Source organism: Lolium rigidum, chromosome 2, assembly GCF_022539505.1.
Source record: "Lolium rigidum isolate FL_2022 chromosome 2, APGP_CSIRO_Lrig_0.1, whole genome shotgun sequence".
In the NCBI taxonomy this organism is placed as follows: Eukaryota; Viridiplantae; Streptophyta; class Magnoliopsida; order Poales; family Poaceae; genus Lolium; species Lolium rigidum.
The window spans coordinates 255798951-255943129 of NC_061509.1; the positions used below are offsets into that span (position 1 = coordinate 255798951).

Consider the following 144179-nt stretch of genomic DNA (forward strand, 5'->3'; position numbering starts at 1 on the left):
ACGGAATTCACACATGTTCAGCAAACGACAGATACAACGCTGAACGTCCCTCGAAGGATTGGGACTTCCGATCACCCGTCCTCCCAACGTCCGATCTACTAATCACACCCGTTCAATTATTTTAGAAGTGCTCGTATCCCCCTAAGCTAAACATAGACAGAGAAAACAAATCTCGTTCCCGTCGTTCTCATCTTCCATCCGCCCCTCAACCAACGCTTATCCGAGGACCACCGACAACCAGCCAACGAGCGCTTCGCCGTCCACCGCCGAAAGCGGTATGGTGATCCACTGCAGAACCGCCGACCTCGGCTAGTAGTAGCTCCACCTTCGCTTGCACTGTCGCCTCTGGGTGTTTGTAGTACCACCGCCCAATTGCCGGTACCAATGGCCAATTGCTAGTACCAACGCCCAATTGTCGGTACCAACGCCGCCGAGGCAGGAAGCAACACCAACCTCGGCTAGTAGCAACTCCACCTACCGCTCGCAGCATCTTGCAGCACCACCGCGACCCCAATCGCCGACCTTGGCTAGTAGCAACTCCACACCAGGCATTTGCAGCACCGCCATCAATTCGGCGACATCATGGCCATGGTTGGTAGCAATTCCTACCGCCACCAGCAACATCGCGCCTCATCAAATGGTAGCATCAACTAACTCCGCCGCCCTTCCCTTGAAGCACCACAACTCTTCGTCGGCAGCATCACCGCCGTGTTGTGGCAGCACAATGGTTCATCCTTGGCAGCACCTCCTTCACATCCCTTACTTGGCAGCCACCGACCACCGCACACGGAACGGCCAAGACCACTGACGAGCTTTGGTCCTCGCATCACTACATGCCCCTGTGTTGTCTGCGCCACGGGGCCTCGCGTGGCCTATTGTGGATAACTAGATGTGAGCTGGGGAGCAGCGGGATGACGAGGTGGCAGAGGCACTCCGATGAGAGAGGAACAGTGATGGCGCGTCGGGTGAGAGAGAAAGGGGCGGAGTGCCGGTGGGAGATGCTGTGGAGGAGAAAACATGGCGTTTGTTTGGAATAAAGAATAAAAGAAAGGATACACAAGGTTAGCCAGCTAGGACATGCGGTGCATCAATGAAGAGGAGGACGGCGAGACCACGACCCCTGGGTGAAGGGAAGTGTTTTCCACTGGATATCATATAGAGTTACAATCTGCATCGATAAATGTCGTTTCTAAGATTTGACCGCATGGCTCTCACAAAAACTTTTAGGGAAACAATTGTTGTCAATATGCATCAACTAGCCTCCTGCAGCGATGTCCTTCCATAGTTCCATGTGTGGACTCTTCTCCCCTCAAGTGCATTCTTATCACCCCAATGATATCCCTCCTGTTTGCTCACAATCGTCTTTATATATAGATGATGGTCGAGAGGGTTTGTGTGTGTGGTCTAGAGGGCACGGATGGGCGATCACATGCTAGAGCTTGAATTCATGCCACTGAACTCCGGAGATGTGATGATTGCATCAAATGGGCATGTGGTTGCCTAAATCTAGCCTCGTCAAGGCACCAAGCCTGTTGGGTTCATCGTTTGTGAGTCTGAAACGGCAAGAGCCTCGATCAAACATTATTGGCAGAGAGGTCAATGAAACAAAGATTTTTATACATGTTGTATATGGTGTTTCTACATATTGCAAGTGTTATGGTGTTTGTTGTGCACACATGAACATCATGTTGCAAGATTCAAGAATACATATGAGGGATTGGATCTTATGTTGTAATTGTGTTTTTTTTTGGGTATTATGTTGTAAACAAACGAAACATCTTTCCATAGACGTGTCATTTTGAATGGTTGCAAGGAAGGTGGTGGGAAAATGGTACTACAAAAATGCTACAAAATGCCAAAAAAATGTTAAACGGGAATGGCGGTAAACCAAGATCCAGATTTAGCATTTCAGATAAATCTGCTGGTGGGGGTAACCACCGAGCGAGGTGAAATTATGGCTCGACCTCCTTGTTTACGCCTAAAAATTGAGCGAAGAACAACGATTCATGTAGGAAGTTTCATCGAAGTGTAAAAGGGTGTAGTTGTCGCTAGGTGGTTGAAGGAACTGTTTGTAGTTTATACTTTCGAAATTTCTGGTACCACTCTTGAGATTTATGAACAGAGCCAAAAACATCGATAAACCTTCCACCGTTAGATCTAGATCAGACGATCTAGATGACGGTTCCCACCGTCTTCTTCCTTCTCGACAGCGTGCGCGATCACCCGCGACATGTGTACCTCCTCGCTTCCACCTCACTCAAACACACGCCGTTTCCCTCCTACTATAAACCAAACTCGGCACCAACCAACTCCCCATGGCGGAACCTCCCTCACCCCCCTCCCTTCCCCGCTCACCATCCCCCTCCACCTCCGCGGAATCCGAGCTCGCCGCGTCCCGCCCCACCGATTAAGCCCCGCCGCGCCGCGCGCCGTGCCCTAGATCGGGAGATCTCGCCTAGCCGCGCGCCTGATGGTGGAAACGTCGGGCGGGAGGTGGAGGCTCCACCTCCACGGCCAGCGGCGGAGCGCGGCCGCCTTCCTCGCGGCCAACAAGACCCTGCTCGCCGCCGTCTGGGTCGCCGGGTTCACGCTCGTCTTCCTCTGGCAGACCGCCTCCATGTTCGCCGGGGGCGGCATCCTCGCGCCGCCGCCGCGCCCGGCGCCCCGGCTGCGCCCGAACGCCTACAACCTCACGGACTTCGGCGCCGTCGGGGACGGGCGGGCGGTGAACACCCGGGCCTTCGAGCGCGCCGTCGAGGCCATCGCGGACCGCGGAGGAGGGCAGCTCAATGTGCCGCCCGGACGGTGGCTCACCGGCCCGTTCAACCTCACCAGCCACATGACCCTCTTCCTCGCCGAGGGCGCGGAGATCCTTGCCATCACGGTGAGATTGCTCGCGAGTAGCCTCGGTGTAGCTGTAGAACTGGAGCAATGTGGTTCATTTCTTACCATTTCGAAAACATTAAACTTCAAAATAATTGCCGCCGTGTGATGTCTTGCTAGGACAGATGACTGAAGCGATCATAAATTCACAATAATGATTCAATGTTTACTGAGAGTTTACCATTTTGAAAGGGGTGGGTAAATGCACAATGTAGTTATTACCACTATGCCTGTTCAATTCAGACTATGCTAGTTTGTAGATTGGTAAAACATAGCTAAAAGCAAGAGCCTAGTTTTGGTGGTGTTCGGTGCTTAGATTTGAATGCGTCTGTTCAGAGTTGAGTGGAATATGTTTAGCAGAACAAGGCTTCCAACACTTTGTATCTATAGCCTACCATGGTACCATGCACCGATTTCAGATCACCAAGTGTCTGTTCTGATTTTTTTTCTTGACAGGATGAGAAGAATTGGCCGCTGATGCCCGCACTGCCATCTTATGGGTATGGGAGGGAGCGGAAAGGACCCCGTTTCGGGAGTCTAATTCATGGACAAAATTTGAAAGATGTAGTCATTACAGGTCTGTTTTTTTTAATCTGAGTAAGCTGTCAACACCAGCTTATAAAGCTGTGCTGTCTAATCTACTACAGCACCTTATCGTAGATTTGTTGGTTAACTATGAAGCAACATCAGTGAGGGAATTGCATGATCTGCATATTAAGCAATCTAGTGATAGTAACTCTGTACCAGCATGCCTGACCGAGTGAAATAACATATATCAACTACTTGACCTGTTCTGGGCCTCTAGTCTGAATGTACTTGATTTCAGTATGCATGCATTGGATTTCCCAACCATTCTTAATAAATAGAGCATTACATCCATACCTTGAACTGCATATTATGTAGTGATCTTGATTCTTGAAGTGCAATAATCGAGTTCACTGAAACAGCAGTACCTGCACTTTGTTGGTTTCACTATGCATTTATTTCTGATTTGTGTTACTGTATTATTACTAAAACCGAACAATGATGATATTGCTATGCTACTGCTTCATTGGATGATAGCTATCTAACTGTCGCTTCCTTTCTTCTTTCCACTCTGCTAAATAGGATACAATGGTAGCATAAATGGCCAGGGTGAAGTTTGGTGGTTGAGGCATCGTAGAAGAATGCTGAAGAACACAAGGCCTCCACTTGTGCAACTGATGTGGTCCAAGGACATTATTGTCGCAAATATAACATTGTTGAATTCACCTTTCTGGCACTTCCACCCATATGATTGCACAAATGTTACTGTTTCTAATGTTACAATCTTAGCTCCTATTTCTGGTGCTCCAAACACGGACGGCATAGATCCAGGTATTCATCCTGCACCTATTTTTTTACTGACTTCCATTACATCATATGTTTCTTTGGAAACATCTGGGCGTTATTTCACCATGTAGGAAGATTCTTATCTTAATGACAGAATTTGCTGATCAATAAACCATTGTAGGTATCTTCAGCTGACATATATTTATGTACACTTTGCAGACTCTTGTCAGGATGTCCTTATTGAGAATTGCTACATATCTGTTGGTGATGATGCAATAGCTATAAAGAGCGGGTGGGATCAGTATGGGATTGCATATGGGCAGTCATCTTCTAACATTTTAATACGCAATGTGACAGTCCGTTCTTTGGTCAGGTATAAATTGCTTTGTCAACAATATGTATGTGCATTAGTCTTCTATTGCAAATCCGCTGCTCAAGACAGAGCAGTAGAGTAGAAGGTTTTACACCAGGATGAGCTTTCACATTCTTTTGTATAGAATGTGGAGTATTAGCTGGGGTATACTTCCCAAAAGTTGAGGCTTACACTATTCCTTTTGCCTTTGTGCAGTGCTGGAATTTCAATTGGCAGCGAGATGTCTGGTGGAGTTGCAAATGTTACAGTGGAGAATGTACGCATCTGGGATTCAAGGCGAGGTGTGAGAATAAAGACTGCCATAGGAAGAGGAGGCTACATCCGCAATATCTCCTACCGCAACATAACCTTTGACAATGTTCGTGCTGGGATTGTGATAAAGGTTGACTACAATGAGCATGCTGATGATGGGTATGACAGGAATGCCTTCCCAGACATCACAGGCATATCATTCAAAGACATACATGGGCAGGGTGTCCGGGTTCCTGTCCGTGCTCATGGCAGCAACACCATCCCTATCAAGGATATCACCTTTCAGCGTATGTCAGTAGGCATCAGCTACAAGAAGAAGCATATTTTCCAATGCTCCTACATAGAGGGGCGTGTTATTGGGTCAGTGTTTCCAAAACCATGCGAGAATTTGGACGTCTATAATGAGCATGGACAGCTTGTGAAGCGTGCGGCAATGCTGAACAGCACAGAAGTTGACTATGATATATGATACACAAACAATATGTTGTAGCAGTTATAGTTTTTGGATAGTGTATCTTTTACATTTTTTTATAGAACTGTAAATGCAGAGAGGATTCTCCTTTTCGTAGGTTTGTTTAAAGTGTCTTATATGTGTCTCTACAATGATATGAACTTCTGTTGTTAGAAAAGGTGGAAAGGAGCATTTTTTTTTTTCGAAACGGATAAAGGAGCATTGTGATATTATAAGGTTTTGGCCTTAACTTTCTAGTCTATTGTGCTACACTGTCTGATAAATTCTACCCCTATGTAACTACTGCCTGAAGGGTTTTACTTTCTTTAACCTTAAAGTTTCTTTAATGTACTGCTGTACTCCCTCTGTCCACTAATATAAGATGTTTTAGGTTTTAGTAGATTCATCTATTTTGGTATGTATCTAGTCTACTTTTAGTGTGTAGATTCACTCACTATGGTGTGTATCTAGTTCACTGTGAAGTGTCTAAAACATCTTATATTTGTTAAACGGAGGGAGTATGTATATTGATAGCTGTGAATGCCAAGGTGGTGCCAAATTTTCTTATAGAGAATATTTTGTAACTTTTGTTTCACTTTCAACTCCCTCACACCTGGAGTAGTAAGTCGGAGAAGGTAAAGTTGTTTCTAAATGCTAATTGTTAGTAGCATGTTTATTTCATGAACTCATCTGCCCCCCTTTTTTGACAGTGGAAACTACAAGGATGCATATAGGAAATTAGAAATGCAAGAAAAAGCGAAAGCTGTGATCAAGAGGAGGTTGACCTTAAACCAGAACTGGACAGAGGTCGATCCATGGGACTACTCTCGTGCTTTCTCAGCCAGGTGATTCATCCGTTCCATCACATGCTTCTAACCATTCCATTGTTCCCAATTTGTTCTGATCTCTACGAGTACACGTTTCTATCGATTTCACTAAAGAGAAGAGCACCCAGAGCGAGACATCACTGGTTTCTGCGGCTCTGAGAGATTTTAGGCATTTTATAGCCGGTAGCTATCAGACCGAAGTTCAGATAGCTGGGGATTTGCTGATCTTAGCCCTAGAATAGATAAGATCCTTCATGCCTATCGCTGTTGTTGGATGCCACACATCAACAACCACATCACGTTTACAAACATGTGCTCTTATTTATTATTGCATTGTCACTGCTGTCATCATGACCATTTCAATGTTATTGTTTATCTGTTCAGACTACTGACTTGGTCTCTGGATCAATTACTATCTAGCTTGACAATTGGAAGTAAATGTCTATGTTGATGTTTATTTGGGACAAACACAATAGGTATACCATTAGTTTCTTAGTTTAAGTGCTGTTGCTTAGATATTTTTTTGTAAAGAAATACACCTATTTTCCTGCAAGATAATCAACCCTGTAAATTGACCTTTCTGTAAGAAGGTTTTGATTTCATACTATATTCCACCGATTTTACCTTGGAGTGTACTGTCTCTATTCAGTTAGACAGTTACTTTCTTTATATGAATATATATTTTAGTCTAAGGGAAAAATGTTGTACTAAGAAGAATCCATCACTTAACCAAATCTAAATAATTGCATAGTACGTATATATACTAGAGGCAGTCAAAGTTAAGAGCAATTTCACTTTCATGGTTCACTTTCTAGAACATAGTGTATTTCTGAATGGAGGTAATAGTTGACTTCTAAATGTACCCGCTTTGATTCTGAATCAACCCAAGATTTGCAGCGTCTTCATCTTGATTGCATCATGATAAGCAGTGAGATCACATTGTAGGCAATTAAAACAAGCATTCTGTGCGGAGGGTAGAAGAGAAGTCTATTGCATGCATGTGTGTGTGTGCTTGTGGTCCAGACTCCAGAGCAGGATTTGATATCCGGACACGTGTCTTTGCCCTTTGGGATCTTAAATCTTGTTTGCTCCTGCGTGCTAGCTAAGCGTCACAGTCAAAAGAAGAAGAATGTCCTAGCTTGATTGTCGCAAAAATAAAACTAGAATAAGTGTAGGTGGAACCCCAGAAGAATGTGCCTAGTTCCCACATGTTAAGCACTGTTTCTCAGCTTGCCCCATTCCAGTTGGTTCCATGCTTGCTGACCAATCATTTTTGCCATGGATCAGGCTAGGAGCGTTCTCTATCAGTGACCCTCCCTTACTATCATTGAACTTCTGAGAAGTTTAGGATGAGTCTGCCTGGCGGTGGGCCCTAGCAAGACACGAGAGAGGCATATCTTGAAGCTGAACTTAGGTATATATATCTAGCCGATCCGAATGATGTGGCTTTTTTTTTTTGCTCCTGCGTGTTGGCTACCACTCCCTGGTTGACCTACTAGAAGTACAATAAAGGCAGGAACCCCGTAAGAGCAACTCTAACAGAGCCCGTAAATCCCGCCGGAACCGAACTTTTCCGGCGGATTTACGGGTTCGGGCTGAAATGCGCGCAGATCAGAGCCCGAAAAGATGGGCCGGCCCGAACCGGAAGTTCGGGGCCCGAGAAACTCACCGCGCGGCCCCTATTAAAGGGTTCGCGGAGGGGAGTTCGGTTCGGAAACCCTACTCCCCTCCGCCGCTCCCTCCCGCCGCCGTAGCCCGCCGCCCCCTCCGACGAGCAATCCCGGGCGCTCGGCCTACGCTCCGCCGCTACGGCCACCACCCCGCCGTCCGAAATGACAAGGGCAAGACCCGTGGGTAGGGGCGGCGGCCGATCCGGCGCCGGAAGGGCAATTCGCCGTCCGCCGGGCGTACGGGCGGACACGGAGCGCGGTAGGCGGGCGCGCTCCGACGGCGCATGGAAGCGGGCCGGTCGCAAGTGGCCGGACGCAATGGCGGGCGCGCTCCGACGGCGCGCGGAGGCGGCTGCGGCGGCGGCTGCGGCCGCGGAGGCGGCTGGGGAAGTGGAGGAGCCCCTCGCTGACGGCGGGTGCAGCCCGCCGCTGCCGCCATTGCCCCCGAGCGGGGACGACGACGACGCAGACGGACCGCCGCTGCTCTGCGGGAGCGCCTCCGGCGCGGCAGCCATGGAGCTGGCGGCCCTCGTCGTCGCCTAGCAACCGGCGGCGTCGAAAAACCCTCCGCCGCCGCCCGGTGACAGTAAAGTCGCCGGGAATCTTAATTTTTAGTCTAAATAGGTCCGTAGTACGTAATTTAGGTGCAATGCGGTTGTATTTTGCCACTATTTAGTGTGAATTATGATCGAATCCAGCGTGATCGGCTGAAATCGACTTCAATCACGAAACTTGTTTTCCCGCGTCGTTTGATTTTCTCGAGTTCGGTTTGGGTTTACAGTTTCTGTTCTGCGCCGTGCCCAAATGCGCTCTCAAATCGTTTTTCGGAAGACTGAACTCCGTTTTTTCGGTTCGGACTAATACGGGCTCTGTTAGAGATGCTCTAAGAATGTGCATAGCTAGTTCACACATATTAAGCACTGTTTGGTGAACTGTTGGTTCTAGTTTGTTCCATGCTACCAATCATTTAGCCATGGATCAGGGAAGAACATTCTTGACACTGACGTCCTTACTGTTATTATTCGATTTTTTCGGAAGATGCTGCTCCCCTAAGTTGAGCTTAGGATATTGGAGAGCGGCGTATCTTGAGATTTAGCTTGAGTGGAATATTATAGAAGTTCTTCATATTATTCTCTTACCATTTGATAAGCTCTGGTGACCACACTATACATGTTTAACTGGAGCAGTTAATGTTGCACTATTTTTAATCAGTGTAAGTAACCAATAGTTAGAGAAGCAGAGCCCCCACCCAGAGGCCATACACGCACGCTACTCACGTGTGGGTGATCTGGCCAGTGTTGTGCAAACAAAAGTGTATCTGGGACAGGTTGACTGACCTTTTGCCAAAGGACTAAAGTACAGCACGGAAGAAGATTCAACTCGTTTTCTATATAGATCAACATGAAGTATTCTCCTACAGATACACTTGGTCCTGCTTCTAGTACTTTACATGTACCCATTGTTACAAAATTAATTCGGCAGAATTGACATGGATGAACTTTTTTTTGTAACTCATCTGCTGCTTCAGGATATTATAAGAAGAAGGTGATTTATTATTGGTTTGGTGCTACTAGACTTTCTACTATAGTTCAGTTACTAGTAGTGATGACGGATGAAGAAACATTGGTGTTGTCTCCATCACGAGCTCACACGCTGTTCTATTTCCATTAATTTGGTGAACAGTGTATGAAGAGGGGTTCATGGACAGATATGATGATGATATATTCTTTGTACTCAGAGCCAAGTTGTTGCTTGCGTGGTTACTAGAGGTGGTTGTAATCACTGTACACTAGAAATCAAACTCAGCACGCTGTGTATGCTTTACCAAGACAAATCAAATCATTCTTGAGTGCATCGATATGGACCCCGAGCTGTAGGGAGCCCTTTTGTTGAAAAAACTCGAAAATGCTATTTAAAGGTTTCTGTTTTTTTTTGCAGATACATACAAATGTTATCCAGAGCCTCTATTTTTTTTTTTGGACAGTTTTGCTGTCCAACATTTTTTTTACAGGATCTACTTATTTTCAGGTTCATTATTGGTATTCTTTTAGGTTCAGTTTATTTTCAAGTATGTTTCCATTTCTGTTGTACTATGTGATTATGTTATAATCATATATACTATTATTCATCGAGACAATTTTGGTCTTTGCATCATTTTTTTAGAGTTCACCCTATCTCAAATTCTTCCCGTCCTCCACCATTGGTCAAATTTGAAAACCTAATTCCGATGAAACTTCAAACGTACATCGTCCCTCCGTCTTATGAAAGTTTGTCTTAGAGTGATGGAGTACTAGACATCAATGCATAATTGCATATTTTTCAAAAAAATTGAAGTGCAGAAATTGAAGCTATTGATTTTCTAAAAAAAGGGCTCCATATAGCCACAACTCCCTTTGAAGTTTTTGCTTTTTTGTGATTTTGTAATCCCTCTGTTCCAATGAATAGTGCTTGTATTTTTTCTTGAAAAGTAAAGCTAAGTAAAGTTTGATCCAACTTTTAGCAAACCTATCAACAAAAATAATATTGTATATAGATCATATGACAATATATTTCATGATGTATCTAGCAGTATTGATTTTGTATTGTATATGTTTACGATTTTTTCCAAAAACTTTATCAAACTTTACATAACTTAACTTTAAAGAAATTATATGCCATATTCATTAGAAAGGATGTAGTAGTATTTTGTTAAGGAGGGTCATTTGGTAAAAATATCGACAAAAACACACCACCTTGAATCAAACCACATGTTTGACGCCTCTGTGTTTTCATAAAGGCAGAATATTATTTCATCAAAAGGAGATGTTTCCATCAATAGTTCAGCTGTTTGTAGAAACTGTGTCAATCTCAATACATGACCCGTCGGCTCAGTGTTTCGAGGTACTTGTATGGATAAGATGTTCGTACCTTCATAGGTTGAGTATATACGTGTGTATGTGAGCATGTGTGTATTATGTTTTTTTTTTCTTGCGAAACAAGTACAAACATAGACACTCACACGTACATAGATGGTGCTGGCGGAGAAGGTCATGAAAACTGAGATCGGTAGAAGAGCAATGGTGGTCGGATCTTGGTGGTGAGGTGAAATTGGCTTGGAGCTTCGTGACTTCGAACAATGATTTGTATATGGAGGCGACTGCACATGAGAAGTTCAGAGTTCTATCTTTCATAGTGAAAATCCAAGGTCTGGTCTTAATTGGTTGTGCCTGGCAATATTCTTGTTGAAGGAATTGTTTTGAGAGAGAGGAAAAACCTAAGATCTATGATTGGGCGACGACAGCGTTTGTGCACTGTTTCATTCTTGGAGGCATCCCTTATGGAGAAGCTGATCTTCTGGTGTTGTCTTGGTGGTGTCAGTGTTGCTGTTTCGAGTTTTCGATCTCTGTAGCGAGACTTTTTTTTTTGTAATTCTTTTTTTTTTTTGGCCGTGTGCATCCTTTATGTTATTAGGGCATGATGTTATTGCAGAGAATGAGTGTAACTGGTATCTCCGCGATATTAATATATGCTCTTTATCGAAAAACATACATGCACTCACCATATGAACATATTGTTTCTCAAAAAAAAAAAAACTGTTTCTCAAAAAGAAGCGTTTTGAATACTCTAGATGAAATAATCTTTCAGTGTTGACGTGATCGAGATAGCATAGGACAATACACAGGCAACAGCTAGTGCGCGTGTCCTTCTCAGCGTTTCAGTTGAACTGTTGCGAGACAAAGGAATCCGACCCGGAGTAGACAATTGGTGTCACGCCACACACAGTGGATTGTATACTCGTTCGGATCTTGCTTGCTATATTGGCACATGCTTGAAATCGACGTCCAGTGTGTTGTCTATAGCCTATGCCCCTGCAAGTTGCCGGTGAATATGCACCTAGGTTCTAGGGCTGGTATTGGCCCACGACTCCACGTAGGCCTTATTTCTTATTCCACTGATTTTGCACATGAAATTCAGTGTGCATGTAGCTAACATATATCCCTTGTATATTCATCAACCATCATCGTTTTGTTTTCGGGGAACCATCATATAGGCTATCTCAAGAAAGTCAGAGGCATACATATCATGTGGAAGTTGACTTCTTTTATAAAATAATCGAACGCACCATTTTAAAGCAAATCCAACGGTTATAGTTATTTTTCTTACTTGCATCCCACTTGCAACTTAAAAACTCGGTTGCAATCCAACTTGCAATTTATATGTGCACGAGCCACGATACAGTTGATTGTTGGGAGAACTAATTTAGTTCTCAGCTGAGAACTAGCAAATCCCTTAAAATAATTCTAAAGAAATTTGTATTTCTGAGGACACATACATACAAGTTTTTAGCTTCACGCTTTACTGATCCGTTTGAGAGAGATACAAATGAGACAAGAATAAAGCGGCTGCAAACTAAATACTGTAACTAATAGTGTCAAAACTTAGCAAATGCACTTATTTTTCCGAACCTAAAAACTTAGCAATGCACTTATAAAACTCGTAGCAATGCACCTGAAGCAATTTGCACGGATGGAATAGCAGCGACAGCATGTCGACTAGTATCTGAGGTAGGAGTCTCTGGGGTCAAAGCTCCACAGAGAGGCACTGGCGCCATGGTCACTCTCCTCCATCAGCATGTCATCTTCTACTGGAGGCGGCGCCTGCAAGAAGTCGTAGGCATTGCCGCCCCAGCCGGCCATCGGCGAGAAGATCGGCGGCTGGTGCGCCATGACCGTGCGCCAGTCCATACTGCCGTCCTGTGCCACCATCTCGCCGCCGCCGAAAATGTCCATGCCGTGCCCGTGCTGCGTGAAGAAGGGCTGGTCCATGGACAGCGCGGCCTGCGCCGGCGAGCAGTGGTCGTCGTCCAAGAGCGCGGCGGCCGCCTCCCGTGCCGTGACGGAGACGCGGTTGGCGTGGGACAGCGCGGCCGCCTGCACCTCCTCCGGGTCGATGCTGTGGCGGCAGGGCGGCGGCGGCGAGGCCGGGAAGTTAAGGTCCGCGCCGGCGGCGTGGGGGCCGCGGAGGCAGACGAAGGCGGCGTCGAACGCTCGGGCGGCCTTCTCGGGCGCGTCGTAGGAGCCCAGCCAGATGCGCTCCCGGCTGTTGGGCAGCCGGATCTCCGACACCCACTTGCCCCACTTGCGCCGCCGCACGCCCTTGTACTTCCTGCCACCGCCCTCCGTTTCCGGCGACGCGGTGCTGCTCACCGGCGGCGAAGACAGCAACGACATGGCACTGCTCGATCGTATATGGTGGCCGGAAACTAGCTAGCTAGTTGAAGCTCGCGTCGTGTTGCTGTACGTCGATGTCGAACGCTGGCTCACCGGTGATGCTGTTGGCGGCAGGGATGGCGCAGCTACTTATAAGGTCATGCCGTCGCTCGCCGGGGCCGGTCGCGCGCGGCGCGTTGACTCGAGGATGGCGCGTAGGGACGGGGACGTGCATGGTCTTAGCTAGCCTCCTGGCAATGGCATGTCCGGATTGCTTTGGGAACGCGTGGAGATTCCTGGGCTGCTCGGTGGGGCCTCAATCGGCTGTCGTTTTGGAGTAGGTTCTCTCTTGTCTTACTTGTGATTGTTTCTTCAAGGACATGTGAAAGAAGGGTTTTGCTCATCTTTGGCTAAGAATTAAGTTAAAATTCTTCTTACTGTTAGATTTGTATCGTGATCCATGCCAAAAATAGCTCACAATAACATATTCTGAATTTTCAACCTTCCAAGTTGATATTCTGAATTTCTCATCACCCTCACTTGTCGTGCTGCTGCTCCAAGTCGCAGAGAATGGCATGTAAGCCGAGATCTGAGGACTAGTAATGGTGGTTCGGATTACTCCCTAGCATATAGATTATTTAAAAGGGATAAAAAAAGTGGCAAACCATTTAGTAAATAAAGAATCTGGATGAAAATATGATAAATAAGGTAATTACAATAGAAATCTCAAACTACGGAGTAAAAGTGAATTTCACTCGTCGTAGATAGAGGACATGTAATTAGCTAATTCCATCATATCACAACTAGTTAACTTTTGGGACATGGTTTTAGTCAAACTTTTAAATCTATAGCTAGATATCATTTTAATTATTTAGATTGTGAAGATGAAAACCATAGGTGCTATCTTTACTTCAAAAATGACCATGGGTACTGTCGATAATTAGTTTGTAGTTAGAAAAGCTGTGAAAAATTTAAGCACGACTGGGCTTGTTTATGAATAGACACTTAGAAGCCATCAACCGAGCATCCACACGTGGATTACACCCTAGCATATTGATTCTATTGATCTAAAAATATATCATATTGATTCTATTTGCTTATAGTGCACGGAGTTCGACCCGCTAAGTAATCATTGCAATCACAGATTTCTAGTATTTGATATATAGCATAACATGCTCAAAATGTTGATACCGTATTTACATAGTGCAAATCATTTTTGTTTTTGAAAGAACTTTGGTTTTTATTGACTACTGAAAATCATTACATAGTACTTCCCGGTGCACTCCGGAATCACATCAAAAGACAAACTACAAACCGGATTATCACAACTATCAGCTAGAATATGAGTCGCAACATTGGTCTTGCTTCCATAATGTTTGAATGGAACATGTTCATGAAACCCAGCCGCCAACGATTAGATGTTGGTCACCAGTGCACCAACACCGTTCGCTCCTCAATCGGGGAACAAATGCACTGAATCATCGAAAGACAGTCCGAGCCATGGATTATATCCTTAAACCCACTATTGAAGGCAGCAGTGAGCGAGCTCCTAATGGCGACCTCCTCGGCCATTTCAGGGGTTGGAGACAGATAACTTGAGATTACCATGGTTATCCCTGAAGACACCTCCCCCCAATCCATTCGATTGTCAGTAGTAAACAAGGAAGCATTGACATTGACACAAATCAAGCCAAACGGTGGTGGAGTCCAACGTGGAGCAGGAGAGGAATCACACCTGGTAACTGACCTGGACTTGTAGCAGCATATCATGATGTTATCAATATATGCCTTGATCTTACCAGCAACACGAGCCACATGTAAAATCCCTTTGTCATTTGTAGTGTAGGTGGTTGAAAATGCTCATGAGTCGGTCACTTTGCGTTCAACATTAAGGTGCTATTTACAAAGAAATGCAACTACCTAAAGAAGCGCAATTGCAGGGAAAAAAGAGGAGATGTGCAATTGACACAAAAAGACATAGCTAAGAAGATAAAACAAGAAAAACATAGCTAAGAAGACAAAAAAGATAATAGATAACATATAACATTAAGGGTTTGTTTGTTTGATAGGATTATAAAACAAAAGAACGGGAAAAACACATGACTATATATGACAGAATGCATGTGCAAAACAAAGGATTAGAAAACATGGGAATTTTTTTTAAAACTTGGGTGTTCGATATGCAGGAATAGGCAAAACACGAGAATACTAATGAAAGTGACATACAAAGTCAAACCACATTAAAGAGTATAATTTGAATGTTTTTATTTCACTAAAGACCTCAGTCTTTTTTTGGTGTGTAGGAATCTAAAAAAGAGGTCCAAGTGAACTTCAAATTTTGCGTTTTTTTCCATTAAAGCTAGGATCAAAGGAAAAATTTCATGTTCTTTCCTTTGAACCTGACGGATGAATAGTGCCAAAAATTTTATATTCTTATGTTATTTGCGAAAAACTCAAAACTGATCCCGGGAACATATGCACCAAGTATGTATAAAACATATTTCAAAAGGTTATAAAATTTAGGAAAAAAATTCGTATGTAGAGGACATGTTTTACGTGGACATGTAAAGTTTCACATGAAACCGACAATTTTTTTGCCCTGTGTAAAAAGACAAAAAAAAAATCTGGAGAAATAGACAATTTAGCACGAAAATTTATCTTTTTTACACATAGCACAAAACATGTCGATTTTTGCTGAAACAATTTTGTGAGCATGTAACATTTCAAGATATACACGAGATATTTTTTATATTTGTTTAACATTTTTAAATATCTTTAAAATGCATTTTAAATAAAGGATGCATATGCACCCGGGTGTAGAAACACCTGTTATGTTATTTGTCCACTTTTTTGTTTCAATCAAATCAGGCTTTAAGGACAAGCTAGGTGGACTATGTTTTTTTTAGTGTGAAGCAAGGGTCGTTCAAGTCAAGAACGTATGTGGTATCTTCTTTACCCTCAAAACTGTGTAACTCCAAAATTCAGTACTGCCTCCGTTTCAATTTAGTTGAGATAATTTTGCATATATATCTAGACATGCTTTTGATGTGTAGGTTTTCACTCTTTTTAAAAAAGTGCTGCATCAACTAATTCGAAGCGAAAGTGGCAGTTGTTTTGTGAAGTGTGTGTCTACGTTGTTTTTTTTTTCTTTTTTTTGAAGGGAGTTCGTGTACAACATCAGCAACAAGAACGCACACGCACGAACAGAGGAAGGAAACACACACCACACGGCGAGATCGGAGCCACCACGCCGCACACCTCCTTCGAGCTCCAGCAGCAAGCCACCGGAGAGGAAGAAGGCGAGCTTACCTCGCACCGAAGACGACGGCCCGACCAACCTTGTTGAAAAGCTGCATGATCCAACCGACGCAGGCGCCAGCATCTGAACGGTGAACGACCATCAGCTCGAAGCCGCCGCCAGCACCACCCTTCTTCCACAACGCCATCCGAGCCCGCCGTCGAGGAGGAACTTCCCGCCTGCAACTCCCACAGATCTTGAGCAAAAGCACCGCCTAGCACCGAGGTGAAGGCCGAAGAACCCCACGAGCAAGAGCCAGCTCCGCCGTCATGAACGCCGGCTCGGGGGGAGGCACGCCGCGGCTCCAAGAAGCGGCGGACGCGCCGAGGACGACGGATCTGCATCGAGCCTCCACCGGAGCACCTCGAGCAGAGGAGAGAACCGCCGACACCAAAAGCCTCTCCGGCAACGCCACCACCTCCACAGCGCCGCCGGCAAGCACCCCACGCACACCTAACTATGTACACGCCGGGATCCATCGATTCCCCACTCTCCCGCCGCCGGAGCGGCCGTGGAGGGCGAGGAATCAGCCGGATCGCCGGCGGCGAGCTGGGTAGCACGGAGAACACCCAAAAATCGCCCTTTATCACTGTAGACGGGGATAAGGGAGGAGGTTTTTTTTTTTCTGATCAAACAATTCCGCCGACTTAATTAGTAATACCCGACTACCTGAGCCAAAAGCCCATTCAGAATTCCATACGGAACGATCGATCGTTCAGTATTTGCAGCTGAGTGTGTAGCCAAGAGAAACGATAGCAAACGCCGGTTGCTGTCAAAAGCGAAATAGATCGAGAAGGCCATCGATATCGATCGATTGCCCAGTATTTCCATTTTTCTTTGATACCGTGTTACAGCGACCTCCGGCCGGTAACACTGCACTCACAGTTGGCTGGGCGGGCGTCTAGCTAGGTGGTTAGATAGGCTGTCCACTCGATCCAGTGCCGTTATGAACCTGAAGCTGGCGCTCAGGCCGGCGAGATTGATCGAGTCAAACGTGCGCCCACAGCAGTGATTTTATTTAACTCGTGCGAGCTGGAGGGAAATGTTGATCAAGTCACATGAACTTTTTCCGCCGGAATGTGATTCCAATACAGTAAAGATCAAGCCGAGCAGAAAGTAGGCGGTTAAAGATGCAAAAAAAAAGGTAGGCGGTTAAAAACTTTGTGCCCATGGAGTAACAACGGTCGATGGGCGCGACACATGTAAGCTAGCCACGCAGTTGGAGTAAGCAATCAGCTAACTATTACTCATAAGAAGTTTAAGAGTAGTACCAGCGCCAGCTGCTGGCTATAAACCAAGTGACATGTCATCTATAGCCAACTTAGAGCTAACACATACAATAGTGAACTATAAAAATGTAGTACTTTATCAATGTATGGTTCATCTTTCACTCTTACAAAGTGCCTAGGAGCACGTGCTAGAGCTGGCTCTTGCATAAGGCTGGTCATAGTGCATAGTATCATATTGTAGTATCATGCATATGATACTTGTCTATGATACTATCACTATAGTGGGTAGTATTATAGAGTAGTATCATAATTTTCTAAATTTATTGTTTTGTAGAATCCCAATACAAAATGTGTATACAAGATCTATTTAGTATTAGCTTTTCTCGTAATGTGCGCTATGATACAGTATCCACCTATGTTACTCTAATCTTGTCTCTCCTCATTAATTAGATGACACATCAGCATTTTTGTGGGCCTAAGATGCATGATACTACCTAAGATACTAGCACTATGGCCAGCCTAAGACTACTCATAGTGGGAGTAACTTCACTACTAGTAACTAAGTGTCCAACTCAGCAAATTTGCTTATGTGGCAGTGAGTTAATGAGGAGAGAGGGGGATGGAGTAACATAGCTAGTTACTGTAACATCACACTTCTCAAGATATAATGAGTCTATAAGCTAATTAATGAAGACATATATGATACTACTTTGATGTTACTAACCACTATGAAGGTAGTAACATAGAGTAGTAACATGCACATGTTACTACTCTATGTTACTTCCCACTATGACTAGTCTAAAACTGCTCGTATTGAAGTAACATAGCTAGTAACATCACACATCTCAACGCATTTTGGTGACATGGAATGCTAATAAATGAAGAAAGAGAGTGAAGTGATAACTAGCTATGTTACTATAATATCACATACCTCAAGGCAAAATGAGTCTACAATATAATAAATAATACAGTGCATGACACCACATATAAGTTACTACCTACTATGAAGGTAAACCTAGATTAGTAACATAGCATATGTTACTAGTCTAAGTAACTCCCCACTATGACCAGTCTAAGAGTCCACTCTCCTTCTCTCCTCCTCTCTCTCCTCCAACTAAGCAATAATATATTATTTTAATTCTTATAGTCAGCTGATTAGTACTTATTGTACTTGCTCTAAATCGGTGTGTTACAACATCTTATATTTATGCATAGAGGAAGTACATTCATGATCTTTTACCTAGCGGGACCTCATTAAGATCACGTACGTACTCTACCTAGTTCAATCAGAATATGATCCCAGTTCAATCAGAATATGATTCGACGAAAATGAATATGGAAATTGTATTTTAACAATGTGAAGCAAAACGCTAGCACGTATGATGGATCGTATGGGGCTAAACTCTCCTTATGACATTATTTCGTGTTAAATGTTGTCACCATGTCAAAATTTTCATTTTAGCCGCCCCAAGGTGGGATAGAGCCAAACGCACACAGACAAGTGATTTTATTTAACTTCTGCGTGTTTTCATGCGGTGCCACCACTAGCAGGTGATTCTATTTTTCTCCGTATAAGAAAAATCATGCTTCCAATTTCATTTCCATCTATTATATACTAAAAGCATAATACGAAGGTGTAAAATAGAGACACCACGTTAAACCACATGTACTTAATTATTTTGATCCGTCCATCATAATTATAACGGCTGAGATTTAAAGTCAGAAAAAGTTACGTAAAATATAAGTATGTACAAGCTATCACGTTTGTGTAAAAAAGTGACAATAAAAGATGGTTTATTAACACGTTGGTGCAAAAAGGAGATAATACCTAGCACTATGGGCCACCACATATGAAAGGCATGGTAGCTGGACTCTTTGGTTTACACGTGTATATTTTCTTTACGTGGACTCTTGGTTACACGTACAGTTTTAAGAGGAAAAAATCCTCTTTCTTTACGTCTTCTTCTGGGTCCAAACACAAACACTTGGTACATAAACAATTCCAACGTCACCTGTATCCCCAAGTTTGTACAGAAAATACGGAGTAAACGTTCTCTTCTTACCATGCGTCGCACCAGGAGTCATGAGGTTTTGTCAAACAGGGGAGGGTTCATCAAACAGGCGCCGCCGGTGCATGTCGGACGTCACAAACCAGTCGATTCCTCTACTCTGAGGTTTCGCCGGACAAGAGCTCCCGGTGGATGTCGGACGCCGCGAACCAGGGTATATTCCTCTACTCTGAGTCTTAGGCGGGGCCGATGCACAGCGGACGTCACGAACCAGGCGATTCCTCTATTCTGATAGACGCCACCCAATGCAGGCCGAACGCTGACGTAATTACCAGCTGCCTGCATCGATCATAAGTCTACCAAATACAAGAAGTGACACTAATTATGTAGGAGAAGATCAAATTTATAGATGTAAATTATGTGCACCAAAGGCAAGCAGAGGCTGGGCTGCATTGCTGCGTAGAATTCAGTACATACACATGTGCCTGGTACTATTTACTATGTTATGCATGCATAGCCTACATATATGAATAAGTAAAAAAATTTTTGACACAGTAGAGAGTTTTTTCCCTACTATAAATGTGTCAAAAAAAAAATGCATGAGTATGTCGATAAACAAATCTCTACTATTCTGCAATACTTATTGGTGTTATCCACGAAAGAGAGAGAACGCATTGATCTGAACTGGAAAGTAGATTGGGCCGCCCCTTTGATGCTATGCAGTATAACATATAGCATGTGAGGAAACTTTCCACGCCGCCTTAATTACATGCTTGCGGACCAAAAAAATTTATTACACTGAACAATACGTATAAACTAGGAAGTAAAATTCACCCTTAAATTAAATGGAACAACTCGACTAGATGGTGCAATCTGTAAGCAAATCACTAGGTTATATATAGAATGTTGTAAAAGAATATCTTTTTGTTTAGTGGAACTTTAACAATAAACCGATTCGAATTAATAATACAATACAATCAAAGATATATTTTATTTATCGTAAAAACTATTGTGCCGAAGAAACTTATTTTGGTTGCCTTAAAAATAATATCAAGAACCTAGAAACAACTGGTTGACATTGTGTACACAACTAACACACCACCTATCGCGAACTCACAGTCAAAATTTGAGTTCGATGTAGTGATGCATTGCAGTAGACAAACGACACAAATCATCAATAGAGCATGTAATGGTCATAAACTCTCTAATAAAGTACAATTAAAATATATTTGACAGGAATGTCATAGGGAAGTATTCTACATCCACATGATTCAATGTTCCACTCACATGCGGTGTTCATTAGCAACGTATTTTACGATGATTACAGATTGGTGTTTTTAGATTGCATAATGTGAAATATTACATTTCACTCACTTTCGAGCCAATTAAGACAACGCCCTCGCATTTGCGAGGGCCACCATACTAGTTCATTGAATAACTGTTGAGGACAAAAGGATGTACAATTTCATATTACTGAAAAAGGGAAGTCTAGACAAGAGGAGATAGAGCAATTAACACTTTTCTCTTAAAGTCCACTCGACATGGTGCTTCATCAAACTACTATAATTGCATCTATTGATATTCCAATGACAATCTCCTTTTCAGTGTATGTTATCAGGCGATTTCTTAGAAATTTATCTTCCATTTTATTCTGAAGCCTTGTTTAACTAATAGCGAAGTTTGGTACAACAATATATTTCTCTTCAAAATTTTAACACAATAGGCAAAAAGCCCCCATCGTAGATCATCAACACAAGTTTTGCCAGAGACACTGTGGAGGATTGAAAGCCAGAATTCTTTTTGTCATGATATTCATTGTTGTGACCCTAACTAGGACATTGTTTCCCGATGATGCAAGACTATGATTTGGTCATCATGTCTCGGCCCTTTGCAGTGTGTGATATCGATGAGATTATCACTGTCATTGACGTGTATACCCAACATGAAACACAACATAAATCTTGGAAGGTAGGAATGTTAGTAGAAGAAGGATGAGCCATGCAAACGAGTTTGATTTTCCCAAAACAAGTTAGTATAAATTCTTCCCCTGTATTTGTACTGAACTTTTGGACTTTGTGATAAGCCATCTTTCCACTAAGTGTATGACCGTTTCACGGTTACATTCTTTGATATGTTATCTTAAGTACGCCATATTCATGAATACCTAACATAATTTTCACTGAAATTAATCATGCCATTAAGTATTAAGGTACACATGATTGTGATATTGTTCTAGTTGTTTATTATTACAAGACACTTACTTATGCTAAACTGGAACTATATTTTGTCGCAAAAAGTATTTTATTTTATTTAAAATTTGGGAAAGGAAGACTTTGACAATGAATTACATCCTAAATCAAAGCAAGACAAAATTACCGCTCGATCCACAAATCAATTTATGCTTCTTAATGTATCATAGTGTGTCGTTTATTGTGGCCTCCACCCTACAGTATCGATCCTTAAATATCTAGTATATCTATAGAACTTGGCATAATGTTTGTGAGTTTATAAGTGTAGCAAACTCAAACATTCTAGAGTACAAGACTATAAAATTTAGATGTACTAAAATGTATCGCATCTCTTTTGCTCTAGCTTGCTGCGTACCGGTACGTGCTCGTTGTTGTGATGGCCACATGCGTTTTCAACTTCCAGTGGATTATATACTAGGAATCCGACCCAGAATGGACATATTGGTGTCACTCAACACACAGTGGATTATATACTAGGATCCTGCTTGCTAGGGCCTATAGTGCACATGCTCGAAAACGACGTTCTGTTGCACGTTGCATATGAATATGCACGTAGGTCCGGTGCTTCTGTAGGTTTTTTTTTCAGCGTTCACTTGCTAAATTCATTCTGCAGGCAGCTAAAGCAATGCAACCTGACGCAATTTGCACGGCTCGATTAATTGATCGGAGCAGTGACATCATGTCAAACTAGTATTTGAAGCATGTCTCTAAGGTCGAAGCTCCAAATTAAGCGAAGCGCTGGCGCCATGGCCGCGCTCCTCCATCTGCATCTGCATGTCACTGTAGAAGAGCGGCGGCTGGTGTGCCATGACCGTCGATGCCTTCGTCCTGCGCCAACACCCACCTGGACGCCGCCGCCAAAAATGTCCATGCCGTGTCCGTAGTGGTGCTGCGTGGCAAACCATGCATGGCTCAATCGATGGCGCGGTGGCCGTTGCCTGCGACTGTGAGCAGTCCATGACGACGGGGATATATATGGTTGGCATGCGAGAGCGCGGCCGCCTGCACCTTCTGCGGGTCGACGCTGTGGCGGTATGGTGGGCGCGGTGAGTCCAGGAAGTTGAGGCCTTCAGCGGCTGCGCTGGCCTGGTGGCCTCTGAGGCTGACGAAGGTGGTGTGGAAGGCGCGCGCGGATTTCTCTGGCGCATCGTAAGACCCCAGCACTACAGGAATGGGAGTATACGCCGAGGGCCAGACTATACGCTGACGGCCAAATGTTGAGGCCATCGGGGTACGGCCTCGTCGGAGCAGCTCCGAAACTCAACCGTCGGCGTAGGCGAGCCGTCGGCGTAGCACCAGCATGACCTCCCCTCCCACCCGTGCCGTGACGGCGTATTTACGGCGTCAGCCAAGACGCCGAGGGCCACCCTCGGCATAGGCCATCCCCCTGCTATGCCGACGGCCACCCTCGGCATATGATTATTTATTTATTTTTTTCTCTCTCATATTACTCTTATTATGTTTGTATTATTTATTTACTAGTCTGAATTATGTAAATATGGTTCTGTTTTTTAAGAATTTGTAGATGGCATATGTAGGTCCCACGAGTGAGCTTTTCGCAGACGGGTCAACCGGAGCCAATAGGTCCAACATCTACTATCGATGTACATATGTCCTAAAACAAAGGAAAAAGTCCATTGCTAACTCTAACTCTAACCCTAACCCTAGAGGTAGATCTGCGGGGTCCCCGCCCTAGGGTTTCCCAAGATACAGATCACCGGAGCATCGGAATCGCTGGAAAACTTGTATTTGTCCCTAACATATGTGTACAAGTGTGATGTAGGTTTGGTTAACCTTGCATGTAACCGGCGTTGATGATTTTCGCATACATGGGCTAGCAGTTGGTAAAATCCAGGATCTGTATGTGCAAACTCCTGCCACGGCTCAAACGGAGCCTATTTTATGGTAAACAATGCCCAACCTATGGTTTCCATGTGCATATGTCCTAAACAAACCAAAGCAAATAAAAAAGACCATTGGTAAATCCTCGCACGGAGAAAGCTATAGGGGTAGATCTGTAGGGTCCCCGCCATAGGGTTTCCCACGATACATACCACCGGAGCGTCGGAATCGCTGGAAAACTTGCATATGTCCCTAACATATGTGTACAAGTGTGATGTAAGGTTTGGCTAACCTTGCATGTACCCGGCGTTGATAATTTTCGATACATGGGCTAGCACTTGGTAAAATCCAGGATCTGTATGTGGAAACTCCTGCTACGGATCAAACGGAGCCTATTTTATGGTAAAGTATGCCCAACCTATGGTTTCCATGTACATATGTCCTAAACAAACCAAAGAAAATAAAAAACTTCATTGGTAAACCCTCGCACGGAGAAAGCTATAGGAGTAGATATGCAGGGTCCTCGCCCTAGGGTCATGGCCGGCGGCCAATTCAGGACGGTGCCGACGATCCTAAGCTCGCGTGGACGAGTGAGTAGTTCAGTTCGAACCAGCACACAGAGGCGAAACGGATGGTGACGGCGCCGCTTGAAAACGGTTACTGGAACCCTACTGATGACCATGAAACGCGGCGCTCTCCGGCGAGCGATGGCGATAGCGAGCTATAGCGCGAGCTGGGATGCAAAAGGAAGCTCTAGAGAAGCAGATACTCACCTGGATGCTCCCTGGACTGTCGCCGTGGTGGATTGAGGATGGCGGCGATGATACGGTCGCCGTTTTCCTCTCAGAACCATGGAAGGGAATCTTCGATTTCTCCTTTCTCCGGGCTCCCCTTGATGAGTGACTTCTCCAGGAAGATCAGCACGATGAAGCGCTTCTCCGGAGCTACTCCGTTGGCTCCGGGGTGGTCGGAAATGGGGGAACGAAGCAGAGGCCGGCGAGCTAGGGTTTCCAAATTATCAGGAATCAAGAGGGGAAATGGCGTTCTAGGGTTCCTCTATAGCGGCGTCAAGGTTTCATAGACGATCAACGGCGGCGGCGGGCATCTTGGCGTAGAGGACGATGGTCGTGGCGACACACGCATGTGCTTGCTCGATCGGGAGGTGGAAGACGATCCTCCCGTCGTTTTTTTTTGTTGTGAAACGGTATGCTGGGTTGGGCCGTGATGTGGGCTAAGGTACTGGGTTGCTGTTGGGCTACTCCTGGGCTGGGGTGGCCTGCTTCGGCTGCCAAGGTGAGTCTTCTCTCTTCTCTCTTTCTATTTTCTTTTCCTGTTTTATTTTTCCATTTTGAATTTATGTTTTTTCAATTCACTTTTGTGTGCAGGTTCCTGACTATTTGAATTCCACCAAGATTTACGAAAAGGATCCCCACACCTCTTTATTATTTAGAATAAATATTTAACATTAGATTATATTGGGCTTCTTATGAGCCTTAACCAAATCTTAAAATAGGTTTAATAATATTAATTGGTTTCTAATTAACAAATTTTAGTCTTAAAATTATTTGGTTCATGTTTGAACAATAACCTAGTGATAGCTAAGATTTTATTTGGTAGCTCATTGCAATAATTTACCAGGCAAAGGTTTATTGCTGGAATTTAAGAATGACATAATTTCATGTGCCTAATTATTTCTAAGGGTTGAAATATACTTTAGGTTTTATTCCAAAGTTATTACTATGGATTCCTTAACACATTGATTTGAAGTTCCTAGATACCTCATGTGATTCTTATAAGTCATGCATTTACTAAAATGGATACTTTATTTATATGGTACATAGCAAATTTGACCACTAAGATGGAAAAGGTAGGGTTTCCTATTAGTTTTACACTAATCACTTAACTGGCATTTAATCTTGAGGTATATATGGCTTGGGTTTATATTTGTGATCCATGATACACAAGTTAGGGAATAATATTTTATGTAGGGTGGATCTCATGTTAAATGGTCTAGTGTTTTGCATAAGTTTCACTAATTGACACACAAGTGGGCATGAGGTGTGGTAGGGTTCTACTTAGTATCACAAGTGATGCATAGATTGGAACTCAAATGTGGTCTAGGGTTTTAGTTGTGATCACCCAAGTGATGCACAAACTAGGATTGGGATATGGGCATAAACTATGGTTATGTTTTATTGGCTAGGATTACTCTTCATCACCTTGATAGGATTCGTGTATTAAGTCAATGTTAGGGTTGTTCCAAGTATTTGGATAAGCAGGGTTTAGGTGAATGCCATTACTTCTCCACTCAATATATGAGGATTGGTCTAGGGTTTATTACTAATGATATACCTATCATTTCATGTGATGGATGGTATCTGATTATCACATAAGTTTATCTTATCATCTAAATCTACAAGGTCTGATTATGCATTGAACATGAACAACTTATTCCTCACTAATCTCTCTTTATCATTCTTCTTATCACACTCATCTTGATTCTTAGGGTATATGATCATTACCCAATTTGTAATGACCAAAGTATTGGCCTCCTAATGGTTCATTAGTGAATCAGGGTTCTCCTCTCCATAATCAAGTAGTGTTCAATATACTTGAATATACACTTCTAGCTTGAGCTCTCTTAGATATGTAGGATTTCTCTAGGGTTTATGATCATTACCAAGGTGTGAAGATCATAACAATGGTCTCCTAACTAATCACTAGTGAAGTAGATTCTCATTTACCATCAAGTGTTGGCTAGGTTAAATAGTATTAAGTTCTTAGCTTGTATTCTTATAGCCATAATTGGTATCAATGACTTACCTCACTTGGATAGGGTTTAAATGATAACCTAATGTTCTACTCAATGGATGGTGTAAACACATATATATATATAGATGATCCTCTCCTTTCTCTGAGGCTTAGTAGAAATGAGTTTGGAGAAACATGGTTGGAGTAATCAAGGTTTGATAAAGAACTAATGTGAATGTACTTGACATGAATTCAAGTACTGTTCACACCGTAGGGGTTTCCCCTACGGTAGAGGTGTCAAAAAAAAATTCAAGTATTGTAGTTGAAAATATATACCATGGAAATCATGGTAGGAATATTTATTTAGTAGAAGACATGGAAAAGATAAGTAAAGAATAGTTTCTTGATCAATTCTGTTCTTTGATTTATAGTTGAATAAATATTCATGTGTTGTCGTAAGGAATGTCATGTTGGGAATCTTTTATAAGATCTTGTAATTGACCCTTACTTAAGGTGTTGTTATTGTAAAACTAATCCCATTTGATCTAACCCATAGATCAAATCATGTCTACCCAAAACAAGGTTTTAACAAAGATCATAGTGAAATTTATAGCGCTTGACTTGATGATCTACTTCAATTCCAGCAAGTCAAGTGAAACTCCAGTTACTGTGTCAAGTTTTACTTGAAACCGCGAAAATTCCCGGATTTTCTATGCATGAATGAAATGCACACTTTGATATTCTCTCATTTTGTAGCCTCTAAACCTGGATATTACAGCATCTCTGCCACATTCCAAAGTGTGAGTATTATATTGCCAACATCATGCCCGCACTTATAGTCAAGAGTATTAAGGTAACAACCAATAAAAAGTAAGCTGCTTTTCAAAGCAATCGCGTTGACCAAGATCGACTTTAAAATGAATGGCATGCTTCTGCTCACCAATTGATAATACTCCTACCATATTTATTAAGATTGTGGAAAATCGTGAAGTAAACTCTGGTAGTCCAAGATTCAGACTCCCTCTGTTTATTTGACCAGTGGCAAGTAATGTCCAGCTGCACTTCATCATATTAAGGGATTACAATAAACATACTTAAAAGCCAAATAATTGTGTTCGGGAAGTGTGTCTTGCTTTTACCTGGAGCATTCACATGACAACCTCCATTAGCGCCGAAGACCTCAAGTGTATGTGACATGGCCGGTTGAAAATAACACACACTGTGGAGTGAAGGCTTCTTTCGAATTCTTCCACCCTGTTTAGATCATGTCATCCTCGTGACAATAGAGAAATGATTTTCTGAGTTGCTCAGCAACAATGGAATCCTTCCTGGTGGGTTGGTACTCCTTAAAGAGAAATAGTTCATGTATGTACATATGGAAAAAAGAGTTCAAGTAGGTAAAGTACCAAATAGCTGCCCATCACTAACACTACCAACGCCATGTGAACAAAGTCAATGTAAGTTCACTTGGAATAATATTTAGGACATAGAGCCATTCATATGTTCCTTACAAAAAGGACATTGCAAAATGGTTCATGATAAATATAAATTGTAAGCACCAATATTGTTTTCTACGGAAAGTCATGGAAAAGCTAACCTTGATGATATACCAAATTTGTGTTTGCGTCAAATCCAGTCCCATTTCCAACATCAACAACCATATCACCTTAAGGCTAACTGGCTTAATAATTTCTCGAGCCTCATTTCCTTTGATTTCCGTCAAAAGATCATATATATACCTGGTGATATTGGTAATGCAAAGCGAAATACCCAGAGTATATTGCCCAATCTTATTCTTGTTCTCAGGTTTAAGGCTGATCATGGGCTAAGATATAGAGATATGTATAGCATCATAGGAGCGACACAAGAATTGACAGAAGTAGATTTTTTTGTTGTTGTGGTAACATAAACAATTTTGACAAGCACTCATGGATTTTCCCCTGCCCAACCTTCATTACAACCTACATCGCTTTAACTCATTTTGTTAGGATTTTAGTTCTGATGATAGCACAAGTTGTTCTCTGGGATTCCTCAAGTGTTACATCATGTAGTACTACATTGTATGGTATACACATATATGATCTTAAATTCCTAATCTCAAATTACTACTTGTAGCATGCACAATACCAGCAACGTACGGCATAATCCGCCCCCAAATCAGAGTAGTCTACCGAGCGAGCGTGCTCAAATAGAGAGAACCAATCGAATTAGAGGAGGAGGGAGGATGAGCTCGAACATACCCTGCCGCCCTGGCACGAGGACCTGGTCGAAGAAGGCGGAGGTGCCGGAGCGTGAGGAGCCGTAGTCATCTTCACGGATCCTGAACTGGATGGTGCAAAGGAATTTCATTCTTTTCTCAGTATTCCTTGCTGTAACTGAATCACCAATAGTCACGGAAGCCTCCCACACGGTTACCTCCTCCAGCGCCTTTATGGCGGTGGCATCGCCCCAATGTTTCATCTTCCTCACCACCCGATCTAGTTTCATGCGAGTGTTGTTACTGGGTTGTGGGCCTATGGTAGCAGCCACGAAAGCCTCCCACACGACCATCTCCTCATGCGCCTCCATGGAGGAAGAGTCGTCCAGCCGCTTCCAACTGTAAATAGGCATGACACAAAACTAAAAAAATGGGAGAGGCAAGTTCCATTCTAGCATAACAGCTTTGCTGAGTCAGGTAGCCCGTGGAAGGCATACTCATTTACTGATGTGCAAATACTTTCGGAAATCCATCATAGTAGAAAGAAGAATGATAAGGAGCCGCCACAATTATCATATGATGCACCGTCCTGCGATTTCATTCGTAGTAACTGATGGCTGAGATGACACTGCAAATAATTACACTACATTATGAAGTGAAGAATGCAGTCATAAGATGATTGATATGCATGAAAAAGGTTTCTAGTGATCTATAAAAGAATAATGTTTACCTTGACCAATGTTCTCGCAAAGTTCAGTACACATGCAACAAGTTTGGAAGCAGCTCTCATCCTAGCGATACCTTCGGCAGTGTGTGTGTTTGGCGTACAAGAGGTAGTTCTTGCGGTATGTTTGCACCCACGTAGAAAGGTCTTGGAATATGTTCTGGTACATCAAGTTGCGGCTAGACCTTTCCACACCTCAAAGGTGGTCTCTTCTTTACCTTCACTGAACTTTGCTCTTAGGAGTGTGGGCAAAATCACTAAATAATAAACATAAAGCGTTGTACTGACTTAGAACTCTGACTCAACACTTCAAATAAAATCTTAAGATGTCACACATTAATACAGTTCCTTACATCAGCATACAACATTGACAAGTTATCAATGACAAAGCCAACCATCAATAACAACAAAATGAACATTCTTCTTCCTTTCGTCCTCGGTAAGGCTAGGAATTGATTGTTTTTTAAAACAGTTATTTGCGCAATTCTGCTTAATGCCATTCTTGATTTTGTGGCTTACATTCATTTCACTTTGATTTAGTACTTTGGCCCACTTAAGACTAGTTCAGCAAGAAACGCCATGCAGTATTATTGAGTTTTGAGCATCATTGCATCAACCAATGTCGTGCAGAACTCAGCTATAAACTCTTGAAGCAACGCGCTCTCTGGCCGTGCAGCGTCTACGGGACGCATTCGCGATGCAAATTTGGGCCACGTTGCATTCTCACGGACATACCGATAGGTTTGCGTTGGACCGTTGGGCAGGAGGTCAGACCCATTTTTCATCCGTGCTTACATCCATGGCCACCTACTGTTACTCTACGCTGATAGTCGCCGTCGTGTACGATCGTGAGCAAGGATGGAAAAGATGTCACATGGGTTGTATCAATCTGATCCTTGATCCCCGCGCCCACAGCTATACTGATCTATAGTAGTTAGCTTATAATTTTTGACACCGATGTAGTAGCAAGTTTGTTACACGTCAGAATCAAGGTGAGCTAAAAAGTCGGAGACGATCTATATTGGTTAGCTTATATTTCTTGACACCGATGTAGTAGCTAGTTTGTTACACGCCAGAATCAAGATGAGATAAAAAAATAGGAGGCATCACGATGGCGTTGTGCACCACGGTTAATCGGATGAGATTGTTGTGCGGTGGCATTTGAGATGTAAATATTGCGAAGTGTGACATCACGGAAAGTGTGACATTGCATGTTTCACCTTAATAGTAAAGATTGTGCCTAGTGATATATGCTAGATCGCACACAGTAAGCAATGCAATCAAAAGACCGATCTTATGAAGACTGGACAATACATTTATACTTCGATAATATGTAAAAATATTGTTATGTTTGAAATCATTTTGAGACTACACTTTTGATTTATGATATTTTGGCTATATCCGTGTTTTGCTAGGTTTGTGCTACTAGGTACTAGGCGTGGCCAGTGGTGGCTGAAGGTGACAACCAGTAAGCATGTTGTAGGGCCGGAGAAAAGTTGGTAGGCTAGACAAAAACAAATTAATCTCAGTTAGAGTAGACATAGATAGACGGTTATATTATTGGTTCCTTTTTGCTCCCTGATCGCCATGTTCTTTATCTCAAAAGCCAAAGAGAGCCAGCATATTGATATTTCCCCCTGGTACCGTGTTAGCAGCGACGTCCACTGCAGCGAGAGTCAGTGCAAGCCCGCCGATCTGGCCAATGTACCCCAGCGATGTGCTCCTCACAGCGGTGAGATCGAGTCAAACCCGGAAGAGGTGATTTTAACTCGTGCTTGCAACTTGGCCACGTGTCCGTAATTCTATTATATCTCTTCCCTTGCAAAATATAATACGTACTTTCTCCTATTCATAATAAGTGACTGAATTTTAGCTTATTTTTAGTTTAAATTTGAATTAAGATCCTGACACTTCTACCGGAGGGAGTATAATTTAGATTGCTCCTTCTGTTTAATATGTAAATACTTACAAAAACTCAATAGAATGTTTGTTAGACCAATTAAATAAGATACCATTATTTTAATTAATTTGACCTATAGGAAAACAGTTTTCACACCGTCGAGGTCACATGTTGGTTTTGTGCACATGACCTTTTTTTTTAATCTGGTGGGAGTGGGACTTCACTAAGATCACGTCAAGCGGTAAAGTGGCTTTAACGAGAAGATGAATATAGTAGTAACTCGATCGACTAGCTACAAGACGAGTAAAGTAGCTAGAGTAAAAAAACAAAATAATTAAAGTAGAGTAAGCCATAAAGATCGACATCTCAAAAACATTTCCATCTATCTATAAACTCTAGTAAAATTGTACATATCAACCAGGTAAAGTCAGAATGTGCAATACGGCTTTGAGCTGATGACTCTAGTAATTCAATGGACGACAATATATGTATTCTAATCATATATAGATGTTTGTCACAACACATAAATTTTGTCTACTAGATGATACTCCAGTAAAATAAAGTCAAATGTTAGAACGATTCACCTATAATCGTACTGTCTAGCGAATTTGTGATACATAACTTGGACCACAACAATAGAATGAGCAACCCAAAGTACCATATCCGTCTCTAGCGGGACTTCACCAAGACTGTTAAGCAAGGTAAAGTGCTTTAATTGTGACGATAATTCGAGTAACTCGATTGACCATGACAAATAAAGTATCTAGAGTGAACAACCCAAAGATCGTGTCTTTTTTGAAGTGCACGCACATGCATTTTATCTACTATTGGACTTTATTGAAATCGTAACAAGCACGTAAAGTTGAGACATACATACATGATTGCAGGCTGGTGGACTATGGCAACTCAATCAACATATTCAAATTCACTTGAACAAAACAAACTTTTATAGACGTTTCTTGAGACATGTGGATTGTATAACTCGATTGGACTCCAACAAAAACGGTTAAAGTGATTCTAACATGCAAGCGTATAGTGCACTATCAGTGTGAGGTTGTTGTATGGTAACTCGGTCCGTGTTACCAGAGATGAGTTAGTTAGAGAGTTGAGTCAAACACGTAGAGTTGAAATGTGCGGATGCGGTTGTGAGGTTATTACTATCGTAACTTGGTGGATGACAAGAAATGCATTGTAATCGGTTGCTCGACGCAAACTTATATAGATGTTTGTCACGACACACAAATTTTGTCTACTCAATGAGACTCGGTAAAATAGAGTCAAAATGTTAGAATGATTCCACATGCATGTACTCGTGCTATCCTGTAAATTAGTGATACATAACTAGGTCCACGGCGACAGAATGAACAATTCCATATCGTCTCAAGCTAGTGGGACTTTACTAAGACTATTAGCAAGATAAGTGTTTTAATTGATATGATAATTCTAGTAATTCGATCGACCATGATAAGTAAAGTATCTAAAGTGAACAACCCAAAGATCATGATCTTTTCTGAAGTGCATGCACATGCATTTTATCTATTTGTGAACTTTATTAAAATCATAACAAACACGTAAAGTTGAGACATACATACACGATTCTGAGCTGGTGATTAGCGTAACTTGATCAAAATACTCTAATTGATTGAACAACGCAAAATTTTATAGCTGCTTCCTGAGATATGTGGATTTTATCTAGTCGATTGGTATCTAATAAGATAGAGTCAAACGGTTGAAGTGATTCTAACTTGTAAGTGTATAGTGTACTATCACCACGAGGTTGTGATAAGGTAACTTAGTCCATCTTAACACACACGAGTTAGTTAGACAGCTATAGTAAAATATACGTATTTGTATCATTTGTTTTTCACGATTTCTTCTTTATTGCCAAAAATCTATGTAGTAAATTGACTACATAGCTTTGAATGTGGCCAGTCCTTGCTTTACATGTAAGCCATGCGTAAAAACGTTTTTTCTAGAAAATTCTGCTACCACCGATCGATAAAATGCATTAAGAAAGCAAACTCATAATTATATACCCCCTCCGTTTCATAATTCATATATTTGGTTTAGTTAAAAAATTAAATTAAAACTATAACAAAAATCATGGAACGGAAGGACCATCTGATTGGATAGACTTTATTCAGTATCGAGGAAATAGCAGATCACACAACTTGTTGGTGCTTTTTTTGCAAAGAACCACAACAATGGTTTGTTGTTGCAAGGAACACCACATTTTGTTTTAATTTTTTGCACAGAACACATAAAAGTAATTAAGCAGCTTGATGGTCAATCCGTTAGTTAGGCTTACTGTTACGCGGGCAATTCCTCTCGGTCTACCGCATCGTCAGTTTGGACCGGCCCAAATGCCATTTTTTTTGTTTCGTTTTAGATTTTCATTTTTATGTTTATTTTTTAATTTTCAAAATCAGAATATTTTTAAAAATTAAATATTCTTAAAATCCAACCATTTTTGTGATTCCGCGGGACCATGAGGGTCATGTCGCCGGAACCCACGCGTCTCTGCTGCTGCCGGCGCCGGTTCACGGATTGTGATTCCCCCGCTGCTGTCGCGTCTTTGATTTGGGGGCGGTGTCGTGTACTCCTTCACCTTGCGCTTCGGCGCAGTTTAAACTTCTGTGTCAATGCAATTGGACTTACTAAGTGGCGGAATCATAATCTGCGAACCGGCGCGGCAGCAGCAGAGACGCGCACGCGAGTTCCGGCGGTACGACCCTCCTCGCTCCGAAGCCGGAGGTGAAGGAGGAGGAGGATGAGGAGGAGGACGAGGAGGCCGTGAAGGTAGCGGAGTACCTTGGACAACAACGCCTCATCGACAGTAGCAATGACCCGATGACTGCTCGAGGTACTTTGTCACCATCTAATGAGAAAGGGTGGCATAAGCCTTGGGATGGAGGTAGTATGTGTTGATAATATGCATGTGTAGTTCATAGTGTTTTATAAAATAGTTGACTATTACAAAAAAAAATTTAAAAAAATTGGTTGGCTTCTAAAAGTATGCAATTTTTAAAAATATTCTAATTTTGAAAATTAGAATAAATAAACATAAAAATAAAAATTGGAAACGGAACAAAAAATGGTAGTTGGGTCGGTCCAAACTGACGATGCGGCAGACCGAGACGAATTGCCCGCGTAACAGTAAGCCTGACTAATGAATTGGCCATCAAGCTGCTTAATTACTTTTATGTGTTCTGTGCAAATAATTAAAGCAAAATATGGTGTTCCTTGCAACAACAAACTATTGTTGTGGTTGTTTGCAAAAAAAACACCAACAAGTGGTGTGATCTGCTATTTCCTCTTCAGTATCAGCATATATTACTACGGTAGTGAGCGGCTGATTACACGAGAGGAAAAGATACACGATTTGCTGCGATGTGATGACGACCCTGCCTGCATGCACTTACGTACGTGTGTGGTGACGACCCCTCCTTGCCTTGTGTTGCCCCGACTGACCCGGGTCTCTTCATTTTCTGCGGAGAACACACAAGTGTATACACTCTTCTGAGGGAATGTATGCAGAAAAATTGAGAGAAAACACCAGGTAAAAACCATTACAAACTTTTATTTTTCTACCGACTTCTCAGTCAGTTTTATGATTCTTGTAGGTTACTATCAGATGACCTCAAATGCACTGATCACGCTCTGGGTATTTTGTGACAAATTAGACGAATTGTGGTTTTGCTAAAATAAAACACTAAACTATTGTGATTGTGTGCAGTTCAATTTGAATTATAATCTCGGTGCACAGTAGGACCAAAAACCGGATCATCAACTAACAGTATCATGCCAACAACACAACCTTGACAGGGCCAAGAGATAGAACGCAAGAGTACTTGAAGCCAGACACCAAAGGGTACCTCCTCATTTCTCTTCATGCGATGCATTCAGTTTTCCCTGGAACAATTTATGATCAAAATGCTGCGGCTTGCACCCGCACATGCCTGGCGAAATCTAGCTCAGGAGAGGACAGCCATCAGATCGGATACCCTCAACACGATATAGTTTGTGCCGTCAGCACCCTTGAACTCGGCGCCGGCGTACTTCGAGTACAGAACGGAGCTGCCTTCAGAGACCGGCAGCGGGATCCTCTTGCCTTCCTCGTCCAGATGGCCTGGGCCGACGGCGACAACCTGCACCAACCAATTTGTTATATCATTAGCAAGTAACTTTGAATAGTAATATATGCAAAGGTATAGTTCTGACATGATGGTCCAACCGTGCATCTCAGAAGTCAGAAACATAGGCATCATATAGATAACAAGACTGTCGAAGAGAACTAGTAACGGAGTGGATGACTGACCGTTCCAATAGATGGCTTCTCCTTAACACTATCGGTAAGCAGCAGACCACCAGCAGTTTTATCTTCAGCTACAGCTACCTGTTATACGAGAAAGAGGCAGAAATTATTGTAACATGATTGAATGGTGAACTATGCAGCAACCTGAAATAGGATCTTTCATGCCCACTTAATAGACAACAGTAGACTATCCAAGCCACACAAACCAAATGTACATAAATAAATATATATATGAGATCACTACCTTGATAAGAACACGGTCACTAAGAGGCTTCATGTCTTTCGCATCATCTGTCTCCAGAATACCAATGATATCGTCCTCTCTTAGAATCAGATGGTTGGCATCATTCAACTCCACCTCTGTTCCAGCATACCTTGAATATACAACCTGAGCACCAACCTACATAAGTAGCAGATAATACATGTTACAGGTGCCATTTTCTTGCCAACCATTAGTAAGAAATTGTCGGTATTAACAAACATCGCAAGAAAACATATAAACAATTGAACAGTATACAAAACTGGGATAACGTGCGTAAAATCCCAGAATCCAAAGAGATAAAATTCTAGCTTGTTTTTTACTGAGTTTGTTATAGACAAAATACTAGTCATATAAGAAAGGAACAAGCAGGCTGCAAGTCACAATTTTCTACCAAGAACTATACCTTGATGCCGACTTCCACTTTGTTATCCCCAAAGATTCTTCCCTCTCCAATAGCAACTACCTCACCGCTCTGAGGTTTAGACTGAGCAGCTGAAGGGAGCAATATTCCACCAGTTGTCTTGTGCTCAGCGGTCTTAGTCTTGAGAAGTACTCTGTCGGCCAAGGGCTTGACCGTCGTGTACTGCAATGGAATAACAGAAGATAATTTCAGATCCGCAAGAATACTGACATGGAATTAGAACTAGACGCTCAACCAAAATGCTAAGCAGAAAACCAACATAGCTGCTTGCTGGACTCTTTTCTTTTAAACATATGGTCCGTTTCATGTCATAATCAATTGTTCATAGCAGCTTCCCGCCCCTTAATTCCAGTAGAATTTGAATCGTATAAACATTATGTGCAAGCTTAGAGAAACCATTATTGACACACCGCAGCCTAAGACCTTCAATTTTTCTAATCACTACTACGGAGTATAAGCTAACCTCTAGTCTAGAAAAAAACAGGGTGCCACCTATATCAGCAATCTCATTATTCGACTTGACCCCTCTTCTACATATTCCAGAACGATATTCATGCAACGGAACGGGCGAGAACCACTCCTCGTGGAAAATAATCAGCAAAACCATGGTGCATTGCACGGGGGAACGCACCTTGGGGGCGACGACGGTGGCGGCCCTGACGACGAGCCCGCCGACCGCCCTCCGCGCCGGGCGGACCCCGACAGCAGCCGACGTGGGTGCGCGGAGGCCCTGGACTGGGGCAGCCGCACCGACCGCGGAGCCGCAGAGCTGCACCGACGCCATTGCTCGAGGATGGAAGAAATCCGAGCTGCAGGAGAAGAGGATAAACCCTAGAAGCAGAGCAGTGGGAAGCGGCGACGACGACGCAGAGCATGAGCCACCAACCGCTTTATCTTCTCGAATTGTCAAAAAAAACTTAATGGGCTGAGCTAGGCCCATTTCACTTTAGGCCCAGAGTTCCAGGTGTTATCAAGCCCATGAGACTTTGGCCCAGTTTGTACGTCCGTCTTCCTCTTTGGCTCCGGGCAGCAGAGGAGCAGCGGCGATCGCCACCGCGCCATGGGCGCCGCCTCCCCTTCCGGCGCCGCACTGGCGGGATGGACCGTGGCGGCGGTGCTTCTGCAGGTCGCCGGCCTCTCGCTCTTCCTCTACGGCTTCTTCCCCGTCAAGCCCACGCTCCCCGGCTTCAGGTTCGCGCCTCCGCCTCTGCTCTGCTTTTCTCTGAGGCAACAGGTCGTATTAGCTTCGGCTGACGCGTGTCTGGTGTGGGGTGGTACGCAGTGGCGCGGAGAGCTACCGGGCGCCGTCGTGTGCTCCTGTTGGTGGCAGGGAGGAACCGGCGCTTCCTCCGGATCAGCTCAGATCCTTGTACAGGGTAGGGCATTGCTCCCATTCCAATTGCTCGCTGTAGACTTCAGATTCGCCTCGTGCTGTCCCAGAATGTTTTAATGTTCCTACATCCAAATCCTAAATTACCACTGTATTTCTGTTCTAGAATATTATAGTGGGGTTAAGGTTTTAAAGGACTGTAAAAAATTGATTAAGCTTCTTACATTTTGTGCTGATGTGGAGCTTTCCCTGTTACGGAAGCTTCTTATGTAGTGCTCAGCTTTAGTTCACGTTGTATATTTACGATTGTAATGCTTGTGCTTTTGTGTATGATTCATACCAGGAACTTTCTGAGGTCCCCCGTGTGTACGATCGCTTGGTGTTGATGGTACGTACATCCTAAATTGATCTGGACATTGCTGGCAGCATAATCCCTCTATGACTATTTTTCTTACCTTTTAATGTTTGGCATTTTGAGTTTATCAATGTCAATTTAGGTAATAGACGGGCTACCTGCTGAATTTGTACTGGGAAGAGCTGGGAAACCTCCGAGCAAAGAAATGATGGAGGCAATGCCATACACACAATCTCTGTTAGCTGGTTGCAGAGCAGTTGGTTATCATGCAAAGGCTGCACCTCCAACCGTTACAATGCCCCGACTAAAAGTAGGCCTTACTTTACCAAAAGATATCTATTTGTGGAAATTTCCAGTGTTGAGCAATCCTAAGTGTACTTTCTTTCAGTCTATGGTATCAGGGGCAATTGGAGGTTTTCTAGATGTGGCACTTAACTTCAATACCCAAGCCTTTTTGGATGACAATCTTCTTGGTCAGAACCTCTTGCTACCTCCCTATCCCTCTATCTTGCTATTCCTACTTTGTATGCCAAATTAGCAACACAGAACAGCTTATAAGTCATAATTTTACATTTATCACAGACCAGCTTCATAGCATTGGTTATAAGTTAGTGATGTTGGGAGATGAGACATGGATGAAATTGTTCCCAACACTATTCTACAGACAAGATGGAGTGAGCAGTTTCTATGTAAGTCTTGTCTCATGCATCACATGCTTTTCTTGCAATGAGCTATGATTGAACATTAATTGTCGGAAGACAAGAACACAATTTACAGGTTTAAACACTGATTAATTTGGATTTTCGTTTCACTATCATCTGATGCACTAATCTTAACAGTTAGTTTATAACAAAGCATATGTCCATCCCTCTCTTTTTTCCAGGAATTTTTGCAAATAAATAATGAAATCACTTAGATGTTTGAAGTTTCTAGATACTTGGCATCTCCTAGCCATCTTTCGAGCTACTTTTCCCTGGTGACCATATGACACTCATTAAGGAGAGTATTAGTTAATTGGCTGCGCTTACAGATATTTGCATATTAGGCACATGAGCTTATGGATTGTTGCTTACTTTGTGCTAATAACAGTGCTTTCTTTGTTCTTCTCAGCCTGGTCTATCATGAGTAAAAAATTGTTTACAGATTTGTAACTATATTGCAGGTGAAAGATACGGTCGAGGTTGATTTCAATGTTTCTCGTCATCTGGATTCTGAGCTTGCTGCGAAAGATTGGGATGCACTGGTACAATTCTACTCATTCCTGGATGCATTTTCACTTGTTTTTTCAGTAGTGCCAGAAAATGCACCTTATCTCTCGATCCAAACTGTGTGTTTTTTGATAAGGTAACCTATGATCTCAGGTGAACACTGACAAATTCCTTTCATTGACAATTTCAGGTTCTGCACTATTTAGGTTTAGATCATGTTGGCCATATAGGAGGCCGTCGGAGGTAATACCATATCATCTTCACCTTTTCTGGGTGATTTTAGCAATGTCTAATTTTAGTTGAAGTTTCAAAATGACAGTGTTTTGATGACTCCAAAGCTGAAGGAGATGGATGATGTGATTAGAAGGGTCCATGCTGCAGTTACGAGCCTTCACGACAATTCGGACAGAACACTTTTGGTATGTTATCTTTTTTATTTCTTCAAATTTTGTTTTTCTTCTAGTAGTGTAGATTTAATGTTACAAAGAAGTCCAACATCTGCAGTTTGCCTCGAGAGATCATTAGCAATAGTTTAATTTGTATTGATAATTCAGATGCATGTTTAACAAATTCTACTCCGATCCATTTCTAGCTTATGTGGTTTAAAGATTTCCACAACTGCAGGTGTTTCATCAAAATTTCATTCACTATCTTCCAAGTTGCATTAAAGATGCTTTGGATGTACATGATTTTTTTTTTACAATTGCAGTTCTTCCAGTGATTTTGCTTTGACCCTACATTTCAGGTTGTGGTCAGTGATCATGGAATGACTGAAATTGGCAATCATGGAGGATCTTCTTATGAAGAAACTGACTCCCTTGCCCTTTTCATAGGACACAGTGTTGAGAACTCGTATTGTTCGCCTTATGACCAGAAAGAAACACTTCAAGTATGAATCTAGACTTCTCTCAGCCTTATCTCTGAATATTTTGAAGCTTGATTCCATTTTATAGTGTACTTTTGAGTTTGATAGAAATTGTTGCAGTATATGATTATTTTCACATTAAGCAGTCAGTTTTCTTTGTCGCTCACGCTGAAATCAGTGCAAATATTCAATGGATAGTATTTCAAGATACTAACACACAGCTATGATCTGTGAACTTTTTTGTCAGGTTGACCTTACTCCAACTCTAGCTCTTCTCTTTGGCATACCAATTCCGAAAAATAATATAGGTGTCTTGCTTCCGGAGCTTTTTAATTCTTTGTCAGGTGAATATAAATACCTTCAATGTCAAGTGTGTTGCACTTCCGTGCAAAACAAGTACTGTAGATAGTTTTATGCATGTGGACTTCATATTGATTTTATTAGGCTTAAGTTCTTGTTGGTTGTATAATTGCATGCCTTTTGCCGATTTTTATATCTCAATTAGATCAGAATATTGGATTGTTTAGAAATTCCTGATTAACATTATCACCTATCTGTTCTGAGATGGTGAATATATCTTATTTCAGATGAGCAAAAACTGCGGACCTTAGAACTGAACTCGTGGCAAATCTTAAGATTGCTACAGAAACAGAAACCTGCGTTCTGCTCTGAAAACTGTGTAAATTTAAAGGATGACTTTAGAGTTGATATGCTTCCTGAATCTATTGAGGAGAAGTTGTGCCATTTGCTTTCTAATGCTTTTGCTTCTCATCGGTCCTCACTTCTACAGCAAGATTCTGATTTCAGGTGAGCTTATATGGTCCTAATGTACATAAAAAGTTGTGGATATCATCAGCCATCAATGCTTATTAAAGAACTCGCTGTTTCAGGTCTGTTGAAGCATCTGGGCACTCTAGGACTGCTTTGAACGCCTACTCTGACTTCTTAAGATATGCGAGTGAGTGGTTGTCTCACAGAGCAACCGATGTAATTTTACTACCTTTCCAGTGCTAAGCTATTATACTGTACTGTTACGTGGTTTTCTTCTGAATGACTTATCTCCTTTTACTATTCGTATTTGCAGAAACCACTCTATGTACTTGTGTCTGCAATCTCCTTGATGATTATTTCATGTTTTTCTCTTGCCGGCATTATCTTTTGCGTATTTGAAAGAAAGTCGCAGAGTCAAGTTGAACGCAATTCTGAGTGTGATTTGGATAAACATTGGCATCTTGATGAGGTTTTCATTCTAATGGGGATTTTTCTGTATGTCGCCAGTCTTGGTTCAAGTTCTTTTGTTGAAGAAGAGCAGTATATATGGCATTTTCTTACGTCTACTCTCTATTTAATATTTCTCATCAAGACGGTTCAGTCAATGCTAAAAGAATCAAATTCAACATTAGTCCATAGAGCAGAAGCAGAGATCCTTAGCAGAAATAACTCTTCCTATCTTACCAGCTATAAACTAACCACGGGCCAGGTTGTTGGTTCCAAGTTATACGCTATCCTTATTGTTCTTGTTGCTGGGAGAATTCTAAGAGCATGGCATCAAGGTGGGATTAATTGGGTTCACTTTCCTGACATTTCGAAGATATTGACCCAATGTGACTCTTCTGTCGTAAAGTCTCTTCAAATTATCTCAGTTCTTGCGGTCGTAGTGTTGTATGCAGTTTCACTCAATTTATGGGGAACAAGGAGAATGCTTGTTATAGGGTTATGGTTGAGCCACCTTTCATGTGGACTTTTAGTTATGCTGCATATTTGGAAAAGTCAGGTCAACACTTCAGTACTGATGAACCATAGTACAACATCAATAGCTCAGATATTCTATGTCATCGCAAGCATTTCAATAACTTGCACTGTTCTTTTGTCGCCTTGGATATTTCCAATACATTCCAGAGAAGCAGAACCAACATCCTCCTCTGGCTTCAATCCCCAGAAAGCTATTCATTTGCATGGCATGAATCATTCGGTGTTCCTGACTGGAATAACATACACAATGTTCTGGTGCCTTCTTCAATTGCTTCTGCAGCAGCCCATAAATGCTATTCCTGTTTTGCTCATTCTGTTGCAACTTATCTCGAGTGTTATTCATTTTTCTCTGAACAAATCATTGCATAGGCAATGGGTGCAGGTTAGTTTGTTGGAGTATTTTCTTGTACTTTTGTTTTGCAGATCCATGTCATCATTGATGATGACTATTTTTATTGGCTAACTGTGTAGGTTGTTGCAATGCAATTCTTGGGGATGACCGGTCATTTTGGTCTCGGGAATACTAATAGTCTCGCCAGCATAGATGTTGCTGGAGCTTTCATTGTAAGTTGTACATATACTCTCTTTAGCGTCTCTACTTCCCCTTTCCTTCAGATTTGACTATTGAATTTTAACAGGGCATTTCAAGCTACTCGACCGTTCTTTCTGGGATTCTGATGTTTATCATTACATATGGATCACCTCTGTTGTTATACCTTGGGATGGTGGTTTATATGTCGGCGAAAGATAGCGATGATATCCGCACTCCATGGCAATTAAAATGGAGCAGCATTCTGGGAAAAATGATCGCGTTGCCCTGTTTACTTCCTTTGCTGATCAATTCTATTGCCTTGACTTCATACACTATTGTTTTGTTGCTCATGAGGAACCATTTGTTCGTCTGGAGCGTGTTTTCACCAAAGTAAGTGATCGATTAAAACTTTACAAGTCAGTGTCCAGTCACTTCTCCATTTTGGTGCATCACTATCACATGGGCCCCTTTAGAAATTATTTACTCGTATTTGATGCTTACCTTGTGTATGTGGGCTTCCGTGGGTTTCTAAGTCTAGAAACCAGAACAAGCGGCTGCAGCTATACTAGAAGTAGAACCCCAATGCTGTCCATAGAAGCTGGTACTAGAAGCACATCCCTGAAACTGCTGAACGAAACAAATGAGAACACCGAGGAAATGATGCTTTTAAGGATTGAATTCAAGTCTTCATTATGGAAACTGCTGAACAAGTAGACTGTTAGTTCTGACCAGAATGTTTCCACTGCTTACAATGGTTATTATGGATAGCTTTTTACTTAATCCAGTAAATACTGGAGTAGTTATTTTTTTCCCATGCTACATTTGTTCTTTGCCATTATTTGACCAGCTCCATTTTTTATGGTCACAGGTACCTTTATGTCTGCGCAGCAACAGTATGCACATACGCCGGAGTCTCCATCATAGCCACGACCGCAGCTTACACCTGTGCTGTATTTTCATTCAGGACGAGAAAGTACAGATCCATGTGATTATGTTAACAGATTGGTGTTCTGACTGAGTACCCATTTGCTAGAAAAGATTACTAGCACTGTCTTAGTCAAAGAACCCTCTCTGACGGCGTAGCCCATTTTAGGCCATACAACACCTGGGAAGGATGTAAACACATGTTCCGTGCCCCATCTCTCACTTTGTTGCACTAGAATTGTACTGTATGTATGTGAATCACCCCGTCTAATTTTGGAGCTACTCCCTCCGGCCGGATTAAATTGACGGAGGCTCAGGCATCAAGTACACACACGCTGGTACTGTTTCGCGTCGATTAATTTCGGCTGGAGGTAGTATATGCTATAAGTTCCAAGTTTCAACATCGTGTGTATCTGGGCTTGCTGGTTTGGTTTGCCATGGAACAGAACGATGTGCTATTGGCTTGCATTGGCACTGATAGCTAGCGCCAGCTAAGTAGAGGATTGGCCTAGTGAGTGAGAAGTTAATGGCAAGGATATCCTATATGGCTATTGGTAAAAAAGAATAGTGGTAAGGATATCGGAAAGTGTCTTTGGCTCCTGAGGTCTGGTGATCCTTTCATTTAAAAGAAATCAGAAGTTTTATTTGTAAGTTTCAAAAATATCTGAAAACAAATCTAGACATAGTCAATGATGTAACCTACAAGCATGCAAAATTTTAATGTGATATCCTTTATGTCATGGGCAACACAAGAACTATAAAAATCTGATAAATTTTTAGATTTGAAAATATACATACTCATATCCACATACTCCTATAAATATGTAGATGCCAGCGAGCTGTTGACGGCAATGCCATTTCGCCTCTCGGGCACTCATGTTCTCACCAGGCTCGCACACACAAGACCGAGACGATCTTCCCTTCAACTAGCTTTCCCTCTTTGCAGAGTTCCGAGCCCACTTCTCCATAGACCTAATAGCAAGCTGATTGCAGATTTGCAGTACAATTAGGTCGAACACGTTGCCTCCGGGGCGCAGCATACACTTGCCGGCCTTTGGTGTAGGAGTAAAAGCGTCAGATTTGTTAGCTGTACTTAATTGTGCTGTTTGAGCTTCCGCTTGAACCGTATCACTTCGAGGGAGCAGATCAAAATGGGTTACTGTCAAATCACCGAAACATAAATTGGACCAGGTCACACACAGAGGATGCATCTAGGGTGTCAATGTGGGATCCTTTCACTTATAGTGTATTAATATTCTGGTCCAGCAACATACAAAAAGAAGACCTAGAACGACCCGTGCGGGTGCACTAAGAGCTGAACAAAATGCAGCGGATCTCTATGGTGGAAGAGCACCTCCGGAAGTCCACAATGTGTTCAAATTCGCATGCCACGACTGAACTTCTGATGCCTCTCATCCCAATATTCTAATCCTAACAATCTTTGCTTGTGTGTATATTTTGTTAGCATGATCTTGATGGCTTATTGTCGTGGTATCGAAAGTTGTACTTTTGAAGGCTCTACAACGGATCCCTCTCCGTAGCATCACCCAACAATGTGTGAGCTCATGTGTGTCCTATTGGTTCTCATTTGTGTTCTATATATTGAACGCAGTGTATGATGTGCAAAATGTGAGATTAAGTAGGCATTTGTGCAATTGATGTGACCGTCCTTATTAGGTTTAGGTTGGTTAGAGAACCGTTGTATGATAACCATTTAACAACATCGCTAGCTAGAACCAACACATGATATTTTGCTAGAAAATGATAAATAGCTAGACATAGAAACTAAAAAGAAAATCTATATGGTATTTCTGAATACTTCCTCCATCCTAAAATAATCAATTGATATTCTAGGTTTGACCAAAGTCAAATTACTTTAGGTTACACCAAGTTTTCGCTCAGAATACAAAGTATTTAAAACTTATTTTTTACATGTTAGTGGGATAAATAATTGGTTATCTCGATATTTTTTAAAACTCGTAAATGTCACTTTCATATTTTGTTTAAAAAAAAAACAAGGACCACTGGTGCCCGCGGGAGCCATACACCTCTGTGTTATTTTGAATTAGAGGAAATCCTGTGTGATTTTTGAGCGTGGAGTTGTGAGAAATCCTTTTTTTGGTTCTTTTGTGGTTTGGCTGCTGGGATTGATTGCTGTCAAGAAAGATGGGGGACTCGAGTGTAGAACAATTGTGTGAGAGCATGCAGAGAATGCTAGCTCAGCTCATGGAACAAGCTCAGGCAAAATCTGCTAATGCATCTGGTGGTGTGTCTATTGCTTAGGAGTCGAATCCAGTCAAGCTTACTGGCCCAGGTGACTATTTTAGTTGGGCACGAAATGCAGAGTTGATCCTCGGAGCGCATGGATTGCAAAATTTTCTTGAGAAAGATAAGAAGAAACCTGAAGGTGTTGCGCATGAACAGTGGGAGCAGAACCAAAAGAAGGTAATGGTCTGGCTTCTAAGCTCAATGGAGAAAACAGTTCGGGAATAGGTAGAAGTCTTTACAACTGCAGCCGAAGTTTGGGTAGATATCGAAAAACAGTTTTCATGAAAATCAAACAAAATGCAAGTCAGCAGGATTCTCCATGAGATGAGGCATGTTGGGCAAGACCAAAAAACTGTGACCGAGTATGCAGGGGAGATTAAGAAGCTCTACGGGGACTCGGAGTTCTTCGGACCATTTAAGGCACATGATCCGAGAGATGTACCTCTCCTTCGGGAATGGTTTGAACTACTTCTTGTGCAAACCTTTCTCGAAGGCCTGAATTCGGAATTTAATTTTCGAGCTCGGTTAATATTAGGCACACCGATCGGCCCACTTTAGACGAGGCAATTGCGAGCATTCTGGGAGAGGAAACTCGCCTATCTAACAAGATAAATACATGTGTCGACAATAGAACAACACTATCCTCACTCACCCATGATAAACTGTATGTTGGTTCAAAGAATGATCAAGCACACACCATGAAATTTGGTTACCAGATGAAACCCATAGTGATGTGTGATCATTGTGGAAGGCCTGGTCATGTGAACAAAGATTGTTTTGAGCTGATTGGTTACCCCCTGGTTGGCAGAAGAGGCCATCATACCGTCGCAATAATGGGACAATATTCAAGAAGAAGCCTGAACGAAGCCATCTTACTGCTACTGCAAAGGAATCACCTGATGTTGCTGCAGTGGAGGAATTTAAATCCATGATGACAATAGCTACTACAGATGTCCCTGAATCTGCATCCACCTCTCATGCGAGTCAAGGTGTGAATTGTTCATCCAACCCTTGGATCATTGATTCAGGGGCAACAAATCATATGACTGGTTCATCAAAAAGTTTCTCATCTTACACACCACGTTCTAGCAAAGAATGAGTTCGTATTGCTGATGGATCCTCTGCTCCACTAATGGGTAGTGGGGCCATTAGTTGTACTCCTTCTATGTCATTGAGTCATGTTTTACATGTTCCCAACTTTCTAGTGAATTTATTGTGGGTTAGCTCAATTACAAAGGAACTGAATTGTGGAGCATGGTTTCAACCTTATTTCTATATATTTCAGGAGCTGAGGTCGGCAAGAATACTTGGGACTGGGACTGAACGAGATGGCTTGTACTACCTCGACAATGCTCCGGCACCATTGGCGCTTAGTACAAGATGCAGCCCTACCAAAGATGAGTTAACTTTGTTGCATTATAGACTTGGACATGTGTCCTTTTAGTCCCTAAGTCATTTGTTCCCGTCAAAATTTAATATCTCTTGTAAGGAAGGTTTGGTTTGTGATGTGTGTGAACTAGCTAAGCACACAAGAACAAGTTATCCTAGTACTAGTGAGAAGACAAATATCCCTTTTGAAGTAGTTCATTCTGATGTATGGGGCCCTTTAGTTGTGACTTCTCTTTTAGGAGAAAGATGGTATGTGACCTTTATTGACGGTTTTAGTAGATGTACTTGGTTGTATCTGCTAAAGCACAAATCAGAAGTATTATCCGCATTTATAGACTTCTACAACATGGTGCACAATCAATATAAGGTCACTGTGAAAATACTTCGCTCAGATAATGCGACTTAGTATGTTAACAAAGCTTTTAATAATTTCTTATCATCACATGGCATTCTTCATCAGACTACATGTGTGAACACACTGAACAGAATGGGGTGGCAGAGAGAAAAAATAGGCATCTATTGGAGGTAGCTCGGTCTCTTATGTTCACGATGAATGTGCCAAAGTTTCTTTGGGGTGAGGCTGTTAAAACAGTTTCTTATATAATAAACCGGATGCCATCACAAGTGTTGGGCTATAAAACCCCAATGGAATGTTTAAATGGCACTAATGATTTCATTGTACCTCCCAAGGTATTTGGTTGTACATGTTTTGTTCATGATTGCAGGGGTTCCGTTGGAAAGCTTGATCCACGTGCCATCAAATGCATATTTGGGGGTATTCACCCAGTCAGAAGGGGTATCGTTGTTGGAGCCCCGTTGAATGGAGATTCTTTGTGAGTATGGATGCTACTTTTCATGAAAATGAACCATTCTATTCTCTTAATGTTCCTAATTATGGTATTGATAGTAAGGGGAGGATTCAAACAAAGATAATGCTTTAGGTGGTTCCGTATTGGCTCCGCTGATGGATATTTGTCAGCCAGAGAATGGAACACAGGGGGAGAGAAGTGAAAGTATTGATGAAGGAGATGGCAATTCAACAAATCATGAGGCAAACAACATTCCGTCTGATCAACAAGTGATGGAAACAACTACACCGTCAACATCTGTGGGACCAGGAGCATCGACAAGCGAACTTGTACATCATGAAGCAATTGAAGATATTGAACCTACTTCTATTATTCGAGAGTCTCCATCACATCAGGAGATTATACATGATGTTGTTGAAGGTGACAGTAATACCAATTACTCTAATAGTTGATTACCCAATTGCACTACTAAAACCTTCTAGACATGCTGATGTTCCAGCACGCCTAAAGGACTATGTGGGATACAAACACAATCTCGCAAAATATCTATCTTACGAGAGATGTAGTTGTTCATTTAATTCTTTATTGCATCTTTAGACTCGACCTATGTACCCACAGATTGGAAAGATGCCATCAATGATCCAAGATGGAGTGCTGCTATGCTTGAAGAAATGGAGGCTTTAAAGAAGAACTGGTGACACTACCAAAAGATAAAGAACCAGTTGGATGTAAGTGGGTGTATACCATGAAGCATAATCTTGAAGGCAAAGTGGAAAGGTACAAAGCACACTTAGTAGCAAAAGGGTACACACAAACTTATGGAGTGGATTATAAGGAAACATTTACACCGGTGGCTAAAATGAATACTATACGAATTTTAATATCTTGTGCAGCTAATCTTGGATGGGATTTACAACAACTTGATGTAAAAAATGCTTTCCTTCATGGAGATCTCCAGGATTCAATATTGCACAAACTGAAGGAAAAGTGTTGAGACAACATCGCTCCTTATATGGTCTAAAACAATCGCCACGAGCATGGTTTGATCGTTTTAGGAGGGCTGTATTGAAACATGGCTACAAACGGAGTAATGCTGATCATACTATGTTGTATAAGAGAAATATGAGCAAACTAACAATATTGATAGTCTATGTGGATGACATTGTTATCACAGGAGATGATGATGCAGGAATCAAAGACCTGAAGCTACAATTAACAAGAGAATTTGAGGTTCAAGATTTGGGCAGCTAAGGTATTTCCTTGGGATTGAAGTTTCTCGAAGCTCAAAAGGTATTTACCTGTCTCGGAGAAAATACATACTAGATATATTGTCAGAAACAGGTATGTTGGGTTGCCGACCTGCCTTAACACCAATAGAGCAAAACCATAGACTTACTAGTGAATCAGGGCAACCTGTAGATCGGGCGCAATATCAATGACTAGTTGGACGACTGATTTACTTGTCTCATACTCGTCCAGATATTGCTTTTGCAGTGAGTGTGGTTAGTCAATTCATGCATGATCCTAAAACTCACCACATGGATGCAGTACTTAGAATACTTCGATATCAGGGTAATCCAGGGCATGGATTGTAATACCAATCAAATGGGAATCTACAAGTAGAATGCTACACTGATGCGAATTGGGTAGGTTCACTGGATGATAGAAGGTCCACATCTGGCTATTCTACATTTATTGGAGGAAATTTAGGTACTTGGCGTAGTAAGAAGCAAAACGTTGTTGCTCGGTCTACAGCCGAGGCAGAATTTAGGTCTATGGCTCATGGAATATGTGAGGTGATGTGCCTGAAAATCATATTGACAGAGCTCGGTTTATGTCAAGCAAAACCATTACTGATATATTGTGATAATAAGGCAGCACTAGATATTGCACATAACCCAGTTTAACATGGTCGGACTAAACATATTGAAATTGATCGACATTTCATTAAATAAAAACTTGATCAAGGGATAATATGTATGCCTTATGTGAGCTCTTCAAATCAACTCGCAGATATATTCACTAAAAGCTTATCGGAAAAGGTTTTTTCTAGTTTATGTTACAAGATGGGGCTATACGATGCATTCTGCCCATCTTGAGGGGAGTGTTGAGTTGGCAATGTATTATCTCCTTTTTTTCTTATCTATGTACTTATATGTAATATGTAGATATCAAGAGGACAAATGTGTAAAGAAGAAAGGAAGAAAGAAATAAAAAATAAGAAAAGGAGACGGGAGCGAATAAGCTTGCAACTTCCCCATTGCTAGTTCTCTAACAGCTATGAATCCAATCCAATCGATTCTTGAGTTCCTGGACTGATAGCTGGTTTATTTCAATAGAACTGAACAAAATGCAGCGGATCTCTATGGTGGAAGAGCACCTCCGGAAGTCCACAATGTGTTTAAAGTCGCATGCCACGACTGAACTTCTGATGCCTCTCATTCCAATATTCTAATCTTAACAATCTTTGCTTGTGTGTATATTTTGTTAGCATGATCTTGATGGCTTATTGCTGTGGTATCGAAAGTTGTACTTTTGAAGGCTCTACAACGGATCCCTCTCCGTAGCATCACCCAACAATGTGTGAGCTTATGTGTGTCCTATTGGTTCTCGTTTGTGTTCTATATATTGAACGCAATGTATGATGTGCAACATGTGAGATTAAGTAGGCATTTGTGCAATTGATGTGACCGTCCTTGTTAGGTTTAGGTTGATTAGAGAACTGTTGTATGATAGCCATTTAACAACATCGCTAGCTAGAACCAACACATGATATTTTTGCTAGAAAATGACAAATAGCTAGACATAGAAACTAAAAAGAAAATCTATGCGGTATTTCTGAATACTTCCACCATCCTAAAATAATCAATTGATATTCTAAGTTTGACCAAAGTCAAATTGCTTTAAATTTCACCAAGTTTTCGCTCAGAATACGTAGTATTTAAAACTTATTTTTTACATGGTTGTGGGATAAATAATTGGCTAACTCCAATCTTTATTTTTAACTCGTAAATGTGACTTTCATAATATTTTTATATAAAAAAAAGGACCACTGGTGCCCGGGAGGCGGGAGCCAAACTCTCCACTCCAAGGATATTCATAAAACACTACTCGGATTTAATCGACGCTGGAGGTGTACATGTGAGGCGAGAGCTAGAAGGTAGGGTGCGTGGATTAAATCGGACCTGAGCTAGTACTACCAAATGAAGCACGGGGATCATGGCGATGTGATTATGACTGCGTCAATTGGTTATGCAGGTGTGGCAACTTGAAGACGCAATTCACGAATCAGGCAGACATCCATTGAATTGATCTGCAAGGAGCGAAGTTCAGTCCCTCCCGCAGCCGTGGAAAGAATACGGAATAGTCAACGTGCACGGCGAGTGCGATCTTAGTGAATTCGTATATATATATCCGACTGCAAAGCCAAAATAGCTGCCCAAAACTAGCTAGGTCATTGGACTTTTGATTCACGCGAACTGAAACCTCATGAGTTCTCGCATTAGCCTAGTACCTAACCTACACCGCTCCGATCACATCTCTGCAACTTGGCTGGCCGGCCAGGTGACGGCGATGGGGCTCGTCACCGTGTGCTCGTCGTCCCTCCACACAATCGTCTCCCAGAGATCGATCCGCCGCTGGAAGCAGACCTCGTGCTCCTGCGTCTTCTGAGTTCTGATTAGCGCTGAACACTAGCTTCTCCAGCTTAATCTCACAAGCACGCCGGTGGGGCTGTTCACCCTCGCCCTATGCCTTGTACGTGGCCCTGGCATTGGTGCCCACGTTGCGCACCTCGCGGCGCTGCGTGACGACCGCCGGCTTGTTCAGTTTGAAGACCACCGAGAAGGCTGGCCAGGTAGTTGTGGTCCCCAACGGAGGAGCCCGTGCGGTTCGAGGAGTAGCGGAGCGCGCAGAGGAAGGTGAGGTACTCCTCCGTGCCGACGTCGTGCACCAGTCCAGGGTTTAAGGCACGGTTGGGGTCCACATGGCCGGCACCTCGCGCGAACGGCGTGGACGCTTAGCCGATGGTCATGTCACTGTAGCGGGAGCTGTCCCCGTTGTACGCGGTGGTCATCAGGGCGGACCCATTGAATTCAATGGATTTCTATGCTGGAAGACCACCTGAGGGATGGAGGGCAACCGTGTGATGTGTTCCAACTCCCATGCCATGACTAAGCTTCTGATGCCTCTCATTCCAATGGCATAATTCAAGTGATCTTTGTTTCCATGTGTGGGTATTATGTTGGCATGATCTTGATGGCTTCTTGGCGCGTTATCTATATCATATGTGTCCTATTGATTCACAAATATATGATGTGCCAATGTTAGGTTAAGTAGACATTAGTGCATTTGGTGTGTCCGTCCTTGTTAGGTTCAGGTTGGTTGGAGAACCTTTGTACGGTAACATGACTACTATTTAACAATATAGCTAGCTAGCTTGACTCACACGGTTTATTTATTTATTTTGCTAGTGAAAAGACAATCTATGTTCTACTAAAATGCTTAATGTAGGATTTCATAGTGGTTTTCTTGAAGAACATATGTCATTGTGGTGAATATGTCTAGAGCTACTAAAACGCATAATGTAGGATTTCAGAGGAAATGTGGTACCACAATTTTTTTCTTAGGTTAAATTGATAATTTACTAATTTAAGTGATCCAGAGTGATGTATTTTTTTGGAACCTTGAATCTTAGTCCAAGATTGGAAGCAGGAATTTTGGCTGTTTCGATCGAATTGCATGTTCATACGCATGTGCGAACTTGCACTGGGTGGTTGAATAAACTTTTATACGGTTTTTTTTGCGAGAAAAAAAACATTTATACGGTTTGAAGATGATAATGAGATGTTCCTACGAGTTTGTATGATTTGGACAACTCCTCGACGTATGGGGATGTGGTCATGCAGGAATGCGGTGTATAGGCCGGATGGCATGAACACTGGGCCGGCCTCAGTCGTCTATGCCGCCGCGGTGGCGGAAGTATACGGTAGGGCCATAAGTGGTCTGAGATCCATTTTGGTCATGTTGCAAGAGATGTACATGCCAAGAAAGCATGCCAGCACGCTGTCCATCCATATCATGTGCGGGGACTGAAAGGTTGTGATCCAGATCGTTGGCTTGTGCTGACCATTAAAATGGTTTTGACACTATGTCTTACATTATATGTAACGGATAGAGTATTTTATGAACTAAGTATGTCACTTCATTTGTCTCCAGTGATACTCTTTCCGTTGGCTCAGATACCAACAGTAGGCACTTGCCAGACTTTGGTGTAGGACTGAAGGCGTCAGACTTGTCACGTGTACTTAACTGTACTGTCTCTTTGAGTTGAGCTTGAGCTGTATCACCGGAGGGAGTAAAAATCAGATCAAAACGGGTTAGTGTCAAACTACCGAAGCAAAAGATGGATCACATTAGACACGGGATGCGTCAAATAAATAATGCACAAAAACCCTGATTGTTTGTTGCACCGAAAAGTACGTGAATCGTAATGCTTACAGCCGCCACTGCCACTAGTACAAAACCAACTACTAGAGGAGCTAATGTGAACATATTACTGCTACTTCTTTCTCTGGCAAGTGGACGGCGCAAAGCGAACTTAGATCATCGTGCGCGTACAAAGGTCAGAGCAGACCAATGTATTGCTCTAGTTGGAGTAAACGACCAGCCATGGGTATGGGTTAATTACTCCCAGAAGAAACAAAAAAAAGAGAGCAACAATGTTGTGTCTCTAGCCAGTGGGGCTTCTTCCGGAGGCGAGCGTTGGACTATTGCGAGAGGTCTTCAGTCGACTCAATATTCAGCCCCAAAAAAGACCATGAGGGGCCTCTCAGGTGCACTCAGCATTGTGCAAAATGCAATTGATTTTTGTGATTTAAGAACACATCCACTAGCCAGTGATGTGTTCCAACTAGCATGCCACGACTAACTTTCTGATACCTCTCACTCCAATATTTTCATCCTACTATCTTCTCTTCTGTGTGTATTCTGTTGGCATGATTTTGATGGCTTCCTGTCGCCATAGCTCTATTTTTTTTATAGTTGAAGGTTGTACATTGGCTCCCTCTCACCCTAGAATGCGTGAGTTTATGCGCGACCTTGGTTCTTATCTGCGTCCTATTGGTTCGCGAATATATGATATTCAAATGTGAGATTAATTTGACATTTATGCAATTGGTGTGTCAGTCATCCTTATTAGGTTTAGGTTAGTTGAAAAAATGTTGTATGGTAACATGCCTACCATTTAACAACGAGCCCCGCTTCAGTGCATCCCCCTCACTGAACTCAAAAGATTGTTATGGGTATGTTGCCTCTAATTAGTTAATTAAAGGAATTAAATTCATTTGGCCCAAAGAATTCCATATTCAGCCTTGTAGCCATATGAATAACCTTAAAAATAAGGTGTTCCTCCTTTTTTTTAAATTATATCATTTCAAGAGCACATAAGTGCACAATTTTTTATCTGAATTCCATAAATACCAGTGTAGAGTTTAAGGCACGCTTGGGGTCAACATGGCGGCACCGCGTGCGAGTGTCCTGGACACGTTGCCGGTGGACATGTCACCTAAGATGCCACTGACGCTGTCCACGTTAGTACACGGTGGTCATCAGCATGACTTGATCGCTGTTGGGCTCCACTTTGGCCTTACTTGACGAAGCAGCGCCACGATGCTGCCTACAAGCCAGCACGCCATGGACGTGCCAGAAATGATTATGTACTGGACTCTACTCGTGTTGTTATCGAGCTCAGTGGACAAGTTGGCGCCTATCCTTCCCTACCGTTGTCACGCCAGGCTTGGAGATCTTCGGTGCATGCAAATTTGACACACAGCAAGTGAAAGATGCCATCCTAGAGAAGGTGGGGTCGAGCCGATAACAGTGCCACGGAACAGGATTGCCGTGGTAGGGGATGCTTCGGCGCTTATGTACTACTTGATCTTCTCGGCGGAGGAAAATGAGATGGTCGTGGCGGGGTGGACATGGGGGCTGGTCATGGCCTAGTCACCGACTCACCGTATGCTTTCGTGCTCGAGGGATTGTGCCGCCGCCAACAGAGAGATTGACGACATGTCCTTTTGCCACACGGTACTCATGCTCTCGCCGAGCTCGCACAAGACGATCTTCCCGGCGACCAGCTTCGCCTCTTCGCAGAGTTCCGAGCCAACTTCCTCGGAGAATTCAGGTTTTGTGCAATCAAACCATATTGCTGACCGCTGCTCTCATTTTGACCTACAATGAGTAACTGCTATCACGAAACGATTTCAACAAGGAATCAGTGGCTACCGCCTGTTCGGAACTACACTGTGGGTGAAATGAACAGAATCTAGGACAAGGAATCAGCCTGTCGTAACCTGCAATTTTCTTCTCCTACTCCAACGTGTGCCTAACTGCCTATGTTATTGTACTTTATTACTTGCTCTGTCCCGAAAAGGATATCGCAAATTTATCCTAATTCAGATAGTGTCTAGATCTGTGACATTTTATTGTGGATGGAGAGAGAATTAACTACATGTTACAAAGTTTCGGCTAAACCTGAGCTGCCGATAGACAGATCATGTGTGAGCTTGTCGTGGGCTTCGTGTCGATCAATGTAGTGACAGTTTTTTACCACTACATTATTAATTGCAAGAAGGTGATAGACAAGTGTGCTACTTTTTGTTTTATCTCCAACGATCCTCTTCTTTTTGCAAGTTGACCGCAACACGTACAACTAGATCGAGAATCATCGAATAGGGATAATAATTATACACTTGTCGACCTTTGTTGTAGGAGTAAAATTTCAGATTTGTCACCTGTTCGTAACTGTATAGTCTCTCTGAGCTTGATCTTGAGCTGTATCAATACCGAAGAAGAGCAACAGTGTCTCTAGCTAGCGGGGCTTTTCCTGGCAGCGACATAGGGAGACAACCGCTTAGCGCCTCACACTACTACAAGATGTATTAATATTCTGCTCCACCAACAAAAAAAGACCTTGAGTGAAATTTGCTGGTGCACTAAGAATTAAACAAAATGCGGCGAATCCCTAGCATGGAAGAGCGCCTCCAGAAGTCCATGATGTGCTCCAAGTCGCATCCCACAACTGAACTTTTGATGCATATCATTCCAATATTCTCATCCTAACGATCTTTGCTTTTGTGCGTATTCTGTTGGCGTGATCTTGATGGCTTGTTGTCGTGGTATCGAAATTTGTATTTTTGAAGGCTCTACAGCGAATCCCTCTACACATCATCACCCAACAATTTTTTGCATGTATTTTCTATTGGATCGCAATGCAATATGTGCAAAATGTGAGCTTAAGTAGTCATTGTGACCGTCCTTGTTAGGTTTAGGTTGGTTAGAGAGCCGTTGTATGGTAACCATTTAATAACATCGGTACCTAGTCCTTACACATGATATTTTTGCTAGAAAATTATAAATGACTAGACATAGAAACTGAAAAGAAAATCTATATTGTATTTCACGGTAGTGAATATTCCCTCCATTCTAAAATAATTAATTGATATTCTGTGTTTGACTTAAGTCCAATTACTTCAAGTTTCACCAACTTTATAGAATAATATATTAATATCTACAACACCAAATTTGTTTCATAGTTTCATCCGACGATATATTTGGCTATGCAGGTCGTCCTCACTGTAGGTGGCCAGGGGGCAGGGAAGTGATCTGGTGCAGCTGCCTGTGCAGGTGGTGGAGGCCGGCAGTGGTGAGTTACAGGAATGTATGATATTCTACGAGTTAGGAGGACACGCTTCAAAGATTTCGGGTTTGGTGAATTCTGATTGAAAGCGTTTCACCAACCTCTGTCTATGTTGACGTTCTTAGATGTCATTCCCATCCCTGGAGGCATTGTTGAGGAGCCCCGTCACCTCTGACCTCCCTCATCGTTTGCACCTCAGATTCTGTAGGTAAGAACCTAAGTTTCCATCTTGTCAAAGCTGGCATCGGTGACATAACTATTGCTTCCCCGTTGCGAGCATCATCTTGAAAGTCTGAAACTTCGTCTGTTGACATTGACTTGTGTCGGTTTGTAGCTTTGTAGTCAACTAGGAGTGCATGTGTCCTTGGAGTCGGTGTGGATGTCGGAGTTGGAACTCTGGATTTCGCCTTCGTCCCACAGGGTAAGGGTCTTGTTTGGGTGGCAGAGAAGGCGGCTCGACTGGTACGTAGCCTTGGGGTCGGTGTGAATGTCAGAGGGGCGGCTCCGGTTTTTTGCCATCATGTTGTAAGGTCTCGGCTTTGGTTTCTTTGACCAAAGAGAGCCTACAGGCCTCGCTGGGACATGATCTTGAGACCAATGTGTATGTGTTGAAGATGTTCATATCGCCAGAGTGGCGGCTTGCAAGCAATTGTAATGTTGTCTTTTGTTGCTTGTAGCAGAAGAATTGTAATCTCGTGTGGTGTGTGGCCTCGGGGGTGGCGTGTGGCGTCGTGTTGTATAAATTTTTGACCACTTTTCCTTATTGGCTGGCCAGTTTCCTTCTTTTTAGTGGAGATGCAGAGATATCAGGCTGGCCATAGTGGGTAGTATTATATAGAAGTATCATGCATATGATACTTGTGTATGATACTATTTCTATAATGCATGGTATTATAGACTACTATCATGTTCTTAGTATTTTTTTTTGTAGAATCTCAATGCAACTTTGTGTACAATAGCTATTTGATATTAACTTTTCTCATAATATGCGCTATGATACGATTGTCTATCTATGTTACTCTAATCATCCCTCTTCTCCTTAATTAGATGCCACATCACCATTTTTACGGGCCAGGATGCACGATTAAGTAACAGTAAAATGGAACCACTAGGGCCTTTCCTCGGCGATTTGACGCTCTCCGCCGTCCAATGACAAATCTGAATGCTCCAGATCTTTTTAGACATCCCGCAGTTCCGGCTTGGGGTATTTTCACCATGACCAGGCCGCTACTCCACGAAACTGCCAGAACGGCTTCTCCTAAACTGGGCCCTGCGACGGTGATTGGCTTGCTTGGTTTGTTCTGTGGGCTTTGACCTGTGCTCGGCCCTGCTGAAAGGCCCGTCATGCAGTTAATGGCATGCGATGTAATGCGCCTTCCGTTGGGGGCTCCTATTCACCGAGCTGGTTGGTGGCAGCGAACCCACCGCACCCCCCCCCCCTCCCCGGGCGTACATGGGCTCGGCCCATTAAGCTGATCGTCCGCACACCCCAGGCGGGAGGCACTGGGCCGACCCAGTAACTTTTCTCTCCTTTCTTTCTTTTTTCTTCTGCTATTTCATTTATGTTTTGCTGAATATGAACAAAATTTGAATCTAAACTTTCTGAAAATTTGAACAAATTTAGAATCTGAACATTTTTCGAATTTTAGTATTTTCGAATTTGAACATATTTCAAATTTGAACGGTTTTCGGATTTGAACGGTTTTCAGATTTGAACGGTTTTCAAATTTGAACATTTTTAAAATTTTAACATTTTGTTTATATTTTCGCATTTGAAAATATTTTGAACAGATTTCAAATTTAAACGGTTTTCAAATTTGAACGGTTCAGATTTGAACGGATTTCAAATTTGAACATTTTTGAATTCAAACAATTTCTCGATTTGAACAATTTTTAAATTTAAAATTTTCAAATCTGAAGAAATATAAACAAAACCGAAAACAGAAAATAGAAAAAGAAACCAGAAAAGATAAAATAAAAGGAAAAAACAAATTACTACAGGCTAAACAGACACAAATGGGCGTTTTTCTCGCTTTTGGCGTAGCAGGCCTCCAACCAGGGGGTGTGCGGTGGCCGGTAGCCACCGACCTGGTCGGTGTATAGGTTTTGGCCTTCGGTTCCCTTGATTATCGGGTGGTAGTGGACGCCCTTTTGGCCTGCCCTGACCTCTCCCCTACTTCTGCGACTGCCTAGATTAGCCCTTTTAATTACTTGCAGATATATTTTCTAAAAAAAAATTACTTGCAGACATATTGTTTTCTTTCTCACCATGTTTCCTTGGATTGCATAGGTTCTAATTCCTTCTGTTATTTTGTTGATTATCTAGGATCATGGCAACCACGACGACGAGCGGCACGGATGAAGAGCAGGCGGCAGCGACTGCGCTGATGCGGAAGAGGAGCATGCCGCGGCGATGGAGGGGCGATGAAGAGGAGGTAGTGTCGATCAAACAACCAAGGGTGCAGAGGAGGATATGGATGAGTTGGCTGCTGTTGTGACGTGTCGGCGTGTCGATGGTGCAAAAGATGAGCAGACAGGGCAACCTCTAGACTACATCCTCGATGGTCTGAGAGTGGCAGTCCACACCAGGTATACTTTATCTGTAGGGTGTGTCTATGTCTCAGTTGACTGAGATTTTCTTAAGTTTCAGTCAACTCAGAAAAGTGCAACTGCAGTTTAAAAAAAGGTGCAACTCAGGTTAGTTGCACATTTCTAACAGAAAAGTGCAATTGCACTTGGAGGGGCGATGAAGAGGAGGTAGTGTCGATCAAACAACCAAGGGTGCAGAGGAGGATATGGATGAGTTGGCTGCTGTTGTGACGTGTCGGCGTGTCGATGGTGCAAAAGATGAGCAGACAGGGCAACCTCTAGACTACATCCTCGATGGCTGAGAGTGGCAGTCCACACCAGGTATACTTTATCTGTAGGGTGTGTCTATGTCTCAGTTGACTGAGATTTTCTTAAGTTCCAGTCAACTCAGAAAAGTGCAACTGCAGTTTAAAAAAAGGTGCAACTCAGGTTAGTTGCACATTTCTAACAGAAAAGTGCAATTGCACTTTTTTGACACAAAAGTGCAACTCAAGTGTATTTTTGTGGATGACTGAGACTTAAGGAATTCTGAGTTGACTGAGACCCATCAAATCCGTTATGTGTATCTCCTCACCTCCCATCCCACAGAGGCAAAAGGGTACAAAGAAAAGATCTGTTAGCCCATGGATTGCACGAAAACTGTGAGTGTCGCCCTGCTGGAATTTGGCCGTTCATTTTGTGCTTACAGATGACATATGATTCTTGTCACGATTTAGCCTGATTGGATCGGTGTGCAGTTTGCACATCAAGCACGACCCCATGTTTATTACATGGCTTGCGGAAAAATTTGACTATTGGTATTGGTGCAGCTAAGCAAACCTTGTTCGTTCTAGAAATTTTCATATTCACAAGTATATTGAATTGTTAGCTTGCTCGCTATTTAAGTCGTCAACTCAGGTTAGTATTATGCGAAGAATGAGCAATGCTTCTCATACAGCTCCAAGGATGCCTCCTCATCCATCAAACATCCATATTTTACCCTTTTTTCATCCCTCCAAAGAATAGTATATTCATATATTCCAACGAAAAGGAGACTGAACTATACTTGTCCTCCTTTTTATACCTTGTTCAGGAGATAGGTATTGCCGATAAATGTTTGAAATCAGCATACTTGTCGAATAACAACTTTTTTATGTGTACTCCATCGCATCGTACACATTTAACTTTGACACCTGATTTAACTCTAGCAATGAAGATGATTATACTTCTGCTACTGTCATCAACTGAATTTAGCTTGGTTTATTATGAAAAGAATTTTGGACGTGCCTGTCTCCCATTCATCCTCATGGTTCACCATTGTACATGATATGTACTATTCTGGTTTGTTGCTGGTATAAACTTGTTCTCTCATCCCCCTCTATTTCACCTTTTTTTTTTTTTGCGAAAACCCTCTATTTCACCTTAAATTCATGAAATCCAGATTAACTAATTGTACCAATAGTACAGTACTGAATCTCTTCTTACTACTCTTGTTTATTGGAAACGGAGAATTCTTCGTTGCTGCTTTCCATCAGGTAGCAAAGTTGTATGGTGTTTGAGCTATATAAGTTGTACTCAATGTGTTGCAAGCTCCAGCTCCAGTTGTCCAGTATTGCGTGGAAAATCAGGTCAAAGAAGAGGCAAGAGGCTGCATTGATTCAACTTGCTAACGACATATCAGTGAAAAAGAATTCTGATGAAGTTGATACAAGTTACGTACAAGTGCTAGCAACGCACCGAAGTCTCCCCCTCCTTACATGAAGTAATTCTGAACAAAGTCCATGAACGTCATCTCTAATTGCCCTTACATGCTCAGTTCTTGTACTATAACATTTTTATCTAATTAACGAATTACCCATGGGGGTCTTGATCCTTAAGGGAAAAAATTCAATAAACGGTAGTTATAGAGATTGCAGCCTTACCCTTACAAGGAACAAAACAGAGTGACCTGAGTCAATGTTAATGATGCCTGATTCTGTTCACAGTTTCACACATATACTTGAATGCTACTAAACCACGCTATCACCATTTGCAAGCTCTTTCCTGAATTTTTTTCGATCAAGGAGCATAGTCCCAGCCTCTGCATCCAAAGGATGCACACAACTTTCTTCTTTATGAAATTATTCGCAATGCTTTACAATGGGAATACAAAGATCAACCTTGAAGCCTCCTTCCTAGCGACAACTTGCTATACATACGATGGAGGGGGACCATGAACAAGGCCATACCCCTGACGGTACACCAACACACATTATCCAAAAAGCAAAACCCTGAGGGTGTGCCATTGCACACGTCGCAGAGTTCGCAACCGCCATCTATCTTGAACTCATCTCCAAGCAAGATCAACGTATTAACCGTGTCAGTCCTGCCGTCGATGTCACCATAACACCAAACAGCTCCACCATCCTGCCCGCGTCCAGCAATCCTCGCCCGTCTTCGATACCGCGCAGCTCCACGCCGCTGAGAATCATCGATGACAACGTGGTAGATGAACACCACTCCACCAAAAATCACCTCCATCCAGCCGCTGCTCCAAAAACGATGCCCTGGGGCATCACGACGCAGGAAGCACCGTCATCGGCCGATCCTGGCTGGATCTAGGATTTCCCCCGGAGCAGCACAAGTGAGTTCCCGCGGACTGCGACAACGATGCCTTCAGGAAGGAAGCAACGCTTAACACCGCCATCGCCCGCCAATCTTAACATGGTTTTCACCGACAGCCGCGAGTCCCCAACTCGGCGAGAGCAAACGGAGAGGCCAGCAAAGATGATGTCGTCGCAGGGGAACGACGCCAAAAGCCGCCGCCATCATCCGCCAAGAACGAAGTCAAGGCTCGGTGTACACCGGTGGCCCCTTCGCCGCTCGCTCGTCGTCGACTAGATCTTCAACGCCGGGGTAGAGGGATCTCGTGATCCGCCACCCCAGCAACCAGCCGACCTCCTCCGGCGAAGAAGAAGGCCGCCTCCACCGTCGAACCCAAGGCTGCTGCCCCGGGTGACCTCGTACCGCAGGAGAAGCCCAAGATCATCGCCCCTCACCGGCGAGAGGCGGAGGGAATGGCACTGTCCGCCACCACCAGCCACCCGATGGGAGGCAGGGAGGCCGCAGCACATGCTCTGGCCACCGTCCCCGTCCATCCATGCGGGAGGCAGGAGGGCCGCCGTCGCCCCTCCATCCTTGTCAGACCGCCGCCGCCCCGGGAGGCAGGAGGGCCGCCGCCTCCGCACGTGAGAAACTCCCTGGCCGCCGTCCCCGTCGCGTCACGAGGGAAGGCCCCCGCCACCGCCACACCCTGAGGTCTTTGCCCCGGCGGCGCTGCCGACGGCGGCGGCAGGAGTAGGGTTATCCTTCCATTCCTCCCTTTAAAATGGGGAGAATTTCACTTTCCGGCCTCTGCACCAACCAGGGATGCACACAGCCATTTGGCATGAGTACTAAGATTTTAAATCTTGGTTAAGATTAAAGTATAGTCCTCAAGATAAATTGCATGAGTGGACCTTAAGTAAGTACTAGGAAGTGTGCACGTGCACGCACGTTTTCATTTGCTGCCCATAATATATATGCTAAATTTATTCAGCGATAAAATTAACATCTGATATGTTGTAGTAGCTCGAACGTGCAATAATATGCACTTTTATATAGATAAAATCTTCTAAGCAATTATATTTACAACTTCTGGGCAACATATTTTGTTTTCATCGAAAATACATCCTCAAAGGTGTATAATCATATAGAAGAAATACCAAAGACAACTGGTACAACGCCAAGAAGGCTACAACTCCACTCCATGACACCATCTACAAACCCGATAATAAACGATTTACCTTGCCCAACATCGAACAAAGAATGACACGAAGAGGATCACATGGCTTCAGAACCACGTCACAAACCAAGAAAGACACACCGAATTCGACTCCAAGGCAACACGAACCAACGATACATCCCCTCATGTGCCTAGAGGAGTCCGTGAGGAGGAGGCAGATGGACTGGGTGAAGACGCCGGACAAGATGTGCCGGCATGTCATACATTGCGCCTCGGAAGCACACACCCATGGCTATAGCCAACATCGGCAATGCATCAATGCCTCCAACTCCAATTGTCACACTGGCCACTTCCCTCATGGCATAGACGACGTCTTTAAGAAGCCATGGCACACGTCCTTGAACACGCCTCCAAGAAGGAAAAAGGCCCCTACGGGCATCGCCACGTTCAGCTGGGCCGGGCTTTCACCCCAGCCAAACACCGTCGCCATGACATCTATCGCCAACATATAGCATTTTTCTGGCCAAAAACATGTACTGGATGAGAATAATCTACATGTTTGTGGGTGCACATGCATAAAGTGTCACAAAACAAAGTAAAGCAGTAAGAAAGTACTAACCATTTTGATTGGGCATAATCCTATTTTATTAAAGCCTATTTAAAAAATTAAGATCGGTAATCTAGAAAAAAATAAGATTGTTCTTTAATTCAATATTTGACAGATGTTGGGATAGATTGGTTAGAAAAAATATAACATTCGAATGGAAAATTCAGGTACGGTAGCTATATATGTTGTAAAGGGGGGAACATATTTTTGCACGGCCACCTTTGTATCTCTAGAGCGGACTATGTTTGCCCTGCATTGGAGGCATGATGCAAACCACGATAAAGAATCAGTTGGATTTGGATCCAAATAGAGTTCTTCTGACTCCAGAAAAAGAAAAATAAGTCCTTCGAAGTGCAAAACTACCTCTGTTGTATTAATATGTGGAAATTGAAGCAACTTCAGTTAGTATGGAAAGGTCAAAGGCGAAATGGTGAAGTGGATGGACAATTTAAATAGAGATCCATACCTCTGTGGACACCCAAAGCAGGGTCATCCGTGATAGCCTGTTGTAAAAGAACATTACTTAAGATGAGCTAACATCAACATAGTTAAATATGTACATCAGCACGAATAGGATTTGGTCAGTGCTGGTGGCCGCCTTCTAGTTGTTGATAGATAGGTAATCACATGATAAATGTAAATTCGAAGAGGCCGGATTGATCAGATGCAGTTTAACATCAAACATAGTTAAATATATACAGCACCATGAATAGCACAAGGAAATTGCTCCAATTAAAGAAGCAAGAATGGTACATTTTAATGGTCCATCAGAATGTTTTCCCTATCTGAATTTCGAAAGCAAAAAGAGAACCAATTGATGGCTGAACTAAAATGACTGCAAAATTGAGAGAAACTGCTAAGACATATTATCTCAGGACTTGTTATTTCAGTAGGAATGTCTAAGGAACTAACACTGAATTCGTCATTCGCAATCGTAGAAGCCTAGGCTCTAATTCACATCATAGACTCAAATATGTTTCAGCGTTGTATCCTCGAAATAGGCTTTCGCCCCGCTATATTAATATAGCACAACACCGATACAACATAGGATCCATTGCTGGGGCAAACATCACAAATCAAGCCCAAAAGAAAACACAAAAGAACGAAAAGAGAAACTAATGCCGAAAGGGTCGGATCAACGAAAACGGAGATGCCTCGCAACCGCTGCGCCCGCCGGAGAATTCCCACCACGCTCCTAGCACTCTGAAGTTCCGCGTACCAAGCAACACCTTCAAGAAGGGGTGCGACGACGACGCCACTGCTGCCCGGAGTAGTCCTAGGGTTTCCCCCGGTACGCGCAAGGACTAGGAAACAGGGCTTCACCCAACGCCCTTCAAGAAGGAAGAATGGCGCCCGCGGGCGTCACCGCGTCGGTGCCGGCAAAGCCGACAGGGATTTCTCCCGACCCTCGCAACCTCGCCTTGGACACTCCATCATGCTCCACCACACTCGCCACCCACCACCATGCGCCACCACGGCCTTGCAAGCACCACCGCCGTCTCACCGTGACCAACGAAGCGGGGTCATCACGAACAGGACGAGCCAGCCGGGAGCGAGAGGCAGCACGCCAGCAGCCACGCCGGAGGTACCACCTCCACCGCCACCTGCGGACACCGACCGGACGCGGCGACCGGAACACACCAGGCCCACCTGGCCCGGCCGAGCCCGAGCGGGCTCGTGAAGTTCCTGTCTATGCGCTGCAGTGTACGCGCCGCCGGCGTCGCCGCCCCGAGCTCCGGCCTTCCCTCCGTCCGCCTAGAGGAGCACCACGGAGCAAGGAGCTAGCCCGCCCGGACCCAGATGGGGCCCAAAGGGCCCAGATCTGGGCCAGGCAGGAGGAGCCCGAGCCATCGCGCCGTCCCGCGGCCAAGGAGCCCCGCCGCCGCCTCGTTGTCACCCGCCGCCGCGCCGCCTGGGAGGGAGCGCCGCCGCGGAGCCCCGCCGACCTGGGCGCACCGCCGCCAGCCTGCCAGCCCCGCCTGGAGAGGAAGCGCCGGGTAAGAAAGGGCCACCGCCGCCGGCACCGCCCGGGCTTTGCCCGGCGGCTTCCGCCGGCGGCGGCGACGGGGGAGGACGGGGGAGGACGGGGGAAGAGGGCTAGGGTTGGCGTCCTGGAGTCGCCCGCGGGGGAGCGACCCGAGGACGAGGACGGGGGAGGACGGGGGACTGACTATGGTTTTCTCCACTACTCCTCAGCGTTGTATCCTACCCTTTCTTCTAAGATAAAAAGGATATAACTTATGAAGAGAAGTACACTTACAGGAAAAAACATCCTGATTATCCCTAAATGCTTAATCTTCCCATTTTCTCCATGTATGGACCTACGGTCATCCAAAGATCCAGCATGGATATTTAGTAACTTCGTAATTCATGATTATGATATGCAAAAAGGAAGCATCACTTGACATTCATGCCTGCCAAAATACAGACAAAGGTGGAACCGTGGAACACAGATAATAAACATGATAAAGGGCAAAAGCGTTGAACATAGCTAGCAATGATTCTTGGGAAAACCCGTTCAGGTGAAAACCCGTTCGCCTCGAGCGCTCCCGCGGGCGCTCGGGCGAACCCTAAACTCGCCCCCGCCTAGGTCCTCCTCCTCCGTCCCCCACCGCCGCCGCCGCCGGCCGAGCCGCCGGGCAAAGCCCGGCCGGTGCTGGCGGCGGCGGACCTTCCTCTCCTCGCTTCGGGCACAGGCGCGGGCGGCGTGGCCGGAGGTGCAGTTTCCGCGCGGATCTCGGCGCATCCGGGGCAGGCTGGCCGGCGCCCTGCGGCCGGCGAGGTTCGCGCGACTCGAGGCGGCCTGGGGGTGTGACGCGGACGCCGTCTCCGTGGGGGGCGGAGGTCGGCAGCTCGTGTGCCTCCCCCGACGTGGTCTGACCCGGCGGAGGTCGGCCCTCCCGGCGACGGGGACTGGAGACGACGACAAGGATGCCTTGGCGCAGCTTGCTGTCATGGTGGGCGCGAGGGTGCGGATGGGCGGCCGCGCCGGCTGGATCTGGGCCAGGGGGCCCGATCTGGATCTGGCTGCCATGCTCAGCACCTGCCCGGAGGTTGCTATGCCATCCCACGGGGGGATCTGCTGGCACGCTGGGCCGGCGACATGGAGGGCTATGTCTGTCGGAGTGCCGTTCACCTCGCGGCTCTATCGGCCTCGGCCATCTTCGGGGGTGTCTCGAGTCCTCGTCAAGGTGGTGCCTTTCTCCGCGCGGTGGCAAGATCATGGATGCCGGGCGGCGGCCCCGGAAGGTGGGAACCTTGTGGGTTGGGCGGGCGAGCCCGAGGTTCTCGGTGCTGGCTGGGGCCATGGACAGGGGGCTGTCATGGTGCTTAGCGGGCTGCGGTTTGTGGGGGCGTGGTGGCTGCCACCTCGGTGGCGTCCCTTGCCATGTTTGGGTGGGGGAGAGATCATGCCGAGAGGAAACTCTTGCCCTGGACCTTCTAGGGCCACGACGGCGGCGTCCATGGACGTCGCTTCCTTCTTGAAGGCGTCGTTCTGGCTTCTCCCCGCACCCTTTCGTGCTCCGGGTGAAAACCCAAGATCCTCGGATCGGGCGGTGGCGGCACTCCGGTGTCGTGCTCTTCTTGAAGACACCGTCTTGGAGCCCACAACCCGAGGCTCTCCGATGGTTGTGACGGAGGTGTTTCTTCGACGATCTTCGGCAAGGCTTGCTCCGTGCCCCTTCCCTTGTCGAGCTTCCTTGGTGCTGCTGTTCGGTTTGTGAGCAACGAGGGTGGGCCCCCGGTGGTGGTCGGCTTCCGGTGACGTTTCGCGACTGCAGGAGTTCTGCTGAGGCGCGCGCGTGAAAATGGCTCGCTCTTGAGTGAGCTCCGGCCCGACACTGTAGACTCCAGCTCTTCTCCGAGCCTCGTAGGCGCTTTGGCTGAGCTCGTTGACCTCGCTTCCGGTTGTAGCTTCTTCGGTAGTTCGTGTGGGTGTGTGGTGTCGTTCTGTAAGCTGGGTTCAGCACTTTGTATCGTTTTTCGCCGTTGGTGGCTTTGTTAATTCAAAGTTGGGCACTTGAGTGCCTTTTATCTAAAAAAAAAACATAGCTAGCAATGTCGTCAATTTTCATAAGTAAGCTCTTCATAGAAAGGAAATTAATTAAATGTATCTTAACCCAAATGCGCTTAAAAATGTTGTACTCTAGCGATTGCACAAGAAAGTAGAATATGAACAGCGACCAATCTGCTAGTGTAGGCTAACCTTGCTCCTGCATGCGGGCTTAGCTTTGGGGGGCAACGGCTCAAGAGGCGGGCGGAGACATCCAGGCCGACTCTTACGTACAGGACGGGGACGGGGTGGCGGCGGATTCGTCCGACATCAGATTGAACATACTCTGGTGGGGAGCGCGGCAGGCCGGTTGAGGAGCGCTGCCGGCCGACCCGCCGGCGAGGCGCAGGATCTGGCCGGGTGGTGCTGGCGAGGCGTCAAGAGCACATCGGGGAGAGTGGAGGCGCTAACCAGTGAGGAGGAGCAGATTGCGGCGGGAGCGGTGTTTTTGGGCGAGACGATCTCGCACAGAGGAGATTACGGGATGGCTGGGTGGGAAAAGGTCCCGTGATTTTGGGAGGGGAGAACAACTGATTGTCAACCGTGGGATACACATCGATGAAGGGTTCAGATTTCATTTTCCTACGGCACTTCGTGCCTTTATAAGTAGTAGAGAAGAGATAAATATGAACCTTAATTTGCGTCCGTGAGGATTTGAACTCAGGTGTTGGGTTTGTACATCCGCTCCCCTAACCAGTTGAGCTAGACTCACTTCCTTGAATATGTGTATGCTGATTTATGCTACTAATTAAGTCGTAAGACATTGAACGAATGTAGAATTTTGATTAGTTATGCTTAACCCATAATGAGGCACCGCAATCTGCTTTTAGTTATTTGTATAATCTTTACTTTGCCGAATACTATACCAACATTCGCCAAGATGGACGGGCGCGGCAACGCTTGCTTTGATGTTCTAGTACTAGCATACTAGCACTATGGCTATTTCCACGGGTTTCTCTATAAAACAATGGTGTGTGGTGTCTTCTATTGGTGGGCTTCTCCATGCAACGACGCTGGAGTGAGACAATTTCCTAAACTACTGCGAGAGGTATTAATTTGCACCGGAAACAAACAAAAAATATAAATTGTACCTGATAGTGTTAACGGGTCATATTCTATTCGAACCCAATTAGAACTAGCATGTGTGTGGGATGTAAGTTCTCCAAATAACAACTTAGCCATCCCGCGTAGGAACCGGCACGGGGTTGCTGACGATTTTATTGTGCTCCAAATTGAATGCCGCACCCCAAAGTTCCATGGGGGGACACTGTTGGACGCACCGGTGGGAATGCTCTCAGCTGATCGATGTGCATAGTTGTTTTATTTTTTGAGTTGATCGATGTGTATACAATATGATGACGATTGATGTAGTTTTCAGATGAATCTGTATGGAATTCGACCACCGTTGATGTTTGAATCCAAAAGCGTACTGCACACGTAGATGTACTCCTATCAAATTCTAGAAAAAAAAAAAGACATGCTTGAAGCTAGCAGTGCTATAGGCCGGAGTGCCGGACAATGCATATTCCTAACAAATTCGATTTCCGTGTCCGACTCCAATCATGCAATTAATCGACTGTTTTTTTTTCCGGGTAAATCGCCTGTTATTATTGCGCGCGAGGGTAAGCATACTACTAGCAAAGATCGAGTACTCTTGCGCGGAAAAGGGATCGCGCCTTGTACGGGATGACAATGGATTACTGGTCCGATCTCCCTGACGATCTCCTCCACCTGGTCTACGCCAAGGTTGGCTGCTTGCTCCACCGCGTCCGGTTCTCCGCCGTATGCAAATCGTGGCAAGCCGCCGCGGTTGCGTCGCGGCACCCGGCGCCGCCTGCCCTACCGTGGCTCATCCTCTCCTCCATACTACGGAACGACCACAGGACGAGGCCTGTGTACTGCCCTGCAGAAGACGAGGCCATGCGCATCCACCTCCCAAGCGAGAATATGGTCGACAAGTGGTTCGTGGGAGCTCACGACGGTGGCTGGATCGCCGCGGTAGGGTTCGACCAGCAGCTTGCGATCGTGAACCTCTTCTCCGGCGTCGAGGTCGAGGCGCCGCTTCCGAAACAGGGGACCATGTCTGGCAGGCTCGTCCGGAAGGTTGTCTTCTCAGAATCTCCAACCTCACCTGGATGCATCCTCGCGGCCATCACCCACCACCACGACAACCATGACATCCTGCTATGCAAGCCCGGTTGTCCGGAGAGCGGATGGACTGCATATTCCATGATAGAGGAGCTCCTGGACATCATATTCCACAATGGACATCTCTATGGCCTCAACCTCTACGGGGACCTGTTCAGGTTCGAAATAGGTGTGAACCAAGACGGCTGGCCGATGGTAACCAAACAACACCTGCACGCGTTTGAGATAGGTAACTCCCGTGTGGTCAACGACGACCATTGCTACGTATTTGTTTTGGAAGGCAAGCTCGCAATGGTGGTGAGGAGTGAGCGGTCTATATTCAGATCCGACCCTTTCTTCACGGTGTTTGAGCTTGGTGACGAATCGGCGATAGGGTTGCTTCGGAAGTGGGAGGAAGTAGCGAGCTTGGGAGACTACTCCCTGTTCTTAGGGAAAACGTGGTCCAAGGCGGTGCCCGTACCAGCAGGTGGGTGCGGTGCGGTGCAGAGAAACTACATCTATGTCGATGATGTGGTTGGTGGCCGGGGCTATCGCATGCAAGAAGACGGCGGTCATGGAATCAAATCGCCTCAATCTTGGATACTTCGTGGCACATGGGCTTGGGGTGAAACGTTAACGTGGATTCTTCCTCCTGATTTCTAATCTGGCTAAGCAGAAACGATATGATCCAACGGCAATCAGATATGCTAAGCAAGGTTATAATTGGGAGGGGATTAAGAGGATGTTTCGGTGATCTACATTTAATCATTTACTAGTAAATTAATTAATATATTTATATTAATATCTCCTCACTAACGTGTCTATCTTTAGAACTGTGATCAAATATTAGAAAAAAAAACTCAAGTATTAATGATGAGATGGACTGGTCCATGCCCACTACTTAGACAATTTACTTTAAAAAAACGAGGCAAAAGCTTGCATTTTGTATATCGATGTAAAGAAAGAATAAATAAAAATGGGATCTCGTCATAAACAAAAAGGGCCTAGAAACTAGTCACTAGTTGAAAACAGGGCTTCCGTGGGATCCTTTTGTCGCGGGCGCGCCTGCACCCGCGACAAATGGCCTGGCCACGTCGCCCCGAAACCATGTGGAGCGGGCAGGGCCTTTTGTCGCGCCCTTTTGTCGCGGGCCGTATTACGACCCGCGATAAAAGGGGTCTGAGGGCTGGCGCCTCCTGTCGGCACCCCTTTTGTCGCGGGTCGTAATACGGCCCACGACAAAAGGGCCATGCCTATATATATAGAAGCAGCCAGCCACCCCCACCTCATTTTTTCCTTGGTGGTGAAGGTGGAGGTGTATGCTAGCTCATTTTTTCTACATGTGCACAAGAGGTGTTTGATGGAATGCTTGTGAGAGGGATGCCACTTGGTTTTATTTGATAAGATTTCTCCTCTTTTTGATCCTAAAAGATTAGCAACTATTTTCTCGACTATATATATATGCATAGTCCGTACAATACTAATTTTAGCAAGGTGATTGCATCCGATACATATATAATTGTACTTATGATGCGGATGAGTCATCCATGGATGTACGGTAACCGATGTGCTCCCGCTTTCGGAGAGGGCGTGAATTCTTTCCTGCTTGTGGCCGAGGCCAACAAGTCGAAGCAAGGTTTTATGTGTTGTCCATGTCTAAAATGTAAGAACGAGAAGGATTACTCTTGCTCAAGAGACATTAAGAGCCACCAGCTTCGGTTTGGATTCATGTCCAGCTATAATGTTTGGACCAAGCACGGAGAAGAAGGGGTTATGATGGAAGACGGCGATGAGGAAGAAGATAATGATGACCAGTACCGATCTATGTTCTCTGGAATGCTTTGATACCGCAATGGACGACAATGAAGAAGAAGGAGGTGAAGAACAGATCATCGGATGATCCTGTTGATGATGATCTTCGTCGGGCCATTTCCGATGCAAGAAGAGACTGTGGCACGGATAAGGAGAGGTTGCGGTTCGACAAGATGTTAGAGGACCACCACAAATTGTTGTACCCAGAGTTGTGAAGATGGGCATAGAAAGCTGGGTAGCATATTGGAATTTCTGAAATGGAAGGCGAGAGGTCGGTGTGATCGACTCGGGATATGAGAAATTGATGATAATATTAAAGAAGCTGTTTCCAAGAAATAATGAATTGCCCGTCGGTACATATGAAGCAAAGAAGCTTGTCTCGCCCTCTAGGATTAGATGTGCGGAAGATACATGCATGCATTAATGACTGTATCCTCTACCGCGGTGAGAAGTACGAGAATTTGAATAAATGTCCGATATGTGGTGCATTGCGGTATAAGATCGGAAAAGATGACTCGGTGATGTTGAGGGCGAGCCACCCGGGAAGAGGGTTCTGCGAAGGTGATGTGGTATGCTCCAATAATACCACGGTTGAAACGTTTGTTCGAAACAAAGAGCATGCCAAGTTGTTGCGATGGCACATGGAAGAACGTAAGAAAGACGCGATGTTGAGGCACCCCGCTGATGGTCGGCGGTGGAGAAACATCGGGAGAGAGTTCCCGGATTTTGCAGGTGAGGCAAGGAACTTATACTTTGGTCTAAGTACGGATGGCATGAATCCTTTTGGGGAGCAGAGCTGCGATCACGAGCACCCGGCCCGTGACTCTATGTATCTACAACCTTCCTCCTTGGTTGTGCATGAAGCGGAAGTTCATTATGATGCCAGTGCTTATCCAAGGCCCAAAGCAACCAGGCAACGACATTGATGTGTACCTAAGGCCATTAGTCGATGAACTTTTGGAGTTGTGGGCCAAACCAGGTGTACGTGTGTGGGATGAGCACACGGAGCAAGAATTTGACCTACGAGCGTTGCTATTCGTAACCATCAATGATTGGCCTGCTCTCGGTAACATTTCGGGACGGACGAACAAAGGATACAATGCATGCACACACTCGTTTAGATGAGACTGAAAGTAAATATTTGGGAAAAAGCGAGAAAAGTTGTGTACCCGTTCAATCGTCGTTTCCTTCCGCGCAAGCATCCCTTAAGGAAAAAAGGCAAGCATTTCGATGGCGAGGCAGACCGCCGTCCGAAGCTTGTCCCCCGTAGTGGTGCTGATATAGTTGACATGGTCAAGGATTTAAATGTTATCTTTGCAAAGGGTCCGAGGCGGTCGACCTGTTCCGAAAGACGATGACGGACACGCGCCCATGTGGAAGAAGAAATCTATTTTTTGGGAGCTAGAATATTGGAAAGTCCTGGAAGTCCGCTCCGCAATCGACGTGATGCACCCGACCAAGAATCTTTGTGTGAATATTCTAGGTTTTACGGGCGTGTATGGAAAGACAAAAGATACACCGAAGCACGGGAGGACCGGGAACTTCATAAAGGACGAAACGGCAATCATCCGGGACAGTTTGTAGGGCCTGCCGCCTACGCTCTTACCAAACAAGAGAAGGAGATCTTTTTTGAAGCCCTATTCGGTATCAAGGTTCCGTCCTGGTTTCTCGTCGAATATAAAGGGGATAGTAAATATGAAGGAGAAAAAATTCCAGAACCTGAAGTCCCATGAGCTGTCACGTGCTTATGACACAATTGCTTCCGATTGCATTGAGGGGACTTCTACCAGAAAATGTTCGACTAGACATTGTGAAGATATGTGCATTCCTCAACGCAATTTCTCAGAAGGTAATGGATCCAGAAACTTTGTCAGGATTATAGGAAGATGTGGTCCAATGTCTTGTCAGCTTCGAGTTGTTGTTCCCACCATCCTTCTTCAATATTATGACGCACCTCCTCGTTCACCTAGTTGAAGAGATTAGAATTCTCGGTCCTGTATTTCTACACAATATGTTCCCCTTCGAGAGGTTCATGGGAGTCTTAAAGAAATATGTTCATAACCGAGCTAGGCCGGAAGGAAGTATCTCAAAGGGCTACGGAACTGAGGAGGTCATTGAGTTTTGTGTTGACTTTCTTCCTGACCTTAAGCCGATTGGTGTTCCTGAATCTCGGTATGAGGGAAGGCTGACTGGAAAAGGCACACTAGGAAGGAAAGCAACGGTGTGGAGGGACAAGATTTCTTTCAATCAAGCACACTACGCAGTTCTATACAATTCCAGCTTGGTGGCTCCGTACATCGAGAAACATAAGAATGTTTTACGAGAAATAAACCCGGGCCAGCCCGAGTCCTTGATTACACGTCAACACATGAATACCTTCGGCGGTTGGTTGCAAAGACATCTCATTAATGACCCATCCGTTGTGGAGCAGCTGTACTTGTTGGCCAGGTTACCATCTTCAAACATATGTACATTCCAAGGGTACGAGATAAATGGGAATACATTTTACACGATCGACCAAGATAAAAAGAGCACCAACCAAAACGGCGGTGTCCGCTTCGATGCAAAAGATGAGAATGGGCGGACCACCACATATTATGGATACATAGAGGAGATATGGGAACTTGACTATGGTCCCACTTTTAAGGTCCCTTTGTTTCGGTGCAAATGGGTGAAGCTCAGCGCTATACATATTGACGATAAGTACGGTATGATAACGAGTGGATCCCAACAATCTTGCGTACACGGACGAGCCTTTTGTCCTAGCCGGCGAGGTGGCTCAAGTTTTCTACGTGAAGGACATGTCTAGCAAATCAAGAAAAAGAAATCAACAAAAGAATACATCAACCGAGGAGCCAAAGCGCCACATAGTTCTTTCGGGGAAAAGAAACATCGTGGGAGTGGATGACAAGACGGACATGTCGGAAGATTATAATAAGTTTAAAGAAATTCCGCCCTTCACGGTGAAAATTGACCCAAGCATCTTGCTAAATGATGAAGATTCTCCATGGCTACGGCGTAGAAGATCACAACACTAGATGGCGATGTAATAATGTATTCTTCATATATAGTTACCAAGACAATCTCTACATTTATGTAATAATGAGAACCCTTTCCCCAACACTGTTAGAGGAGACGGAGTCTTTCACGGGCTTGCATGGAAATTTTTCGAGGAGCAGCTTCCGAAGATGCCGTAGGGCGTGTGCACCAACGACATCTTCGAGAAGCTGCGCCACGGGAGGTTTCCCAACCCTTTCCTTCATCCATGGGAATGAAACTGTTCTTGGCTTGTTGATCTGCTTGGCAAGGCGTATCGATGCTCCTTTTATAGGAACGTCACCGCTTCTACTTTGTCTTATTCCTTCGACAGGCCGTCATGCGCTACATGCTTTATCTCATCGAGCAGTGCATCCACCCACGCGTCCTTATCCTGCCGACACCTTTAGTCGCGGTTGCAGCCACCAACCGTGACAAAAGGTTACCGACACATCCTTATCCTGCCGACACCTTTAGTCGCGGTTGCAGCCACCAACCGTGACAAAAGGTTACCGACACATCCTTATCCTGCCGACAGCTTTAGTCGCGGTTGCAGCCACCAACCGTGACAAAAGGCCCTCCTAGATAAGCGTCCCCCAGTCTTTTGTCGCGGTTTGAGCCTCCACCCGGGATGAAAGTTTCGCGCGCCACTTCGTTCCCGCCTATTTTCTTCCCGCATTCCCGCCATTTTTCCACTATATATATGTAGGCTTGGACTCATATCTGCAAACCTCATCACTCTCTCCCATGGCTTCCATCGTATGTCTAACACCCCGGGAGGCGGAGGCGCTTTGCGCCTCGAACTACCCCTGCCCGCCCGGCTACCGCGTCCCGACCGGCTGGTTGCTGAGCGTCGGAGGCGTACCGGTCCCTCCTATCCCTCTTGGTGTGCCACGCGAGATGGCCATCACGAACCACTACTATTTCGAGCTCACGCCTGAGAAGCAGAGGAATCCCCAGTGGCATCCCGACTACAACCCGACTTGGGACAACTTCTTCATCAATCGGCGTGAGAGGGCGGTTTCCAGGTACGAGCAGGACGGCCCGCCTCCTTCGAACTTCAACGAGGCCGGCCGTCGGATGTGGTGGCGCGGCCGGACTCTCCAGAGCGTCCTGGCCTATCGTGGCCCCCGCCTGCGCTACCCTCAATCCCAGCCCACGCGTGCTCACCCGCCGAGGTTGGACAACCGCGACCCCGATGCTAGCGACGATGACGTCGGCGACTATGATGACTACAGTGGCGAGTATTATAGGGCTAGGCACGACTATGATTGAATGGCTCCAACATTCGAATCTGGCCATGTATCTTAATTTTTAGTTGAGCTCTGTACTTTAATTTCAGTTCAGTCGTAATAAATTTCGTGTCAACCACTTTATTGAACAAACAACCGTCAACGACTTTATAAACTAAATTTAAACTAATAGAACCGACAACGACTTTATTGAAATTACAATAAAATAGATAAATTACTAGTCTATTCTCAGTCGTCGTCGGAGGTTGTCTCCGTCCAAATGTCATCCCACCGAGGGTCGTCTTCGGTCCAAGTTGTATTCGGGTTCTCGAGCTCGAAGTTGGCGACGGCCCGACGGTGGCGCCTGTTGGACCTGCGTTGTGCCCTAAGGATAGCGAAGAACGCGTCGGTGTTGTCGACGTCGTTGGGGAAGCTGCGCCCTCCACCGGCGCATCAGCCGCTCGTCGTGCTCGGCGATGGCGATCCTGCGCTGCACCGGCGGTGCCGTCGACGGTCCTCGTCGTCGACGAGGCACGGCGGTGGCACGAGGAACTCTGCCTCCTCTAGCGATTCAACATCCGGGAAGTTCATGTCGCGCCGTGGCCGCCGAAAACGCCACGCCGCCGCGTCGTAAGCGCGCGCCGCCAACTCCGGCGTGTTGTACGTGTCGAGGGTGAGGCGGAAGCCACCGGCGCGTATCTCGGCGTAGAACCTACCGCTCGGACGCACTCGAACGCCACGGAAACCGGACGCCCCTCGACGACGTGGAGGCATCCCGGAGATGAATGAGCAGAGGTGGTGGAGACGTGTGGTTGCGCCCGCACACGTCGCTCTATATAGTGCACGCGGGCAGCGACGGGGCGAGGAGCGTGGAAGAGGCGGCGACACGTGTAATCCACGGCTACACACGTCGCACGCCGGCAGCGACGGGGCGAGGAGCGTGGAAGAGGCGGCGACACGTGGCGAGGCACGTGTAAGCCACGGCTAAACACGTCGCACGCCGGCAGCGACGGGGCGAGGCGCGTGGAAGAGGCGGCGACACGTGGAGAGGCACGTGTAAGCCACGGCTACAAACGTCGCACGCCGGCAGCGACGGGGCGAAGCACGTGGAAGCGGCGGCGACACGTGGCGAGGTGAAACCTTACTCGGTGTCACTCCGCATATCATTAGGGGTGAAACATACACGACTATGTTCGTTGTGAGATGCAAATAGTTATATGGATGTCATATTCATGTTCATTGTATTTTTCTAACAAATTTTCATATATAACACTTTTCTATTTGATTTACCATTTAAAAGTTATTGAAATAAGAAAAAAGAAAAAAGAAAAAAAGAAAAAAGAAAAAAAAAAACAGAGCTGATCCGTGTCCAACGGCTCCAGGCCGTTGGATTCAAACGGCCGGAGCCGTTGGATGCGCAGTGCCACGGATCGGCCAAACCCCCCTTTTGTCGCGGGTGGTGGCTCAACCCGCGACAAAAGACCCCCCCTTTTGTCGCGGGTGGTAGCTCAACCCGCGATTAAAGGGGGGCCTTTGTCGCGGGTTGAGCCACCACCCGCGACAAAAGGAGTGGAGGTATAAAAACCTCCGCGCGTCGCGGGCGAAGCCACAACCCGCAACTGGAGGCCAACCCTAGCTACACCTTGCCGCCAGGCTGCCGAAATTTGGAGCGCCGCCGCCGCCGCCGACGCGCCGCCGCGCCCTCGACGTCGCGCCCTCGACGTCCTCCTCTGCCGCGCCCTCGACGTCCTCCTCTGCCGCCGCCGCCGACGCCGACGCGCCTCGCCCTTGGCCGCCGCCTCGCCTCGCCCTCGGCCGCCACGCCTCGCCTCGCCCTCGGCCGCCACCGCCGCCGCCTCGCATCGCCCTCGGGCCGCCGCCGCCGCCTCGCCTCGCCGTCGGTCGCCCCTACAGAGAGGTAGCGCCCTGGCCGCCGCCTCTCGGGGCACTTTTTTTTCTTTTTTTAATTACTGTAATTTTGTTTTAGTTTATAAATTTTTGTAATTGTTTTAGTTTTAGTTTTTATGTAATAATTAGTAGTTAGTTTAATAGTTAGTTTAATAGTTTTTAGGTTTTACTTGTTTTAGTTCTTTTAGTTTTTATGTAATAATTAGTAGTTAGTTTAATAGTTAGTTTAATAGTTTTTAGGTTTTAGTTGTTTTAGTTGTTTTAGTTTTTTCCTTACGCGACGTGCACATACCGTATCAATATAGGTGGGTATATATACATGGGCTCGATATGGGTTTCGATGGACCCAACACAAAGAAAAACAAATATGCCCCCTCAACTTAGTTTAGGGGGAGCACTGGAGCAACCCTCTTTAGTTAGTTATTTAGTGTATTTAGTTAGTTATTTAGTGTATTTAGTTAGTTATTTAATGTATTTAGTTATATGTATTTAGCCCTAGTGGACGACTCCTCTCGCGAACACCCCGACGCCGACACCCTCTCCTCTCCCTCCCTCTCGCGCTCGTCCCGTGCTCCCTCTCCCTCTCGCGATCACTCGACGCCGCAACTCCCTCTCTCTCCCTCTCCTCTACCTCTCGCGAACACCCCCAACGCCGACACCGGCCCTCTCCTCTCCCTCTCGCGTAATCGCCCTCGTCCCGTGCTCCCTCTCCCTCTCGCGATCACTCGACGCCGCAACTCCCCTCTCTCTCCCTCTCCTCTACCTCTCGCGATCACCCGAGCCTCTCGCAAACACGCGTCGCCGACACCCTCTCCCTCTCGCAAACACGTGTCGCCGATTAGGGTTAGGGTTTGGTTTGTGTTTGATTAGGGTTAGGGTTTGGTTTGTGTTTGATTAGGGTTAGGGTTAGAACATGTACTTATCGATTTAATTCTTTTGCGAAACAATGGATCCATTCGAACGGGACTTGGAACAGGAAGACATGTTCGCGGACATAATCCGCGATGGTACGAAGCCGACCGAGAAGACCGCGACTCCGGTGATGGAGAAGCCCGCGGCTCCGGTCATGGAGAAGCCGACGGCTCCGGTCATGGAGAAGCCGACGGCTCCGGTGACGGAGAAGCCGACGGCTCCGGTGACGGAGAAGCCGACGGCTCCGGTCATGACGAGGTATTAATGGAATTCTATATGTACATATGTATTGAGGCATTAGTATAGAGGCATTAATGCAATTCTATACGTATTCTCTTAGGCCTCCAAAGATAAGATAGAGAAACGAGGCCCGGCAAAGAAGTTGACCAAAAAAGACCACTTCACAATTGAAGCTATATCACCGGAAGGCCAACCGGTGGTACCCGCGAATGTCGGAGTGACATTCAAAAATCAGTGCGGAGTTGTGGTTAGAGATCGTATCCCGATCACTGTCAGAGAATGGAACAAGACCAAGAATGTGTCCGAAAATCAGGTTGCCGATAGGTACAAAGACACACTTTTCAGCGACCTCATGGCACATTTCACTTTGCCGATTTGGGATCGGAGTCCGAGAATGCTAAGCAGTGGGCGCTAGTGAAGAAATGGGCTCTTAAGAAGATGGGGGAACTTTTCCGGGCGTATAAGAACCGGTTATGGAAAAATTATAAGAAAGACAAGAAGCCTCCATTATTCGAGAACTACCTAGCGAAGCAGGAGCATAACTGGGAAGAATTTGTGAGGTACAAAGAATCAGAGGAGGCTGTGAACCTGTCAACGAAAAACAAGAAGAATGCAAGCGAAAAGAAATATCACCATCATACGGGGCGAGGGGGCTACGGAGTAGCCATGCCTAAGTGGGATGCACAAGAGGGCCGAGATGGGGCTGAACGGGATCACTCCGGAACCCACGCGAGAAGGATGGGACACTAGGGCTCGAAATTGGTTCCTCGCGCATGGCTGTGAGTATGACATGAAGACAGGGAACATTGTTGAAAGTGACACCGGGGTTAGGGTACCCAGGCAAAAATGGATTGAAGTGACGACAGATATATAGGCGGGAAAACTAAAGTTTGCTCCCGATAGAGAGAAAGACTTGCTGACGCTTGTCCTCGGTAATCCTGAGAAGGGAGGACGAACAAGAGGCTTCGGCCCTAGTGTTCCATGGTCGCTTGGGTTTCCGGCCGACACGGAGACTTATAGAAGCCGAGCGAGAGCTAAACAACGCCGACTGGAGGTGCGGAATGACCGGATGGCCGAGTTCCAACGCCGACTTGACCAGCAGCAGCGGGAGCTTCAGCGAGCGAGCTGCGGGAGATAAATGAACTAAAAGGACAGCGCCCGCGGATAATACCGGCCGACATATCTCGGCGACGAGACAGCGAGCGTGGCCGACTCGGAGGCCCCTCCTACACCGGATGATGATAGATGCCGGTCCCGGCGTCCCCTTGGATGGAATCAAGGAGCAAACACCTTGTGATCTCCATGAGGTGTTCAGGAAGGTTTCTCGTTAAGGTGGCGGTCGGCTATGTCTTACCGGCATTTGGACCTGAAGGTGAGCCGGCAACATGGCGTGGCAATCCGATTCCAGCTGGCTATGCTCGTGTCGGGGTGGATTCAGTTGTCCCGTCGTGGGAGACATTGGAGCTCGATATCCCTGGAGGTGATGGGGGGCTTACACTCAGAGAGGTGCTGGGAAAAATCATTCTCTGGGAAAAGAAGAACATCAGGCTGCCGGAGCTGGGTAGCACCTAGTACCGGTCGTCCCGACGAGGTCACCATCACCTCCTCCGGGTGATCGCAGGCCACCATCACCTCCTCCTACCGATCACATGTCGCCACCATCACCCCGTGGGTACGACGTCGACCACGACATCGGTAGTCCATCTCCATCTCCAGCGCCGCCGCCTCCGCCCACTAAGACTCGGAATGCACCCAGCCGGAAGCGTTTCAAGAGTCCTGTCCGCAAGATGTCGCCCCTCCCAAAAGTACCAAAGGTTCCTCCCCCCCCCGTCCTTACGATCGTACCCCGGAGGAAAATGATGCCATTGTTAAGAAATACAATTATGATTTTTTTCATAATCCAAAACCTCCTGCGCCAGAGCCATACACAGAGAAGCAAATAGAATATGCTACTAGTTTCCTGAACACACCATCGCAGTATGAGTTACACGAGAAGAAGGATGACTATACACGCACTCTTGCGAAGGTAATTGACCAAAAGAAGGATGAAAAGGCTAAGGAGAAGGACATTGCCGGCACGAGCAAATCATCGGCTAGAAGTGCAGCTGAGAATAAGTCAACTTCAACAAGTGCACCCCTCAAGGCCAAGCAAACGACAAAAGGCAAAAAGAGAAAGGAAGTTCCCCTCCTCGGTGCTCAGCCCAAACAATCGATCCCAGCACTCAAAGTGCTTAATGTTCCCAAGGTGTACCAGGAACATGGTGGTATCGATATGGAAGAAGCTGCAAGGCTAGCGGCTTCATGTTCGATTACCGTGGAGGAATTGCTACCTGCAGGCAGATGCTGCACTACCCATTGCTGATATAGCTCCTAAATTTGTCTACGGGGCCGACTTGGTCAGCAGAGAGCAGCTGCATAAACTGCCAACACATATGCGGAATTTGCATCGATGGTACCTTGATGCATGCAAGGAGAACATAATGTACATCGTGGCGAGTATACCATGGGAATATTACTACCGAAAGGAGGAGATCCATATTGAGATGAATGAACTACGGCGGTTATTCAATCTAGATGCCCTCGACAAATCTCTCATGAGTTGCTATTGCTTGTAAGTTGTTAACTACATATAAGTTCATTTTCATTCAGTTCATGTTCGTTTTCATTGCATATATATACTCAATATATCTTATATGTTCTCTTATGCGGATCGAAGATCGGTGAATGCAAAAGTAATAATATTATCAATGTTGGGTTTATTGACCCAGATAAAATACATGTTGAAACGGTGAAGCATAAACGCGAAGAAACGGGGGGAAACCTACTAAGGTTTTTGAGGGAGCAATATTTCTGTGATTCAATATTGTTTCCTTACAACTACGAGTGAGAGTCTTAATGATCTTTTATGCACATTCAATTTTTCTTACTCGATGTTAAGTGTAATTCCTGACGTATATGCATAACATGTGCAGCTTCCACTGGATTCTACTAGACATTCAACTCTGATAAGGGAATAGTTGAAGTAAAAGACCCACCGAGTAGAGCGTGGACGGGTTTCGGGACTTGCGAAGTTGCTCCAAGTGTAATTTCCTTCATCGCCGCGCTTTATCTTTCGTGAGATATCAATTAATTATCCACTCATTCAATCATTCTTTTGCCTGGCAGGGCTTGGCAAGCTTTGAAGAATCATCATAAGGAGATTACCTTTGCAAAGAAGCTAACATTTACTCCTGTACCGTGCCCCCAGCAGCCACAAGGGACGAATCTATGTGGATACTACGTTTGCGAGTCCATTCGCATGTTAACCACTGAGAAGCAAAATAAATTCAACGTAAGCAATAACATTCACAACTTTATTTATTATCATCAATATTTCGTTATCAAGACTGATATAGTCATACTCATCTCATTTTCGTATATAGGTCGACTTCATGCGGGACAGACTCCAACCAAAGAAACACGCACTAGGAATCGTGGAGGAACTGGCGGGACTTTTGGTTAGAGAAGTAATAAACAACAAAGGCTTATTTAGTCCAAATAGATGCTCTACCTCCAAATAGACGGTCGTTAGTACCGCTTGTCGATCGTGAGCTCCATGTATATATGTAGGGAATCTACGAATATGTGTAAGGGGAATCGACTTTTGCTTCCAATATTTGTTTGATCGATCTATATATATATATATAATGAATGAACGTGTACAACTTCTAGTAGCGTACAAATATATGGAACTTTTATTTTCGAACGAAAAAAATGAAATAACAGGCGGTCGGTGGCGGGGGGGGAGGGGTGCTGCACCCCTCAAACCCTAAAGCAGCAGCGTTGTGCGCGCGCCACGTAGAGGACCTTTTGTCGCGGGTGGTAATACCGCCCGCGACAAAAGGGCCTATGCCCTGCGCGCCCCGCGGCTGCCACGTGGTGGACCTTATGTCGCGGGTCGTAAGCGACCCGCGACAAAAGGTGGACCCTTTTGTTGCGCCTCCGTTGTCGCGGCTGGCCGCCCGCGACAAAAGGCCCTTACCACCCGGAACAAAAGGCCTGTTATCTACTAGTGAGTCAACAATTTCCATGATCCGCTATTTTGCCTTCATGTTTAATTTTTTGTATTAGGATTGACAACATGGATATATTGTTGCTAAAGTCCCTTGCAAAGTTCCCAAATTATAACTGTTATGTCCAATAGAAGTCCCTTCGGAGAGGAGGAGGGTGTCATGGAGATGGCTAGCCAATATTGCAGCGTCGGTTGCTTGGACCTGAGACACTGTACAAAAGAGGGGATTGAAAGCCAAGAGACAACCACCGACCAAATCCGCTTGGAGGTGTGATGATGAGGTTATCCATTGATTGCAAGGGGTTGATAAATTATGCTAAAAAGTCGTCAACATATTATAGATGAAATTTGGCTTTTTGGATAGATAACTTTTTGCATTTACTATTGATAAATAGCGGGTAGAGGTGTTGATAATTTGTGAGCTAAAAAATCACAAAATATTCTAAATTAATTTGGCTTTTCGGGTCGGTAACTTTTTGCGTTTACTGTTGATAAAACGGGCAAAGAGGTTGATAAATTGTGAGCTAAAATGATCACCAAGATATTCTAAATGAAAATTGGCTTTTCGGATCGATAAACTTTTGCATTTACCGTTGATAAACAGGGGGCAAAGAGGTTGATAAATTGTGAGCTAAAAGATTAGTCAAAATATTCTAAATGAAATTTGGTATTTGAGCTCGATAATTTTTTTACATTTACCGTTGATAAATAACAGGCAAAGGAGTTGATAAAACGTGAGCTAAAAATAGTTGCCAAATTTTTCTGAAAGAAATTTGCCTTTTTGGATCGATAACTTTTTTGCATTTACCATGTATAAACAACGGGTTGAGGGGTTGATAAATTGTGAGCAAAAAATCGTTAAAATCTTACAAATGAAATTAAATTTTTGGATCTATAACTTTTTTACATTTAGAGGCCGCGGGTTAATAACATGTGAGCTAAAAATACTCTCTAAAATATTACATAGATTACATGGTAAAACAAATTGTCGATGCGTGATCATCTTTGACATGAAGCTGTAAGACAAATCCAAATATTCGTGTGCAGTAAATTTATTGGTCGGAAATCGTTGTTTAAAAATCGAACCAGTGACTGAGACAGCGAGCCTCGTGTTACGACAGTTCGCTGGCTCCAGTTTACCTGATGTACAAAGAAGTTTTTTTTTACTTCTACCATCTTGATTATACGGTATAAAAGTAGCGATCCTGTTGGGTTGGTCATTGCCCTGGCCGTTGTTTTCTGATGTGGTGTGTTCGAATCCGGGAAGCTGTATGATTTTTGCCAACGCCTGCGGGAGAAGGATTGAACGGGGGACAGACCAAAACGGAATTGCGGACCGCCAAAAAGGGAAAATCACCTGGTCAGGCGGGACTGACCGCGGAATCGACAGCTCAGGAGGTTGACCGCGTCCTAGGGTGGCCCATTGGAGATGCCCTTAGCGCTTCATACTACTGCAAGATGTATTAGTAGTATGCCCCACCAACGAGAAAAGACCATAAGTGACCTGTCCTAGTGCACTAAGAACTGAACAAAATGCAGCGGGTCTCAATTGTGGAAGAGAATCTCCCCAAGTCCACGATGTGTTCCAAGTCGTATACCACGATTGAACTTCTGATGCTTAGCATTCCAATATTCTCATCCTAACAATCTCTGCTTGTGTGTATTCTGTTAGCATGATCTTGATGGCTTATTATCGTGGTATCGAAATTTGTATTTTTGAAGGCTCTACAATTGATCCATCTCTATAACATCACCCAACAATGTGTCAGCTTATGTGTATCCTATTGGTCCTCGTGTGTGCTCTATTAGATCACAATGTATGATGTGTAAAATGTGAGATTAAGTAGGCATTTGTGCAATTGGTGTGTCTGTCCTTGTTAGGTTTAGGTTGGTTAGAGAACCATTGTATGGTAACATGACTGCCATTTAACAACATCGCTAGCTATACCCAACACACGATATTTTCTGCAAAAAATGGTAAGTAGCTAGACATAGAAATTGCGAAGAAAATCTATATGGTATTTCACGGTAGTGAATACTTATAATTAATTGATATTCTAGGTTTGACCTAAGCCAAATTACCTTAAGTTTGACCAAGTTATCTACATGACAAATAATTTTTTATATTTTCATCAAACAATATATTTGGCCATGCATGACATCGTCACTCTAGATGTGGTGCGGATGCATGTGCACCAACATGTGTCTATGTGGTGGAGGCCAGAGGTGGTGAGTTACGTGCATGTATGATATTCTACGAGTTAGGAGGACATGCTACGAACATTTCGTGTTTGGTGAGTTCCAGATGAAGGCGTTGCACCAGCCTCTATCTAGTCGATGTTCTCGAATGTCACTCCCCTCCCCGGAGGCATTGTAGAGGAGCCCCTTCACCTCTCTCATCGTTTGTGCCTCAGGCTCTCTAGGTGAAACCTAAGTTTCCATCTTGCCAAAGCATGCTTTGTGACATCATTGTTGTTTTCCCCTTGCGAGTGTCACTTTGGAAATCTAGTGATTTGTTTGTGACGTTGGCTTGTATCTTCGATACGGATTACGGATTGTAGTATGGTAAGATTTTTCCCTAGAAGACCTATGTTTAATCGAACCTTGGGAAGCACAGCTAAATGGTGCATGAAGGAAACATCTACAAGACTTGCTAGTATATTTTATTTCAGTTTACCAGACCTATGTTTAATCAAACCTTGGGAAGCACAGCTAATTAAATGGATTAGCAAAGTTGTATGTTGTTTGAGCTATCTAAGTTGTACTCAATGTGTTGCAAGCTCCAGCTCCAGTTGTCCAGTATTGCGTGGAAAATCAGGTCAAAGAAGAGGCAAGGGGCTGCATTGATTCAACTTGCTAACGACATATCAGTGAAAAAGAATTCTGAAGCTGATACAGGTTACGTACAAGTGCTAGCAATGTACCGAAGTCTCCCCCTCCTTACATGAAGTAATTCTGAACAAAGTCCATGAACGTCATCTCTAATTGCCCTTACATGCTCAGTTCTTCACTACCAGAAACTGCCTTTTTCCTCTCGGCCGCCTATTTTTCTGTGAGGCCCGAAGCAGCCCCCAGGAATATAAATAATCCTGGCGGTTTTATTTACGACGCCAGGAAAATGATGTATTTTGCTGTGGGTTTACCATGCTCGTCAGGGTAAGACATTTTCCTGTGTCCCATCAGCCTACAGGAAAATATTTAGATCTAGCCCGCCGCAGGATGCCCACGAAACTCAAGTTCGCGCTGAAATATTTCAGTCTCCGCGCCAATTCCAGAGGATTCGCGCGATGTCTTCTTTTTTTCCTGTCTGTGCTGGCCCACAGGAAAAGAAATAGAGCAGATAAGGCACCCTCGCTGGGAAAATTCCCCACTCCCTCGTCTTCTCCAATCTTCTGCACATACCGCCGCCGCCCTCATCCTTCCTTCCGCCGTGGCTGGCCGCCGGCCCGCCGCCCTCCTGTGCCGCCTCCTTGTTCCACCGCCTTCCTCCTTAGATCTCCACCGCCACCGGCTATCTCCACCGACCTCCACCATCACCGGCCTGCGGATTCATCCACGTCGGCGCCCAATTTCAATCTCAGACCTCCACCGCCGCCTCCCCTACTTCTGTCTGCTGGTGCAGCCACCTCCCTTCTCCTCCGACCTACACCGCCATCGCCTGCCCCTACCTCAGTTCGCAAGCGCCGCCCACATCACTTCCCTGAACTCCACCGCCGCCACTTGGCAGCACAACTTCTATGTGCGAGCGCCTCCCCCTCCCCTGTTCCCTTCTCCGACCGCCACCTCAGTTCGCCACATCTCGTGCTACCTCTTCAACTTCAACCCCGACCTGTCAGCTGCCTCTCCTTCCGTCGACCTTGAGAGCAGCGACGGCCTCCTCTTCATTTCTAGGCCACTAGCTGAGTTTTAGGTGCTACCAATCAGAGTATTGTGAAGTTTGTTTAAGTGTACTTCTACAAATCAGATTTAGTTATGAACTTTGTTTAGTGTACTACTTAATTTGCTATTTCATTTATCTGAACTGAGAGTATTCTGAAGTTAGTTTAATTACGAACTGTGTGCAAGTGTGTAATGCTTAGTTTGCTATTTAACTGATCTGAACATAGATTAGTGTGTAATAGTTCTGTACATTTGAAGGATATTGGATATGCTAAATATTAATTCTTTTTTCCATTCTTGATGTGCTGCATGTGGTAGGATCTAACTCGAATCTGCCGTGCTGTCCCAAGCTATTGTGGAACCTGCAGCCCATTGATACAATTTCTCGCATCTTGCCTTCCTTGACAAATAATTTTGATGGTAAGCGTTTAGTTTTAGAAGCAAGCTAGTCATGTCTCTTTATCCGGAAATATCAGTAGTGTTTGAATAATGGTGCCATCCTCTTGTAGTCTGCTATTTTGCATCTTCAGAAATTTTCGTGCGTAAAGGAAGGAATTATACTCCTTGATTGCATTCAAGCGCAAGGCACAACCAATAAGGTACCTCTCAATCTTTTGCAGTAGGTGCTTGTCTTGATGTGGTAATTATCTTGTGGTCCAAATAATTATTGATTGAGCTTCCAATATGAGTAGTCTGGTGTAATCTTTTCAGGTGTCATCCTCTTGTAGCAACTCCCAAAGACCAACTGTGATGGCACTGATGGTACACGGTTGGGAGTCATTCTCAAGCGAGAATACTCGGGTCCGGTTGAGGCCACATTAGATTGGGAAGATCATTATCTTATACATGAAAGTGTTACAAGTGTTGATCGGGTGAAACAAGAATTTTAAGCACGTATGATTCTCAATACTTTCTAATATTGTTTGGAGCTCTCTAAACTTTAGCTTGTGTCTTCTTACACTACCCGGACCATGCATGTACAGGCATCGTGCATGTGTACTTAATGGATGTGTACTCGCATGCAATTAATTTTGTGATTGCCTCCTAACTCAAATACTAGTAATTATATGCATTGTGTTGTAACCATACCTCAAAGCTCTCACGTTGGTGGCATAGGAGCAATTTTATTTTTTGACATTAATTTAATAGCAGCAATACAGGGATATATATATATATATGTACTATCATCTTTGTCATAATGTGTTTTTACATATTTTTTAGTTCTTCAATTGTGAAAAGTATTCTACATAGTAGAATATATTTAGGATAAGTATGATTTATTACAATACAGCTTATAAATGGAAAATAATGGTGTGCTATATAATCTTGATAAATATGCTTTCTTCTCGTAGATGCCTTTTTGCGGATGCCTACTAATTGTGTGTGCAACTTGATAGTTATTTCAGTTTTGCTTACCAGTGTATGCACATGACAGGGGAACACAGATTCATCACATGATAGCTTGGAGGATGCTACTATGGATGACCTTGTTGGCCATGGCAACAATGGAGGTAGAAATTGCAAGAACATTGGTGGTGGTGAAAGGAACAACTTTTGCTACAATCGTGATGGTGATAATATCTGTGCTTCTAGAGGAGTATCTCAGAAGTGTATTTGCACTTCAAACAATTAACACTCTTATGGTATTTTAGATCTTTTTTGGTAGATAATGCTCCTGATCGTGAACCTGTATGAATTAGAAGTTCATGTATTTTGTTGTTACATTGCATTACCATGTGCAATGTGTGGATACAAACTAGAGTGGGGGTGCCATGTATCTGTGCCATTGTTATTACTTGCTTTTGGGCAAGTCTGTACATGTCAAGCAACAACTTTTACTGTATTGTTATACTTATAGACGCTATGTACTGGATATGAAGTGGGTCATTGGCTTAAATGTGTATTTAGTGAATAATTAATTTTGTACTGCAGAATATGGATTATGCTCACAATAACTTCCTGGTGGCTTTTCCTGTCGGTTACCTGAAGAAGAAAAAAAATGAAATTGCTAAATCTGACAAACATAAATTTTCCTGGGAGCCACCGACAGGAACAACCCTCAGGAAAATAATTCCTGTCAGCCAACCGTCAGGCAATTCTTTTTCCCTGTCGGATTTATCCTGGTGGAATTTTCCTGTGGGTCAACCGACAGTAATTATTACCCTGACGGTTTTTGCCAACTTCCTGTAGGTTCTGAGCCGTGGGGAAAAGTCCGGTTTCTGGTAGTGCTTGTACTACTACGTATAACATTTTTATCTAATTAACGAATTACCCATGGGGTCTTGATCCTTAAGGGAAAAAATTCAATAAACGGTAGTTATAGAGATTGCAGCCTTACCCTTACGGGTCAATAGCTCACACACGACGTTTCTCCCTGGTATTCGCTGGACAACGACGTCGTTCGATGAAATAGCTAGCGCACGACAGACGCAACGGCCCAAATAGCCACGGCCCGACACGCCCTTTAACAGCGAAGGAATAAACGAATCTGGATTACTTGTGCTGATCTGTTTGAACGCGGGACCCACCAGTCGACCGTTGCTATGCAGGGCCCATAGCTCGCCAGCTCAGACAAGGACCCAGCACATATCTACGCGGGACCCACCAGTGGACCGTTGCTATGCAGGGCCCATAGCTCGCCAGCTCAGACGTTCCCCTGTTCTTCCTCCAGCTCCTCCGTTCCCCTATTTCTTCCTCCAGCTCCCAGCTCCTCCGTTCCCCTGTTCTTCCTCCCGCTCCTCCCAGCAACGGTCCGTGACGGCGGTGGCGAGGGATGTCGAGCTCCGCATCTGGCTCACAGAGGTCATGGCCCCGTTACGGAGAAATCGCGATGAGTAGATGCCCCGACTGCCCTCGCGTCGACCTACTGAAGCGGTTGACATGTGTGCGCTCGGAGAGGGGCAACGTCGGTCGCGAGTTCGTCAAATGCGAAAGCAAGCCATACCTGGGCCCGGATGGAAAGGTAGGGTTGCCCGATATGACTCGATTTGGGAATTTGGATTTGGGAATTTGGGAATTTGGGAATTAGGGTTTCCGATCTTTTTTTCAGGAATTGGATGAATGCGGCCATTTCGAGTGGATGGATAAGTACATTCGAACTCGAGGACTTAAAGTTGAAGTGCGCCCCCCCCCCCCCCCCCCAATCCAGGCTCCCGCATCTGTTGTGGAGGAGGTGATCTCAAACAGAGCCGTTCGGGAGGATTTTGCGGTCAATGGAGCGCTGAACGGAGAGTTGCAGAAATTGAACAAACAATTGAGCGAAATTATGCACTTGAAGAAGCAGTCAAACATGATGGCAGGAGCATTCTATGTGTGTATCATTGCCATTTATTTGTTGTTTCTATTCCGTTCGGATTAGCAATTTGAATTTAGGAGTTGTGGATTGCGGGGCTGCTGTTTGTAGGATGTTGTTTGTAAAATGAATTTGAATAAAATTAGCTATGAGTCTAATCCAAATTCAGTTAGCGGTGGAAGAAGTGACAGTCAGTTAACTGGAACCAAGTTCAGTTAGCACATTCCGAAATAAAAAAAGTGACAATTTCATGAGTAGTTCATGGGCTCTATGTTGGGCCCGTTACTGGGCCAAGCCGTGAGTACTACCCGATAGATTTTTTGTTTGTCGTTTTGGCTTAGTGAATAATTGTTTTTTGTTGTTTTCGTTTCAATCATATTGCGTCCGTTTTGGCTGTAATATTATTGTGGTGTTGTGATGGATCATGTAGACATATGTGTGTACGTGTCAAGTTAAACAGAAGGCATCTTTGAACAGTGGCGGATGGAGACAAAATTTTGAGAGGGGGCAAATGGTGTGAGTGGGGGCATTTCTTATATATATTAGCATATTTTGAATAATTTGCTTCTAAAAACGAACAAATTCTATTGAAGTTTCACATTAACACATTTCTTATATATTTTAGCACATTTCATATATATATTAGCACCCACTAGCTTGTACTTGGGTCCGCCCCTGTCTTTCAAGTTTGTGTATGGAAAATATTTCTTGTTGGTATTTGGGAGATCATTCAAGTTTGGTGCACACAAAAAAGAAAAGTTTGTGTATGGAAAATATTTATTGTTGCATGCAAGAGTAGGGACCATATAGAAAATAAAATATAGCAAATATAGCAAATATTTTCATAATAGGATACATGACTCGATGACACGACTGACTCGATCGATGACACGATGACACTACTGACTCGATGACACGATGACACTACTGACACGATGACACGATGACACTAATGAAAATAATATAGGTAGTAAAACAGTAAAACGACAGGCTCGATCTGACTCCATGAAACAACTTGTACGAATCTTCCTCGTGGACTCCTCGTCGCCCTCGCTCCTCGTCGTCGCGCTGCCCTTCACTCCGGGCCCTTCACTCCTCGTCGGGATGGATGTAGGGGAGGCGGAGGCTGTGCATGTGCCTGGCGTTCGGGAAGATGTAGTCCCACTGGGTGAAGATGTTGCACATGGTGAAGGCGATGAACTCGCAGCCGCACCAAAATGCTTGGCCGAGCAGATGGTAGGCGTCGAAGGGGTTGGTGAAGGTGACCTGGAGGCCGCTGCCTCCCGGGCGGATCTGCGTGATGTGGAACATCGGCGGCGTGCCCGGTGGGAGGTGCGCGTAGCAGGCCCTGAGGAAGAATGTGGCGAACTCGTGCGCAGGCCTCCACCTAGAGATGGACCAGCACCTCAAGGTGTTCTCCACGAGCGTGCCCGGTGGGTACTGTTGCTCGTCGACGATAGCGGGACGGCGGAACGTCGGGCCGGTGAATGCCATGGTGGGCTACGGCGGAGAGGGGCTACGGCGGCTGAGATGTGTTTTGGAGAAGAAGGAGAAGAGGCAATGGGATGCGGTGTGAGAGATAGAGTAGGTTTGGGTGCTGTTTTATAGGGTGAATTAATAGCCCTCATAGTACGTGTCACTCACCCGTGTGCCGCTTCGTCGGCCGTGTATTAACGTCGTTCGTGCTCGTCTTTTCCCTCCCGTGATGCCATCTCTCTGAATCGGGCGCCTCTCTGTATCGACGCGGCAGGGCATCTCTAAATCGACGCGACGCATGGAATCGCGCATCTCTATGAAAAAAGGTTAGCGGGAACGCAGGGCATCTCTCTGAAAAAACGCGGCGCAGGGCATCTCTGGAAAAATAGCCTCGCTGCGACGTGTGAATGCATGTGGCTGCTGCGCGCGTGCATGCATGGGAGCGGGGCCCACGAAGGATAAAAAAAGAGTTTGCATGCGTCTAACGGTTTATAGAGTGCACCACTTTTCAACCCGGCTCATTACAAATCCAACCAATCAGATTGCAGAACGGGCTATTGATGACCCACAAGTATAGGGGATCGCAACAGTCTTCGAGGGAAGTAAAACCCAAATTTATTGATTCGACACAAGGGGAGGTAAAGAATACTTATAAGCCTTAACAACTGAGTTGTCAATTCAGCTGCACCTGGAAAAGCACTAGCAACAGGGGTGATGTGAAAGTAGCAGTGATATGAGAGCAGTAGTAATAGTAACACAGCAGCAGTAATAGTAATATGAGAGCAATGGCACCAGAAGATAGTTGATACTACTTCCAATGACATGTAGAACAAGTATATGATGATGAAAGATGGACCGGGGTTCCAAGCTATCTACACTAGTGGCAACTCTCCAATAACAAGTGTTGGGTGAACAAATTACAGTCGGGCAATTGATAGGATTGAAATAGCATTAAGACAGAATATCAAGATCATTAATCATGTAGGCATGTTTTCCAATAATAGTCGTACGTGCTCGCAATGAGAAACTTGCACAACATCTTTTGTCCTACCAGCCGGTGGCAGCTCGGGCCTCAAGGGAAACTATTGGATATTAAGGTACTCCTTTTAATAGAGTACCGGAGCAAAGCATTAACACTCCGTGAAAACATGTGTCCCTCACATCACCGCCATCCCTCCGGTTGTCCCGATTTATGTCACTTCGGGGCCTTTGGTTCCGGACAGTGACATGTGCATACAACTTATAGATACAATCTAAGCAATAAGTATAGAGCTTAAATCTAAGATCATGGCACTCGGACCCTAGTGACAAGCATTAAGCATAACAAGATTGCAGCAACAATAACTTCATAAACTTTGTAGATAGACAATCATAATGTAACAATCCATCGGATCCCGACAAACACAACACCGATTACATCGGATGAATCTCAATCATGTAAGGCAGCTCATGAGATCATTGTATTGAAGTACATAGGGGAGAGAATACCAACTAGCTACAGCTAGAACCCGTAGTCCATGGGGGAACTACTCACGGAGCATGATGGAGGCGATGGCGTTGATGGAGATGGCTTCCGGGGCACTTCCCCGTCCCGGCAGGGTGCCGGGACAGAGACTTCTGTCCCCCGAATTGGAGTTTCGCGATGGTGGCGGCGCCCCTGGAGTCTTTCTGGAGTTTCGTCAAGTGGTCCGGTGTTTTTAGGTCGAAAGGGGTTTTATAGGCGAAGAGGCGGCACAGGGGGGCACCTGAGGGCACCACACCACAGGCCGGCGCGGGCCCAGGTCAGGCCGCGCCGCCCTATGGTCTGGTGGCCCTCTGGCCCCTCTCCGACTCTTCTTCGGTGTTCTGGATGCTTCCGGGAAAAATAGGAGGTTTGGTCTTCGTTTCGTCGAATTCCGAGAATATTGCCCGAACAGCCTTTTCGGAACCAAAAACGGCAGAAAACGAGAACCGGCACCGTGGCATCTTGTTAATAGGTTAGTTCCGGAAAATGCATGAAATCATCATAAAGTGCAAGCAAAACATGTAAGTATTGTCATAAAACAAACATGGAACGACAGAAATTATGGATACGTCGGGGACGTATCAGCATCCCCAAGCTTAGTTCTGCTCGTCCCGAGCGAGTAAACGATAAAAAGAATAATTTCTGTAGTGACATGCTACTTACATAACCTTGATCATACTATTACAAAGCATATGCAATGAATGAATTGACTCAAGGCAATGATCTATAGTTGCTAACAAATAGATAACATATAGCAAAACTTTTCATGAAGAGTACTTTCAAGACAAGTATCAAAAGTCTTGCACAAGAGTTAACTCATAAAGCAATAAGTTCAAAGTAAAGGCATCGAAGCAACACAAAGGAAGATATAAGTTTCAGCGGTTGCTTTCAACTTGTAACATGCATTTCTCATGGATAATTGTCAACACAAAGTAATATGATGAATGCAAATAAGCAAGTATGTAAGAATCAATGCACAGTTGACACAAGTGTTTGCTTCTAAGATGGAAGGAAGTAGGTAAACTGACTCAACATAAAGTAAAAAAATGGCCCTTCAAAGAGGAAAGCATCGATTGCTATATTTGTGCTAGAGCTTTTGTTTTGAAAACATAAAGAGAGCATAAAAGTAAAGTTTTGAGAGGTGTTTGTTGTTGTCAACGAATGGTAGTGGGCACTCTAACCCCCTTGCCAGACAAACCTTCAATAGCGGCTCCCATGAATTATTTATTTTTGGGTGGCACTCCTTCCAACCTTTCTTTCACAAACCATGGCTAACCGAATCCTCGGGTGCCTGCCAACAATCTCATACCATGAAGGAATGCCCTTTTATTTTAGTTTTATTATGATGATGACACTCCCCCCAACCTTTGCTTACACAATCCATGGCTAACCGAATCCTCGGGTGCCATCCAACAATCACATACCATGGAGGAGTGTCTATTTTGGTTAATTAATTTGGGACTGGGAATCCCATTGCCAGCTCTTTTTGCAAAATTATTGGATAAGCGGATGAAGCCACTAGTCCATTGGTGAAAGTTGCCCAACAAGATTGAAAGATAAACACCACATACTTCCTCATGAGCTATAAAACATTGACACAAATCGAGAGATGATAAATTTTGAATTGTTTAAAGGTAGCACTCAAGCAATTTACTTTGGAATGGCGGGAAATACCACATAGTAGGTAGGTATGGTGGACACAAATGGCATAGTGGTTGGCTCAAGTATTTTGGATGCATGAGAAGTATTCCCTCTCGATACAAGGTTTAGGCTAGCAAGGTTGTTTGAAGCAAACATAAGTATGAACCGAGTACAGACAAAACTTACATAAGAACATATTGCAAGCATTATAATACTCTACATCTGTCTTCCTTGTTGCTCAAACACTTTTACCAGAAAATATCTAGACCTTAAGAGAGATCAATTATGCAAACCAATTTCAACAAGCTCTACGGTAGTTCTCCACTAATAGGCTTAGACTACATGAAAAAAACTTAATCATGATCTACTTGAGAGCTCAAAACAATTGCCAAGTGTCAAATTATTCAAGACATGATGAGGCATTTTCTGTTTCCAACCAAATATAAATAAGTGCAATAGCTTCCAACTTTTATCATTGAACATTAAAAGTAAAACGAAGAACACGAGTGTTCATATGAAAAAGCGGAGCGTGTCTCTCTCCCAATCAAGGATTGCTAGGATCCGATCTTATTCAAACAAAAACAAAAATAAAAGCACACAGACGCTCCAAGTAAAACACATATGATGTGACCGAATATAAAAATATAGTTTCGGGGAGGAACTCGATAAGTTGATGAAGAAGGGGATGCCTTGGGCATCCCCAAGCTTAGACGCTTGAGTCTTCTTGAAATATGCAGGGATGAACCACGGGGGCATCCCCAAGCTTAGACTTTTCACTCTTCTCGATCATATATCATCCTCCTCTCTTGACCCTTGAAAACTTCCTTCACACCAAACTTCTCACAAACTTCATTAGAGGGGTTAGTACTCAAAAAAATTGAATCCACCTTGGTCCTGTAGTGGCACATTGCAAGAACTCAATAAAACATTAGCTACAGCCCTCTACGTCTAGAAAACCTCGCTTAAAGTCCACAAGAGACAATGCAAAAACAGAGACAGAATCTGCCAAAACAGAACAGCCAGTAAAGACGAATTTTAAATAAATACTTCCGTTGCTCAAATCAGAAAACTCAAAACTAATGAAAGTTGCGTACATATCTGAGGAATACGCACGTAAATTGGCATATTTTTCTGAGTTACCTACAGGGAAAACAGCCCAGATTCGTGACAGATAGAAATCTGTTTCTGCGCAGAAATCCAAATCTAGTATCAACCTTCGATTAGAGGCTTCACTTGGCACAACAAAACACAAAACTAAGATAAGGAGAGGTTGCTACAGTAGTAAACAACTTCCAAGACACAAATATAAAACAAAGTACTGTAGAAAAATAACACATGGGTTATCTCCCAAGAAGTTGCTTTCTTTATAGCCATTAAGATGGGCTCAGCAGTTTTAATGATGCACTCGCAGAAAATAGTATTTGAGGCAAAAGAGAGCATCAAGAGGCAAATCCAAAACAAGTTTAAGCCTAACATGCTTCCTATGCATAGGAATCTTGTACACAAATAAATTCATGAAGAACAAAGTAACAAGCATAAGACGATAGAACAAGTGTAACTTCAAAATTTTAAGCATATAGAGAGGTGTTTTAGTACCATGAGAATTTCTACTACCATATTTTCCTCTCTCATAATAATTTTCAGTAGCTTCATGAACAAACTCAACAATATAACTATCACATGCAGCATACTTTTCATGATTTCCAAACACATAATTTTTATCAAGTTCAAGAATAGTGGAATTAAAACTTTCAAACTTACTTTTATTAATAATATAACAAGGTAGTTGATCAATCTCAAGAGATATGGGACTCATAGAATAAGTCAAGAACTCTCCAATCCCATTTTCATTAGTATTACAATTAATATTATCAAGTAACATAGGACCATCATCTAGAGCTTTATCATAAACATTTGCCAAGCAAAATTCTTTAGTACCATGCATTTCGACATCGAGCACAAACAAAGCATTATCATAAGATTTATCAAAGTAGCATGGATTATCATAGATAACAGTAGCATAATCATTCTCACAAGTATTACTCATAGGTACTATTTCAAGAGAATCCACAGGAACATAACATTCAACCTCTTCCGGTAAGCATGGAGGACAATCAAATAGTGTAAGAGATAAAGAGTTACTCTCATTAGAAGGTTGACATGGGTAGCTAATCCATTCTTCCTCCTTTTGTTCGTCGCTCTCCTCTTCTTTTTCATCCAATGAGCTTTCAGGTTCATCAATTTCCTCCTCTTTTTCATCCAATGAGCTTTCAGGTTCATCAATTTCTTCTTCCATCGGCTCCTGCAAATTGTGAGTGCATTCTTGTGCATTAATGTGTCTCTCTTTATAATCAAGGATATAAGGATTCCTACTGTAGCATTCTATGCAAGAATTAAAGATAGTAGAGACATAATCTTTAAGGCCCTTACAAACAACACAAGTTTCATAATTCTCAACCATGAAGGATTCTATCTCGGAGGCTCCCATAAATAAGACAAATTGTTCTACCTCTTCGAACCCATAATGAATATAGAAATTCCGATTATAGCTCTTAATTAAAAATTCCTCACTAAAGCCACATTGAAATTTAAGGTGTTTAGTATCCTGTTGAGAGCAACAGTTTATATCATGGCGTTCAAGCAAGATTTTAGCAATTGTATTCAATTTTTCTATCATAGCACTCATTATTTTACCAGTTCTTGATTCTCTATAACAATTATAACATTCTATAAGCTCCAAGTAGGTTGTTGGTTCTCCCATAACAGCAGTTTTTAATTTTTTGGTTTTCAAATTTTTATGGATTTTTGGGTATATGAGACAAATAAAACAAGACAAAAATAAACTAAGCAAAAGTAAACTAAGCAAACTAATACTAGACAGAAATAAACTAAGCACAAATAAACTAGACAAAAGTAAACTAGCAAAACAAAATAAAATAAAAGTAGAGAGAGAGGTAGAGTGTACTCCCCAGGTGAACTTATGAGTAGAGCTATGCCTCCCCGGCAACGGCGCTAGAAAATAGTCTTGATGACCCACAAGTATAGGGGATCGCAACAGTCTTCGAGGAAGTAAAACCCAAATTTATTGATTCGACACAAGGGGAGGTAAAGAATACTTATAAGCCTTAACAACCGAGTTGTCAATTCAGTCGCACTGGAAAAGCACTAGCAACAGGGGTGATGTGAAAGTAGCAGTGATATGAGAGCAGTAGTAATAGTAACACAACGAGTAGTAATAGTAATATGAGAGCAATGTCACCAGAAGATAGTTGATACTACTTCCAATGACATGTAGAACAAGTATATGATGATGAAAGATGGACCGGGGTTCCAAGCTATCTACACTAGTGGCAACTCTCCAATAACAAGTGTTGGGTGAACAAATTACGGTCGGGCAATTGATAGGATTGAAATAGCATTAAGACGAGAATATCAAGATCATTAATCATGTAGGCATGTTTTCCAATAATAGTCGTACGTGCTCGCAATGAGAAACTTGCACAACATCTTTTGTCCTACCAGCCGGTGGCAGCCGGGCCTCAAGGGAAACTACTGGATATTAAGGTACTCCTTTTAATAGAGTACCGGAGCAAAGCATTAACACTCCGTGAAAACATGTGTCCCTCACATCACCGCCATCCCCTCCGGTTGTCCCGATTTCTGTCACTTCGGGGCCTTTGGTTCCGGACAGTGACATGTGCATACAACTTATAGATACAATCTAAGCAATAAGTATAGAGCTTAAATCTAAGATCATGGCACTCGGGCCCTAGTGACAAGCATTAAGCATAACAAGATTGCAGCAACAATAACTTCATAAACTTTGTAGATAGACAATCATAATGTAACAATCCATCGGATCCCGACAAACAACACACCGATTACATCAGATGAATCTCAATCATGTAAGGCAGCTCATGAGATCATTGTATTGAAGTACATAGGGGAGAGAATACCAACTAGCTACAGCTAGAACCCGTAGTCCATGGGGGAACTACTCACGGAGCATGATGGAGGCGATGGCGTTGATGGAGATGGCTTCCGGGGCACTTCCCGTCCCGGTAGGGTGCCGGGACGGAGACTTCGTCCCCGAATTGGAGTTTCGCGATGGTGGCGGCGCCCCTGGAGTCTTTCTGGAGTTTCGTCAAGTGGTCCGGTGTTTTTAGGTCGAAAGGGGTTTTATAGGCGAGGCGGCGCAGGGGGGCACCTGAGGGCACCACACCACAGGCCGGCGCGGGCCCAGGTCAGGCCGCGCTGCCCTATGGTCTGGTGGCCCTCTGGCCCCTCTCCGACTCTTCTTCGGTGTTCTGGATGCTTCCAGGAAAAATAGGAGGTTTGGTCTTCGTTTCGTCGAATTCCGAGAATATTGCCCGAACAGCCTTTCTGGAACCAAAAACAGCAGAAAACAGGAAGCGGCACTTGTGGCATCTTGTTAATAGGTTAGTTCCGGAAAATGCATGAAATCATCATAAAGTGCAAGCAAAACATGTAAGTATTGTCATAAAACAAACATGGAACGACAGAAATTATGGATACGTCGGGGACGTATCAGCTATCCACGGATCAGTGTGAGCCACCTTCTAGAAGACAAGATCGCACGGTCGAGGATCAATGGATGGACGGTCCACGTTGCGAACGAAGGCTCCCACGGATCGCCCACGGTTTTGAAGGATTTTAAGTGGTTTTGGGTTTATTCGACCGTTTGCAGGGTTGCAAAAGCTTTTTCAAAATTTTCAAATTTCAATAGCTTCACCTTTTAGTGAGGAACAAGGATCTGGGTTTGGAATTTCTTTTCACTCTGCCGTTTTTTGCTCGTAAGGTGATCAAACCTTAGGTTAGACTCAATTTTCAAATGAGCCTAAAAAATTCAAAAAAATTCAAAAAAATGGAAAACCTGTGCACATTGTCTTCTTATGTCATATAGCAAGCATTAAGGTTGATATAGATGGTCTACATAGTAGGCAACTGAGAATCCATGTGTTGGGTGGCCATATATTGAACCCTGTCGTACGAAGTCACGAGGGTTTGAAAGGTGATGTTGGGTTGGATCATGAAAACTTCCCAAAACATGACCAGAGCTTCCTTTCGGAGTGACTAAGATGGATCCAAGCTTAGTTTTTCATTTCAATGTGCCAAACTCTTGTTTTTCATGGTCAAAGCTAGGTTTGACCAATTTTCAAATGAGCCTAAAAAATTCAAAAAAATGGAAAACCTGTGCACATTGTCTTCTTATGTCATATAGCAAGCATTAAGGTTGATATAGATGGTCTACATAGTAGGCAAACGAGAATCCATGTGTTGGGTGGCCATATATTGAACCCTGTCGTACGAAGTCACGAGGGTTTGAAAGGTGATGTTGGGTTGGATCATGAAAACTTCCCAAAACATGACCAGAGCTTCCTTTTGGAGTGACTAAGATGGATCCAAGCTTAGTTTTTCATTTCAATGTGCCCAACTCTTGTTTTTCATGGTCAAAGCTAGGTTTGACCAATTTTCAAATGAGCCTAAAAAATTCAAAAAAATGGAAAACCTGTGCACATTGTCTTCTTATGTCATATAGCAAGCATTAAGGTTGATATAGATGGTCTACATAGTAGGCAACTGAGAATCCATGTGTTGGGTGGCCATATATTGAACCCTGTCGTACGAAGTCACGAGGGTTTGAAAGGTGATGTTGGGTTGCATCATGAAAACTTCCCAAAACATGGACAGAGCTTCCTTTTGGAGTGACTAAGATGGATCCAAGCTAAGTTTTTCAATTCAATGTGCCAAACTCTTGTTTTTCATGGTCAAAGCTAGGTTTGACCAATTTTCAAATGAGCCTAAAAAATTCAAAAAAATTCAAAAAATGGAAAACCTGTGCACATTGTCTTCTTATGTCATATAGATGCTAACCCTAGAGTTTGAGGCCAATTGGAGAAGGTCGAAAAATGGTAAAATTAGAAATGGGTGTTTGGGCTACCTTTGGGGCTCTTTTTAAGCTCATTTTGGAGAACACATCGCTTGTTGGAGTTGTTACCCTACCAAACGAGCATAACATCTACTAAGTGGCATACATGTCACGGTTAAGCCACAAGAAGATACAAATAAGTGGCATACATTTCAAATTATTCAAATTATTTAAATTCGGTTCAAATTTAAAAGTGGCAGATACAAGTAAGTGGCATACATGTCACGGTTCAAAGTATACAAATAGCATTCACTCACAAACCACTCATGCTCTTGGTTTTCCTTGCACTTGACCTTTTCTTCTTCTTACCACTAGATGGTGCCGGCACGCCACACAAAACCCTCATGCTCTTGGTTTTCTTCGCATCAGATGGACTTGGCCGCCGCACATCATGTCCTACAGACTTGCAAGATCTTGTGCACATCGTCAACACACGCAGGTTCTTGTTCTCCTTCATTTGATGCCTCAACAGTTGACAGTTTCAGTTCACTTTGCATGACATCTTCCACAACAGCTTCAGGTCGCACCCCATCATCCAAAACTGAGTCAGATGGCAGTACATCAAGCTGAACAGAATCAGATGGCAGTACATCAACCTGATCTGAATCAGATGGCACCATATCAGATGGGACCAAATCTGACAAAATTGGATCAGATGGCACTTGATCAAGCTGAACCGAATCAGATGGGACCAAATCAAGCAAAATTGGATCAGATGGCACAACATCAGGCACAACAGAAGCAGATCGCATCAGAACATCCAGATCCTGTTGACTTCTCTTTTTTGTATGCCCATTTAGTCTTGCCTTTTTTGTTGGCCAACACTTTTCAAGAACAAGGGGTTCAACAACAGAGAGCTCACTTCCACGCTTTCTTCTAAAAACAATATAAAATTAGAGTATAAAAACAGAGTAACATATCAGTATAACAATATAAAATTAGAGCAACAATTTAAACTCACTTACTTTGTCTTTTCTGGAGTGTAACGGCATTTGGGAGATCCAGCTCGGTGACCAAGTTCCTGACACAACTTGCATCTATTTTTGTTGCCTTTCTGAGATCGTTTTGATTCTACATCTTTATTTTTCCCCTTCTTACTACTCCTACCTTTCTCAAACCAAGCCTTGTATCTGCTCACTCTAGGTCTGCCAGGCTTTCTTTTGGCAAGGGGGGACACATAGAAAATTCAAAATCCACTTCAGGCCACTGAGACTGATATGTAAGTGCTGGTATTGGAGTTGCATAGGCAGCCTTGAATCTTGCTACTGAGTAATATTCATGCAGATAAGGGTGCATGTTTAATTTTGGTTTGGAAGCCAAGAAGATTATGGCATGGCCACATGGTTTTCCAAAGTGTGTTGCCACTCCGTGCAAGTGCAAGTGCAATCCTCAAAATTTTCTCGTACTTGTATTAACCACATGCCTCTTACTAAGCTTGGTATCTCTCACTTCACCACCCCACAATGAAGAGGAGTCAACTACCAAATGTGTAAGATTTCTCGCTTCGTTAACCACCTGCTGCCCCACAGCTGGAAGCTTATCCCCTTGCAGAGCATCAGCTAATCTTCTTCTCAATTCCCACAGCCGCATGATCATGATCCTGATTTGGTCAACCATGTCATGCACAGGCAAGTCTTTCAAGTCCTTCACCTTGTTGTTAAAACTTTCTGCCAGATTTTTGTTGATGTGATCACACTTGATGGCCGTATTAAATCCTGACCTATACCACAAAAGAGAATGGTATGCATTTAGCCAATGCTCAAACTCTGGATCTGCTGCAAGAACTTTGCGAAGGTGATAATCATGTGTCTCCTTACGGTAAGCTCTGGCTGCTGGCCAAAGTCGCCCAAATTCTTCTCCTCTATGTTTCTTGATCACATTCATCCACATATGACCAAAGCACTCCCTCTCGCTCTCGCATGTGGAAATACATTTCGACTCGCATTTTCTAGGCCTTTACAAGCATCTCGTGTGTATAGCCAAAGGTGTCACCGGCCCAATGCATCTTTTCAACCGAATCATGAACCATGTCCATGAAGCCTCTCGTCTCGGATTGAAACATGCCAACAAGCAACAGGAAATATCCAGTTGTGTCCATCTAGAGCATTGCATGCTCGCCAATTGACCATTCCACTTTCCAAGTCGAAAAGATGAGTCTATACTCAAATATGGCCGACACCCTGCTTTGAAGCCATCGATGCAAGGCTTTAAAGCCATAAAAAATTTGGAGAAATAAACTTTGCCATTAGGTGCAACCTCGGTATCTATCTCCACAACACTACCAGGTGATCTCTTCTCAACCTCTGCCTTGAAACTATACAGCATCCTGAAGGTATTTGCCCAATCACCATATAGTTCTTTCATTGCCTTCTGTTTTGCCTTCCACACCGTGGTATAATTGAGTTTAATAGGGTATTCCTTTTCCATGTCTACTTTCAGTTGTTTTGCAGTAGTGTTTGGTTTTTTGGCCAAAATTGGAGTGATTTTTTGTGCAACCCAGTGCCCGTGATGTCATGGTTGATACATTCTCGTGAGCTTGTAATACAAGTATGTTCATGAGGGATTTGATTAACCCTGATGCTACTTCCATCCGTTTGGCGTCTGGCAGATATGTACCACTTGCAAGGCCTGGCACCCCCATCAAATCCTCTGCACTTCGCATAAAATTTCTTTTTATCTGGTCCACGTGGTCTTGGTGTCAAATTGTTTCTTCACCGCATAAGTCTTGAAACACATCCGAAACTCAGCCATGGTTGGAAAATATTTTCCAACTTCAATTACAGGGTTATCTCTGTCATACACATTTACCATCTCTTCAACATTTGCATCATCAACATCATCTGCAGCCTTCCTTCATCAACTCCGGATCCACATCTTCATAACTATCAGCTGCATCCCTCCCCTTCTTGTTCTTCTTGTTCTTCTTGTCTTTCTCATCTACCGGAATTCCAAACAGATTGGCCATCTCAGTATCATCCATTGGTGCTATGACCAAATCAGTTTGTTCAACGAGTTCTACTCGAATTCCAGTCAACAACAGCCCCATTTGCAGCACCATCACAGCCCTCTTGTGCATCATCGGCTAACACCGTCGGCTCGGTTACAATGGGCATTATCTGTCTACTTGCAGCCCACTCATCCTCCTCAATCTGAACAAGCAAACTTTGATGGCACATATCCAACCAGCTGAATCTGGTTTTAGATCAATAAGCTCGGCCCGAAATGTAGCACTTTTGCGTTCCCACCCCTGTTGCCGATCAATTTCATCAACAAGCGATCCGCCATCCTCAATTCTTGAATACTCGCCCTTACTCTCGTTGTACCATAGCAATGCCACTTCTTGCGCCGGACCCCAAGGAATACTCTCCCCTAATTTCTCCACAACATTCCTCACCGCTTGCTCTTGTTGGAGAACTAGTTCTTGTGGATCCATCTCTTCTAATTCAACCTCCCAACTAACTAATCTGCCATTCTCGATGTTCCTCAAGCTACCACCAGCTAGCTTCGCCGTAGATACAAAGAACTCGACTGACAATTCGAAGCTACGCGGGCGCCGGCCATCTCCCATGTTTTCGGCGCGCGGGAGTGAGACGGAATGCTACCGAACGAGCTCTAATCAAAAGCTAAATCAGCACGAGAGTGATGGATTACCTCGAATTTGAATCTTCCGGCTCCATCCAATGCAGGGCTGCTGGCCTGCCCGCCTGCTGCTGCCACCACCGCCGTCGCCGCCGCCCCTCCCCCTCAAATGTCTGCGTGTCGGGCAAAATTGGGTCAGATTCGGAAGCTCCTCGCCAAAATTGGGTCAGAGTAATGAGAATGGGCTCCATTTGACTCACCGCCGATGCCGGAACCGCCACGCCCAGGAGGGAAGCTCCGCCGCCGCCGCCGAAGAGGGATCTGCCGTTCAGATGGCGCGCTCCGTTTCGGCACGGTTGGTTCCTGCTCGGTCGGTCGGGGATGGTTTGACTCAACCGGCCTAAAGGAGTGGGTCCCGCAGTCCCTAACCCTAATTCATGACTCCTTAACCAGCCCAAACAAGTGACACGGTCGTTTCATCAACATGGGTGGGTCGGAGCTATTTTGGTGCTCACAGACGTCGTATGGCAGCTATTCCCGTCAACTATGTCGCATGAGAGACAATAGCGGTGAGAAACGTCGCGTGTGAGCTATTTGCCCTACCCTTACAAGGAACAAAACAGAGTGACCTGAGTCAATGTTAATGATGCCTGATTCTGTTCACAGTTTCACACATATACTTGTATGCTACTACACACGTAGATGTACTCCTATCCAATTCTAGATATAAAAAACAAGACATGCTTGAAGCGAGTGCTATAGGCCGGCCGGAGTGCCGGACAATGCATATTCCTAACAAATTCGGTTTCCGTGTCCGATTCCAGTCATGCAATCGATCGCCTGTTATTATTGCGCGCGAGGGTAACCATATATATACTAGCAAAGATCGAGTACTCTTGCGCCGAAAAGGGATCGCGCCTTGTACGGGATGATAACGGATTACTGGTCCGATCTCCCTGACGATCTCCTCCCCCTGGTCTACGCCAAGGTTGGCGGCTTGCTCCACCGCGTCCGGTTCTCCGCCGTATGCAGATCGTGGCGAGCCGCCGCGGCTGCGTCGCGCCACCCGGCGCCGCCTGCCCTACCGTGGCTCATCCTCCCCTCCATATTACGAGACGACCACAGGACGAGGCGTGTGTACTGCCCTGAAGAAGATGGGGTCATGCGCATCCAGCCCCCGAGCGAAAACTTGGTCGGCAAGTGGTTCGTGGGAGCTCACGATGGTGGCTGGATCGCCGCGGTAGGGTTCCACCTGAAGCTTGCGATCCTGAACCTCTTCTCCGGCGTCGAGGTCAAGGCGCCGCTTCTGAAACAGTGGACCATGCCTGGCACCCAAGTCGGGAAGGTTGTCTTCTCGGAATCTCCAACCTCACCTGGATGCATCCTCGCGGCCATCACCCACCACCACGACAACCATGACATCCTGCTATGCAAGCCCGGTTGTCTTGACATCGGATGGACTACATATTCCACGATAGAGGAGCTCCTGGACATTATATTCCACAACGGACATCTCTACGGCCTCAACCTCTACGGGGACCTGTTCAGGTTCGAACTAGGTGTGAACCAAGATGGCTGGCCGATGGTAACCGAACACCACCTGCACGCGATTGAGATAGGTAGATCCCGCGTGGACAACGACGGCCATTGCTACGTATTTGTTTTGGAAGGCAAGCTCGCAATGGCGGTGAGGAGTAAGCGGTCTAACATATTCAGATCCGACCCTTTCTTCACGGTGTTTGAGCTTGGTGACGAACCGCCGATAGGGTGGCTTCGGAAGTGGGAGGAAGTACCGAGCTTGGGAGACTACTCCCTGTTCTTAGGGAAAACGTGGTCTAAGGCGGTGTCCGTACCAGCAGGTGGGTGCGGTGCAGTGCAAAGAAACTACATCTATGTTGATGATGTGGTTGGTGGCCGCAACTATCTCATGCAAGAAGACGGCGGTGATGGAATCAAATCGACTCAATCTTGGATACTTCGTGGCACATGGGCTTGGGGTGAAACGTTAACGTGGATTCTTCCTCCTGATTTCTAATCTGGCTAAGCAGAAACGATATGATCCAACGGCAATCAGATATGCTAAGCAAGGTTATAATTGGGAGGGGATTAAGAGGATGTTTCGGTGATCTACATTTAGTCATTTACTAGTAAATTAATTAATACATTTTATACTAGTTAAATGTCTGTGCGTTGCTACCGCTTATTTTTCACGTTGCATGTGTAAAACTAAAATGCACATGAACAATTACTTATATGGAACTATAAAGAAAAGATAGTAGTCACATAAATCTGGGCAACATTGAAACTTTTTTTTTTTGTAAAACGGAGGCAAAAGCTTTGCCTCATCTATTCATTAAGCAGAAGGTACCCAGTTTTTAGGAAAAAACCGGGCGAAAACCAACAACAATAGTGCCAAAGCACACCCACAGCCACACACACACCGCCACAAGGGCCACACCTAGCCATCCTGGCTACCCACAAAAGCTACAGAAGAAGCTCAAGTCGGTCTATGCTAAACAGATGGCTCTTCGAGGAGAGACCGGCAGCTTTGATTCTGAAGACGAGCCTCGGAGAGGAGATGCGCAAGACAAGCGCCAAATAGGACCTTCATCGGACCACGCCTCAAAGGTCATCGTACACTGGTGGTCTCACCTACGACCGCGTCCTCTGACATCCGCAAGACGCCTGCGACGGTACCCCTCGTGGTGCAAACGTCGCCCCCGACGGTACCTTTTAAGGTGCAAAACGTCAGCCCCGATTGCAGCTCCGTCTAAATAAAAAAGGAAGAAGAAACCCGCGCAATTTTTTGCGCCTCCGGCGAATGCGGCTACACATCTACGACGACTACATCATCGACCATGACTACCTCGACCACGGCTACATCACGATCGGCTACCTCGACATCGACATAAAGGCTACGTCTACAGCGACACATCGGCAACAACTTCAGTCGACAGCGTCTGCGTCGTCACTTGCGTCCACGCCACTCCCGCTGTGACTGCGGGAGGGAAGAGAAGGAACCAGAAGGGGACGCCGATGATGACAAGGAGGAGAAGGAGAAGAGGACGGAAGCACGGGACTGCAAATTCAGTCGCAATCGTCCGCTTCACTCCCGCTACGACCGAGGGGGAATGTTAGAATACGTATAGGATATAGAGATAGACTAAGACTCTAGAGATATCATCTTGTACTCCAAGTCTGCTCCCTCCTATATTTCTATATATACCCATGAGGGTCACCGAAATAAACAACGAAAACGAAATAAATATTAGGGTTCTACGACTTTCTACAGGACCTTGTGATGTGTTGCAACTCGCATACCACGACTGAACTTCCGATGCCTCTCATTCCAATGGTATCATCGAAGTGATCTTTGCTTTTGTGGGTATTATGTTGGCACGATCTTGATGACTTCTTTGCATGCTACCTATATTTGTATTGCTGAAGGCTACACCAACCCCTATCTACGAGCGCACCCTGCAACGTACGTGTGAGCTCATCTGTGTCCTATTGATTCACTATGATGTGCGATTGTGAGATTATGTAGACATTTGTCCAATTGGTGTGTCCGTCCTTGTTAGGTTTAGGTTGGTTGGAGAACCCCTGCATGGACTACTATTTAACAACATAGCTAGCTAGACTCAACGCACGCTTTTTATTTTTATTTTGCTTGAAAATAATACATGGCTAGACATATTTGGTGAAAAGATAATCTATGTGATATGGAGCATAGTAGTTTTCTTGAACGAAATATATATGTAATTCTAGTGAATATGTCTATAGCTACTAAAACGCTTTATATATATACGACTTCACACCAAATGTGATACCACAATTTGTTCCTTAGGTTAAAGTGATAAATCACTAACTTAAGGGGTTCGAAGTGATCCACTGTTTTGAACCCTGAATCACAGACCAAGGTGGAAAGCAAAGAATTGTGGTATGATGGGTAGCCTAAGCTAAAATGAGCAGGATTTGAGAATTTCAGTCGAATTCCATGTTTAAACTCATGTGCAAAAGGATGAAAAAAAAACGTTATATATGATTTGAGATGATAACGGGTAGGGAACTAGAAGTCTGACGGGGCTTCAGTTTAGATGAACTAGAAATTTGCAATAGAAAATGTGAAAGGCAGTAAACAAGACAAGAAGGTAAAACTGATTTCCCTTCAGATCTCTGCAAGCTCTTGCTAATGTCGGCAGACACATGCTACTGTTAAGTTGCCTATCAGATGACTGCTCATTTGTTTTGAGTAATACTTGGTGTTCCATGCTTCATTGCTTCCTAATTATCTTGATACTGAGACACCTTAACTGCCTTACGAGCCATATTAAACCTTAACTAAAAATTTATCCTTTAACATAGCCCTCCTAGCATTGTATATAACCTATTTTTCCATCTAATATGAATAGGCAGCTGCCGGGTTTACCCCAGAAAAAAAGGATTTGAAACATTTGTTGCAGGAGATTGCTAGAACCTGATACTTTAACACAACTCAAGGCATTTTTTCTGTAGAACTCCCTCAATATTTTCAGCGTCTCATGCATGTCGGATGTTAGGTTTGTCCTATCTATTAATCTTGCACAATTCAGCACGGACAATTCAGCACAATCTTTTTTACTATGTTTCTTTAAGTTGATGCGGCAACCGTTAAGGATGATGAATGGATTGGTTGGAGTAATGAACTGAAGGTAGACCTTTTTCTTTTCTTTTGGATGACCCAACATGTGCTGTCTGATCAATTGCTGCAAGGGCATTACCTCCTGCGGGACATAAAGGAGCCATGAACATATGTCATGGTGGTTGTATTTCTGCTCATGTTATCTATGATGTATGATACAACTTCGGAATTCCAGAAAACAATTATTTTGGTAAACGGTAATCCAAAAATGAATTTGTACATGACATAAATTAATTGTTTCATTAGAGTTTACAAATTAACTAAGCATTCTTGTACCGGTAAACAAGATATAAGCACAGGTAGCATGCCGCAGTAAGCTGCCAAGGGAAATACATATTTCTGACTGCTGCTCTCCGTTTCATCTACAGTGAGATACTGCTTATTCATTTTCTATGAACCATGACATTGCAAAATGTGGCATTTTGGATTGGTATTGTTGTTAGTGTGAAAACAAATTAATTTATATTGACCTGTCAAGGTTGACACCGTGAAAACTAGCATTTGTAATATGGTGTCCTAATGAGAATTACTTTAAGTAATGTATAGGTGATTTCCCCTGAAGTGGAAGTCAGTCTCTCACAGAACGAACTGCAATGCAAGTGCAAAAGGAAAACATACTGCTGACAGTTACTCTTGGTTCCATCTACAATGAGTTATTGCTATGGCACTACGATTCCGATAAGGTATTAGGTAGAATTCAGTAGGATATTTTGCTGCAAGCACCAACGTAAATTTTGACAACATCATTGACATGATTACACCACTCTGACTTTTTTTGTGAGCATGCACATTGATTTTAGTAAAGCGGCCTTTAGATGCATTCGGTTCCAAATTAATGACAGATAAAGACGATTTTGGGTGTAGTTTTCCTTGTGATGGCCCAGGGTGCGGCGGTACTTGTGACATTTCTGCTTGGGTCACGTTTTATTTGGCAGTTTTCAGTACAGATGTGAGTGGGTCACAGTTAGGGCACCCTTTCCCCTAGTTATTAGTTCAATAAAATGAACTAACCTTTTCAGTGACATCATCATTTTACTTCTTTTTTTTTTACAAAAGAGGGTAAAGGGTACCCTAACACTGACCCACTTGGAACTCTAGTTTTTTGGATGTTAAATAACATTGGATGGCATTAGGAATATGTCACATTATGGCAGGGCAACGTTTAACAATCTACTGAATCCTCCACTTATTTGATGAGATGGTTAAGGTATTGTAGATAATAATGTTAGAGTCCTAGGTTTCATCTCAGTACATCTTCCTAGTAAGTGATATCAAGGGAATATTCGGTGCAAATTGAACTTAATTCGAGGATGTTGGCCACCAGACCTCAGTTTGCGGTTTGCGATGTTGTTTTATATCTGAAGTTGCTACTACATACAAGATGTTGTGAGCAGTCAAGTCTGGTTAATGGAATGACAGCTAAGTAAATTCCGAGCCAGTTTAACAAAAAAAATGGTTTAGCCCAAACTCGGGAATATTTTGTGACTTAGTTCGAGGATGTTGTTGACCAGAGCTCAGTTTTCAGTTATGCTGTGGTTTTATTTGTGGAATTGCTACTTGAAAGAGCACATTTGCCACACCTTTTTTTTGCAATTGTTTAAGTAGAGTATGGGAAATGTGCAAAAAATTCAACTTGAAAGAAGTTGTGAAAAGTCAGCGAGCATGCTTGGCAAATGGAATGATAATTAGGTAAAATCCCGATCCAGTTTAATCTGCACGGTTCATTGCAATTCTAGAAATAGCCTAATCGCTACAGTTTCGAGGACCCCCACAATTGCCCCAAATCGCTAATCAATTGAGCCATCAGCTTCGGATCTCTCCCCTCACCTCGTACGTCTCATAGTCGGCGTCGGTCGGCAGCATGGTGGGCGGGCTCTCCCCGTCACTGACGTCGCCGGCCCCCTCCGCCCCCGCCTCGTCCGGATCCCCCGCCACCAGCCCGTCGCCGGGGTCGTCGGCCTCGCGCATGAGCTCGAGCGCGCGCTGGCACTGCTCAGTGGGCACCTGTGATGTGTTCCAAACTCGCATGCCACGACTGAACTTCTGATGCCTCTCATTCCAACGGTACCATTGAAGTGATATTTTCTTCTGTGGGTATTTTGTTGGCATGATCTTGATGGCTTCTTGGCGTCTAATCCATATTTGCATTGCTGAAGGCTCTACACCAACCCCTCCTTTCTACGATCGCACCCTCCAACTGTGAGCTCATCTGTGTCTTATTGATTCGCAAATATATGATGTGCGAATGTGGCGCATTAAGTAGACATTTGTGCAATTGGTTCGTCCATCCACGTTAGGTTGGAGAACCTATGCATGGTAACATGACTACCATTTAACAACAAAGCAAGCTAGACTCAATGCACGATTTATTTATTCTTTTGCTCAATGGTAAGAAAATCGTTAACTGCTTGGTCGGTTTGGTCGGCTTGGGAGTAGCGATTAATTGGAATTAGGACGATTATCGGTTGGCTATTAATCGATGCAAACTACGCAAATTAGCACTTTAAAAACAGTTTATATAAGAAAAAATAATAGTATAGAAGCCTCTATATGTCTGGTTCTACTTCTTTAAAGCCTAAAATCTAAGAAAAACATGTACGAATCTCCTCCGTGACCTAATCTTTAAGGTCACGAGCGAATCAGGCTCCACTAGCCGAAGCCGTGTTCCTTCCTTCCACTTCTTCTCCTCTCACCTCTGAAGTTTATCTTCTGCCACCACCTACCTTGGGTACGATCCCTCTTACACCTCAACTACCTAACCTATTGAAGGCTTCCTTGAGCTCCTGCACGAGCTCCTTAAGGTGGTCGAGCTCTTGTATCTGGGCAACTGTGAGTAACTGGTCTGCAAGAGCAATAAACTAGTTGGCGATAGTGAAAATCGAGCTGCTAGAGGCTGCAATCAAGCAAGAGCTTCGCAAAACCTACTTTATTGGAGAGGGGTAGCGCCTCTACTAGCGATATGCATTGAAAATTTTGTAAATTTTTTGACCAAGTGTAGTAGTTAATCGGGATACCTAGTAATCAGACTTTCGGTATGATTAATCGGGCTAAAGGATTAACATAAGCGATTAATGGTAATCGACACGGTCAGGACCCTAGTAGCGATTAATCGGCCTAGTAATCGCTGAATCGGCCTAGTTTTTTAACAATGCTTTTGCTAGAAAATAATGCATAGCTAGATATATATGGTCAAAAGACAATCTATGTGGTATGCCATAGTAGCTTTCTTCAAGGAAATATGTCATTGTAGTGAATATGTCTATAGCTACTAAAATGCTTTATATAGGACTTGACACCAAACGGATACCATAAATTTTTCTTAGGTTAAAGTGATAAATCACTAGCTTAAGGGATAGGAAGTGAAGTATTGTTTTGAACCCTGAATCACAGACCAAGATGGGAAGCAATGAATTGTGTTATGATGGGTAGCCTAAGTTGATTAAATGAGAGGGATTTGAATTCAATATTCAAACTCATGTGTGAATTTGCACCGGGTGGATGAAAAAAAAACTTTACATATGATTTGAGATGATAACGGTTAGTGAGTCGAAAAGAAACAGCGCCCTTCTAAAATGTCAAATGTTGATTAGATCTCTGACGGGGCTACAGTTTAGATGAACTAGAAGTGTGCAGTAGAAAATGTGAAAGGCAGTAAACAAGACAAGTCTAGAGGTAAAACTGCTTGCCACTCAGATGTCTGGAAGCTCTTGCTAATGTCGGCAGATACATGCTACTGTTAAGTTGCCTATCAGATGACCGCTGATTTGTTTTGAGTAATACTTGGTGTTCCATGCCTCATCGCTTCCTAATTATCTTGATACTGAGACGCCTTAACTTCCTTGCGAGCCGTTAAACCTTAACTGAAAATTTAGCGTTTAACATACCACTCCTAGCCTTGTATCTTTTCTTACTACTTTGTGAAAAGGCAGAGCTCCTGTGTGTGTTTACCCCAAAAAAAACATTTAAACATTTGTTGCAGGAGATTGCTAGACTTGATATTTTGACACAACTCAAGGCAATTTTTCTGTAGAACTCACTCAGCATTTTCAGTGTCTCATGAATGCCAGGCATTAGGTTTGTCTATCTATCAATCTTGCACGGTTCAGCAACAATCTTTTCTTACTGGTTTGTTTTTTCAGTTGATGCGGCCATGTTAAGGATGATGTGTGTATTGGTTGGAGTAATGAACTAAAAGGTAGACCTTTTCATTTTTCTTTTCCATGACCCAACATGTGTTGCCTGATAAATTGCTACAAGGGCATTGCATCATGCAGGACATAAAGTGGCCATGAACATATGCCATGGTGGTTATATCTCTGCTCAAGTTATCTATGATGTACGATGCAACTTCGAATTCCAGAAAACAGTTTATTTTGGTAATGGTAATCCAAAAATGAATTTAGACATGACATAAATTAATTTTTTCGTTAGAGTTTACAAATTAACTAAGTATTCTTGTACTTGGCAAACAAGATATAAGCACAGGTGGCACGCAGCAGTAAGCTGCCAAGGGAAAAACATATTTCTGATTGCTGCTCTCCGTTTCATCTACAATGAGTTACTGCTTATTCCTTTTCTTTGAAACATGACATTGCAAAATTTGGCCTTTTGGATTGGTGCGGTTGGTAGTGTGAAAACAAATTAATTTATACCTGTCAAGGTTGACACTGTGAAAAGTAGCATTTGTAATATGGTGTCCTAATGAGAATTAATTTCAGTAATGTATATGTGATTTCCCCTGAAGTGGAAGTCGTCTCTCACAGAACGAACTGCAATGCAAATGCAAAAGGGAAATATACTGGCGAAGGATGAAAAAAATCTAAGGTAGGGCGAACCTTAAATGATGCAAATACCAAACTAGTTCTAAAAAACAGTAATGATATCTTAATACAATAAAAATAAAAACACATTTGATTATAAGTAGAATCTAAAAAACATATCAATAAAGCTAACTCAACGGCAAAGATTTACATCTTTTTAAAAAATATACTATAATTTAAACAATCAACACGTTTGATTACCCCTCGTTTGCGCAACTCAGTTTTGATTACCATTTTTGCTGAAAAATTTCTTTCAATTTTTGATGTCACCACTGGTAAATCCAATGTCATCGTAATGGGGTAATAATTTGGTCGGAGGCTCGGAACAAGTATGATGTGCATTTCAAATATCTGAAAATGTTTGAAGTCTTGAATTATATAAGTATGTATAATGAATAACTCAAGCTTATCTTGTATATACTAGGGTACATTCAATGATAAATTTATGTAGTACAAGCAATGTTATTTACATTGAACCTAGAATACGAGTTTATGTTTGGAGGTAAAAATATTCTATGTTTTTTGGTCTGTAATCGATTTTGCGCAGTATTCATTGAAACACGCATAACGCATAAAGTCGGTTTTCGACGTATGACCACTCAAAATTTTCAGAAAAAACACGCGCATCTAAGTGTATTCACCACAAATCAAGGTAGGGCGGCTGCCCTACCTTGCCCTACTGGGACTTCGCCCCTGAGTGACAGTTACTCTTGGTTCCATTAAATGGACGGGCTCGGCGCGCCGCTCCAGCTCGGCGGGGTCGCTCAGGCTCGGCGCGCGCCGCACCCCCGCCTTCGTCGTCCGCGCGGCGGTTGCAGAGGTACGCGCGCCCTCCACGAGACCGTGTATCAGCTGCTGCAATTCTGTGCTCGTTAGCCATCCCGTGGTGGTTGAATTCGCCTTGGTCTGCTGCTGCTGCAGGGTGACGTGGAGCTCCAGGCAAAGGTAACGAGCAAATGCTTCTTCGAGGTAGAGATCGGTGGGGACCGCGTGGGCAAGGTGGTCATCGGGCTCTTCGGCGAGGTCATCCCCAAGACCGTCGACAACTTTCGCGCCTTGTGCACTGGTAGCAGGCTAAATAACTGTTATGACCGGCCTGGTCTACCGCCGGAGGGGGCCCATTGGCCCAACCGGCCAAGCTTAGTTAGGGGCTTAGCCCAGTTAGCAGATTAGGGTTTCGCGAGTTCTCTTATATATACAAGTTGTAATAGACTAAATCAATCAAGCAATAATCAGATATCATTATTGCCGACTCCCAAAGGAGTTGGCCTTCTCCCGTCCGCGCCGCCCAAACCCTAGCCGCCGCCTTCCGCGTGCTCGCGACGGCGCCCTGCCGCCGGCGCCGCCTTCCTCCCTCTCGCTCTCAGCACTTCCACCCCTACAATCTACGCCCTCGCCCCGGTAGAACCCTAGTTTCTACCAATTTGGTATCAGAGACCTCTACGATCATGTCTTCGAGCCAGTCCACCGCCACCACCGCCGTCGCCTCCGAGACGCCGCCGGCCGCCTCCGCCGCCGCGCAGCCGCCGCCGCCCTCCACGGGCGCCGCGGCGCCCCTGGCCGATGACGCCGGCGCCGCTCCCCTCCTCTCGCAGCAAGAGCTGTCGACGGCCATCCGCGACCTCGCCACCGCCGTCCAGGGCATCCGCCTGTACCTCATCGGTACACAGGGGATGACTACGCCGGTCCTGTCGCCACCCCTCGCCGCCTACCCGGCCGCGCCGACGGCCCTTCCCGGCCAGGGCGCGCCCGCTCCACCCCCGGCCTCACCGCCGCCGCCACCGTGGGCAGCCTGGCCGCCGGCCCCCAGTCCGGGCCCCGCCCCGCTGCCCCAGGGGGTGCCTATCCAGCGGGTCCAGTTTCCGCCGTCGCCCTCCCGACTCCCGGCGTGGGTGACCGCGACGGAGCCCCCGCCGATCCACTCGGCCGCACCGGCGCCACCCCCGTCTACACCACCGCCGGGGACCCCCCGCGCCTGTCCTTCCCGGACCCGCCGCCCGCCCGCTTCGCCGAGCCGTCCGCTGGTCGCACGGAGTACCCCGCCCAGGGCGCCACCGGCTTCGCCCCCCCACGCTACGCCAAGCTGGAATTCGCCACATACGACGGCGTCGAGGACCCCCTCAACTGGCTCAACCAGTGCGAGCAGTTTTTCCGGGGACGAGCGTACCCCGGCTCGGACCGGACGTGGCTCGCCTCGTACCACCTCCGCGGCGCCGCCCAGACGTGGTACTACTCCCTGGAGCAGGACGAGGGTGGCATGCCTCCATGGGACCGGTTCCGTGAGCTCTGCCTTCTCCGCTTCGGCCCTCCAGTTCGCGGCAGCCGCTTGGCGGAACTTGGGCGTTTGGCGTTCACCACCACGGTGCAGGACTTCGCCGACCGCTTCCAGGCCCTCGCATGCCATGCGCCCGGCGTGACGGGCCAACAGCGCGCCGAGCTCTTCATGGGCGGCCTCCCGGACCATATCCGCGTGGATGTCGAGCTACGAGCTCCGCGGGACCTCCAGACGGTGATGCACTACGCGCGCGCTTATGAGCGTCGCGCCCAGGCGGTTCAGCAGACGCCCCTGGCCCGCGGCACCCGCGCCGCCCGACCTCCTCCTCCGGCCGCGGCCGCCACCCGGCCCGCCCCACCTGGACCGACTGGCCCTGCCCCCGCAGCTACACGCACGTTCCGCCGCCTCACCCCGGCGGAGCAGCTCGAACGCCGCCGCCTGGGACTCTGCTTCAACTGCGACGACCCATACACGCCCGGTCACGTGTGCCCTCGCCTCTTCTACCTGGAGACCGTCGACGTAGAGGAGGGCGACCCGATGGCTGGGCCGGCTGCCGCGACATCCGAGATGGCCGGGCCGACCGACGCAGCTGCCACGGCCTTCGTCGTGTCCCTCCACGCGCTCGCCGGCATCCGCCACGAGCGGACGATGCTGCTTCCGGTCACTATCCAGGGTGAGCCTCTGGTGGCGCTACTGGACACGGGGTCTACGCATAATTTCCTCCCCGCCGCCACTATGCGCCGCCTCGCGCTACGGCCGACAGTGGGGATACCCTCCGCGTGACCGTGGCCAACGGTGACCGCCTCCACTGCCATGGGGTGGTCCAGCACGTTCCCCTTACCATCGGCGACGAGCACTTCGTCATCACGTGCGCCGGCATCGACTTGGGCTGCTTCGACTTCATCCTTGGCGTCGACTTTCGCGGACGCTCGGACCCATTCTCCGGGACTTCGACGCCCCGACGATGACCTTCCGGCGCCGGGGACGCCACATTCGCCGGGAGGGTCTCGGGGGCACATCTCCCGCGCCGCAGCTCCAGCCTAGTCTCCGGGGCCGACGACGCCGAGCACCCCTCCCGACGCACCTCCTGCAAGCAGCACGGCGACATCTTCGAGGAGCCGCAGGTCCTGCCGCCCCCACGAGCGTGTGACCATCGCATACACTTGCTCCCGGGGTCGGCGCCGGTGGCGGTGCGCCCATACCGCTACCCCCAGCTGCGAAGGACGAGCTGGAGCGCCGGTGCGCGCTCATGTTGGCGGCGGGCATCATCAGGATCTCCACGTCCCCGTTCTCCGCGCCGGTGCTCTTGGTGCGCAAGTCGGACGGCACGTGGCGCTTCTGCATCGACTACCGCGCCCTCAACGCCCTCACGCTCAAGGATAAGTTCCCGATCCCGGTGGTTGACGAGCTGTTTGACGAGCTCCACGGCGCGAGGTTCTTCACCAAGCTCGACCTCCGTTCAGGCTATCATCAGGTGCGCATGCACCCGGAGGACATCGCCAAGACGGCGTTCCGGACACACCATGGCCACTTCGAGTTCGTGGTGATGCCTTTCGGCCTCACCAACGCGCCCGCGACCTTCCAGGCCCTGATGAATGATGTCCTTCGCCCATACTTACGTCGTTTTGTGCTGGTTTTTTCGATGATATCTTGATCTACAGCGCATCATGGGCGGAGCACCTGCAGCATGTCGCCATCGTCTTCAACGAGCTTCGAGCGCATCGACTTCACCTCAAGCGCTCGAAGTGCTCGTTTGCGACGACCTCGGTGGCCTATCTCGGTCACGTCATCTCCGCCGACGGGGTGGCGATGGATGCGGACAAGGTGGCGGCGGTCGCCGCCTGGCCCACGCCGCGTTCACCACGCGCCCTCCGCGGGTTCCTGGGCCTCGCCGGCTACTACCGGAAGTTCATCCGGGATTTTGGCCTCATCGCCTCGCCGCTCACGCGCCTGCTGCGGCACGAGGCCTTCGCTTGGGACGACGAGGCTACCGCTGCCTTCGAGGCCCTCAAGGGGGCCCTGACGACGGGCCCCGTTCTCCAGATGCCGGACTTCGACAAGCCGTTCATCGTCGACTGCGACGCCTCCGGGCGGGGTTCGGTGCCGTCCTTCACCAGGGTGACGGGCCGCTCGCCTACTTTAGCCGGCCGTTTGCTGCACGCCACCTCAAGCTTGCGGCGTACGAGCAGGAACTCATTGGCTTGGTTCAGGCCGTCCGCCACTGGCGTCCCTACCTATGGGGGCGCTCGTTCCGCGTACGTACGGACCACTACAGCCTTAAGTTCCTCTTGGACCAGCGGCTGTCGACGGTGCCCCAGCACCAGTGGATCAGCAAGCTGTTTGGCTTCGACTTCACGGTGGAGTATCGTCCGGGGCGCCTCAACACGGTGGCCGACGCCTTGTCCCGCCGCGACACTGATCCCGACGCCACTGAGGGCGACTCGGACGGCCGCCTGCTCTGCATCCGCTCGGGGCCCTCCTTCGTCCTCTTCGACCGCATCCGCCAGGCGACGGTGTCCGCGCCGGATGCCCAGCTTCTGCGGCAGCAGCTCGACGCGGGTGAGCTGGACGACCCTTGGCGCGTCATCGACGGCCTTCTCCTCCACGGGCGCCGCGTGTTCGTCCCCGACCATGATGACCTCCGCCATCAGGTGCTGCTCTTGGCACACTCCGCCGGTCATGAGGGTGTCCAGAAGACCCTCCACCGTCTTCGCGCGGATTTCTACATTCCGGGCGATCGAGCCATGGTCCAGGATTGGGTGCGTTCGTGTGAGACGTGCCAGCGCAACAAGACGGAGACTTTGCGCCCAGCTGGTGTCCTGCAGCCGCTTGACGTTCCTTCGCAGGTGTGGGCCGACATCTCTATGGACTTCATCGAGGGCCTTCCGAGGGTGGGCGGCAAGTCAGTCATCCTCACGGTGGTTGACCGCTTCTCCAAGTACGCCCACTTCATCGCGCTTGGCCATCCCTACACAGCGTCGTCTGTGGCCCGCGCCTTCTTCGACGGTATCGTCCGCCTACACGGGTTTCCCTCGTCCATCGTCTGTGATCGAGATCCGGTGTTCACGGGGCACGTGTGGCGGGACCTCTTCCGCATGGCGGGGGTGCAACTCCGGTTCAGCACGGCGTTCCATCCTCAGACGGACGGCCAGTCCGAGGTGGTCAATAAGGTGATCGCCATGTATTTGCGCCGTGTTACAGGTGATCGTCCTCGCGCTTGGGTGGATTGGCTTGCATGGGCGGAGTACTGCTACAACACCTCCTACCACTCCGCCCTGCGTGCTACGCCATTCGAGGTGGTCTACGGTCGACCACCACCACCTATCCTACCGGTGGATCCAGCGACAGCGCGGACGGAGGCAGCTGGCGAGCTCATCCGCACCCGCGACGAGATGCTGGCCGAGGTGCGGCAGCGTCTTGTCCAAGCTCAACAGGTCGCCAAGCACTACTATGACGGGCGACATCGTGAGGTTGAGTACGCGGTGGGTGACTGGGTGTGGCTTCGCCTGTTGCACCGCTCTCATCAGTCCCTCGACCCGAGTGCCAAGCGTAAACTTGGTCCGCGCTATGCGGGTCCCTTCATCATCGTCGAGCGGATTGGGACCATGGCGTACAGGCTTCAGTTGCCGGAGGGGGCCCGCATTCACGACGTCTTCCACGTGGGCCTGCTGAAGCCCTATCGCGGTGCCCCGCCGGTGGCCACTCCACCACTTCCGCCGATGGCCGCGGGACGTCTGCTGCCCAGTCCGGCCAAGGTGCTCCGCGCTCAACTACGTCGTGATGTTTGGCACTTGTTGGTGCAGTGGGAGGGCCTTTCCGAGGAGGAGGCGACTTGGGAGCCTCGCGAGGAGTTCCGAGCAGCATTATCCAGGACTACCGGCTCGAGGACGAGCTGTTTGCGCGAGCGGGGAGAGATGTTATGACCGGCCTGGTCTACCGCCGGAGGGGGCCCATTGGCCCAACCGGCCAAGCTTAGTTAGGGGCTTAGCCCAGTTAGCAGATTAGGGTTTCGCGAGTTCTCTTATATATACAAGTTGTAATAGACTAAATCAATCAAGCAATAATCAGATATCATTATTGCCGACTCCCAAAGGAGTTGGCCTTCTCCCGTCCGCGCCGCCCAAACCCTAGCCGCCGCCTTCCGCGTGCTCGCGACGGCGCCCTGCCGCCGGCGCCGCCTTCCTCCCTCTCGCTCTCAGCACTTCCACCCCTACAATCTACGCCCTCGCCCCGGTAGAACCCTAGTTTCTACCAATAACACTCCATTGTCCAATTTCGACAGCAAATCCACTGTTAATGTCAGTCAGTGTGCCGAGTAGTATGTATCTGGACTCACGCACTGTTTCTCTCTGTTTTGATTGGGGCAGGCGACAAAGGGTATGGATACAAGGGCTGCTCCTTCCACACAATTAAATGGATTTATGTGTTGGAACAACACCACAGAAATCCAAGTGTTCCAACTTGCATGCCACGCTCTGAACTTTTGATGCCTCTCATTCCAATATTATCATCCAGGGGATCTTTGCTTGTGTTGGTATCCTGCATGGTGGCATGATTTTGATGCCTTCTTCTGGTCTTAGCTATATTTTTATTGTTGAAGGATCTACAATGGCTCCCTCTCGATAATTGCATCCTACAATTTGTGACCTTAACCATGTCCGATTCAATGGCGGAGTCAGAGTTTCAAACTTGTGGGGTCAGAGGCATAATTATCATTGAACTTACTTAGTTTTTTTTGTATTTTTATGGATTAGTATGCAGACGTATCTAAAGCCTTCGACGAAAACCTGTGGCTTTGGACGTGGATTCGCCACTAGTCTTATTGCTTCTTTTTTGTGTCTTGTTGATTCGAAAATGTATGGTGTGCAAATTTGAGATTAAGTATACCTTTGTGTAATTGGTGTGTCCTTCCTTGTTAGGTTTAGGTTGGTTGGACAACCGTTGTATGGTAACATGATTACTATTTAGCAACATAAATAGCTAGAAAAAAACAAATTGCTAGAAAATAATACATAGCTAGACAAAATCAAATTGCTAGAAAATAATACATAGCTAGACATATATGCTGAAGAGACAATCTATGTGGTATGTCATAGTAGTTTTCTTCAAGGAAATATGTCATTTTATTGAATATGTGTGTAGCTACTGCAACGCTTTATATAGGATTTCACACCAAATGTGATACCACAAAGTTTTCCTTAGGTTAAAGTGATAGATCATTGACTTAAGGGATTTGAAGTGACGTATTGTTTTGAACCCTGAATCATAGACCAAGACGGTAAGCAAGGAATTTTGGTACATACGATGGGTGGCCTGCTCATTCCAAAATGAGTAGGCAATTTCAGTAGAATCCTATCTACCAATCTTGCACGGTTCAGCAAAAATCCTTTTTTTTTATACTTTCTTTCTTTCAGTTGACTTCTGTACGATGTGAAATCTGAGTGTGCTGCACCCTGCGTTAACCATGAATGCTCACTGTGCAGCTGCCGATATAGCTAGATCATGTGCGAGCTCATTGGCTTTGTGCCAACCACTATACTGACGACTATTTAACCACTGCATTATTGCGAGAAGCTGATATATCAGTGTGCTACCTATTTTTATCTTCATTTATCCTCTTTTTTATCGGCTCATTATCCTAAGTTGATCCAGTGCAACGAGTTGTACTTGGTGTAAGAGTATAGGCCCGTCCGATTTGTCACATGTAAAGACGTACTCCCTCCTTTTGCTTTTAATAGACGTGGGGTTAGTTAAGCATGAGCTTGCGCTTGAGCTGTATCACTGGAGGGAGCAGATCGAAATGTATTAGTGACTTAGTGTCACACACACAGGATGCGTCAAATAAATAATGCACAAAAACTCGGATTTGTTACCGCACCAGAAACTTCCATGGTAAAAATCGTTACAGGCTTACACTACCACAAGTGAATCAAGTGTATCAAGTGGGCGGCATCACACGACCTTAGAACTAGAGCGTCATGCGTGCACAAAGGTTGGATTAGGCAGACCCTTGCTCTTAGTTGCAATGAAGCAGTATTGAACTATTAGCAGCCATGGGTCAAGGGTGCCAGTATGGGCTCTCCCAAGAGCCACAAGAACAATAGTGACAATCAGGTGCCTCCTACTAGTGGGGCTTCTCCTGGCGGCGACGAATGGAGACACCTGCTTAGACCCTAGGACTACTGCGAGTGTATTCAGACGATTCAATCTTCAGCCCCGGGAACAAAAAAGACCATGAATCACCTCACATGTGCACTAAGCATTGCAGAAAATGCAATGGATTTTTGTCATGGAAGAGCATCAGTGGGCACCCGTGATGTGTTCCAACTTGCATGCCATGCTTGAACTTCTGATGCCTCTCATTCCAATGGTATCATTGATGTGATATTTTCTTTTGTGGGTATTTTGTTGGCCTGATCTTGATGGCTTCTTGGCGTGTTATCTATATTTGTATTGCTGAAGGCTCTACACCAACCCCTCTCTATGATCGCACCCTGCAACGTGTGAGCTCATTTGTGTCCTATTGATTCACAAATATATGATGTGTGGATGTGGCATTAAGTTATGTGCAATTGGTGTGTCCATCTTTGTTAGGTTTAGGTTAGTTGGAGAACTCATGTATGGTAACATGACTACTATTTAACAACATAGCTAGCTAGCCTAGACTCAATGCCTGATTTTTAAAAAAATTTGCTAGAAAATAATGCATAGCTAGGCATATATGGTGAAAAGACAATCTATGTGGTATGCCATACTAACTTTCTTCAAGTAAATATGCCATTGTAGTGAATATGTATGTAGCTACTAAAACTCTTTATATAGGACTTCACCAAACGTGATACCACACATTTTTTCCTTAGGTTAAAGTGATAAATCACTAGCTTAAGGAATTTGAAGTGATGCATTGTTTTGAACCCTGAATCACAGACCAAGATGTATGATGGGTAGCCTGAGTTGATTCCAAAATGAGCAGGATTTGAGAGTTTCAGTCGAATTCCATACTGAAACTCATGTGTGAATTTGCACCCGGTGGATGAAAAAAAACTTTATATATGATTTGAGATGATAATGGATAGTGAGTCGGAAAGAAACAATGCCGTGCTAAAATATCAAATGCTGATTAGATCTCTGACAGGGCGACAGCTTAGATGAACTAGAAGTCTGCAATAGAAGATGTGAAAGGCGGTAAACAAGACAAGTCTAAAGGTAAAACTGCTTGCCACTCAGATGTCTGGAAGCTCGTGCTAATGTCGGCAGATACATGATACTGTTAAGTTGAATATCAGATGACTGCTGATTTGTTTTGAGTACTACTTGGTGTTCCATGCTTGATCGCTTCCTAATTATCTTGATACTGAGACACCTTAACTGCCTTGCGAGCTGTTAAACCTTAACTGAAAATTTAGCGTTTAACATACCCCTCCTAGCCTTGTATCTTTTCTTACTAGTTTGTGCATAGGCAGAGCTCCTGTGTGCGTTTACCCAAAAAAAAAAAAATTAAACATTAGTTGCAGGAGATTGCTAGACTTGATATTTTGACACAACTCATGGCAATTTTTCTGTAGAACTCACTCAGCATTTTCAGTGTCTCATGAATGTCAGGCATTAGGTTTGTCTATCTATCTATCTTGCACAGTTCAGCAACAATCTTTTCTTACTAGTTTGTTCTTTCAGTTGATGCGGCCATGTTAAGGATGATGTGTGGATTGGTTGGAGTAATGAACTGAAAGGTAGACCTTTTTATTTTCTTTTCGGTGGCCCAACATGTAGTGCTTAATCAATTGCTGCAAGGGCATTACATCCTGCAGGACATATAGTGGCCATGAACATGTCATGTGTTAGTGATATAAAGACCCTTTACTGTACATTCTCAGTGTATGAGGGGACTTCCCTACATATTGTATAACATGTACATGTACTGGCCTTTGGCCCACAGTTGCTCATTCACAACATCATGGTGGTTGTATTTCTGTCCATCTTATATATGATGTATGATGCAACTTCGGAATTCCAGCAAACAATTTTTTTTGGTATGGGTAATCCAAAAATGAATGTGTACATGACATAAATTAATTGTTTCATTAGAAATTACAAATTAACTAAGCATTCTTGTACTTTGCAAACAAGATATAAGCACAGGTGGCGCGCCACAGTAAGGTATTTCTGACTGCTGGCTGCTCTCCGTTTCATCTACAGTGAGTTACGCTTATTCCTTTCCGATGAACCATGACATTTCAAAATTTGGCCTTTTGGATTGGTGCTGTTGTTAGTGTGAAAACAAATTAATTTATATTTACCCGTCAAGGTTGACACTGTGAGAACTAGCATTTGTAGTATGGTGTCCTAATGAGAATTAATTTCAGTAATGTACGTGATTTCCCCTGAAGTGGAAGTCGTCTCTCACAGAACGAACTGCAATGCAAGTGCAAAAGGAAAACATACCGGTGACAACTACTCTCGGTTCCATCTACAGTGAGTTATTGCTATGGCACTACGATTTCATTAAGGTATTAGGTAGGACTCAGTAGGACATCATCACCACCATCCGTCCTCAAAAGGACATAAGTTCACAACTTCAGATAGTAACAGTTCCAAATCCAAGGAATGAAAAGGGGCAACAATGAAGCATAACACGAATGACCTTAAGAAAAGAAGCTCAAACGAATCGGTGTATTTACATTTGGCCAGGTACGCCCATGTTCAGTTGTACATCTGATATATACAAGGAGGAGGTAGCAATCAGGGTCGGATACAAATGAATGATATAAGTAAGCACGCATGAAGCTGCACTCAACAGGTACATCAGATACTAGGAATCAGCCCCCACATGCTCACACCTAGACACTATGTGGTTAGATCTGGCACGTGATCTAACTGTTGAAAGCAGCCTATGAGCCTATGGGTGAAGACCTTGCGAAGGACTTCGGCAGTCACATGGCAGAACAATCGTATCACAGAGTTTGACAACAACACTTCCCGTGATGGAGGTACAGGGAAGTCATAACACACAATGTGTACATGGTCACGAGCACATGGCATTGGACTATTCACAGAAACTTGGATACCACGCGGCAGGATGTCCAAAAGGCTGCAGTTGCCGCTTTTAGAATCGCCGGATTCTGGTAGATACTGCAAGAGCAAGATACAGGAGCGAAATCAGAGAGATAGCTAGACAGCTACGGGAATAGCAAACACCCACATGCTCACACACAAAAAATCAGAGTCGTGTGATCATGTCAATGATGCCATCAAAATTTACATTAGTGCTTGCAGCGAAATATTGTGCAGGGATTGATCCCGGATTGTTCAACGCTGTTCATGAGAATAGTAATTCGATTTTCTTAAACAATAGGGCCTGGGGATTTCTTGGTTCATCATACTATTTCTCTTGGTTTGCATACAACTACATTGATTTTAGTAAAGCAAGCTTTAGATGCATTCGGTTCCAAATTAATGCCAGAGAAAAAAGATTTTGGGTGTAGTTTTCCTTGTGATGGCCCAGGGTGCGGCAGTACTTGTGACATTTCTGCTTGGGACGCGTTTTATTTGGCAGTTTTCTGTATAGATGCGAGTGGGTCACAGTTAGGGTACCCTTTACCCTAGTTAGTTCAATAAAATGCACTAACTTTTTCAGTGAAATCATCATTTTAGTTCTTTTTTTACAAAAAGGATAACGGGTACCCTGACATCATCATTTTAGTTCTTTCTTTTACAAAAGAGGGTAAAAAGTACCCTAACACTGACCCACTTGGATCTCTAGTTTTCTGGATGTTAAATAACATTGGATGGCGTTGGGAATATGTCACATTATGGCAGGGCAACGTTTAACAATCTACTGAATCCTCCACTTATTTTGATGGGATGGTTAAGGTATCGTAGATAATGTTACAGAAGTTGGCATACTGAACGTATTCGATCAATATGGAACTTCAAGTGATGGAACTCATCAGATCCTAACTTTCTTTACTAATCTAGTGTATTTTGTTCACGCAGTGATCATGTCCAGTTGCCCTGAGGTAAGTATTTGTTTATTTTTGTTGCTTACAGACCATTTAGTTTGATAAAATCATGTCCTAAGTCTTCATTTTTCAGTGAGAAGTAAAGTTTCCTCTTAGGTCTTAAAAAAGATTATTCAGGTAGAGGTCAAAGGAGCCTCTTGAAGACATGAGGCTTACCCTAACAAATCCACCATGGGAGAATTATAATAGAAACTGTGATTGCAAGGATAGCTTACCCAATAGCTGTCGCACTCCATGACGCTACATTATAAATAACTTGTGTTCCAGCCCATGCCTTCTGAAGTTTCCCTTTTCTCTTTTTAGTTGAAAATGTCTTGCTAAGGGCTGAGAAATGACGGGTGGGGTATCTAACATAAGGAAACATCCAACTAACAAAATTCATCTGAATTAAGGGGGGAAAAGTTACCATCTTGAAGTTGATTGGGCGTCAATTCCTGCATAACACGAAATCTCCAGCATTAGAAGTGCAAAGATTCCAAATCAATGAGTGACATGAAATCCTCATGTTCCATGATGACAATCTAACAATCAAGGTTCGACAAGGAATATTGACGGGCCTTCCGATGTTGATTTAGATAGTGCAATGGACAAATAGCGTGAAGCCTACCACATGAAGAGTATACACCATACTGAACTAGTGGTTTTTATCCATGCATCTAACTTCTACAAATATATTTAATTACCCAGAAACGTGCAACGGATAAATAGTGTGAAGAGTAGACACCATACTGAGCTATTGGTGATCCATGACCGTAACTCATGTTTCTAACTTTTATGTATGTATTTAACTATCCAGAACCTCAATAATCACGTAAAATAAGCATGACTTTTAGTCAGAATCCAAGACTTGATGGACATTTGAATGCTGAGTCTGATATTCAGGAATGACTGTGTAAGAAAAGCAACTACGTATAGAATAATTTAAGGGAGTTCACAAATTAAAGGTGAACTGAACTTTGCACACCTTACTTTCTTTCAGCAACAGCAAGTATGCAGCCATGAAGCACGCAATCCCATCAACTATATCCTCTTGCTTACCGAGAACATATCCATCCTCTGAATCATCACTGACGTTCATACTCTTGTCATCCCATATATCTGCCGCGCTTACGATACCCCATGATATGGTTTCATCTACTGTTACACGAGTAATTGTAGAACTGTTCAGTTGTCATGTTTGACTGAAATGAGTGAATAAATGGGGGTCTAGCATGATGTGGCATGGTGCAAGACGCATTATGTCTAAGATCTGGTCCCGCAAATGGTAATAACAGTTCATTTGGGCACCTGCGCCATTTTGGTATACCAACTTCTCAATGTTATCAAGCTTTTGAAGAAATTCAGGTGATTCGACCCTCGAGTTGAGAAGATTACATAGCTGCAGAGCATGGGGTGTAATACAAAAATTAGTACAGCTTTAAAACAAAAGGAAGCACAATGAAAAGAACTCTTCTTTTCTCCTTCCCTCCCTCCCTAGTCCTAGGTTTCATCTCAGTACATCTTCCTAGTAAGTGATATCGAGGGAATATTCGGTGCAAATTGAACTTAATTCGAGGATGTTGGCCACCAGACCTCAGTTTGCAGTTTGCGATGTTGTTTTATATCTGAAGTTGCTACTACATACAAGATGTTGTGAGCAGTCAAGTCTGGTTAATGGAATGACAGCTAAGTAAATTCCGAGCCAGTTTAACAAAAAAAAAACAGTTTAGCCCATTCAAATTCTGGAATATTTTGTGACTTAGTTCGAGGATGTTGTTGACCAGAGCTCAGTTTTCAGTTATGCTGTGGTTTTATTTGTGGAATTGCTACTTGAAAGAGCACATTTGCCACACCTTTTTTTTTGCAATTTGGATGTTTGCCATATCATGTGTCACTCACATGTGGTTGTCATGTGGGAAATGTGCACAAAATTCAGCTTGAAAGAAGTTGTGAAAAGTCAGCGAGCATGCTTGGCAAATGGAATGATAATAATTATGTAAAATCCCGATCCAGTTCAATCTGTCACAATTCATTGCAATTCCAGAAATAGCCTAATCGCTACAGTTTCGACGACCCCCACTGCCCCACAATTGTCCCAAATCGCTAATCAATTGAGCCATCAACTTCGCGAACTGAAATTCAAGTCTCCTACGGATATCAGTAGTACAAAATCTTGTACTCGGCGCCGCGAGATCTCTCCCCTCACCTCGTACGTCTCGTAGTCGGCGTCGGTCGGCAGCGTGGTGGGCGGGCCCTCCCCGTCGCTGACGTCGCCGGCCCCCTCCGCCCCCGCCTCGTCCGGATCCCCCGCCACCAGCCCGTCGCCGGGGTCGTCGGCCTCGCGCATGAGCTCGAGCGCGCGCTGACACTGCTCAGTGGGCACCCCGCACCTGTGATGTGTTCCAAAGTTTGGAATCCAAACTCGCATGCCACAACTGAACTTCTGATGCCTCTCATTCCAATGGTATCATTGAAGTGATATTTTCTTCTGTGGGTATTTTGTTGTCATGATCTTGATGGCTTCTTGGCGTCTAATCCATATTTGTATTGCTGAAGGCTCTACACCAACCCCTCCTCTCTATGATCGCACCCTCCAACGTGTGAGCTCATCTGTGTCCTATTGATTCGCAAATATATGATGTGCGAATGTGCCGCATTAAGTAGACATTTGTGCAATTGGTCGTCCATCCTCGTTAGGTTGGAGAACCTATGCATGGTAACATGACTACCATTTAACAACAAAGCAAGCTAGACTCAATGCACGATTTATTTATTCTTTTGCTCAATGGTAAGAAAATCATTAACTGCTTGGTCGGTTTGGTCGGCTTGGGAGTAGCGATTAATTGGAATTAGGATGATTATCGGTTGGCTATTAATCGATGCAAACTACGCAAATTAGCACTTTAAAAACAGATTATATAAGAAAAAATAATAGTATAGAAGCCTCTATATGTCTGGTTCTACTTCTTTAAAGCCTAAAATCTAAGAAAAATATGTACGAATCTCCTTCGTGACCTAATCTTTAAGGTCACGAGCGAATCAGGCTCCACTAGCCGAAGCCGTGTTCCTTCCTTCCACTTCTTCTCCTCTCACCTCTGAAGTTTATCTTCTGCCACCACTTATCTCGGGTACGATCTCTCTTACACCTCAACTACATAACCTATTGAAGGCTTCCTTGAGCTCCTGCACGAGCTCCTTAAGGTGGTCGAGCTCTTGTATCTGAAGACTGGGCAACTGTGAGTAACTGGTCTGCAAGAGCAAGAAACTAGTTAGCGATAGTGAAAATCGAGCTGCTAGAGGCTGCAATCAAGCAAGAGCTTCGCAAAACCTACTTTATTGGAGAGGGGTAGCGCCTCTACTAGCGATATGCATTGAAATTTTTTTAAATTTTTTGACCAAGTGTAGTAGTTAATCGGGATACCTAGTAATCAGACTTTCGGTATGATTAATTGGGCTAAAGGATTAACATAAGCGATTAATGGTAATCAACACGGTCAGGACCCTAGTAGCGATTAATCGGCCTAGTAATCGCTGAATCGGCCTAGTTTTTTAACAATGCTTTTGCTAGAAAATAATGCATAGCTAGATATATATGGTCAAAAGACAATCTATGTGGTATGCCATAGTAGCTTTCTTCAAGGAAATATGTCATTGTAGTGAATATGTCTATAGCTACTAAAATGCTTTATATAGGACTTGACACCAAACGGATACCATAAATTTTTCTTAGGTTAAAGTGATAAATCACTAGCTTAAGGGATTGGAAGTGAAGTATTGTTTTGAACCCTGAATCACAGACCAAGATGGGAAGCAATGGATTGTGTTATGATGGGTAGCCTAAGTTGATTAAATGAGAGGGATTTGAATTCAATATTCAAACTCATGTGTGAATTTGCACCGGGTGGATGAAAAAAAAAACTTTACATATGATTTGAGATGATAACGGTTAGTGAGTTGAAAAGAAACAGCGCCCTTCTAAAATGTCAAATGTTGATTAGATCTCTGACGGGGCTACAGTTTAGATGAACTAGAAGTGTGCAGTAGAAAATGTGAAAGGCAGTAAACAAGACAAGTCTAGAGGTAAAACTGCTTGCCACTCAGATGTCTGGAAGCTCTTGCTAATGTCGGCAGATACATGCTACTGTTAAGTTGCCTATCAGATGACCGCTGATTTGTTTTGAGTAATACTTGGTGTTCCATGCCTCATCGCTTCCTAATTATCTTGATACTGAGACGCCTTAACTTCCTTGCGAGCCGTTAAACCTTAACTGAAAATTTAGCGTTTAACATACCACTCCTAGCCTTGTATCTTTTCTTACTACTTTGTGAAAAGGCAGAGCTCCTGTGTGCGTTTACCCCAAAAAAAAACATTTAAACATTTGTTGCAGGAGATTGCTAGACTTGATATTTTGACACAACTCAAGGCAATTTTTCTGTAGAACTCACTCAGCATTTTCAGTGTCTCATGAATGCCAGGCATTAGGTTTGTCTATCTATCAATCTTGCACGGTTCAGCAACAATCTTTTCTTACTGGTTTGTTTTTTCAGTTGATGCGGCCATGTTAAGGATGATGTGTGTATTGGTTGGAGTAATGAACTAAAAGGTAGACCTTTTCATTTTTCTTTTCCATGACCCAACATGTGTTGCCTGATAAATTGCTACAAGGGCATTGCATCATGCAGGACATAAAGTGGCCATGAACATATGCCATGGTGGTTATATCTCTGCTCAAGTTATCTATGATGTACGATGCAACTTCGAATTCCAGAAAACAGTTTATTTTGGTAATGGTAATCCAAAAATGAATTTAGACATGACATAAATTAATTTTTTCGTCAGAGTTTACAAATTAACTAAGTATTCTTGTACTTGGCAAACAAGATATAAGCACAGGTGGCACGCAGCAGTAAGCTGCCAAGGGAAAAACATATTTCTGTCTGCTGCTCTCCGTTTCATCTACAATGAGTTACTGCTTATTCCTTTTCTTTGAAACATGACATTGCAAAATTTGGCCTTTTGGATTGGTGCGGTTGGTAGTGTGAAAACAAATTAATTTATACCTGTCAAGGTTGACACTGTGAAAACTAGCATTTGTAATATGGTGTCGTAATGAGATCGGCTCATTATCCTAAGTTGATCCAGTGCAACGAGCTGTACTTGGTGTAAGAGTATAGGCCCGTCCGATTTTTCACATGTAAAGACGTACTCCCTCCTTTTGCTTTTAATAGACGTGGGGTTAGTTAAGCATGAGCTTGCGCTTGAGCTGTATCACTGGAGGGAGCAGATCGAAATGTATTAGTGACTTAGTGTCACACACAGAGGATGCGTCAAATAAATAATGCACAAAAACTCGGATTAATTTGTTACCGCACCAGAAACTTCCATGGTAAAAATCGTTACAGGCTTACACTACCACAAGTGAATCAAGTGTATCAAGTGGGCGGCATCACACGACCTTAGAACTAGAGCGTCATGCGTGCACAAAGGTCGGATTAGGCAGACCCTTGCTCTTAGTTGCAATGAAGCAGTATTGAACTATTAGCAGCCATGGGTCAAGGGTGCCAGTATGGGCTCTCCCAAGAGCCACAAGAACAATAGTGACAATCAGGTGCCTCCTACTAGTGGGGCTTCTCCTGGCGGCGACGAATGGAGACACCTGCTTAGACCCTAGGACTACTGCGAGTGTATTCAGACGATTCAATCTTCAGCCCCGGGAACAAAAAAATACCATGAATCACCTCACATGTGCACTAAGCATTGCAGAAAATGCAATGGATTTTTGTCATGGAAGAGCATCAGTGGGCACCCGTGATGTGTTCCAACTTGCATGCCATGCTTGAACTTCTGATGCCTCTCATTCCAATGGTATCATTGATGTGATATTTTCTTTTGTGGATATTTTGTTGGCCTGATCTTGATGGCTTCTTGGCGTGTTATCTATATTTGTATTGCTGAAGGCTCTACACCAACCCCTCTCTATGATCGCACCCTGCAACGTGTGAGCTCATTTGTGTCCTATTGATTCACAAATATATGATGTGTGGATGTGGCATTAAGTTATGTGCAATTGGTGTGTCCATCTTTGTTAGGTTTAGGTTAGTTGGAGAACTCATGTATGGTAACATGACTACTATTTAACAACATAGCTAGCTAGCCTAGACTCAATGCCTGATTTTTTAAAAATTTTGCTAGAAAATAATGCATAGCTAGGCATATATGGTGAAAAGACAATCTATGTGGTATGCCATACTAACTTTCTTCAAGTAAATATGTCATTGTAGTGAATATGTATGTAGCTACTAAAACTCTTTATATAGGACTTCACCAAACGTGATACCACACATTTTTTCCTTAGGTTAAAGTGATAAATCACTAGCTTAAGGAATTTGAAGTGATGCATTGTTTTGAACCCTGAATCACAGACCAAGATGAGAAGCAATGAATTGTCGTATGATGGGTAGCCTGAGTTGATTCCAAAATGAGCAGGATTTGAGAGTTTCAGTCGAATTCCATACTGAAACTCATGTGCGAATTTGCACCGGTGGATGAAAAAAAACTTTATATATGATTTGAGATGATAATGGATAGTGAGTCGGAAAGAAACAATGCCGTGCTAAAATATCAAATGCTGATTAGATCTCTGACAGGGCGACAGCTTAGATGAACTAGAAGTCTGCAATAGAAGATGTGAAAGGCAGTAAACAAGACAAGTCTAAAGGTAAAACTGCTTGCAACTCAGATGTCTGGAAGCTCGTGCTAATGTCGGCAGATACATGATACTGTTAAGTTGCATATCAGATGACTGCTGATTTGTTTTGAGTACTACTTGGTGTTCCATGCTTGATCGCTTCCTAATTATCTTGATACTGAGACACCTTAACTGCCTTGCGACCTGTTAAACCTTAACTGAAAATTTAGCGTTTAACATACCCCTCCTAGCCTTGTATCTTTTCTTACTAGTTTGTGCATAGGCAGAGCTCCTGTGTGCGTTTACCCAAAAAAAAAATTAAACATTAGTTGCAGGAGATTGCTAGACTTGATATTTTGACACAACTCATGGCAATTTTTCTGTAGAACTCACTCAGCATTTTCAGTGTCTCATGAATGTCAGGCATTAGGTTTGTCTATCTATCTATCTTGCACGGTTCAGCAACAATATTTTCTTACTAGTTTGTTCTTTCAGTTGATGCGGCCATGTTAAGGATGATGTGTGGATTGGTTGGAGTAATGAACTGAAAGGTAGGCCTTTTTATTTTCTTTTCGGTGGCCCAACATGTAGTGCTTAATCAATTGCTGCAAGGGCAATAAAGTGGCCATGAACATGTCATGTGTTAGTGATATACAGACCCTTTACTGTACATTCCCAGTGTATGAGGGGGCTTCCCTGCATATTGTATAACATGTACATGTACTGCTCATTCACAACATCATGGTGGTTATATTTCTGTCCATCTTATATATGATGTATGATGCAACTTCGGAATTCCAGCAAACAAATTGTTTTGGTATGGGTAATCCAAAAATGAATGTGTACATGACATAAATTAATTGTTTCATTAGAAATTACAAATTAACTAAGCATTCTTGTACTTTGCAAACAAGATATAAGCACAGGTGGCGCGCCACAGTAAGCTATTTCTGACTGCTGGCTGCTCTCCGTTTCATCCTGCTTATTCCTTTCCCATGAACCATGACATTTCAACATTTGGCCTTTTGGATTGGTGCTGTTGTTAGTGTGAAAACAAATTAATTTATATTTACCCGTCAAGGTTGACACTGTGAGAACTAGCATTTGTAGTATGGTGTCCTAATGAGAATTAATTTCAGTAATGCACGTGATTTCCCCTGAAGTGGAAGTTATCTCTCACAGAACGAACTGCAATGCAAGTGCAAAAGGAAAACATACCAGTGACAACTACTCCCGGTTCCATCTACAGTGAGTTATTGCTATGGCACTACGATTTCATTAAGGTATTAGGTAGGACTCGGTAGGACATCATCACCACCATCCGTCCTCAAAAGGACATAAGTTCACAACTTCAGATAGTAACAGTTCCAAACCCGAGGAATGAAAAGGGGCAACAATGAAGCATAACATGAATGACCTTAAGAAAAGAAGCTCAAACAAATTGGTGTATTTACATTTGGCCAGGTATGCCCATGTTCGGTTGTACAGCTGATATATACAAGGAGGAGGTAGCAATCAGGGGTCGGATACAAATGAATGATATAAGTAAACACACATGAAGCTGCACTAAACAGGTACATCAGATACTAGGAATCAGCCCCCACATGATCATCACTAGACAGTATGTGGTTAGATCTGGTACATGATCTAACTGTTGAAAGCAGACTATGAGCCTACGAGTGAAGACCTTGCGAAGGACTTCGGCAGTCACATGGCAGAACAGGCATATCACAGTGTTTGAAAACAACACTTCCCGTGATGGAGGTACAGGGAAGTCATAACAAACAATGTGTACATGATCACGAGCACAGGACATGGGACTATTCACAGGAACTTGGATACCACGCGGCATGATGTCCAAAAGGCTGCAGTTGCCGCTTTTAGAATTGCCGGATTCTGGTAGATACTGCAAGAGCAAGATACAGGAGCGAAATCAGAGAGATAGCTACACAGCTACGGGAATAGCAAATCCCAGTTGTACGCAAACCGAGAGAAATAGTATGATGAACCAAGAAATCCCGAGGCCTATTGTTTAAGAAAATCGAATTACTATTCTCATGAATAGCATTGAATAATCCAGGATCAATCCCTGCACAATATTTCGCTGCAAGCACTAACGTAAATTTTGACAGCATCATTTACATGATCACACAACTGATTTTTTTGTGAGCATGTACATTGATTTTAGTAAAGCCGCCTTTCGAATAAAGAAGATTTTGGGTGTAGCTTTCCTTGTGATGGCCCAGGGTGCATCGGTATTTGTGACATTTCTGCTTGGGACACGTTTTATTTGGCAGTTTTCTGTATAGATGCTAGTGGGTCACAGTTAGGGCACTCTTTACCCTAGTTTCTAGTTCAATAAAATTAACCAACTTTTTCAGTGACATCATCATTTTAGTTCTTTTTTTTTTTTTACAAAAGAGGGTAAAGGGTACCCTAACACTGACCCACTTGGATCTCTAGTTTTCTGGATGTTAAATAACATTGGATGGCATTGGGAATATGTCACATTATGGCAGGGCAACGTTTAACAATCTACTGAATCCTCCACTTATTTTGATGGGATGGTTAAGGTATTGTAGATAATGTTACAGAAGTTTGCATACTGAACGTATTTGATCAATATGGAACTTCAACTGATGCAACTCATCAGATCCTAACTTTCTTTACAAATCTATTGTATGCTTTGTTCACAAAGTGATGTTGTCCAGTTGCCCTGAGGCAAGTATTTACTTATTTTTGTTGCTTACAGACCATTTAGTTTGATAAAATCATGTCCTAAGTCTTCATTTTTCAGTGAGAAGTAAAGTTTCCTCTTAGGTCTTAAAAAAGATTATTCGGGTAGAGGTCAAAGGAGCCTCTTGAAGACATGAAGCTTACCCTAACAAATCCAACATGGGAGAATTATAATAGCAACTGTGATTGTAAGGATAGCTTACCCAATAGCTGTTGCACTCCATGACGCTACATTATAAATAACTTGTGTTCCAGCCCATGCCTTCTGAAGTTTCCCTTTTCTCTTTTTAGTTGAAAATGTCTTGCTAAGGGCTGAGAAATGAAGGGTGGGGAATCTAAAAATAAGGAAACTTTCAACTAACAAAATTCATCTGAATTAAGGAGGCGGAAAAAGTTACCATCTTGAAGTTGATTGGGCGTCAATTCCTGCATAACAAGAAATATCCAGTATTAGAAGTGCAAAGATTCCAAATCAATGACTGGCATGAAATCCTCATGTTCCATGATGACAATCCAACAATCAAGGTTCGACAAGGAATATTGATGGGCCTTCCCATGTTGATCTAGAATGGAGAAATAGCGTGAAACCTACAACATGAAGAGTAGGCACCATACTGAACTAGTGGTTTTTATCCATCCATCTATCTTGTACAAATATATTTAATTACCCAGAAGCGTGCAACGGATAAATAGTGTGAAGGGTAGACACCATACTGAGCTACTGGTGATCCATGTCCCCAAGTCATGTTTCTAACTTCAATGTATGTATTTAACTATCCAGAACCTAAACAATCAGTGTAAAGTAAGCATGATTTTTAGACAGAATCCAAGACTTGATGGACATTTGTATGCTGAGGCTGACATTCAGGACTGAATGTGTAATTAGAGCCAAGTACAGAGAATAATTCTAGGGAGATCACGAATTAAAGGTGAAGTGAACTTTGCACACCTTAGTTTCCTTGAGTGAGAGCAAGTATGCAGCCATGAAGCACGCAATCCCATCGACTATATCCTCCTGCTTAACGAGAACATACCCATCCTCCGAATCATCGCTGACATTCATATTCTTGTCATCCCATATATCTGCGGCGCTTACGATATCCCATGATATGGTCTCATCTACTACTACACGAGTAATTGTAGAACTGTTCAGTTGTCAGGTTTAATTGGGATGAGCGAATAAAGGGGCGTTTGCAGCATTACGTGGCAAGGAGATAAATTATGTTCAAATTCTGGGTCCAGCAAAACATAGTAACAGTTCGTTTGGGGAGGTACGCACCTGCTCCATTTTGGTATACCGACTTCTGAATGTTATCGAGCTTTTGAAGGAATTCAGGCGATTCGACCCTCGATTTGAGAAGATTACACAGCTGCAGTGGATGGGGCGTAGTGCAAAAATTAGGACAGATATATAAAACAAAAGGAGGCACAATGACAAAAAAAAAAAAACTCTTCTTTTCTCCTTCCCCTCTCTCCCTAGTCCTAGCTTTCATCTCAGCACATCTTCCTAGTAAGTGATACCCAGAAGAAGTAGCAGAGGATGATAGTTTACTCCATTGAAACCAGGGAGTATCCCGTGCAAATTTAAGTGAATTCGAGGATGTTGTCGACCAGAGCTCAGTTTACAGTCTTGCTGTCGTTCTATATAGTGGAGTTGATACTTAAAAGAAGTTGTGAAAAGTCAATGAATATGCTTGGTAGTACATGGAATGATTATCATTAGGTGATTTCCGACCCAGTTGAACCAAACTCGACTACGAAAATTCGTTGCAATTCCAGAAACAGCCTAAACCGCTACAGTTTGAGGGACCCCGGGAATTGCCCCCAGATCGCGCTAATCAATTGAGCCATCAGCATCGCAAACTGAATCCGTGGTCTCCCACGCCACGGGCAGCAATAACCGAGCGGCGCGCCGCGAGCGAGATCTCTTCCCCGCTCACCTCGTCCGTCTCGTAGTCGGCGTCGGACGGCGGCGTCGTGGGCGTGCCCTCCGCGTCGCCGGCCCCCTCCGCCTCGTCCGGATCACCCGCCCCAGGCAAGGCGTCGTCGCCGGCCGGGAGATCGTCGTCGGGCTCGCGCATGAGCTCGAGCGCGCGCTGGCACTGCTCCAGCACGGTCTCGAGCGTCTTCCGCCGCAGCCTCAGCTCCGCGGCCTCCGGCTCCGCCCTCCGCCTCTCCGCCGGCGCCGACGGGGAGGACGAGGAGGCGGAGGCCGCGGGCTCCATCGGAAAACCCTAGGCGCTCGCTTCGCGGATTGGTGTAGCCCGCGGCGGGGGAGAAGGCGGAGGGGAGAGGGAGACGTGCGCGCGAGGAGCCGGCCGGAGGAGGAGTGCTGCTGCCTTCGTTTCTTTTTCCCGGCGGCTTCGGGATAAGACGCAGAAGCGGGGCCCGGCACGGCCGGTTGGTGGTGTGGCTCCCAAGCCATCCCAACGTACGTGAACAACTGACAGGTGGGGACGACGTCTGTGGGACCTGTTCTTCAGTGGAGTGAAGGGTAGCCGTTTAAGTGAAACGGGGGAAGGTAAACTTCCGCGAGCGAGGAGGAGGCTGTCACGTGAAGTTGACGTTGTAGTAATTTACTACTGCACTTAATTACTTACTGCAGCCCTGCAGGGGGCTCAATCATTTGGGCGTGTCAAACGTTCTTAGTGCTTCTTTTCTTTTCTTTAGAATCTAAGGTTTCACGTGTGACGTTGTGTACAAGATAATATCAGCTTATGTAACGTTGTGTACAAGATAATATCGAAGATGTTAGCTAACCGACTGAAATTAATATTGCCAGAAGTGATCAGTCAACACCAAAGTGCCTTTGTACCTGGGTGACTCATTACTGACAACATCCTAGTTGCTTTATGAGTGTGTCCATATGATAAAGAAGAAGCAAGGAAAGAAAGGTCTGTGTGCGGTTAAACTGGATATGCACAAAGCATATGATAGAGTTGAGTGGTGCTTTCTGAAGGAAATGATGTTGAGGTTGGGTTTTGATCCAGTATGGGTTAATCTGATCATGGCTTGTATCTCCTCAGTCCGATATAGGATTCGGTTCAATTCAAATGAAACGGATGTGATCACCCCAACTAGAGGAATCCGTCAAGGGGATCCATTATCACCATACTTATTTCTTATTTGCGCGGAGGGCTTATCGAATTTAATTGCTCATGCGGAAAATTCAGGTGACCTGATCGGGGTGAAAGTCTGTAGGGAAGCACCTACTGTTTCCCATCTTCTGTTCGCGGATGATTCTTTAATTTTAATGGAGTCGAATGGTGACAATGCAAGAGGTCTGAAAAAGATTTTAGACCAGTACTGTTCAAGTTCGGGACAACTAGTTAGTCCTAACAAATGCGACATTTATTTTAGCCCAAATACGGTAGTTGAAAGGAGGGTCGAAGTCTGTGAAATTCTAGATATATGGACAGAATCTTTGAATGATAGATACCTTGGTTTGCCATCAATGGTGGGACTAAGCGAGAGTGACTTGTTTTAAATATTTGGTGGAGAGAGTCCAAGCAATTATTAGTGGATGGAAAGAAAAGATACTCTCTATGGGTGGAAAGGAGACTCTGATTAAGGCTATTGCCCAAGTTATACCAGTTTTTGCGATGACAGTATTCAATATCCCAAAAAACATCTGTAAGGGAATCACTGATGCTATTTCGCAATTTTGGTGGGGTGACGACGATGACCATAAGAAGATGCATTGGTTGGCGTGGTGGAAGCTTTGTATTCCGAAGGAGAAAGGGGGGATGGGTTTTAGAGACTTGCATACTTTTAATACAGCGATGCTAGCAAAACAATGTTGGAGACTGATGCAAGATCCAGATTCTTTGTGTGCAAGAGTTCTTCGCTCAAAATACTACCCAGATGGTAAATTGCTCAATGCAAAGCTCAAGAGTGGAAGCTCTTATACATGGCAGAGTATTTTCTATGGCATTCAAACTTTGAGGCGTGGATGTATTTGGAGAGTTGGAGAAGGAGACCAAATTAATATTTGGGAAGATGCCTGGGTACCTACGAGCCCAACGCGGAAGGTGTATACTCCGAGAGGTAATATCATGCTTCAAACGGTGGCTGATTTGATAAACCCTATCACCGGAACGTGGGATGAGGATTTACTTCGCCAAAATTTTTGGACAGTAGATGTAACACGAATCCTTGAAATACCACTGTCTCCGAACGGGGATCGAGGATTTTGTTGCGTGGCATTGGACAAAATCTGGGCTGTTTACAGTGAGATCTGCGTATCACGCGGAATGGGAATACCAATTTGGTAGACATAATCCGAATGTGATGGATATTGGGGGATCTAGAGGAGATGATGTTTGGAAGAAACTGTGGCGCCTTCAACTCCCTGCAAAGATTAAAATTTTCGGGTGGAGATTACTGCATGGTTTGATACCGTGTTACGGAGTCCTGGCAAACCGGCACATAGTGACGAGTAGCCAGTGCCCAATATGCAAAACTCACTGTGAAGACATTCTTCATATGATTTTTACTTGCCAGCGTGCACAGAAAGTATGGCAAAAGCTGGGTATTGCGGATACTATAACTAGTTCATTAACTGAACGATCTGGCTCAATGGTTATTCAACACATGATCTTAAATCTTGGTTTATGTTCTTCTCTAAACAACATTGGTCTACCAGAGTTGATTTTGACAGGAGCATGGTACTTATGGTGGGAAAGAAGACAATTTACTCATGGAGAAGCACTTCAAATTATACATCGAAGTGCAATGTCGATTGGTGTGTTAGCCACAAATTTCTGGAAAGCAAAGAAGCATACTATCATAAATAAGAAGGAATCCTGGGCTAGACCTATGGAAGGGGTTTTGAAAATAAATGTTGATGCAGCTTATGATGAGGATCAAGGTCGAGGGAGTATTGGAACAGTGGTAAGGGACTACACCGGAAAATTTATTTATGCAACTTGTAAAGAATTATTGTTTGTAGTTGATCCCTTTATGGCTGAAGCGTATGCGTTAAGAGATGGTCTAAGTGCAGCACAATTCTTGGGAGGAAATCAATACATTATCCAGTCGGACAATTCTCAGGTGATTGATACTATGAATGATGGAGGTTTCTCTGCCACGTCCTCGGCAGCCATTTTCGATGATTGTAGAATCATGGCGGCAGGATATACTAATATCAGCTTCGAACATTGCAGAAGGGAGGCTAATGAGGCGGCTCATGAGATAGCTAGGTTCTGTTTTGAGAATCGTCTTGATTGTATTTGGGACGATGAGCCCCCTAGTTTTTTTACTTCCGAGCATGATAAATGATGTAACTGCTATTTGAACTCGTAAGCGAGCAAGTTTCAGACGCACTCTTTTCCTTACCAGGGTACCGAAGGGGACTGGAAGGTTTTTAATGAGGCGGCTTGCTGGCTCTTATTAATAGATGGTTATATTTCAAAAAAAAAAAGGTTTCACGTGTGATGCCTCTCTATGTGCATTGCTTCTTCCGCCACGACGATGCGAGGCCATCTCCAAGGCGGCCACCCCACTAGTAGGGAAATGCTTATAGGTGGAGCTTAGTTCTGTGGCGCACTAGCAGAAATACGCCACAGAAAGATTTTTTGTGGCGCACGACAAAGAATGCGCCACAAAAATAAGCTATTTTTGTGGCGCACTACTGAACCGTGCGCCACAGAAATTATGTGGGGCCCACAGCCTGCCACCACCAATTATTAGTGTAGGTATTTCCGTGGCGCACATGGCGTGCTGTGCCACAGAAATAAGTGTTTCTGTGGCGCACTGGTTCTGGTGCGCCACAGAAGTAGTTGATTCTGTGGCGCACTTGTGCTTGTGCGCCACAGAAATAGCGCCTTCTATATCCAACCGTACCCCCTCCCCCTCGCCCGTACTTCCTCCTCCACCCCTCTTCCTCTCCCTAGCGCCGCGTGCCGACGCCTTCCATGGTGAGCGTCGCCGCCTCCTTCCTCCGCGAGGGCCGCATGCCGCCACGCTCCACCCATCCCCGCCACCAGCAGCACAAGCCGCTGCGGCGTGGAGGAGGAGGGGCCGGCTCCGCGTCAAGGAGGAGGAGCCGCCGCGTCTTCCTCCTCCTCCACCCCTGCCATCATCGTCAACCTCCTCCTCCACCCCTACCCGGCCCCTCCCTCTTCCTCTACCCGGCCCCTCCTCCAACAGCATCGTCGGTGAGCTCCACCTCTCCCCTCCCCTCCCTCTTCCTCCCCCGTGCGGGCACAAAGTGCTCGACGAAATTACTTTGTCTCTTTGTCCCTGGTTGCCTCCTTAATTGATGCCTTATAATCCAAATTACTATATTATTTGTAAGACATTGCGAATAAGTTAATAAAGCAAAGAGCTGTGTGCATCATTTGGATGCAAAGGCTGAAGCTATGCTCCTTTATCGAAAAAATAATAAAAACAACAGCAGAAATACAGCAACCATCACGGATGCTCATGGCCACTCAATGTCCCGTAGGAGGTAATGCTCATGGCCACTCAATGTCCCGTAGGAGGTAATGCCCTCGCAGCAATTGATTTAGGCAGCACATGTGTGGCCCTCGAAAAGACAAATATAAGATTCATCGTTCAGTTCATTGCTGTAACTGATCCATAAATTATCCTTCATGTTGCCACATAAACTGAAAGAAACAAAGTACTCCCTCTGATACATATTAAGTGTCCCTAATTTAGTACTTAATCAGCGACACTTAATATGGATCGGAGTGAGCAGTAAACAAAAGATTGTTGTTGCACCGCACAAAAATGATAGATAGGAGCAACCTAACACCCGACATGTATGAGACGATGAAAATGCTGAACAAGTTTGACCGAAAAATGAACTTGAGTTCTGTCAAAATATTAAGTCCAGCAATCTCCCGCACCAAATGGTTTTGGTTAATGTTTAAAGGCTATTTTTTTGGTTAAGGTTTAACGTCTCCATCGCACTCCAGTTTAGGTGGGGTGGGCATAAAAAACCGAGCACCGAGCACCGAACCCGAATTAACCGGAACCGAAACCGAATACACCGAAACCGAATTAACCGAGACTAATTTCGGTGCGTAAATGTGATAAACCGAATTTATCAATTTTAATTCGGTTTTGAACTCTAATTGACCGAAAGAACCGAAATAACCGAGATACCAAAGTATTGCTACCAGTTCTCTTTATCTCTTTCTCAACGACTAAGCACTCTAGCAGCCCCATGCACGTGCGATGTATATACACACGTCTTGCATTCCTTTTCTTTGCTACACATGCATTCATCTTGATTTTTGATAGGCGCTATGTTTTTTTGCTAAGCGTTATGCACTTGACTATGGTTATTTCTACAAGCAGTGGTGTGTGCGTGCTCATCATTACCGGTCATGGCAACACGCACGCATGACTGGTTAGCTGCACGTATTGTAGGCTCCCGCCATTTTATTTTGTCTTAGTCTATGTCATATCGGTTAAAAACCGAACACCAAACCGATTTTTTGGTTAACCGAAATACCAGTTAACAAGAAAACCGATATAATTTCGGTTATCATTTCTTATTACCCGAATTTTAGAAAAAACCGAAAAACCGAACCGAAATTTCGATTAAAACCGAATGCCCAGGCCTCAATATCAATATAATTAGGATCGAAGCAGTGAAGCATGGAATACCATGTATCTGCCTACATTAGCAAGAGCTTATAGACATCTGAATGGCAAGGAGTTTGATCTTTAGAGTTGTCTTGTTTATTTAGTTTCACAATTTCTATTGCATGCTTGTAGTTCACCTTATCAAGCTTCATGTACTAGCCAACACAATAAATATCTGAACTGGTGAAAAGGGCTAGAGAATTAACACATACTGTAACACCCCCTCTCATTTTACGATACACCGCTTCTCCAACCACTAAACCTAACAAGGACGGATGCACCAATTAATTGTACAACTATCTTTTTAATCTCACATTTGATACCATATATTTGTAAACCACTAGGATACAATTATAGCTAACATGGTAGGAAGCTATCGAGATCATGCCAACAAAATACACACAAGTAAAGATCACTAAGATGAGAATATTGAAATGAGACGCATCAGAAGGTTGGCCGTGGCATGCAAGTTGGAACACATCATGGGCTCCTGGAGGTGCTCTTGTACAAGACATGCAAATTGCATTTTGTGCAATTCTTAGTGCACCAGGGGCTTGGTTCATGGTCTCAAGTAAAGTAGTCTAAGAAGTTGTCTCCCTCCGCCAGCGCGAAGAGAGCTCTACTAGCAGACGATATCACAAATCTTTGTTACTTGTTACTTCTGTTCTTGTTTCTCTTGGGAGAACGCAAATTTAATTCGTCTCTCGGGTGCATATGCTCACTCTACCAAAAAAATTATATTTTGAAATGTCAAAACATTTTGACAAAAAAATCTACATGCACATGTCCATAATATACGTGCGTTCGTCAAGTTTCGTGAGAAATCAATATGTTTTGTGGTCTGTGTAAAAAAGATACATTTTTATCTTCTGAAAAGCCTTATTTTTAGCATTGAATTTTTTTACACACGTCACATAACAAGTCAATTTTTCATGAAACGACTTTATCAGCGTGTAGCATGTGAAGATGTACGTGCAAAATTTTCGTTTCAATTTTTTTAAAATTTCAAAATATATGTAACACGTATATTAAAATAAGGGAGTGACTAAACAACAGCTACCTGTTTTTCAATTGAGAAACAGACACTTTTTTGACCAACTAAATAATGACATGTATATTATTAGAAAAACCTCAATGGAAAAGGCTGTTAGTCAAAACTGTATGTTTTATTCCAGTGAAACAGACACATTTTGTACAGCCCATGTTGAATCTCATTTCTTCAGAACGTACTGGCTTTCAAGTGCAGAAAAAATCCAGAAATAAAAAAAAAAACCCAAAACCAGAACATGCACCCGTGTAAGATCCAGAACACATGTTCGACCTTATCCACCAAAGCAAAACAGCTCAAGTCCTACTCCAACCACTCAGTCCCATGCAACCACTCCTTCCTCCAAGCGAAAATTCCTGGTGTAATCGCAGCGACATTTAAACGAACTTTGGGCATGTAGACGAGAAGCGCTCTCAGTA

General features: G+C 44.6%; 5 protein-coding genes and 1 pseudogene across 5 annotated transcripts; 2 read left to right on the forward strand and 4 right to left on the reverse strand.

The window, feature by feature from the left end:
• The first annotated feature begins 2470 nt into the window (after positions 1 to 2470).
• Positions 2471 to 5455, forward strand: LOC124688602 (probable polygalacturonase). Its single transcript, XM_047222260.1, has 5 exons — positions 2471 to 2884; positions 3340 to 3460; positions 3991 to 4239; positions 4414 to 4567; positions 4763 to 5455. The coding sequence occupies exons 1-5, from the start codon at positions 2471 to 2473 to the stop codon at positions 5286 to 5288; spliced, it is 1464 nt and encodes a 487-aa protein (XP_047078216.1). The 3' UTR covers positions 5289 to 5455.
• A 29426-nt stretch (positions 5456 to 34881) lies between these two features.
• Positions 34882 to 36996, reverse strand: LOC124688603 (20 kDa chaperonin, chloroplastic-like). The gene is made up of 5 exons (XM_047222261.1): positions 36785 to 36996; positions 36136 to 36315; positions 35715 to 35870; positions 35474 to 35551; positions 34882 to 35303 (listed from the first exon to the last, which is right to left on the reverse strand). Exons 1-5 carry the CDS (start codon positions 36935 to 36937, stop codon positions 35130 to 35132), a joined length of 741 nt encoding a protein of 246 aa, XP_047078217.1. The 5' UTR covers positions 36938 to 36996; the 3' UTR covers positions 34882 to 35129.
• A 217-nt stretch (positions 36997 to 37213) lies between these two features.
• Positions 37214 to 43484, forward strand: LOC124690799 (GPI ethanolamine phosphate transferase 2-like). The gene is made up of 17 exons (XM_047224136.1): positions 37214 to 37344; positions 37436 to 37529; positions 37827 to 37871; positions 37981 to 38148; positions 38227 to 38311; positions 38421 to 38527; positions 39001 to 39081; positions 39237 to 39289; positions 39366 to 39465; positions 39792 to 39935; positions 40159 to 40255; positions 40499 to 40718; positions 40802 to 40898; positions 40996 to 42045; positions 42135 to 42227; positions 42302 to 42585; positions 43064 to 43484. Exons 1-17 carry the CDS (start codon positions 37214 to 37216, stop codon positions 43182 to 43184), a joined length of 2970 nt encoding a protein of 989 aa, XP_047080092.1. The 3' UTR covers positions 43185 to 43484.
• Positions 43485 to 51118: 7634 nt separating this feature from the next.
• Positions 51119 to 66255, reverse strand: LOC124690800 (annotated as a pseudogene).
• Positions 66256 to 124311: 58056 nt separating this feature from the next.
• On the reverse strand, positions 124312 to 131074 carry LOC124690801. Its single transcript, XM_047224137.1, has 8 exons — positions 131057 to 131074; positions 128849 to 128937; positions 127895 to 128078; positions 126997 to 127087; positions 126674 to 126846; positions 126116 to 126143; positions 125925 to 126033; positions 124312 to 124819 (listed from the first exon to the last, which is right to left on the reverse strand). The coding sequence occupies exons 1-8, from the start codon at positions 131072 to 131074 to the stop codon at positions 124738 to 124740; spliced, it is 774 nt and encodes a 257-aa protein (XP_047080093.1). The 3' UTR covers positions 124312 to 124737.
• A 3009-nt stretch (positions 131075 to 134083) lies between these two features.
• LOC124688605 lies at positions 134084 to 137338 on the reverse strand. Its single transcript, XM_047222262.1, has 6 exons — positions 137054 to 137338; positions 136393 to 136483; positions 136063 to 136235; positions 135512 to 135539; positions 135317 to 135425; positions 134084 to 134283 (listed from the first exon to the last, which is right to left on the reverse strand). The coding sequence occupies exons 1-6, from the start codon at positions 137336 to 137338 to the stop codon at positions 134202 to 134204; spliced, it is 768 nt and encodes a 255-aa protein (XP_047078218.1). The 3' UTR covers positions 134084 to 134201.
• Positions 137339 to 144179: the final 6841 nt, after the last annotated feature.

Bases quoted from the DNA above. Each gene is read 5' to 3' on its own strand.
- LOC124690801 (XM_047224137.1), bottom strand. The intron at 126,847-126,996 runs GTGCCCAAATGA...CTCGTGTAACAG, and splicing joins GGTATACCAAAATGGCGCAG to TAGATGAAACCATATCATGG. The intron at 124,820-125,924 runs GTAAGCTATCCT...TTGCTCTTGCAG, and splicing joins TGGAGTGCGACAGCTATTGG to TATCTACCAGAATCCGGCGA.
- LOC124690799 (XM_047224136.1), top strand. From the start codon at position 37,214: ATGGGCGCCGCCTCCCCTTCCGGCGCCGCACTGGCGGGATGGACCGTG. The intron at 40,256-40,498 runs GTGAATATAAAT...ATCTTATTTCAG, and splicing joins GCTTTTTAATTCTTTGTCAG to ATGAGCAAAAACTGCGGACC. The intron at 40,719-40,801 runs GTGAGCTTATAT...TCGCTGTTTCAG, and splicing joins CAGCAAGATTCTGATTTCAG to GTCTGTTGAAGCATCTGGGC.
- LOC124688602 (XM_047222260.1), top strand. From the start codon at position 2,471: ATGGTGGAAACGTCGGGCGGGAGGTGGAGGCTCCACCTCCACGGCCAG. The intron at 3,461-3,990 runs GTCTGTTTTTTT...TCTGCTAAATAG, and splicing joins GAAAGATGTAGTCATTACAG to GATACAATGGTAGCATAAAT. The intron at 4,240-4,413 runs GTATTCATCCTG...TACACTTTGCAG, and splicing joins CACGGACGGCATAGATCCAG to ACTCTTGTCAGGATGTCCTT.
- LOC124688605 (XM_047222262.1), bottom strand. From the start codon at position 137,338: ATGGAGCCCGCGGCCTCCGCCTCCTCGTCCTCCCCGTCGGCGCCGGCG. The intron at 136,484-137,053 runs GTGAGCGGGGAA...CATCCACTGCAG, and splicing joins CCGACTACGAGACGGACGAG to CTGTGTAATCTTCTCAAATC. The intron at 135,540-136,062 runs GTGTGCAAAGTT...CTTGTTATGCAG, and splicing joins TCTCACTCAAGGAAACTAAG to GAATTGACGCCCAATCAACT.
- LOC124688603 (XM_047222261.1), bottom strand. From the start codon at position 36,937: ATGGCGTCGGTGCAGCTCTGCGGCTCCGCGGTCGGTGCGGCTGCCCCA. The intron at 36,316-36,784 runs GTGCGTTCCCCC...ATTCCATTGCAG, and splicing joins CCACCGTCGTCGCCCCCAAG to TACACGACGGTCAAGCCCTT. The intron at 35,304-35,473 runs GTCAGTCATCCA...TGGTTGGTGCAG, and splicing joins AGAAGCCATCTATTGGAACG to GTTGTCGCCGTCGGCCCAGG.